This window comes from Dermacentor silvarum, chromosome 2 (genome assembly GCF_013339745.2).
Source record: "Dermacentor silvarum isolate Dsil-2018 chromosome 2, BIME_Dsil_1.4, whole genome shotgun sequence".
Lineage (NCBI taxonomy): Eukaryota > Metazoa > Arthropoda > Arachnida > Ixodida > Ixodidae > Dermacentor > Dermacentor silvarum.
Window position 1 is genome coordinate 199,004,138 of NC_051155.1, and position 144,179 is coordinate 199,148,316.

Genomic DNA, 144,179 nt, shown 5'->3' on the forward strand with positions numbered 1-144,179 from the left:
CTACACTGATACGGTATTTGGTAGGTTCTATTACAGGTTTTCTTTCGTGCAGTAGTACCTGCTATAATTATGTATAACGTGTTCAGACCTTTAGTCAGCAGGCTGTTTGACAACAGGTGTTTACGAATGAATAACTAACAAGATTTTCAAGGTCATTAGTGATGCAATCGTTGCACACTGCTGCATTTGTCTGCAAATTAATTGATGAGCCATCCAGCAAGTGCTGCTCTCCTGCCTTAATGCACAAACCTTCAAATACTGTTAACCTTATATCACAAGTGTACAGCAAATGGAGATGACTGTTCACAGCGACAAGTTCGTAATGTTTACTTACATGCAAAAGGGAGTCAAACGTCAGGTACACATTTGAAGTTTTCCAAAACAAGTTCATCATCATAGTACATAAATGAACAAGTAACTTAGCGCAATAAAAATCCACAGGCACAAGAAAGGGAGACAAAGACAAGCGCTTGGTGACTCAGAAGTGTGTGACATATATGTTCCAACCAATTATTATTTTCTAAATTTTCTTCTACTGATCCAGGATTCCTGTGACTACTTGCCTTAGGTAACATACTCTGTTGCCTTCTTGCCCTAGAAAACATAACTAGTGCCTTCTTGCAGCCCTTTAAACTGGCAATATCTTCACCACCGACAGTAGAGCATGTTCAGATAAATTCAACTAGACATGCCTGGTGACCACTTAATTTTGGTGAACAAATTTTATTTTGTGCCCGAGCCTGACGACAATGAAATCAATGATATCTTCTATTTTGTTGTAGCGCAAGCTGAACGACAAGGACAACAGAAAGGCAAATTTGACGCACAGCCAGCGTTAACGTTCAACAACAGATTCATTTCCAGTTTTCATCACTATATATACCCTGAAAACGTCATACAACACGTGTAAAAGCTCGGTAAACATGAACTAAAAAAAACGGGAACCACACGCATGCAGTTTTTTAGCCACATAGATTGACAGACATGTAGACGTTCAACGCGAACAAAGATCGCATCATCTTCCACCTGCTTCTACTCATGATAACTGTTTTTTTAAATCTAGGTTTGCGCTTGCATCTTTGGCAACGAAGGGCAAGAAAGCCATCAGCAGCCAGGTATTTACTTTGTTATTGTGTTCTCGTAGCCTGTCATTTATACATCTACCAGTTTGACCAATGTAGGACCGTCCACACTCAAAGGAATGTCGTATAAAACACACGTGATGCAATCAATGAATTTGTTTTTATGTTCATTTTCGCATGCAGTATTCGCAATTCTTTCTGGCTTTGTCTTCCTACACAGGCTCCCCAATTAATTAGGAGCTGAAAAAACTATGTTGATATCAGACCTTCCAGCAATCTTTATTCTGTGGGAGAAACTATGTATGTAGGGGATGACAGCAACCTTTCTTTTCTTTATGTCGATGTTTGTACCATTCACTTGCTCGGAACCTTTTTTCACTTGGCTCGGGTAACCAGCGCCGCTTAAACGTGAGACTTGCCATCTGAAGCTATTGTGCATTAGGTGCCGGCATGGCTTCTTGAGCACTTCACTGAAACACACCTTCATGATTCCCCCTCTTCAAGTTTTGTATGCACGGAATGAAATGGTAAAAGTGGCTTACTTGCCCTAGGTTCTTAACCCCAGCAGGTTTTGTTATCGGTGAGCACAAAATTAATGTGAAGGAATCCAAACTTCCCGTCACATGGCTATCCTGCGCCTAATGCACGATTGCTTCGAATGGCAAGTCTCACGTTTAAGCGGCTTTGTTTACCCGAACCACGTGCTCATGTCAGTCGCAGCAGCACTGCTTAAAAAGGCACAGCAAAAAGGTTCTGAGCAGGTATATGGTACAAGTACCGATATAAAGAAAAAGATTGCTGCCATGCCCTGCATACATAGTTTCTCCCACAGATTACAGATTGCTGGAAGGAGTGACATCAATGTTGTTTTTTCGACGCCTACTAAATTAATGAGCCTGTGTGGGAAGTCAAGGCCAGAAAGAATTTTGGATACTGCATGCGAGAAGGAACATAAAAGCAAATTCATTGATTATATCGCGTGTGTTGTATACCGCATTCCTCTTGGGTGTGGAGGGTCCTACATTGGCCAAACTGTTAGATGTATAAATGACAGGCTATGAGAACACAATAACAAATTAAATACCCTGGCTGCTGACGGTTTTCTTGCCCTTCATTGCCAAAGATAAGTGCAAACCTAGATTAAAAAAAGCAGTCATCATGAATAGAAGCAGGTGCAAGATAATGCGCTGAACTATAGACACTAGAAACATATCAACATTTGGTGACGCATGCATCAGTAAGCCTTCAATTTCATTATCCTCGAAAGAGCTTGATTATCTTTGTTCGTGTTAAACGTGTACATGTGTCAATCTGTGTGGCTAAAAAAACTGCATGCATGTGGTTCCTGGCTTTCTTTAGTTCATGTTTACCGTGCCTTCACACGTGTTGTATGACGTTTTGAGGGTATATATAGTGACGAGAACAGGAAATAAATCTGATGTTGGAAGTTAACACTGTGTGCATGTCAAATGTGCCTTTCTGTTGTACCTGTTGTTCAGCCTTGCGCTGCAATAAAATAAAAGATGCCATACAAACAAGCCCCTATAGCTACCCTCATTGTTAGTTTCGCAAGAAAAAGAATTGTCTTTGAAAATAAAATATAGAAGCACCTGTTCAGTTGGAAGCATTTTTTCTGGATTCTGCCAAATCCGTATTTTGATTAATCCCAAAGAAAAAGTGTTGTGGCTATGGCTCTAAGAATATTTTGGCACAGACTGCAGGCAAATAGCCTGAATTCCAACTAATTACCACGGAGTATCCCTGCTACGATATAAAGTAAAGCTTTGAAAACACATCATTGCACATGTTTTAAGTTCAGTGTGTTTTTCTCTGCATCTATTAACAGCACGGAATTTGGCCATCCTGTTGCCATTGAAGTCGCAGACATTTGGGCAAATAGCTCTGCCCTTGTTGACTCTCAAAATCCACGAGAAGCGCTCATACTTGGACATTGCTTTAGTTTGAGCTTTACTTTAAAATTTCTTTAGGAGAGGCGGAATTCCCAAATTAAGCACGTCACCCAAGTAATGCTGTCTGGAACGACATGTTGCATTATTTGTTTGGTTCTGGGGTTGCCAGTCAAGGAATGGACAGAATAAACGGTACTGCCTGTAGCTGCCACATATGGGGTCCATGTGTACTTGTTGCAGGTTCATTTACGTCGCGAAAGTGCTACAGGTTACTTCGAAAAGCACAGACTGATAAAATGGCAAATTTTTGGGGGAACACAGCGACTTATGTGGATTGACCTTGGGTGGTGTGTCTATAATTATAACTTTTTAAGGGGGTGGAGATAGTATGTTGACGCACTGACGACCATAACTTTCAATTATCATTGCTTAAGTAAAAAGTATATTGCACATTGATACTTTAACGACAAAAACCAACCAAATCTGAAAGAGGCTGAAAGGCACACTTGTTGTATTGCAAGGCATGCTTTCTTCATATTGTTGCTAATTTATAAGCTGGTCATCTGGACAGTACCTCTGGCTTGGTTGTTTTGCATCGGAATTGTACAACATGAGTGGTTTGAGCTCGTTTTAAGAGTGCTTCATTGTTTTGGGAAAACAGTGGAATCTGCAAGGTTTTCTATTAGAGCAGTGAAAGTTGAAAGCCATGGTCCGCAGTATGGTGGGGGTCGTGGTAGCTCTACCTACATGCAGAAAATGTAATCTCTGACTGTCAATGTGCACGTGAGAGTTTTGCCTGTTCCAAGTGAGCCATCAAATAACTTGGGTAGATTTCATCTGAAGTTTTTCATGTTAGAAGGCTAGGAACACATACCAACAAGGCAGAGTATGACATTTTTTTAGAGCACTGGTAGTTACATTTGTGACTTGGAAATCATTTATTGTTGATGTATCTGACTAAAAACGGTGATGATGGTGGTACAGTAAACCTTGTTACAAGAGGCACCCAAGGGACTCGGGAAACATGTCTCTTGTAACCAAAATTCTAAAAACACTGAGGAATCGGACTAGACCACTTTATTATACATGAGCACGAAAGTGTGTTTAAACTCATCTTTGATGTGAACTGAGCTGTCTCATGGAAACATGGCTATGGCTCCGGAGTTTGATTACCGGCATACAAAGCGACCAGCACCGTATACGCTGTGACAGAAATCCAACTCAATGGTACTCTGTCACAGAGTCGGTGTGGGAGCGCGACGATTATAGAAGCATAATGGCAGAAAATTCAGTGAAATTGGTAGTCTCAACCATGTGAGGAATGACAGCCGGCTGCGAAAGGAAACAAAATAGAGCCAAGGGAGTGAAAATTGTAGCGCATACCGGTTAGTACGACGTTAGCCGCATTACGTGAGCGTGTCTGGGTTGTGTCTCTTATAAATAGTGAAGAATTTGCTCTAGGGACATAAAAAAAAGTTGTCCTTAGTAACCGAGTGTCTTGTAACCATGTCTCTTGTATGCAATGTTGTTAACATGGCGAACATAGGAAAACCAACCAAACCATTTTGAAATGTCTCTCATAACCGAGTGTCTCTTGTAACGAGATTTTACTACTAATAGAGAGTCTTAATTGATTGTTTTTTTTTTCTTTTCAGGCAAAGGCAGGAGGCATCTGCAAGCAACCAGTCATTCCGATTCTCAACCAATCCTTCTAGTCAGCCCATTTCTAGTGTCTTATCTTGCAAGTTTTTTTCAGTAAAGCACAATAAACACGCAGTTTCGTTCAGATTCAGGTGGCTTGTTGCTTTTTGGGCACGAATTTGTATGTATGCTTTGTACACGTCATGTACAGAACTCAAATGCAACATGGCAACACTGACACGAAGATGAAGCGGTGTAGAAGACAGTTACACAAGGAGGAAACGTGCACACAGCATTTTCAGTGTGGTCTATGTCCACTTACGTGCATTGATTTCTGCCCCATTTCAAGCTATATCTGACGTGAGTTAGCCATGTTGTAATGTACGACTTGGTATAACTTATTTAAATGAAACAAACAATTTTCTCATTTGCTGGAGATATACACCCGCATCATCATTTACAAAACAAATTTTGCACCTGTTGATACGAAGCAAGATAAAGCTGAACAAGTTCGTACGGATTCATGGTACAGGAACGCAAGCATAGAAGACATGGACACAAGAAGAACAAAAAAAAAGGTGTTTCTGTCTTCCTTTCTGTTCTTTTTGTGTGTTTTATGTGCATACCTTTCCTGACTACGGTCTGTCCGTTTTTAATTCGGAAAGTACGGTGCTCAATTTACAGAATTTCCGTTCTACGGAGCTCACCGTTTTGTATTTGGAAAATACAGACAATTCCGTGATCACAACTACGGAAATAACCATTTTCCATTCGACGGAAATCACCGTTTTCCATTCTACGGAACTCTCCGTTTTCCATTCGACGGAAATCACCGTTTTCCATTTGACGGAACTCTCCGTTTTCCATTCAACGGAAAAAATTTTTACAGACTATCCGTTTGACGGAAACGCTGTTTTTCATTTACGGAAAAGTGTCCGGCAACGTTTTACCTTCAACTTTCACCGTAAACTGAAGAAATTTTTTTTACAGTGTACGTATACTCCACTTTGCATTTTTGGCAAAAACGAAGAGCTCGAGCAGGGAAAATCGCCAGAAAGCCACGAGGACGGAGGATATTGCGCTTATTTAAAATCCCACGGCCTGTACAGGTTTTGGAACTGACACCCGACAGTCTGGCAGTTCCGACTGTTGATTCACGCCCGTTTTTTTTTTTCTTTTTTTCTTTTTTTTTTTTCTTGTACGCAAGCAGAATGTAAGAACAAAGGCGGCTGTACATGGGGCGCCCCGCTAAACACCTGTTTACCCTTTGTTCTCGCTCTTCCCAACAGAATGCAGCTTTTAAGGCCTCCCGTACATTGTTTCGACTCCGTACGCTTGTGAGTGTGTCATGAATTGGTCACGCGGTGACTTATTTCGTTCTTCGCGCCTTCCGAGCGCGTCCATCTTCTCGCGAATCCGCGATAATTGCTGATTCTCGCGGAGCTTGGCTGGTGATATCGGTACCCTGCTGACGCGTGCTACCAGAAGTGATTAATCACCTACTTGTTTATAGTTGTGCTTTTCGTAATGCTTGCTCGCCGTACGCTATGTTTGCATTTTCGCTAAAGGCAGCAGTTAATGCCACATGTCCTGTATCGCGTCTTGTTACGTTGTGCGGACCTTTCGTTCTTTGGTGCGTGACGAATGGTAATGCAGATCTTGCAAAAGGTACGCGTGTACTTCTTAGTAACCGTGGCGTTGCGCGGCTGAGCTCGAGGTCACGGGGTCGATCCCGGCCGCGGCATTTCGATGAGGGCAAAATGTAATAACGCTCTTGTACTTAGGTTTAGGTGGACGTTAAAGTACCCCATGGGGTCAAAGGTAAGCCGGAGTCTCCCACTACGGCGTGCCTTATCAAATCGTGGTTTTGGCACGAGAAACCCTACAATTCAACAGGGCTCTGCTGCTTCATTCTTTTGTTGTTAGTAGCTCTGCCAGAGATGCTTGCAAAGAAATCTAGAGCTTTCCTGAAACAGCTAATTTAGTCTCGCCAAACTGGTATATTTCTTTTGTTCGCTGCTAATACAATGTCGTTTTCTCGTGTCCTTACCCCGGATTACACAGTAACCGCTGGGTGCAAAATACTCGTTCAGACTTCTTGTGGCTCAGCAGCTTTCGACTTCAAGCTCGAGGTGTTTATTTTCTATCGAACCGGCAGGGTGCGAGATCTCCCGTGTGCTGGTATGTCGGTGCATGTAATTGAATTCATAATCCGGGACCCTCCACTAATTGCAGCCCGGGGCTGCATTACTAGTGCCGATTCCTTCGCTTCAATTTCATTTTTGTTCTTCCTTGCGCGAAGTGGCCGACCTCAGAGATTAGTGGCACCGCGGTGTGCGAGCCAATGCCGGAGGGCCAAAAGAAATAACGAAAATGATCGTTAACGCAAAGGGGACCCGAGTTCCGAACTTGGGACGTTAACTCAGTTAAGTTATATAACTCCCCCCATGGCACGCGCGTGTGCGCATCACAATCATCCACGAAGGACGCGGTGATTTACGTTTCCTAACACCGATGTCGAGTTGCTCCTCACCCCGAAACGGGACAATTGCTGGCGATAGTCCCGTGCTTCTTCGTTTGGAGCCGTGACAGGTGCCGCAACGCATTGCTTGGGTCGGCCGCCTGTCACCTGGGCAGACAGAGCGCGCGGTTTGTCGTGCGCACGTACTTTATACCCGTGTTGCGTGTGAGCCTCTGCCTCCCTGTCGTGTCTGAGCTGGGCAGGGACAAGGAGCAGCTGATACGGCCGTGTCGCCCTGGCTTCCTGTTCCAAGGTTAAATCGTCCCGGGTCGAAGGAGGCCGCGACTGCGCGCGTGGCGTGCAGTCATTTCGCTTAGCGTGTATCAGTATAAATAGTGCGTCCCTGTCGATCAGCTTCAATGCGGGTGCGGAGATGGCGTGGGTCGCCTTTAGACCGCGACACGAATCTCGTGCGTCGTGCAGACAGGCGGACTCGGTTCTGTTGCTGTTGTATTGTGATGCTCGTTTCGTTTTTCGTCTCTGTTTATGCGACGCAAGTGCGAGTCTTGCAGTTTGCCCACACGTGGAGTGGATCGATGTACTGAGCGCGCGCTTCTGTTCTTCGTGCGTGCGTGTGGCATGGACTTAATGTATACAGAGGTTCGGTTTATTTTGACCCGTCGTATCGACAGTGACTGAATGCGGGTAGCGCTAATTGAGTGGCTCCGTGTTACTCGTCCCCATAGCAACTCTCTCTCCTAAACGAGTCTCATAATTCGAGCGCCCCGAGATTAATGGCCATCATTGCGACAGCGATCGAGCACTTGTCTGCCCAACTGCCTGTGCACGTGCTTCGAGGGTTTGGTAGGCGAGCGGTCGTTTCTTTGAAGGGACAAATGTTTTTGAAGAGCGCAGTGGCGTTACACGTCGGCCTGAGCGGACACCAAAACCATCGCGACACGGTTCCCACCACCTTTACCGCGACGCTGAGGCGGTGGTTCTGAAGGTGTTGGTCGTGAGGACTTAGTTTAAGAGGCCATGCCGTGCTGAGAGCAACCACGCAATCGAGGTGATAAAGATGTCATAGCAAATTTTGAGACCGAATCGAACACGAATCGAGTATATTCACAACGTTAGCAGGTTTCTTTCGTTACATTGCACGTTATGGGGCGTTTATTAGAAACACAATTTGAGCATTAGGAGCAATTATGCAATTCTCGGGACTCGTTGGTTACTGCAAATGATACAGGTATAGCCGGAAACGTCTAGCTCCCTGACTGACGTAGCGTTCTCCAGTACGAAACTTGTTTTATGTCTATGGTATAGTCGCCGGGATGAAATTTATCGCACTTTTCTCAAATTTTATGCTAGATTACACACATTTGACGATTTGAAAAATTTACGAATAGTGACTATTCGATTCGAAGCCGAATCGAGTAGGGCAATATTCGACTCGTTGTTCGAAAGTTTCTCGAGTGTTCGCACACCCCAAGCTGCTATCAAAGGAACCCGCGGATAGACTTCTGCCAGTAAAGCAGGATGGCCCACCGACCATCGCGAACGGGGTGTAATAACTATGAAAATAACACAACCGTGACAGCGTGTTTTGTAAGGAGTGTCATGCATGTGAGAGGCGCGCTCACAGTAAAATGCGTTGCCGTAGTATAGTATCATATTCCAAGCGGTGACGGACGACTGCACCTGCTCTCGCCGCCCAGCTCTGTCGGCTTTTAGACGTATATCGTCAGCTGCTACGAGTGCATTACTGGGCAAAGCGGGTCGGTCCCGGCGATGGGGCAGTCTCACACTGCGCCTCAAAGCGCAAGCTGTCGCAAGGAAAGACAGTGGCACGGGAGTGTACGCGCCGAATGTTTCAGAGCTGGCTTTGGAACAAGATAAACATGCGTGCTATCGTGGCCTATCACTAACGAAGAAAAAATAAAGTCGTGGCCTAATGGTTAGAGCACCCAGCTGCTGGTCTCGACGGCAGAAGTTGGGTTCCCACATCGGTCACACATTATATAATCTTGCTTAAAGCGAGGTGAAACGGGAACCTACTGCAAAGAGCCAGGCATGAGGCAAAGAGTGCTTTGTATTAAAGTTTATGTGTGTTAAGGTGGACTGCTTTTCTGTATGAGGTAGTGCAAAAACTGCGTGTTAAGGGCCTCGGTTCTCATTTCTGATAACATACATAACATCTTTTCGCCAATTGATTTCTATCTTGCCATTCTTGTTGCAATATTCACTGTTCAAGCAGGTTTTTTTTTTTTTTTTTTTTTGTGCATGGGAGTTTACTGGTGGTATCGCTAGGCAAGCACCCCATTCCACCCTCCCGCCTTGGGGAAAAGTTTCGCCGTTCAAAAGCGAAACTCTCTTGCATGCAGCGCCGTTCTACGTACGCTTCAGTCGAAATTCCCTGCTGAAAATACTTTCCGAGGAGCCAACGCGCGATCCGGGAAAATGCAACCTATGCGCGTTCCTGTTTTTTTTTTTTTTTTTTTTTTTTTTTTTTGGGGGGGGGGGGGGGAGGCTGACACGTGATTAGCGCAGTAACGGTCCATTGCACCACTTGATTGCGTATACGCTTTATACTCCCTGGATCGATCCGCCTGCCGCTACATACTTTTCCTCGGGAAACATTGTGCGGGTGTCACTGTCGCTCGCCACTGCAGCTTCTCGCGCGCGTGCACGCACCTGCTTCGTGATTTTGTCTTGGGCATCGAGTGGTGCTTTTTTCGTACCTGTCAAGGTAGTTTTCCCTTTAACGCCCTTTTCCGTCTCGCATGTTCTGCCAGCGGGTATTATTAAAGCGAAGCTTCCTCTGCTTCTTCCCCCATTTTGCGGGTGCTGCTGTCTTGACGAGCAGAGAACTTGGGCCGTTGGGGTTATGTGGCCGAATAGACCAACTTGTTGCTGTTGCCTAGTAAATAGGTCACTGGGTATAGGGGCCTGAATACACAACTTTGGCCACTGGGGGTATGTTCGACTATAAGGTATGTGTACATTCTTGGCCAATTCGCCAGAAGGCCACAGGGACGCAACGCCACAGGCACACAAGGGATAATATGAAAGCCTTAAATGTATTTAGATGCGTGTCGTATACTACTGTGTATGCACCTCTCATGAACATCCTCCTCTCAACAAGCATCATACATCGCCTTCGCGCTCGTGTCATCTCTTACTTCTGCTACCTCGCTAACTCAAGCAAGCTTCGCATTATTTAGTTTGCAACTTTGCGTTGACGCCGTCCGTCCGTCCAGATTTTTTTGCTTCCCCCGCTTGCGTGCTTCCAGACTGCTTTAGCTCTTAGTCGTGCCGAATCGCATCCATTACATGTTCTGCTTTACCAAGGCCCTTGCATCCGTGTGCCTCTGCATTATAGTACGCCTCATAATGACACTTCCTTGAGCACTGAGCGCTGTATATAGCTGTGTTGAGCACGGACGCGCGCGCAGCATGTTTATTACTAGAAAGCTGGCTGACGTTCTGTAAATGGCATTGTTTCTTTTTTTACGAGCTTTCGCAGTTCTGGTTCCGGGGAAAGTGTCATAATATGGCCGTGTTGTTTTATGCCACGTCAGTGTTGTAATGCCATCCTGTTCAGCCCTTTTGTATCGGCTCAAGCGCGAAACAGAGCCATATAAAGAGGTCTCGCGAATTGCGAAGTGTAGGAGGCCTGGCAAAACGGCTTTGTGCAGGTCTGGGAACGCCGTTGTCGTTCAAAATTGCAGGCAATGTTGGAATTTCGTGCGACTTGTACTTCAGTTTGTTGCGTCGCCAGGCTTTTGTTTTTCGAGCTGCCGGAGTGCCGTCACTGCTGATTGTAGTCGTCTGCGCGACGAAAGCTGGTGAATCTCGCCTTTGTCATTTTCTAGTCTAAGATTGATAGCATTTGCGCCCTCTGCTCGCCTATAGGGACTTTTATCAAGCCCGCAATATCTCATGCTTACGTTCTTATCATACCGTGCTTTCTTTGGAATTGTAATATACGCTGCTTCGTTTCTGACAAATTCCGCGCCATAGCTTTTATTGCGCGCAAAGGGGTAAAGTTTGTCGAACATGACCGGGGCTGTTGCGCGCCGTACAGGTCTTTCTTTCGTCGTGTCAGTTGTGCGAGGGAGGCAGGTCATTGTGATCCCTATATGCATTCTCGTTCTAGGAACGGGCGCTTTACGACGCCGCGTAACTCCTACGCGGAGGCTGGCGCAAACAAACGGGCGAAACAAAGCAAAAACTGGTTCGCGGAAACGTCGTCGTTGTCGCATGGTCGAGGCGCTTACTTGCACGCTTGGCTCCTCGTGTAATCGATCGGTCCCCGAACTCTCGCAAGTGCGTCTCGCTCACGCGCGCGCCGCTAATGGACCGCCGCTCCGGGCCGCTTGACTTCGTTTCTCGTTAGAAACGAAACTTCTCCGAGAAGAGACCCGGTTTTTTTTATCTTTTTTTTTTTTTTCCTGCGGGAAGCTGCGCAGTTTGGCAGGCGTGACCCAACAATTCATTGTAGGTTTTTATCTTTCTCTGCCTCCGTTCCGGACCTCATTTTCTGATTGTCTTTCTTGAGCGAAGTTTGCCGAAGGAAATGAAACTTCGAGAAGTAGTGATGTACGACGAGAAACTTTGCCCGGAGCGACTCCGGTCGCTGCTAAACACGCGACGGATCCATCCGTATACGGGAGCGTCGCTAGCGACGCGCTTTTTTGCGCGCAATTTTCATCTGAAAACTAGTCCTGCGGTAGATTCGGTCATTGATTGCGCAGTTTCCCTGTTACGTGTACGGAACGCGCTTGATGGGACTGCTGCGCGTTCCGTGTTCGATGGAATGAGTCATTCTGTCCAACGACGGTCATCCTTGCGCAGTGTGCGTCTTCTCGCAACGGCTGACACGAAACCAGTGTTATATATAACCGGTTGCGTATACCTTTTGTATTTCTTTGCCCATCTCCGCTTGTCAGTTTTCATATTGTATTTGGTTGGTTGATTACATGATTCGTAATTTAGCGCTGTATGCCTTAAGGAATCTCCAACACAGGACGGAGGGGTTCGTTAGCGTTGGATGCCGTCCTGCAGAAAAATAATTGACCCACACTTGGAACATCCCCCCCCCCCCCCCCCCCCCTCAAAAAAAAAAAAAAAAAATGCCGCAGAGATAGCGGAATTTCTGCAAGGCACAAAGAATAGCCATTGTTATATGCTTTTATAGGAGAGAGCTGGCAAGTCCTTTTGCTTGGGTAATTACACTTGGCCCATATTCGAAACAACTAAAGGAGACCAATAAATCAATTTTGACTGGCATTCTTTCAAAGTTTTCTGTCATTCATTCGATTGAACAAGGTTGATTACTATAGTGGAGGAAATCCAGGCCAAACTCCCCTTTCTTGAATTTAACTGCAGTGCCTGTACGCCACTGTGATGTCAAATTTCAAGTTTTCTCCCATACGGGCTGTTTTGTCTCGCGAAAAGTTCTCGAAACTTGCTGGGTTGATTTCTTGGTTTCTTCAGAATGCAATGTTGTCCTCCACCGATCAGCGATTAACTAAATCAGGGTATGCGCCTTCAATATTCTTGACGCAACGCCGAGGTGTTGCGGGAACCTCAGTAATATGTCACCACCCGTTTCTTTTTCCTTTTTTCAATCGTCCCTTCTGACTTACCGAGCCCCCCCTCTCACGGTACAGGGGTCGCTTTGCTTTTGCTCAAGCACATCTTCCTAACGCAGCTTAACTTTTATTCTTCTTTAGCATGCGCCGACTCGATTTTTGAGAATTCTCGTGTTCTCAGATGCTTAGGTTCACGCTGCATACTTGCGCGTGCTCTGAACAAACGTACCCCCCGAGTACGAAAATGGTCTGAAATATGGGGCGAGCAGTTTCTCCCGCAGGAGTGAGTGGCCGGCAGTCCATTGTTTTTAAATACTGCGCAGTGCATTATTTCGGCGCCCGCACAAATCGCCAGAAGAAAATGGTGGCTGACGCCGTTATCGCCACGAGCTCTCCCATGACACCTATTATAGCAGGCGCTATAGTTTTCAGACATCCCGCTTGGAGCGCTCGGACCGCAAAAGTAGTCGTTATATTGCGACCTCCACCCGCACGGCCGCGTGCACTCATTGTTGCAATCATCAAAAGCGCTAAAAAAAAAGAGAGGAGAGAGTGAGAAAGCGAGAGAAAAGTGAGTTCTATTCATTTTCCTGGCCTGGCTGCCCGTTAATGAGATAGGCGCGGCGGACACGCGGGTAGACCGTTTGTGCGAGCATGGGGTCATGCCAGGTCAAGATCGTAATCATCCATACTCGCCGGCTCTTTGCCTGCGCACGTGCTATTCTGTCGCACTGCGCACGTAGCGGCTCCTCCTTCCGTGTTTTGGTGCTGATGCGATGCAACCACCTGCACGCACGCTCTCTGCAGAGAAAGGTGTGATAAGCGTGGGACATGGAACGTCACGGCTTGACCCGCGGCTACCCTGCCCTCTGTGCCTGAAATACGACGTGGTTATTGTCACCGGAGGCGGGTGTTCGACTGTTAGTTGATTTGGCAATGACGGTTATTGCCGCTGGTTTTGGTTGCGCAAGGGCTGCCTGCAGCATAGCACCGCCAATACGTGTCGTTGTCCGTGTTACCGTGGCGGATAGCTTTCACGCGGTCATCGACCAGCATGTGTTCGGCTCGTTCACACCGGTATGGCGGGTAGAACTTCGTCGATCATCTTTCATAGTTTGATTGGGCGCAAAACATTAGGCGATAAGAAACGCGCGCGGTCTTATGCGCACTTAACCGACCAGAAGGATTCGCTTTTCATCCAAGTGGTGCTTGTTTAGCGTGGGCCGTTTGCTTCCTATGCGTTTCGCGTAGGTAGCTTTCGCCGCTGCGGAACCAACTACCTTCGCTTTAGCCATTATAGCGATGAGCGCAACGGCCTTCGCCCACAGCGGCCGCCGTCTCGCCAGCGCTTTCGACAGTGCGAATGCGGTTTTTTTTTTTTTTTTTTTTTTTTTTTGCGGGCAGTCTCCTCGCTCTCACCCGGTTTCTTTCTCGCCGGAATAAAAATTAAATGCTATTGGATGACTTGGCTGCTCGCACTTCTTTGCTAGCACCGCATTCGTGTGCAAGGAACCAGCTGTCAACGGCCCAGCTACATCTGAGATCTTTCTGTTTGCAAGAAGGCCGCCTTCTTTGCGCAGTCCGTCCAGAGTTCCGAACTACTGCCCTTTGGAGTATCGGTGGACATTGCGAGATTTCTGTGCCTTCTCGTGCACCTGTTGTAAAAGCGCAATGCTTTTGGCGTCATTCGCGGACCGGAGAGCGTAGCGCATACGTTTTAGACGCGCTTTGTTTACCTCCGCACCATGCATAGTCTACATCGAGACCGATTTTCCTTCTTACGGTTCTGCGGACATTGACCTGAGGCACGCTCGTTGAAGCACAACGTCCTCGTGCGATTTGCTTACGCGCGTATTTTACTGCGGCCTTTGTGCGTCTCTGTAAGCCTCTGTGTTCTTATATATAAAGACTTTTGGAGAATACAGTCGCCTATATTCCGCAGGCCCGCATGCCCCTTTCCGTCAAACCGCTATCTTTGCCTGCGCGCGCTATGGGGACAGTTGTATTCGGTGCCTTCAACTGCTTCGCGTGTCCTCATCTCTTTCGAGACTTCGTAGTGAAACACGGCCTATGCCGCATTCGGCCAAGAAGGGCGGACGGTCCGCCCTGTAACAATGGCCCGTTTGTCGCTCCCATTCGCACCTGCGTTCCGCGCGCGTCACCCCGTTGTCGTGCACGCCGCCCGCTACTATTGTGCTGCTGCTCTTTACGCGTCGGTACGTAGTCCCCAAGAGAAAGAAAAAAAGGAAACTATAGGAAATTGCCATGTATTTTTCTTCACTATCGTCCTGTGTATTTTGGCGTCGTTTTTTTTTTCTCCCTTACAATCTATGGCTCCGCAGGAACCGTCACGGATGGCTGCTTCCTCCACAAAAAGCAAGATGGGAACTTCCTTTCCTTCTTGGAGATATCGGTACACTGATGTCGGGCGCCTTGGCCCTGAAACCTGGTTTGCGCAAAAGAAAAGAGTACGCCGGGCGAGGAGGTTGCAGCAAGCGGCTCTTTGGCGCACTACATATCCCACCGCGACGACGATTTTCTTTGCTTTTCTCCCGTCTCCTCTCCATCTGGAGGCGCACATACGCAGTTGGACTCTGGGCCGCTATTCGCCGTTTCGGCGGCTGCTACTTTCCTTCATTCATCGCTGGTTTTTGTAGCGCGTAACGATGTGCGTACGCGCGTACTCTTTTGCTGGGAAGCAAATTTGCGGGCTTGTCGAGATGTGTTCCCACAATTAGGTATGAAAGGCTTCGCATCTCGCTCAGAATCTGGCTTTTCATCAAGACCCTCGTTTCCAGCTTCTGGCTCGCGTGTGAGATCTGGTTGTTGATAGGCCACCTATTCACAAACGCTTGCACGTATGTACAAAGAGGCGGAAAAAGAAAAGATGGGAAAACAAATCTCCAAGATGCAAAGATTCGCACGCTACAGGGGATGGACTCTCGTTGCGAACGGCGAGCTTTCGAGGTGTATATAGCGTACGAGTCGTCCCTGGTCGTCTTTAGGGCTGGCCCCATCTGCTGCGCTGTGTACACTGTCCGTGACCTTCCTCCATCCATATAGCTTCATGCTCTGGAGAGCAAGCGCGTATATGCCGGCGAATCGGTGCCGTTATAACGGCGCTACGTGCTGCATTCTAAACAGCAGGCGCCGGCAGACCACGACGTTTCGTGCCTGGCCGCCGGCTAGCTCTGGCTTTGTGCCTTTGTCCGCGAACAATCGCCCCCTGGATGACACGTCTTGCTGATGCGGGCGCAGTGCGCGTCGCCGAGCGGCTTGTGTAGACTGTTGACCTTAGCGCTTTCGCGCGACATGCATGTACTGCTGTGTGTGATGCTGCTGCTGCGCATGCACTTAAGTGCCTGCTGTTTTGTTTGTTATAGTTCGTTTCATAATCGGCAGGCAGCGCTTTTGACGCTGTACAAGCGCACGCAACGGTTAAAAAATATATGCACCCTATAGCTGCGCGCTTTGTTCAACTTGGGTCTGCGATGCGCAGTTCAGTAACTTAATATATCATTACAACTTTCGCAGTTATTGCTACGAAACGAACTGTGGGCTGGTGACTGCCTTGGCGAATATTTTTTCGAGTCCTCGTACTCGATGATTCGTTCCCGTCTATGGTGCAAGCTGTTGTCCGTTGTCCATTGCTGAAGGGAGGTGATATCTCCCTAGGGAACTCTTCAGCGCATCCCTAGGTTGAGTATTATCATAGCGTTTATCGTCGTGTTTCCTAAGAAGTTTCTAGAAAACTCCTTGCCCCCCACACAAGATTTTGTCCCGGGTCCGCCACTTATGAGCGGTCTATCATCGATGTTGTCGTCATGTCGACGTCATTGTTGTCTCTGTTGTCTTCGGACTAGCCAACGCAGACTACGTTTTCCTTGAAAGGGACCTCAATTTTTTTTTTAAACATTCGGTCATCGTAAGTTCCCGCATCCGTGCAATTCACCCTTTCCTCTTACAGCAAGCAGTCAGCGAAATGGCGGGTGACTGCGATGTATAGTCGGTCGTAACGATCGGTTATTGTCGACCTGTGCGCGTGGCTCGACCTCGAGGCCAGTGCCTGTTTTCCTCCTTCAGAACTTCGTTCGTGGTCCGGGCTTCGCATATTGAAAGCTCGACATATAATTTGCCTTCTAGGTGGCCCTGTTTTTTACTTTTCTTTTTTTTGCGATTCGGGTATCATTCTTCCTCCTAGCTAGCCAAATGTCTCTGAAGCGATGGTTCAAAGAGCGACGAACTCAAATCTTGCAGGATGAGCACACACATACACGCAAACGCAGGTTACAGGCACGAATGATTGACACTGTATACAAATCCATTTCTTTGTCTTAGCTGAATATAATCCGTGTCTTGAGTGCCACCTATACGTCCCGCGGCCAGCCAGTGGGTGCGCGTAGCGATCTTGTATACGAGGGTGGAAGTGCATATACCGCTGACCAATGGCTATGATCAGTCTTCAGCGGAGCACGAGCGCCCATATACCGTTATTTCCGCGGCGGTCGCGGACCCTCCTCCTCCTCCTCGTCGAAGACACGCCGGGCGCAATCGCAATAGCGCGGACCGTTCCTGTCGCGCGCGCTGTCTGATTGCGGATCCGTTTGCGTCCCCCGCGAGCACCGCCCATATAGGAAACCGGTCCGCACAACCTCGGTGCGTGTTGGCCCCTTGGCTGACCCCTCCGGTGTGACCTCGACGCTCGGGGGACCGGGTCGGTCGGCCGAAAAAGAAGAGTTCCTCTCCTGGGCCGTTGGCGTGTTTCGTGGTTCCTTTTCGCTGACGCCAGCCTCGTTTCGTTGATAGGGCCACGCGCCTTCCCTGGAAATATCGTCCTACATATCGTCATGTGCGTGCGTGCGTGCATGTGAGTGTACGCAACTCTCGCTCCGTTATTCTGGTCCTGTAGATCCTTGTCTCGCTTTTGTATCATGTAGAAGAGGAAATGTGCGTGGATCGAGATGAGATTGCAGGGCGTGCTTTGTCTGTCTGTGTGGGGGAAGGGGGGGGGGGCAGTCCCAAATTTGATCTCTTGCTGCATAGCGATGCAGCTGCGAGGGCTCGATCCACCTGTATGTCTTGTCAAATAACGTATCGCGTTGCACAAAACCGCAGCCATTTTCGGACGCAGTTAATAGGACCTCGCGGGGAACAATTTACGTTCGTGGGTGTGCGTGCATGCGGTCTAAATTTAATGTAGCATTAAGATGGCAACTGTTCCTTGTTGCGTCTTCTGTGTGTAGTTTGCTGCTTTCTTCCTTTTTGTTTGGTGCTCAAGTCGGGCAATTCTTTCGGGTTTCTTTTTGTCCACTGGCAGACAGTGTGACCACGGTGTGTGCACACGATGCTAATGCAGCCGACGACCTTAATGCGCTTTCGAGGATGACACGACCTCTGGCTGTGCTTGTACACTTGCGTTTATGTCGTGTACTCAACGCTAAGCCCTTTCCTTGTTCGTTGTGGGCAGGGTTGGTCGTAACGCTTCTGTCAAGTTTTTCATACATGGGGCGAGTGAAAGCTCTGTTGGGAACGTGAAGGTGTCCGCGGTATCGTTGGAGCCCGTACGTGTTCGTGGTTCCTTGCATTTTCGTACTATCGGTGTTCCCTGTCGGCTTTTGTTTGGCCAAATACTTCGCTCTAAAAGGAAATGATAGGTTACCGCTAATGCATAAATGAGTTGGCAGCATAAACGTGTACGTTCCGAACGCATTGCTGCTACAGTCGAGACAGGCCTATAAGCTTATGTAGGTAGTTTACCTTTGCCCTCTTCTGTTCACCCTCTACTCCTTTTTTCCCCTTACAGTAAGCGGCTCGCCTATCGGTGGAGACAAGCGCAATAACGCAAGTAGTTCTCAGGCACGAATACTCGACCACTCGTTTGTCGAGAGTTATCTATCGAACCGGGAAATCAGGTTCGCCGAACCATTCGTTTCAGCCTACCGACCTGTGCGCATGTCCAAGCGAGCCGTCGTCACCCCAGGGACGTAGTCGAGTCAAGCTCTTGTACGGCGACCGAAACCCCCTGTGCTATATTTCTTTGTCGTGCCGTGTCGGGCCAATACATTTGTGCGGCTGTCTCCCACGTGACCTTCCGTAATGAACTTAGTTCCTGTGGTTACGCAACTGGCGAAGAGTAGATTAGCTCCGGGTCACTCGTACGCCTTTTAATGACCGCATGCGTGCTCATGAAGGTGGCGGCGGCCAGCCTCGTACATGCGGGCGCATGCAATATGCACTTGCAGCGCAGCCGCCGTAAGCGATGCGCGATCACGACAGTCGGCTGCGGCTTGGCCTCGCTCCTGCATAATGGGCGGACGGGGGCGAGGTCTTTGCGGAAGCAGCGAAAGTGTTGGCATCTCTCATGAGACCCCATGTGACCGCGCGCCGTTGTGCAATCACTGCGCCCTGGTTTCCTGCTGCAGCTGCGACGCAAATGTGAGAAACGTGGCCTTATGGGTGATTTTGCGATCCTGTATTGATGCTACCAGGTTTCTAAGCTGCGACGGCCACGTTTCACTCGCAGGTAATGAAGTGCTCGTCTGCGTTTCTCAGCGTGCGGTAACTGTATAGGAGTCTTTTCTTTCCGCATTCGTCTATGTAGCGCGTGAAGAGAGGAGTCGTCGCGTTTCGTCAATAAATTTTCTATTCATTTGGTCCTGATACAACAGTTAGTGGTGCATTTCGTGGCGCCTGTCGTTGGTATCGCATTTATAATCTCGTTTTCTTGGCTAAAGGCGCCGGAACTCTCATCCGTGCACTGTGGGACAGTCTTCGTCGCCGTCATTAATGTGTTACAGCCAGCTGCTGCGCTTTTGTGTAGCGCATTAGGCTTTTCTGTGTGAATGATTCCTGTGTGTGTCCAAAACTACTTTTAGTGAATATTGCACAACCGTGGTAAATCTCCAGTAGGATTACCCTAAGAGAAGTAAATATTTCTTTCAAGCGTCTTGTCCTGCGCAGAATGCGCCGCCTGGCATCTTATTACATTGTTGCTTGCTTGTCGTCTCATTTTCGTTCTTTTCCTGCATGTCTGGATGCACCGCACAAATTATTGCAGAAGACGCAAACCAGCAGGACGTAAAGTTGGCATTTTGCGGGCAGTTAACCTGAATAGGGACGTCGGCTTCACTGGAAGGCAGTTGGCTTAAGTGCACGCGATGGCCATTCGGGAACAGGTGTTCTGACTCGACCTTGTCAATATAACGGGGCTGCATGTTGTCGTGGATAATTTGATTTGGGTTACACTTTGGAAGCTTCCAACTCAATTAACCTTCTGATATTGCCCGATTAACGATGGATGTATCCTGTTTCGTTAATGTTTTCTATTTTGATTGTTTCTGCGAAGGGTAAGTGTCGGGACGCCTGTCGGTTGGTGTCGCGTTTATAATTGGCAGAAGGCACCAGAACACTCAACCGTCATTAACGTGTTACAGCCCGCTGCAGCTGTTTTGTGTGGTGGGCCTCAGTATCTAAGTGAGCGTTTACACGACTCACTTAGAGGGTTACATTATTATATTAGGCTCCCGTTCCTGCGGCGAGCGTTGGCGTCTCTCGTAGCGAACGCGCACAGCGAAGGATGAAAGAGCGAACCCAGCGCACAGCGAAGGATGACAGCGAACGCGGAGCGCAACGGGAGATGAAAGACGGCGACAGCGAAGAGAGCGCGAGGAGGAAAGTGGAGGGTATGGCGAAATCGTGAGAAGAAAAGCTTAGTGCCGCACAAGACGGGCTCTGCGGCGAAGATGGCTACGAGATGTCGCCAGAGTAGCGTGCGTCGTCTGTATGTAAACAAAGCGCTGCATAAGCGGAGGTCTGTCTGCGGCGGCTGCTGTGAATCGCGCCCACGCGTCACCCACGCGCTGCCTCTCGCGATCTCCCGATTAGCGAGGCAGTTACCCCACACTTGGCTCCGTTTGCAACGTGCCGCGCGAGACAGATTGTCCGCGCCAGTCAATATATCGCGAAATGAAAACGTATAGAGCTGCGCTCAAATGTCGCAGTAGGGAGTATCGTAATCGTCAGTGAATTTTTTTCCAACTGATTTTTCATATACCCGACGGATGAACTTGCAGTTGTGTTAATTGGTGTCATATTTATACTTTCTTTTAACGCAAATTCATTCTCACTGCGCGGTGACACCACAATGGTTATACCGTGCGCTCGTTTAGTATGCCATTCCAGGTCACTGGGACGATTTATTGCGGCGGTGATGATCGCTGTCTGATCTGCATCTGCGTATATACCACTCGCCTTCCCAAGCAGCACGCTTGGGAAAGGTCACGACCACGCGGCGCCAAGTGCAGCTTACAGAGGGCGCAAGTGTGAAAGTCACCGTGTCGGGATGGGGGAGAGAGTGTATACCTTCTGCGTGTGGTTGCGCAAGAAGCGCGCCTAACGAGCTCTGACGCGAACACACCGCGGAGATCGTGTCCGCCGCCGGCCGCTTGCTTGCTTGCTCGCTCGCGCACACGGCGGTTCCTCAGGGTCAGAGAGGTCCTGGATGCGGCATATAAGGGCCACGTGCGAGGGAGCAGCAGCAGCAGCAACAACAAAGTACGCGCACCTGAAGAGGGCGAATGGCGAGAGTGGGTAGAGCAGCGGCTTGTCCGTCCGTCAGAGAACAATGGCTCTCGTTTGATGGGCGTCTCATTTGGTTGGGCTGCGGCGCGTGCCGCGACTGCGACGCTTGCTCTATATACCTACGCCTTGACGACGCACACTTGAGTGTCTTGGTACTAAAGGAAGTTGCGAATTTGTGAGATTCGTTAGTAATTTCTATGCCGCTAGCAAAGCAACTAGGGGGAAGACTGCTGAAAGCGAATCAATAGCTTTATTTGCCTCTTTCGCCCGTTTCCGTGGTTGGTCGGACTCGGCAAGGAAAACGTTAGTTGAATTCTCGTTCGTTCGGGTTATTCGATTACATTGACAGGCATCGTCGATAGTTTCTGCACATTCTTTTTTTTTTTTATGGTAGTGTAGTGGCCACTTTTAACGAGAACCACAACTATACTATATCTAGGGGCTCCGGCTTCGCCATAATAAAACTTTAGTAACCGCCAAAGAGCTTCATCTCAGCCGCAGGTTGTGCGCACGCTTTCTTTGACTTTGATGCGACATTTAGTAGGGAAACTTATATTAGCCTTTCTTTTCTGCACGGTCCTGTCTGTCTCTCCGTGAATAACAATCGTGAACGGATTTGAGTAACCAACGCTTGTCTGGCATACTAATCGTCCCTCCTGGCACCCTCTGCACGTAGTAGACAACTCTATAGAGGCAGTCTGAGACTGGTTTGAAAAGAAATTGTTGCGGTATGGTACGTAGGCACCATAATTCCGGTGAAAACTTCTACATTGTAGGCAAAAAAAAAAAAAAATGCTCTTTTGTGACTCATTATTTTTACATCTTCTTTCACCAGTTACCGAAGGAGTGTAGTTAGGGGCCAGGACAAATGCAGCTCCCTGCGCATTGGGCGTAACCACGTGAACTTGTAATTTTGATGCAGTGTGTACGTTGAGAAGGGTTTATAATTATATTTTTTCTGGTAGTTGGGCGCACGTGTTTACACATCACGTTCCTTGGGTAATCTTGCTGTATTTAGACTGACGGCATCATTGAAGTCTGTTGCCTCCGATAGTATTACCACAAATAGCAGAATATTTTAAGTAGTCATTATAAGGGCTCCAGTTGCTTCTTAGATCGGAGAGCAAATGTGTATACTCTGCCTGTTTCGTAAGCTAGTCTAGACAGGTCTTTACTTTCCACAGAAGAAGCGGGAGTTCACCTTTTGCTACCCTTTGTTTAAACGTTCGACGTCCTTGAGCGCCGCCGCGTACGCGTTCGCGCGCGCTTAGTCGAAGTCCAGAAAAAGCGCTGCCCGCTCACGCTGCGGCAGGGGCGCTCGCTCGCTCGTAACAAGCTCGCCCACGCTGCCCACGGCTAGATGAGGCGCTCTGGCGGGGGAAAATCCCGGGGGCAAACGTGCCCGAAATGTATGTACTACCTCCGGCAACAAAAACCAACATATAGAGAAGAGAATACAGAGTCGAAACAGAGCGCCTACGTGCTCCCAACACCGCGCTCCCCGGCGCGATTGCGCGCCGTCGGTCTGCATCGTCTCGGCAGCCGATGCATGAGCCGGCGTAGCAGCAGGCGGCAACAGCAGTCGGATGCGGCCGACAAGCCATGTCGTTCACCGCCAAGAAGTGCACTACGCGCGATGGAGCGTTACGAGGTAATCGTCGCGAATGGGTCTCTCGGACGATAAGGAGACGCGTGCTTCCATCCGTCCGAAGCGCTCGTTGGAATGGCGTGCACCTGCTGCGTTACGTAGCGATTGGCTTTTCTCAGCGCCACTTCGCGGTTCCTTCTGTGCTTGCACGGGCATTCCGGTGGCTAATCGGGCGTGCCGCATCCCGGAGATGCGGTAGGTCTTGCGACATACACGTTCACCAGTGCTGTCAGGGGCGCACCGTGCCTTTCGTTCGCGGGGGCCCCTGTGTTCGTTATAGGCGACGTATTATACTGATAATGATGCCCGTATTGATAAACTCGCCAACATACTTTGTTTTAGGGGCTTTTTATTCATATTTGTGGTGGTGGTAAGGCATGTAAAGTTCATTTATTGGTCTGCCCTTTCTTTTTTTTCCTTCTTGGACTGTTTGTATGCACAATTCTGTTTGTGGCAGCACCCACAGCATTGTCATTTTAAAGGCAGTGCTGCGTCCAAGCATTTGTGGCTTCGATTGCTGGTCAAGAAATGTGCTTTGTGCGAGTGTTTCCTCAGTGTATACTAAAAAAGAAAAAAATTGGAGAATTGCCTAGTGTCTTTGTTAACAAGTCCCTTCACACATCTGGATTCTATGGGACTACAGAATGAATGCAGCATGCAGGAAAAAATAATTTGGAGCCAAATGTGTGTACCTGTGCATTTAGCTTTATCATCCCTTTTCATGTGTGGACCATGTTTGGGCATTGTCAGACCTGAATGCTTCCCATGGAGCTGCATGCCATGTTGTCTGCAGTCTTTCTGAGACTTGTTGGAACCTCTCTGCTCACTGTCAACTGTCTGTTGCCCTGTTCAGTTGCCAAGGCAGGGGACCACTGGCAACCTAACTAGCCGCTGATTGTTGCTGATCATTATTGCTTATTAAGTGATGCTGAAAGCACTGCATTTATGCATTTAGAGTTCTGAGCACTTGATTAATGAAAAAAGGATGGTCTATTAAAGAAAATGCTCAATTGCGCATTCTTGAACTTAAAGAAGAACTGACGAAATTTTTTTTCTTTTTCTTTTTTGTGTTCTGTTAGGTAGTCGGACACCGTAATCACGGTATGCCACCTTAGTTCCATACATGCAATAAATTGTGAATTGTAACATTTTTTTTAATTCGGAAGGTCTGCCAGATTTCGTGGCCTAGGGCTTTTTTTACAAGGCATCTGTGTAGGCCACGACTGATCTTGTGACCTCTTCTGTATAGGAAAAGGCGACTTTTCCTGCAGGTACTGCTTTCATTTTCTAGCTTCATCCTTTATTTATAATCAGAACTAGCTTTGGCCATATGTCTTTAATTTCTATGTCATCATGGGGAGTTGTTGCTGGAATATTATGGTGGCATTCCCAGCACTCTTTTAGCATTTCATGTTTTCTGGCGTACGAAGTTTACATTCTCGGCAAGTCATATCTATGCTATTGCAGATGTATACTTATGAAGCTTAACTTAAAATCTTTGTTCAATGCAGCAGCCTTTAAGTTCAAAAGAATGAATAGCCAAGTTACAGGGCATCAGTGAAGATGCATGACTTGTCAGGCTATGCCATTGTACCCTGGTGCCTATGATTGGGAAACACTTGCAGTTATCCCCTTTGAACTTTAGTCAGCTTTTTTTATTGAGCCCAGAATGACTTGTTCACCATTGCTGTCACACTGTTAACTAGAATGTTCTGTGTTATCTGCGCAGGAGGAGTGCTCATGAAGTCCTTTCGTCTGAAGCTCGGCTGCGCTCTTCCTATGCTGCACCCAGTGACAATGGACTGAAGGAAGTGACCACACGGGGCCTCTATGCTCGTGAGACCAACCGGACGCAACCTATCACGCAAGAAGAGAAGACAACTTGCAGTGGAGGTATTGCGCAAAGGTGAGATATGACTTGACCTGAACACACAGCTTAAGAAACGTGCCACTGCTCAGGTGCTTTAGTTTGTGTTTAGTTTAGTTCAGTTTGTGTTAAAGGGGAATAATGCTGCTGTTTCAGTATTCTGGTCATAACAGTTCAAATGTGTTCTCTTACTTGCATGTTTATTACTGGGCCATTGTGATACTGAGCTCCCAAATTGCATATGAAGCAACAATGTTGCATTATGTGCTTGGACGCCTAATCGCCAACCTCAGTGAAGCAGTCAAATGACGGCGTTCTTTTGCATGTGCGACCGATGTGCAAGCAGTCGGTGGAAAATGCCCATCTTAAATCTGCCAAAAAGGGCCCAATGAGTGCAGTAAACATGGCATTTGAGCGCTGACATGGTGCTGCCATTTATGAGTAGAATAAAAACTATGTGGACCATTTGTCGAAACTGCTTTAACATGGGAATATTGCCATGGACAAGCTCAAAGCAATGTTTACCAGTGTCATGTTGAGGAGTTAGGCTTGTTCAAAGTGCTTAAGGGGTTAATATCCTCCTGAGACACTAATTTTGTCTATTGAAAATTTAGCTTCAGCACATTGCTTGCATCTTCAGAATTAAAAAAAGCATACAGCTGTAGAGTGGATTAAGAATTCTCAATTATTCAGTGAGCTTTGTGGAGTTTCAGATTTTACTCTATGCAAAAATGCTCTACAGGAATGTCAGCTATAAGAACATATGTCTAGCATACTTCGAAAGAACCTATTCAGCCACTGGAAAGATATGCCTGGCATAAAACATAGGGAAAAAATCATGAAAGAAGTGAACCCGCTTCATACGATATACTAACACTGAGAGGGAACACTCGGCCATCTACATTCATACTCGTTTTACTACACTTTACATGTATTATTTAAACTTGCAGCATCACTCCAATAAGAAGTTTCAAGATTATGTGTCACGTTTTAAGTATCATTAGATTCATCAGTGCTTTTGCTTTTGATGCATTATCTTGGTATGCACAATTGTGCACACAGCCTTCGAAGTGGATATTTATGGAAGTGCTGGATTACACACGCTTTTAAATATAAGCTGCACCTTCATTAACGTCTATAGTGTACTGCACAATGCTGCCTGGAAGCTCTATTCTTAGGTTAAACGCTGCCTGCAAAACAAGTCCAAGCTGGTTCACGTGCCAAGTTCTGTAGTGCAGTCCTGTGCCATCAACTGATACGAGTTGTTGACATGCAACAGGCATGCCCTGGTCGTGTCTTATCAAGGTGCTCACAAAGTGGTGCCGCTTAATGCAGGCCTGGGGGTTTCGTTCATAAGTGGCCCCCAGCTTATCTTATCATTCACTTTGACCAGTTTCCAGCAAACATGCAGGTTGTCCTGCTTGCCATCAAGCAGCGGAAGAGAGGATAACGTGCTCTGGCCAGGAGCAAGCTTTGTGAAGTATAGCACTGGTGCGTCGCGAGACTTGCCATTGAGATTAGTAGTTGTAGTGCATTCAAGAACTTGAAAAGGGGCATCTATTTTCTCACTATATAAGCTTTCAATCCTTTAACTCCCGAATTCTAGAAAAACCTGACAAGTTTCCCAAACCTTTCTATGAAGACATAATTTTTTCTGTACTGCACAATCCTGCCTTGAAGCTCTATTCTTAGGTTAAAAGCTGCCTGCAAAACAAGTCCAAGCTGCCCCAAGGGAAGCTTTCTCTTAATGCCAACTGTAACTTGTCTTTGGCAATGGGAGCAGCACACCATCAAGCTGGAAGAGTGTGACTCGTTATTGGCGATATTAGTACAACAGCCCATGACGAGTACAACTCGATTGAGGGTTAAAGGGTTAACAAATAGCTTGTTGCCTGCTAACATCTTACCTCTATAGGCCTTTAGATATATATCTCCCACCTGACTAAAACTGTTTATTATGTATACTATATCAACCTTTTTGCGTGATATTGTGGTGCCATTAGACATGTTTTCTTCAATGCAACAAGTAAAAAAAAAAAAGCGCAATATAAAAGTTTAGTGCATTCATGAGCCCACACTGTCATTTTACTTACTCCCTGCACTTTGTCTTGCACTGAAAGCTACGCGTTACATTGTGTGGCCTCAGAAAATCAGTGAAGGTATTAAAGCTTGAAAGGTGCAGAGGAAAGGGTATTCCAAGCATAGTGTTTCTTGTATAAAAGATCTGAAATATTGTGCATTCTCTTAGGTTGTCTTAGTTTCTTTCACTGGAGTTGGTTCTTTTCAGTTATTGCTTGCACTTTTAAAGGGAATGATCAACTTACAAGAGTTAAGAAATCGGGTTACGCCTTTTGCCCAGTCAGGAAATTATGGCTGTGCTAGTATGGTACAGATAAAAATGCTTTGAATACCATAACCTGCATTTTTAATAATCCAACTGATTGAGGGACAACAGTGTGCACCAGTGCTTCTGTGTGCTTCAGGCAGCAGATCTTTTTTGCATATACTGAGAATTGACAGCCCCGAAGCCTTTTGTTTTGAATAGTGTCCTTGCTTTTTCTAAGGTGTATTGAGGGTTTCACAAAAGAGCAGTGTTACATTCCCTGCACTCATGTCACAGGTTAGAGGCCCTGAGAAAGAGTGGTGAAGACTGGCAGAAACGGGTTGACAAAAGCAAGCAAGACATAACTACATCTGACATCGGTGCTTCATCACCAGTGTCAGTGCTTCGAAAAGATGCGGTACGCCATGTTCGAACGCTTATTGTGTGTTATGATTACTTATTGTGTGCCGTGATCACTTATTGTGTGCCTTTTGTCAGCATCCACATTTTTGTTCACTTAGAATGACACATCACACAAGAAGCAACAATGAACAAAGAAGGGTGTTCTGCAGCACCATTTGGCCCTTTGTAATGTTCCTTAGTCTAGTTCATATCCAAGAAGCCTCTGTTGCTAAGCATGAGCTTGCAGGTTTGACGCCTGGCTGTACCAGTTGCACTCTGATAAGAGCAAAATTGCAAAAATGCTCTTGTAGTGAAATTTTCGTGAACTTTAATTGTAACCCCAGATGGCCAGGATTAGATTGAATGTTTTTTATACTATCAAGGTTGTGGATTTTCCCAAGGACTGCAAAAAAAAAACAAAACAAAAATGTGTTAGTGGCATCTTTATTTGACAAATTTTCTTCTTGCTATGTGATGTTTTCAAGTACAAGAGAAAGTTTGGCTTGAATAAATCTGAGCATGAGGTAAACGAGAACCTACCTCAAAACCCTATCCATGCAACTTGGCAAGTAAAATGTTTGAGAAAACTCCAGGACCTTTATTTTCCTTATTTTTTTTCCGTCTTCATGGTAGTGTTAGCAATGCTTAGTCCAAATACTTTTGAAATGCCAACAGAGCATCACCTTTCGCTGAGAATGTGGCAGGGGCTATGTTGAAGTTATAACAGTCAGCCATGGTGTCGGGAAATTGTGCTGTTCGATGAATTTTTTCAAGTTTGTCAAACTACCCACCTCTGTACAGCCTTTGCAGAAAGAAACAAGGCCCCTAGTAGCGCGAGTTATGCAGTCCTTGCTCTGTTGAATTTGGAACTTGATGCCAGAAATTTGAGGGCAAGGACAAGGGTTTGCCTCCCTCTTTAGGGATTTCAAGCAGTCAAATGCAACACAAGTCTGACTAGACGTCTTAAGTCAGCTGTGCTCATGCCTCACTGGCTTTCTTTTGGTAGAGACTATGTGTGGTTAACACTGCTGCCATTTCAACGAGTTGGAAGACAAAAAGATTCCATTAGGTTAGAATTCTTCCAATGCTATTAGCATTCTCCGGATACTTCAAGTACTTTCTGGTATCTGTGCCGGTTACTAATCGTCCTTTGATGCCAACTTGGGTTACTGTGTGCCACTGGGTATGTGCCGCTCTTCAATGATAAAAAAACAAATCCTTTAAAATTAATTTGGAGGTGGGTGGAATTGAACCCACGTCATACAAATTCAGACCCTCTTGTCTGAATATGTATTCAGCCATGCGTGTACTTCGCGGTGACGCTGCTACATGGTGCAGTGTGTCCTGAGGGAAGCGCCAGAGGGGTGCTCGGTTGCCGTACACGTCTCATACGTGAGTGCTTCAGCGGTAGCACTGCTTTAATGCTAATCCCATTAACGTCAACAATCATCCTGAGATGGCTTCTACGGAACTTTTTTGCGCCTTTCAGAAAATCATTGAGGTGCAGAAGTCCCCGTCAATTGGGGATCGTAAAAGCTGGCTGGAGTCCTCATCAGAGTCTTGGCGACAACGTGTCCAGGAGTCTGATGCCTCCCAGTTCACAGTGGCTGGGAAGATGGGCATCTCAGAGTCCGCAGCACAGCTTTCTGACCGCAAGAAGAAAACGCCCAAACAGGAGAAGTTTTCAGCAGCTGCATGTGAGTACTACATTTGTGCAATGTGGTGTCATGGTGTAGTGGTATAGACATTGCCATTCTGACCCACAGGACTGTGACTCAGTGTTCATGGCATTTTGCTGCTGAGCTGGAGGTCGTGGATATGATTATCGGTCACACTGCCATTCTGTTGTACATAAAGATTTCACTGGGCATTAAACAATAAACCTAAGCGGACAAAGTCAATTTGGGTCAAGAAACTATAGTCCTTAAGTGTTCTTTGCCGGTTCCTGTTCAAGAAACTTGAAGCCGCTTGCATCAGTAAGTTGCTGCGCCGTAAGTTTTATGACACAGCAATGACACCTACTTGAAGCTTTTTACTTTTGTTGCTTGACAACTTGTCAAGCAGCAACTTATTTGTATAAAAATATTCGCTTATGGTTAAATTACATACTTTGTACAAGTGGGCCTTCATTCGAAATTATCCATTCTAGGTTCACATGCATAATATATCAGTTTGGCTGTTGCCAGATTTATTGCAAATGAGTATCTACCATTTATCGGATTTAGGCCACTTTGTTTTTCAAGCGAAGCTTGTATATGCTAGCCTGCGTCGGTGATGTAACGCTAAAAAAAACCAGCTGCTCTCAGAGCTGCATAGGTAGTGGCACGCGCTCGTGCCACTGTTCCCGCGTTTGTCGTCGTCGTCTGCTTCCACAGCCGGCTGTGTTGCTTCATATCATTCCAGCATAGAATTTCACTTCTCTTCTGTCATCGTAATGGGGAGCCCCGTTTACGGGGGCATGAGCCATTGCTTAAGGAGGTATGAGCCATTCGTTGTCTTACGCAACGGACAGATTTAATTTTGAAGAAATTTCATGGAAATCCATCCAGAATGAATGCGCTCATGAAAGGGCTTGCCGTCGACGTGCCGATTTTAGCGTGAGGGCTTCCGAATCACAGGTGAAACGTCAGCGAAGAGCCGCATACTCCGAGTTGCGGGGGCGCAATGTTGAGGCCAAACGTCAGCATCGTCTAGCCTTCCAGGAACCCGACAACGGTGGTGCACGCGTCGGCAATACTAGTGCCAACTTCCCCTGTGCGACGGCCAAGTTTCAACATGAGTTTCTCAACCAGAACTTCGGAGCCAGCTGCAGTGCGTGACCCGTTGTGGTTCGAGCACAACGTGGTACTCGTCGGTGCAATTTGCTCCGAGGAACGCTGAAGAAACACAAGCTTCGCTTACCCCCATTTTTAAGGGGAAGGGCTACTAATTTTTTTTTGGCAAATTGAAGAAATGGTCGAAATGTAACCAGCAATGTTAGTCCGCATCATCGGCATTTGGTGTGACTCTTTACCAAGATGGCCACTTTTTGATAGCTTCCTGAATACATACGCTAACTGGTCAGCCATCGTAGGTAAGGGAAACATAGAAGGATGGGTTGTTTTCTGTTGACTTTTTCTTTTGGCCGCATCTGATAATTTTGTCTCTTGCAGCATCCAAAGCAGAAGTTCTCCGTCGGATTCACCAGCAAGGGACGCCAGTATTGCCAGCAATATTTAAGAGCAAGTCTATGCCAAATGCAGCAGAAGGTGAGCCAGAATTTGCACTTTTGGACTGTTTCCTCGCTTATGTGCAAGAAAGTTACCATTTCAATAGTATAAAAGCTTTCTTGTACAACAATATCTGTAGTCTAATAATTTTCTACTTTAGACAGTGCGTCCTTACCAGTGCAGTACTGACCCCTAGGTGTCTTCAAGTGAGTTCAATGGAGGTCTGCAGGTACTGCTCTAGGTACACCACTGATGAGCATTATTTTTGAGAAGATTGAGTGTGATCTTGGGCAAAAATGTACGAGACATAGATTGCGTTAGAGTAAATCTGTTATCAGAATTTGTTTCAGCTTATAATTGGACCTCTTGGACATCTTACTGTAAATGACATATGCAGCAATTAAGAGGAAACTTTAGCTTGGGTGCAACTCTGATGCCACCTATTCAAATACATGTTAAATTGCAGAAATGCTTTTCAGAGATAATCCCTGGGCTAATTTTAAAGAAATTTGTTGCATTTGAGAAATTTGAAATAGGATGATGTTTACAATTCTGTAACTCTGCACCAAGAACAGAAATTGCAGTTCTATAAACAGCATCTGTCGGAACGTGCAAGGTGGACAAATTTGTTAGTATTAGTTTGTATCTTATGTGAATTTGTTAATGTTTACAAGGGTTTTGCAAAAATCCTACTCGCATGCTTAGATGTGTACTTAAGGGCCATGTACATCAACTTTGTCCACTTTAGATATACTATTAGGTGAAATTTATGCAATTGTGATATCCCTTTTTATTCCAGAGTTAGAGTTGCGAACTAGACAGTTTTGTTTTATGAAAATTAGCCATTTTCAATGATTTTCATAAAATGATTGATGACCTAAATCAAGTCTGCATCCAACAGTCGCTAGGTTTGAACTTTTTCTTATAAATGCAGCTAGCCTGATCAAATTCGATGCAGTGGTTGCCGAAAAAAAAAAAAAAAAACAATTTCACTTTTCCTAAGCATATAGATGGGAGTCCTTGAGCTAATACTTCCTCTTAAAGCAGTATCCCAGCAACTTCTAATACATATATATTTATTAGTGGTGAAAAGCATATGCCAAGTTCCTTTTTGTATAATTTAGTTATTTTTTATTTTATTTAAACTTTTTTATTGTGTTAAAAAATTCCCATGAAGGTCTCTGAATGGCCTATAAGCAGAGCAGTCTTAACGACTCTTTACTGTATGCTTGCTTGAAATTTCTCTGCTTTATAGAATGTTATTTTTAAAAAATTGTTAACTCTCATTTCATTGCTTGACGTTTATGTAAGTTTTATGCTTATCTGGTTCACTCGCAGAGCTATCCCGCCTGAAAGCTGAAGAGGAAGAAAGACCACGCATTCTAATCCCAAAGGCTGACAATGAGACATTTACTTCATTCTTCGAAAGCGTCCTCCCATCATCCAAAGATGATAAGCTCGACATCAGCGAAGCAGCTTTTGATGCCATCGTATCTGACAATGTCAAGTAAGACAATATATGTATTTTTTGAACTTGATCATAAACTTTTAGTTTGATATTCTGTGATAGGTAAAGTTGGTGTGTTGTCAATTTGGCGTGACCTGTGGAAGCAATCTTTCAATGAATTTACAAGGGCAGTGAAGCATGGCCTGTCTTGCAACAAAACTTTGATTTCAGCAAGTTGGTTCGTAGCTAACTGGTAAGAACAAAGTGCAGTAATGATGGGGTCAAAGAACACACAGAATTACAATTTTATTGAAACTGAAGTTTTCATGACCATCTAAGAAATAGTTGCTGCACTGAAATTTCATTTATAAGTCGTTGCTTGTCTTGTGTACTGTGTTCTTTGTCCCCGTCATCCATGTTGATGTACAGAGTGGTCCACCATTAAAGGGAACACCGGAGCGCATGGCGTCTGCTTGGCTGCAGCTCTCGATAGAGGCGAAATGCAAAAACGCCTATGTGCATGCATTGTAGTGCACGTTAAAGAACCCCAGGTGGTCAAAATTAATCCGGAGCCCTCCACTACGGCGTACCTCATAATCAGAACTAGTTTTGGCATGTAAAATCCCAGAAAGAAGCAAGCAGCTCGCGTAATTCGTATTTGAAAGGAGTCATTTTCCTTCCAGCTGGAAGGAAAGGGAATGAATTGGTTTGTAATCGGATAAATGAGCTAAACATCAGCAGCAATGACACTACTGTCTTTTGTTCGCCTGTTTGCCTTCTCGTTCAGTTACAAAAGTACAAAAATATTTCATTCATTACAAGTAATTAGTTCCATTTAATTTGTTACGTGCACGTCTGATGACACAGGAGACATTATAGCATTTTTTATTATGTGCATGCTGCATAAAGCATGCAGGGGTCTGAGATTCATTTTTTGTGTATATTATCTGTAGGCTTGGCCAGAGGAAACAGATCAGTGTTCGCAGAAAAAGGCAGACCAAAGGAAACCCACTGAAGAAACTGGCCTCTCGTACGGATATCCAGACAGAGTATGTTGAAGTACGCACAGATGTTGCTGAGAAGGAACTGAAACGAATGAACATAGAAAAGTGTAAGTACTCCTTTGAAAAATAGCCAAAATAAAGATAATGGAGAAAATAATGCTGAAAACTTTCATCAAAGCCAGTGACGGGTTTGTTTGTTATTATGGATGAAACATTCTGTGGTTTTGAATTTACACGCATCTTGCACAGGTCCTCCAACTAAAATTGTTGTGCTTGTTAACATTGTATTGATTTGGGCTGTTCATTAGCCTATAGTTTAATCTTTAGTGCATACTACAAAGGCATGCGCTCATGTGCTTGTATTGGTTCATGTCTTGCATTTGTTCTCCCATGTTGAAGGCCTTAAGTTGTGCTTCGTTGCATCAATAGTCGGAAAACTAGTCACCTTTAATTCTTGGCTGTGCTCTTCAGTGTTTTTTGAGCAGTGAAAGCTGTTCATACCCAATATTTCTGTGCATAAGCAAATTCTACTTTGAAGCTTTCTTGAAAGTCTGTTCTCCAGATGATAAAGGGTTTCGAACAGATTTGGACTTATATGTGTGTAGAGCACCTGGCCATAGTCATTTAGGTGTTATGGAAAGCACATGGTTTGAGTTAAATTGCTGCTAATAATGTCACTGTGCCCATTCGTAATTCGCACGTAATAATTTTCGTGCCCATTCTAAAAACGGAACTCTTTTTCTTTTGCGCAGTGGCCAAGTCGTCCGATTTAGCTCTCTCAGCTTTGGCAGGGTTGGCCAGCACAGAAGACTTTCGTCGAGTGCAGCTCAAGAAGTCTGATGACACAAATTCATTGCTTCCCAACCGCGACCTCATTTTGATTCAGGTCAAAGGTCGGCGGCATGTGCAGACACGCTTGGTTGAGCCTTCTGTCTCCTCCCTTAACCATGGCGATGTCTTTGTGCTTGTGACGCCCTCTACTGTGTATTGCTGGATCGGTCGCCACAGTAACGTCATTGAAAGGGCAAAGGTTAGTGATTAAAACTCTGCTGGGCTAGTTGCTACATAGTTGAAGGTTAAGAATGGCATGACACAAAATATACATGGACATGAAGCAACGGGCGAGTGCCAACTTCCAACTGATTTGGTCAGAAAAACTTATGCCAATGTACCGTATTTTCTCGCATATAACCTGCGCCAAATATGGGAAAAAATTGCTTAAAAAGTGGGGGTGCGGGTTATCTGCAAAGAATCGCGAAGGGAGGGGGTCGGCTTCACGGCAACGCGGGGCCTGCCGTGCAGAGTTCGCGTTGTCTACATGCCTATCGACATCAGCGTGTGTTAAGCCAATAAGAGGCCAACACAGGTTATAGCCAGATCCACATCCGTAGTCTGGTTAGATGCTTTTTGCACGCGTGAGTCAGGTGCCGTTTCTTGTAAGCCCAGTTTGCACAGTTGGCCAGCCTTGTTTAGGCATCACGAGTGTGCCTCGGCGGCAGTCTTTTGCAGTGAAAGACAAACTGAAGATCGCAGCCGCTGCTGTAGAAATCGCCAACAGAGCTGCTGCGAGATGGTTCCGAAGACGATTACGTCTTTGAGAGCGGCGATGAAGCCTCGTATGGCAGCAGTCAATCGGACGACAGCACTGACAACGTTGCGGCAGTCGTTTTGAAATAAATTTGTTTTGAAAACGAAATGTTGACTGTACGTAGTTGTAACTTCCTAGTCCTCATTTTTTTCGGATATGGGTGCGGGTAATACGCGAGGTTATTTTTTTTCTTTTTCGTGGAGTTCAAAGTTAGGGGTGCGGGTTATATGCAAGGGCGGGTCATACACGCGAAAATACGGTAAACACAAGGCAAATGCGTCTACAGACAGCATTCAGCACAAACTGCAACCAAAAATGACCAAGATGCTTAGTGATATCTCTCCATCCAGTAAATGTGGTGTGTGTGCCTGACCTGTGTGTGCGACTTTTATGTAGACCATGGCAATTGAAGCTACTTTTTGTTTTGCAAACATTTTCAGTTTTCTCTCTAAACTTCAGTGGCACTTATAATGAAGTGTCCCAGCACTCAATACAATGTTTGCTATGCTGAGAGCCACTTATTAAGAGTCCTGAATATTGTCAAGTCGCTGAAGTGTTCTGCAGCTCCTTAATGGCATTGAAAGTAATTTCAGGGCTTCAAGATACTTCCAGGTCTTAAAAAAAAAAAACTGTTTAAAACTGTTTAAATTCAAAAAGATTGCACATAACTGCATGAGTGCATACTATTGGGTTTAAAATGGCTATTCACTCTGCATGGCTGTGCAAGTGCTAAACATGTGCAAACTTGGGCACTTGAAAGCACCAAGCTTTTTTCTTAGGTCATTACTCAATTTCATGTCATTGGTGTTGTCGGTGGGGGCGTCTACAAAGGTGACCTTGCGCATGCATGCTTGAAAGTGCTCCTTGGGCACATGCCAGAAGGTGCTTCCATTGGTGGAAGCGCAAGTAACGCTGCATGCACGTCCACTGAGAGGGCAGTTCAATAAGTTTCCTTCAACATCGCCAGATGGGTGTTGCCCTCCATGCATTATGGGGGGGTGCAATACATCGACAATGCCCGCAGTATTGTAAAAATTGTAGTGTGTTCCCTAATGGCGGCACATGCGGGACATGCGTGCTGAGATTAGAGGTTTTTGAGACTTGGAGTCGGTGCATTTAGTTTTTTAAAAATGACGACATAATGTGGATGCACCTCGCGGCAGAACACGCTAATTGCGCCCAGTCTCAAGAGAGGAGCGCATTTGGTGCTCTAGATTGGGAGTGAAAAATGCCTAACTTACACCACAGCTAGCTAATACTTATACATTTGCGTTGTAACCATATTGTGAATTTTTTAGCGCTTGTTTAAGAAATGGTGTGTATGCAGTGGTAACACAGAACAATAAGATTGCAAATCATGCAAATGCAATTTTTTTAATTGTTCGGCACTTTTATCCTAAAATAAAGCATGAATTACATGGTGCCTGAGAACCTGTGATAGTTTTCTTTAGCTGTACCTACTAAATGTCAACAGGCAACTGATGTGGCCCAAAGTATACAATCCAAGAAGGACCTGCTCTTCAAAGGGACCTCGGAGGTCAAGATCATAGACGATGAAAAGGAGGACAATTCTAAAGAGGCCCAAGCTTTCTTCAAGCTGCTTGGAGGTACTGCTGATGACTGCAACCCTGCTGGGGATCCTGGTGAAGACTTGGTGAGGCATAGTTTTGACCGATGCTCAGCAAATGAATTTTGACCTTTTGAAGCTTGACAGTGCTCAGATACGAAGCCTTTGACCTTTCCTTCTCACTTCCGCTGGTCTGCCTTTAAGTATTAGTGACCAATCTCATTTACAAGGGCTATGGTCATAGAGGAGGCACGGTTTGTATTCTTTTTCTAGGGTTACTGAAGTACAAGGAATTGAAACTTGTCAGCAGTGTAACAGTATCGTATAAGTATAAGCAGTGTAACAAGTATCGGTGAAGTAATTTAAACTTCTAAAGAGATGCAGGAATTTTTCACTTTTATTTAGGCTCAGCTAGGTTGGAGATTAGACAAATTAAAAGCTTTTACCTGTCGTGTACTTTTGAGTGGCACCATTGCACTCAGAATTAATCAATTATGATTCTCCTATCACCTTGACTTTTTCAGTGGTTTGAAGCGGCTGTTGTAGACACCAACATGGTGTACACTGTGGAAGGAGATGCTCTAGTTCCGTACGACAAATACTGGGGCATGCAGCCGCGAGTTGAAATGCTCCAGCCTGACAAGGCAAGTACCATCTAATGCCACATGGGGATCATTGAAAACATACCTTTTCATGTTTCTTGAGCATCTTTCTTTGAGCAAGGCCACTGCAGTGAACACAGCTCTAAGAAATGAAGTGACGAATGAGTTGTGTCGATATCGTTTAGGGAACATTGCAAATTAGTGTTCATCTTTATCGTAGTGTAGACATGTAGTTGGTGGGGGTGTGCGAATATAAAAATTTTCAGGTACGATTCGTGTATGAATACTCGGCTTCGAATATTGAATCAAACATCGAATAATTAAATGCACATGCATTTATTAACAAGTTTGTTAATCTGAACATGTTGGAACATCACAATGACATTGTCAATGGGGAAAAATTAGTGTAGTAAGCTGTTGTACTAAAAGTGTGTATTTGGCTCATGGCAACTTTGAAAATTGAGTAATTTTCACTAGCGGTCAGTTCGTGCCAACCTGTGCCTTAATTTACAACATCAAAGGCCCGTAAAGTCAGAGGCATTTGACCCTGTGCCAACCTGTCGCTCATTGCATTTGCTGTCAACAGTAAGCTCGGATTGGCATTGCAATAGATAGCTCCCTTGCTCTCCGCAAATCAGTTCCCCTTGCTACTGAGGCTGGCTTTCCCACAAAGCTTAGACATCCAGTGGCTAAGCATGTTTTACGGGCAAAATTTCGCTGGCAGCACGAAATTATCACAAAATTCAGCACAATATTGCACACATTCTTAGATTAGATAGAAGCAAACGCTAAAAACCGTGTTTGCTCCCTATAGCCAGCAATATATTCTATTTGTTTTGAATATTTGTATCCAACCGAATATTCAAAAATTTTCAAATACCTAGCTTTCGAATTGAATATGAATATTAAAAATACAATATTAGATAAAATGATTACACTTACGACTGCTGGTGCATGCATAGTGAGAATATCCACCGTTTCAATTTTTTTGTTGACTTTTGTCATTTTTATCATGCAGGCTTACGTATTCAACTTTGGCAGTGAAGTCTACGTGTGGCTTGGAAAACTTGTCCCCAGTGAAATGCGAGACCTCTCTGTCAGACTGGCTGAAGAGCAATGCAAGGCAGGCTTTAATTACTCAGACTGCGACATCAACCCCCTCTTTCCAAGAGCTGGTAAGGCTTATTTGGGACATTGTTATGCCTACTGTTTGTAGTATAAGATGAAGATAAGATTAAGATGGGGAAGGTTTCATGCCCTCGCAATGACTTCATTTGCTGGCTGTGCGTTAATCGTTTATGCGTCTTTTAGTATTAGCACAGAATTGCCTCAAATGGCCACTGAGATGCACATGTTGGCTGCCCCATGAATTTTTTTTTTCATTGAGTTACAGCACATTTGAGGTTATAATTGATACATCGATCATGCATAATTATGGGTATAAGTAGTGGATTGTCACATGACTGCATATTTCTGAAAACAGTTTGCTGTTCCTTGAGAAAAGATGCTGCATGTTGAGAGGGCTTGATGGGGCTGTCGACATCATTGTGTACTCGGTTTGAGAGGTGCAACAGGGGAGCCCTAGTATAGCACGTAAACTTATAATGCAATCAATCCCCGATATGTTGAACTCGATGAATATAGTGCTATAGTTTGATATATCAATAATTTTGATCTATAAAATATACCTATCTGAAGCTTATCTGTGATCTCTGTACGTCTGACAGTTTCCTGAGATCATAAAAAGCAGGAACTTACGTATTTGCTTCTCCAAGGCTGTGCCGAACGCACAAAAGCTAAATTATTTGTTCCTTCGCTAACATTGCAAGTCACTTGCACTGTGGAATGGTGTTCGATATACTGATCGCAACGGCTAACCCTATAAACCTGCATCGCCAGGACGCAAGACCGTGGTGCACCTCCTGTGTGTTGAGGTTCATGTTGCTTGTTTTTATTCAAGATAAGGTAGAAATGAAAGCACCCCGGAAGAAAGCTAGCCTGGTGTGGATATGCACCATGCTGCCATCGGCACACTTGTACTGCGAAACATGCGTGAATGCGCCTGGCGGCACATCTGTTACAATAGTACCAACACTACACTGTTTAAATGGCTGATTGTCATACATAGGGCAGTGAGCCAGGTGAACTGTTGTCGGGTTTCGGAACAGTCTTGTTGGAACTAGTCGTCCTTTCTTCTTGACAACCCTAAAAAGTCCGCGCTTCTCTTCTTGTATGCCGCTCAGTGGTTCATTGCCTCGCGGCTGTTGCATCCCTTTTTCTCGGCCCTTCACCTCCAGCCCCTGCACGGTGACTGCCGAGATTACACACGTGCTGTTAGTTTTGAAAGTGGCTTTCAGATTTCAGAACATCCAAGTCCATTCCCACTCGCATGTAACCGACCTAGCATGAATGAAACATGTTCAGTGTGACCCCTGAATCGCATAGTGGTGAATCTTGTGTGCTGCTGTCGCAATGGGGCCCTTTTCTCGAAGTACAGATGCGGCTTGCGGTGGTTTCGTCAAATTCAAGCTAATGTGAAGATCCGTCCAAGTGTAGGTTGGGGTTGGATTCGTTTTAGCCACTCATGGAATCCTAAAATGCTGTTCATGGGAAGCCCTTGTCTATGAACAAACCCGGCGGTGCAGCATTTTCAGTTCGGCATCCCATTATTTGTGCCTTTCCGAGATAAATTCTAGTGCCATTCACCCTTTCTTGTGGAACGCATATCGAACCGGGAGGCCTTTCGTGTTCTTGAAGCAGTGGCGATCTGCTCTTGCCAATAATGAACAGCCGCAGTTTGCACGAGCCATCCATATGTGCAGCGAGCAAAACTGAGCACCATGCTCACTTTTCTTTCATGGCATGTGCTGCCCTTCAGATTCAGTATTTCGTTTGAGAGCATCTGCCTAAACAGTGCCGTTTCAAATTTGTCTACATCAAATATTTCCGACGACTTGAAGTGATCGCATCTATGTTAAAAGTGCACTTATAGGGGCGTGGCGCAGCGTTTGATATATCGAATGTCTTTGAACAGGAGTTCGATGTACACGTTGTACATTGCCATACTTTTGCATGGGATTTTCAAGGTGATTTTATCACTATTGGATTGAGGCAATAATTCGATTTATCAGTTTGATATATTTGCGATCGACTGTACTCTTGACACACGGGTACTCCCAAGCTATTTGCCTTCTTGGTAATGCCTTTATTTCATTCACAGGAGGCTCAAATGAAAATGGAGTATCTTCTTTCTGGTAAAGGTTCCTTGCGGAAAAGGAGGTATTCGAACTACATTATAGGTGTAAAGGCGTAGCCTCGTGTGCAGCCCATCAACAGAGAAGTTGGGGAAACACTTCTTGTTTTGGTGATAATTTTATTGCTTCCAAAAATGTTTGTTGCAGTCAGCAGACAGCCAATTTATTTTGCAGTGAACTTCTATTGCTGCCATGCTTTAATATGCACGCAACTGGCCTTGTCACAGATTTCACCACTGTCATATGGCCGTGCTTACCTCGGGCAGCCTCGTCTGCATAACCGAGACCGTGCCATACCGTGTGTCACGTGCAGAACTTTTTTGTAAGGGGCCCATCAGTGCAGTATAAAGGGGTTTACTTCAAAGGACTTCAGTTCGTCCGTCTATCAGGGGTTTAAGTCTCAATGTCTAGTCACTTTAGCCAATTGCTAGGCCTAATCTATCACATTGTACACTACCATCACTATTTTCTGTTTACGAAATAAACTTCCATTCAACTTTGGTGCATTGAAATTGCGCAGAGCCAAAATCTCGTTTGTGCATGAAGTTTTTTTTCTTTCATAAAGACCCGCTCCTTGTTCATTCTTCACAGGGCCTGAGGAACAGAAGTCCATGGCAAGCGATGTGCGGCCCAACTGGACATTGTTTGCCAAGGTGAACCAGCACATGGAGCCTGTTCTATTCAAGGAAAAGTTCCTTGATTGGCCAGATGATGCCAAACTGATCCGTGTCAAAAACAAAGCACAGGAAGACAGCAAGGTGTGTTGCTTTCAGCCATGTTTCATTGCATGCATCTTTGCCCTGCTCTTTTTTTTTAATGGAATGGTTAGATTCTTGAAGGGGCTTTACCATTTGTCAAATATTTATCATTTTTAGATGAAAGGTGCAGTTACATCGAGGCTGTGTCATTTTCAGATATACAGTGGAATCTCGTTGATACGATTCTGCATAATACATTTTTCGGGATAATGTTTTTTCTTATATACTTTTTCTTATATACGATAATGTTTGGATAATACGATTTTCGGATGATACATTTTATTTTCCGGTTCTCATGAAGATCATATTAACAAGATTCCACTGTAACTTGTTCGTAAATGCAATGTAAAATGTCCCTGAAAATATAAAATGACATCGATTTTGATGGGAACTGCTTTAATGAAATCATAGCCATGTTGTCCAAATAGAGCATGTGTGTGGTGTGCTGTTCCGTGCAGCAATGTGCAGGTGCGAACTGTGGGGATGGATATTCAGAGCATGTTTATGAATATAATGTGAAGTGCTTTTTCATCCTGGCAATTGCACAAAACATGTTGTATCATATTTGGAGTAATATTATGATGTTCATAGTATTAATGTCTTCATAAGGTTTTTATAAATTGCTTGCTTGATTATGTCTCTTGTAAAGCTGGAAGTTAAGGAGCTATTATTCAGTGCCTTCTTCAGATATGACCAAAATTGAGTCGCTGCTGCATTCATTTGTATTGTTAATGATGCTGGTTAGTGACCTATGTCAAAAAGCAGACGTGTTTTGTATGTGCAGATCTCCTCTTCGCAATAAAAGTTGATGCACACAATGTTTATGCAGCCATAAGTGCTTGCTTTCATTAAGCCCTTCTGAATGTTCTTTTTGCGATTACGGAAAGCACTTTTGTCACATTGCCTCGTTGGATTAATTCTGTTATCATAAATCATGCATCAGCTGTTTTTTGAGACAAGCTTCAAAGAATAAAGGGGTTCTACTAGGGACAGGAAAACAGGAAATTTTTGAGACCAAATACAAATCTAATAGTGCTAGAACTAAATCTAATACTTTTTGAGTTAAGAAACTATTATAACATTTGTAAAAACTGAAATCACCCAATCAAATCTTTGTGTACTTCCAAATAATTTGATTCGCAAATTGAATATCTTCTATTCAATTTTTCCAATATTTGATATATTCGATATGGATATCTTGTGCAGTGCCACATGTCACGTGCGCTGTGAAGCTCCTCTTGCTCAATCCCGTCCAAGCGAGTGTTTAGCTTTGTTTTCGGCACAAGTGGAGTGCCGAGCGCGCCGCAGACAGGCCACCCTAGCTGACACGGCAGTGGACTTTGTCACTGCGAGCGCTCCCCGACTTTGGTCCTCTAGATTTCGGAATCTTTGACAGGTTTCAAATCACGCTCCGAACCTGACAATCAAACTGCGCAGACGGTGCCTGCTCTGTGCGCAGAGCTGCGATCGAGTCATGTGATGCACGGTCGATCTGCACATACAAAACATGTCTGCTTTTTGACATAGGTCATTAACCAGCATCATTAACAATACAAATGACGTCTGTCATGCAGATTGGCCTTGCGATAACCCACCTGCCGTAAATTTGGACAGCCCTTCTGTATTTTGGAGAAAAACTGGACAGCGAAATTTTTTTATCCAATAAAGAAAAGGTTGCCGTAAAATACAGGTTCATTGAGAAATGCATTGGTATTCAGTACAAATTCTATTGATGACAAATTTTTCCAGACTTTCATATACTAGAACTGAGCTGTAATCAGCACTGGCATGCTAATTTAGTGTTCCCTTTAATAAGAGCAGACTGTACTGTATATCTTGATTTCTATGTACCTATGTTACCGATAGCTTGCTACATTCTTGTTATGCAATGCTTGGAGACTCCCGAGCGTGCCCGTAATTTGCAAGCATTCAGTTTTGTGAAAAATGTTTTGATATTCGATGCGATGTATGGCTTTTCTTTTTTTCTTGATTTGATTCGATATTTGATGCAAAATCTACTATTTGGTATTCACACACCCCTAATTATAAGTTTGTTGTTTATTAGGAGTCCAAATCAAGTATTCGGAGAAATAAGCAATTGGTTTGCATACCCAGGACTCTTCGGAGAGTGCAGGGTGATAGCGTTTTCGAAGGAAACGTCTCGCTCCCTGGGCAATGTATAGTGTGCTCCAGTATGCGACCTGTCATGTTTTATGTCTACTGTGACGGCTGGAGTGAAATATATCCCACTTTTTGTCCAGTGTTTATCGCACACACTTCAACCATTCAAATGCTATTAGGAAAATATTAATATTTACAAATGCTGACTATTCCACTTGAAGACCAAATCGAAAAGGGGATTATTCGATTCATTATTAACCATTTTTTTATATTTGCGTACCCCTAGCTTCTACTTGGCTGCACAGTATTTGCCAGTGTTCATCCAGACTTATGAGTGCATGTGTCATTCATTGTGCTGTGGTTACTAAGCATTTGCTTGCTTTTCAAGCGAGATAAGAATTGTCAGTTTTTCTAATGTAAATCTCTGCACTATATATGCATTGCAGGCTGAATCTCTTGATTCGGAGCTGAAGCCTTGCGATGCTAAGGAACTGCTGGAAAGACGTCCCAACGAACCAGACCTTGAACTCTCGGGCTCCCATCTGGGACGAGGACTTGAGTACTATGACTCACTTGAACGCAGACAGTACTACATAAACACACTGGCAATAAAGGTAACCTCTTGAACTTTCGTGTAGTAGAGTATTGATGAAAGCTGACTACTGCTCAATTTAAAACTTCTTGTTCATAAGATTGACTGCTGAAATGAGAATGTCAATGGAAATACACCCATGTAACAGCACAGTGGAACCCATTAATTCGAACTACAAAGGGACCAGAAAATGATTTGAATGAAATGAAGTTCTAACTAAAGAGAGCCCCTTTGAAAAATTGCCTACGTGGTGCAATCGGACATGAAACCAAAACTGCTTTCGCAAAACTTGTATGCTTTGCTGCATAACACGGATGTATTGCGGCGAAGCTGACTTACACAACCGCGTGGCGAAGCTGATTTTAGAAAACCAGCCACTATTGTGTGGCAATTTTCTTGATAAAAAAAATCAGGTGCGCATTAGATTTCTAGTTTTTTTAGGAGCTTTCATGTAATTTCTGTTACTTTACCAACTTGGACACATTGAAAGTGGGCGTGCATTTGATTCAGAGGCTTGTTAGTCTTTGGCAAATACTGCTAAGTGGATTCATTTAGCAATATTTAGCAGTATGTCCTGGCGCTTTTTCTGCATCTTAAATTTGACCCGCCAGATAATTCAATCAATTTTATGTCCCGTCAGGGTCGAATTAACGGAATTTGACTGTACATGTGACTGCTGAAACCAACCAATCAGTTTGAATTATTTGTCTGTTCAAATGACCGGTATTTCACTGTGCTGTGAAGTACAAAACGCTTTTGGTTGGTCTTTGTGATTTTTTGTTGACCAAGTGATGATGACAAAGTGCAATATATAAATGATTTGTCATGCTAGTAACATGGTGCTTGCCATATATTGATAAAAATTTATCAATTGCATATTTTTTTAGGTATGGCACATCACGGAATATGAGCACAGGACACTTCCAGAATCGAGCTATGGCCAGTTTTACAGTGGCGACACCTATGTTGTCCGGTGGCAGTATGCTGTATCACAAACAGGTGAACTATGAAAGCTTTGCTTTTTGTAATATTTATTTACGCAAGGGGGTGTAAGGGGTGAGACTTCAGTTTGCACTCAAAATTCACGTACTCGCATTGCTCAATCGACACATGAAATAATGAATCTGTGATGTGCATTCTTTTGCAAATCACAGATGAAGGTAAATAAATTAAAGTAGCCTGCATTGTATTTTACTTCGATGCTGTCTTTTGTACTGGCTGCGTCATGATTGGAACTTGGAATGCATGGAAACTCGGTAGAAATGTGTGCACAAGAAAATGCAGTCACTGTAAGCTACGTTCTTCATTGGTTCGTGCATGAAAAACTTTTAAGAATAGCAATATATGACCTTATTTGCTTTTTCTTGATGTGTTCCGTTACTTTGGCTCGAAGCTGACTTCTCGCCTCCCAATGTAGACTGCCTGCAATGCTGGCCAGAATTGAAATCCCAATAATGAAGTTGCATTTCATCAGTAAAGATTGCTCTCAGGTTCTACGTATGCTTACATTCTAATGTTTGTTTGCTCATACTATTATTGCTTCAAGACAGTGCCACAACCTGCATCTCTATCCCAAGTGCCCATTTCGATTTGAATTCATCCTTGCTGCTTGCTTTTCATCGTGTTTGTAAGAAATGAATGGTAAAATTGGCTTTGAATATGCATGCAATGATGGGCTACAGCCGTTTTGTGTCTCACGCATTGCTGATACGCTATACTAAAACTGTCAATCGTGTTTTTTGAAAACAACTTAGAAGTGGAATTGGTGTGCCAGCTGGCGTTCCAACTGTTGCTATTTTCTCTTAACAGGACGACATCTGTCGGGGCAGAGGTCACGGCATGTGGCAGCAGGCCGGGAGCGATGTGCTTACTTCTTCTGGCATGGCCGGGATTCCACAGTTACCGAGAAAGGGGCTTGTGCTTTGCTCACCGTTGAACTAGATGAAGAACGAGGACCTCATGTGAGTTACTAACATTCTGATGAAGTTGGATACATTTAAGTCCCTCCCCTTTTAGGCTGTACTTTTTTTTATTGCGATAGCAATTACATGGACACTTCAAGCAGATTTCTGCTGTCATCGCCGTCACCGTGAGGTTCCGTGTAAAGTCTAAGGGCGAGAAAATTGTCGCCGCGTGCCGTATGTGCAAGCGAAAGTGCGTGGGGGACGCGCGCTATCATGGAGAGCGAACACACGGCGGAGAGCAAACGCGACTTCTGTCGCGCAAAAGGCCGAGGGAGGGAGGGAGGGAGGGAGGGAGGGAGGGCGACACTGTGCTGCGGCACCAAATGCGTATCTTGCAACCGGGCGCAAGGTGAACTGGCCACTCAATCTCCCACGCGGAAGGAGGAATGCGGGAAGGCAGTGTGGGAGGGAGGGAGGGGGGGGCAGCTGCTACTCTGCCAACAACTGCGCTTGTACTTTGCACTGGTATGGGCTGTCAGTGTTGTTGCGTGCACCGTATCTTGAAAGCGATCTCCACACAGCTCTGACCTTTGTATGCACTGTGCATTCGCCGCTCAGTTTCTGTTGAAGCGATAGACCGCATGAACCTGCGGCGGCTGCGCTTGCTGCCAGCGTTTTGACAGTGGTTGTCTGCAGTCACCGAGTGTGATCTATTCATGTTTGCTTGCGCCCGCTGATACCACACTTGCTAATTCAGTGAGTAAGCGAATGTGTCCAAGTTTATGCAGCCAATAAAACTACTATCCCTACTCCGAATAGCTATCTAACAATTTGCTATCGCAATTGATATTTCGCCTTTCGGGCGAAACTGCGATTTTTTTTTACAATAGTCATTATTCTTGTCGATGTTGCCTAAAGTGCTGTGTGCCCAGAGTTTTTCTCAGTAATACCTTGATGTGCCTTGGTGGATAACTTGGAACTCGGTGGATAGGGATGCAACCTACCTGCTGATCAGCACGAGGTTGAGGGTTCGATTCTCAGCCATGGAGGATGTATTTTGATAGGATGAAATGCAGAAGTGCTGGTGTACTTAGATTTAGGTGCACATTAATTAACCAACCCCAGGAGGTCAGAAATAAGCCGAAGCGCTTCACTTCAGTAGCCCTCATAACCTATGTGCAGTTTTTCGATAGTAAGCCTGACAATGTAATTTTAATCTTTAGGAATGCCACATTCACTGTGTGTGCATGATGGGATGTACATTATGGTGTAAATGAATGATTGAGGAATATGCAATGGGTACAGAGCTTTGCTTGTTAATGCTTGCATGGGCAATTTAATAAGCAGCCTCATGTCTTTTATCCTTCAACTAACGAGATGTTGTAGCTGTACTGTTGCTGTAAATAAGGTATAGGTATACAGATAAGTATCCTATCAGCCACGACAATTAGCTTGACATTAACACATCAAGATAATTTACGGCTGCTACACACAGTTGGTTGAATATGGATAAGCACACACATTGCACATCCCGCGACCATTCACTCAATAACTAAACTAGTAAAAGGAATATAAACCAAGATATCCAGTAGAACCTCATTGATACAATTCTGTTTCATACAATTTCCTGGCTCCAATGTTCGCTATGGAGGACGCAAAAAATGACCCACAACAGTTATACTTATTTTTTACTGGTTGATGCATTCCCGGAAAACACGATATTTCGGCACAAAAGTTGGTTCAGTACATTGCCAAACCACGATCATGTGATACGTTTTCCGGCCAATAGATCCCATGCAAACTATAAAAGGGGCAAGGGACACACGATCGAGTGCAGTAAGGGCCCACCACACCAGCTTTCCCACAGTATGCACCCAAACGTGATCCGTGAAAAAGCAAGTATGTTCTCTCTTCCGGTACCAGCAAATTTTCTCGCGGGTTATCGCACTTGCAGCTATCGCCGCCAACGCTATTGTGATATGCATCTTTATTAGGGGTGTGCGAACACTCAAATATTACTTAATTGAATCGCATAATGAATGTTCAAATCTCGGCGAATGTTCAGTGAATCGAGTATCTACTACCGTATTTACTCGATTGTAATGCGAGGGGTGACTTTTCATTGCATCCATCAAGAAAAAATTTAATTGCGAAAGTGCGTCGAGCAAAAAAAAAAAAAGAAAACCGCTGAAGTAACAAGAGACCACTGGATGCATGAAAAAGTCAGTTTCACCCGAAAGGCGAAGAATCAATTGCGATTGCAAATTATTAGAGCTGTACGGAGTAAGGATAGGTAGTACTTTTATCGGCTGTGTAAACTTGGACACATTTGCTCACTAACTGAATTAACAAGCATGGTGTCAGCGCGCACAAGCAAACATGAATGGATCACCCTCGATGACCGCAGACAACCACTGTCATAATGCTGGCGTGAGCAAGCAGCAGCAGCAAGGTTCGTGCGGTCTATCGCTTCAACGGAAACTGAGCAGCGAATGCACAGCGCATACAAAGGTCCGAGCCGTGTGGAGATCGCTTTCAAGATAAGGCGCGCGACAGCCCGCAGCCGCGCATAGTACAAGTACATAGAGTAGAAGCCGCACCCCCTCTCTCCTGCGCTGCCTTCCTGCTTTCCTCGCTTGGGAGATTGAGTTGCCAGTTCCCCTTGCGCCTGGTTGAGAGATACGCATTTGGTGCCGCAGCTAAACGTTGCCTCCATTCCCTCCCTTCCTCCCATTCCCCCATGGCGTTTCGTGCGATGGAGACGTTGCGTTTGCTCTCCGCTGTGCGTTCGCTTTCCGTGTAAGCTTACACTCGCACTTTTCACTTGATTAGAATTGGGTGCATCATTGCACTTTTTAGACATCTTGAATTTTGGTATTCGATTGTAACACGAGGATCGACGAAGAATTCATTACCCACTGCAAGTGCTTTTCATTATAGCGTTGTCCCATTGCAGGCGACACTAACAGCCGTGGGGCCAGAGTAGATGCAAAAGCATGGCTGGCTTCACTTCGTACCGCTGATTTGAAGATATCGTCGACACGACATGACACCGTATCTTTTGTAGCTGACTCTCAAATTCAACAATATTATTCCTTTTTCTAATTAAAACTAGCGTTTTCCAATTGTCCGATAATTCAGAAAAATTTGCAGCCCCCTCCACATCTATCGGAAACGGTACTTATTTGCGTAAAATATAGAATTTCAATGTAAGAAAATTTATGTAACGAAGCAAATTGCCGATTTTACCGGCACTGTTATATAGAGGTTTAACTGTAAACGAATTGCAAGTGGTGGCTGGCACTTGAAATCTAAATGCTGTTAAACAAGTTGTGGCAGTGTAACTTGTGAACATATATTTTGTTTCCTAATGTGTCATTTCTTATTTTGTCAGGTGCGTGTCTTGCAAGGTAGGGAACCACCCTGCTTTTTGAACCTCTTCAAGGGCAAGATGGTTGTCTACAATGGAAAACGGCAAGAGGAAGCTGTTGACTCAGGTTAGTTGGGGCAGCACACAGTGCAAAAGGGCTACTTCTAATTTACAATCAATGCATTGCCCAGATTAGCTCGACCTCCATTACCACATGTGGCAATAAAGGCAGCCATTTTACTTTGACAGTTTGGCTGGCCTTTGTGTAATGCTGTGGAATGTGATGCTGTGTGCAATTTTTTATTATGAATGACTGACAAGTGGCTACTTCAGTCGATTCTGGATATGTCACTCGGATATATAAAATTACTGTCTATATTGAACAGTTGTAAAATCCCCTTGAAAATTCCATGCAAAAGTATAGCGGTGTACTGTCGGTACATCGAACTCCCGTCCAGCACCACATTCGATATATGGAATGCTGCGCCCTGCTGTGCCCCTGCAAGTGCACTTCACCAGCGGAGGTGTGATCACTTCTCGCGTCATCGGAAATATTTAATGCTGACAAATTTGAAATGGCACTGTTTTGGCAAAAGCTGTCAAACAAGAGATTCACTCTGAAAGGCAGTACATGCCACGGAGGAAAAATTGGCAGGGTTCTCTGTTTTTGCTCACTCTGGATACAGATGGCTCTCGCAAACTGCGCCTGTTCATTATCGGCAGGAGCAGATCGCCCGTCTGCTTCAAGAACGCGAAAGGCCTCCTGGTCCGATACATTCCACAAGAAAATGTATTTTTTCACTTAGTGGCGCTGGGCATGGGATGTCGATCTGGAGGGGCTGTGCCATCAGGTGTGTCTTAAATGGCATTTTAGGATTCCGCAGGGGAAGGGCTGGGAATGAAGGGATGTACTGACCGCGAGGCATTCAGACGCTGAGCGGCATGCAAGAGGGAACATGTGGACTTTTAGGCAGTCGAGAAATGAGGACGACTGGTTCGAACAGGAAGTCTGTTCCGAAACATATCGCAATAGTCCGCCTTGCTTGTTGCCTGCGTATGATAATCGGCTGTTTCAATGGCGTGTTGTTGGTATTGTAACGGACATGCGGCCGGGCACATTCGCATGCAATTCCCAGTATAAGTGTGCTGATGGCAGCATGGTGCATATCCATGCAGTCTAGCTTGCTTACGCGATGCGCCCATTGCTACTTTATCTTGAATAAAAAACTCGCAAACAGTCACTTCGACGTGCGCAAGGTGCATTGCGGTCTCGCGCCTGGCGACCTTTTTGGTTACATTGCAATCAGTATATTGGACCATTCTGCAGCGTGAGCAACTAGCAACTCTTGTGAGCAAAAAATAAGGCAGCTTTTGTGCATTTCACATGGCTTTGGAGAAGCAAAAGGGTAAGTTCCCGCTTTTTACGATCTCGGGAAACTGTCAGAGACGTGCGGACATCTCGGATAACCTTCAGATAGCCATTTTATTTTTGAAATTATCAATATTTAGAGCTATATCGCAATCTCCGTTGAGTTCGATATATCCGAGATCGGCTATATTTATTTCGGGAGTTGTGTTTCATCATCAGGAGTTGTTTTCACAGGGGTGGCTCTAAGGCCAATATTCACAAACGGGAACTTCCCCTTAACTTTAGACTTAAGTAGCCGGTCGATGCTTAGCGTGTTTCATAGACAAATCTTGTACTTAAGGTAAATTTTAATCGGCACTTGAGTGCCGGAAAGTAAAGTACAGCCATTGGCAACCTTAAGCGCGACTTTCGCTACCCTCGCCTAGCAAGCAAGATGGTCGACTGTTACGGCAGCCTCACCGACTTTGCCGATTTTGCCGGAACTGTGCACAATATTACGGAGGATGAGGCATACCAATATGCTTTCTTTTCTTCTTTTCTTTTTTCCATTGTCCGTGCGGTTTGAAAACGCACAACACACACACAGAGATGCACAAACAGCTCACGTTTTCAGCTATAAAAAAAAAAGTCAGGACGGCGACACACACAATGGCAGTGGCTGCGAGAAACAATGTGAACTTGTGGCCAGACGAGTTTGAGTAAAGCGCTAAAACCAAATAGTTCTTTGTATTTTACTCAGCAGAATGTGCGTGCAAGTACTGCAACATTTATATCCGCATTACTCTGCTGCAAAAAATTATTTTTTTTACGATTGAACCGATCGTACATGTAAATTATTTACATATCCTCGACACCAGACGGCATACTTGCCCCGAAAAGTGTTAATTTCGAAAGTGATACTTAAGTGTCGTTTTTGAAGTACTCCTAAAACTTTCCTAACACTTGTACTTTTCCCGTACTTATTGACGCCCTACTTAAGTTCCATTTGTGAATACGGGCCTAATTCTTTCATTTCCTTAACCCGCCGCGGTGGCCGCATTTGGCTGAACCAAGGTCGCAGAATTAAACCCCGCTGTGGCGGCCGCATTTCGATGGGGCGAAATGCAAGAATGCCTGTGTCCCGTGCATTGGGGGCACGTTAAAGATCCCCTGGTGGACAAAATTAATCCGGAGTCCCCCCACTAAGGTGTGCCTCATTATCAAATCGTGGTTTTAGCGCAAAAGACCCCAGAATTCAATTCAGTTTTTCTTTTGCTTACTTTTTCTTGCTTACAAAAGCTCTGTTCTTGGCGAAAGTGACGCTTTGGATGTTTTAGAGCAAGATTAATCTACCACTCCCGCCTCTTGATTTCTTGCCCTGAACACCCGTTTGAACAGCTTTGGGTGGGCAAATTTAATGCACACCCCTCCGCTGTGACATTCCTCGTAGCCCAGATGTAGCTCGGAGGCTTAAAATGTAATTACTTATTCACTTCTAATCATGCACCCAATCAGCCAACAAATCAAGCAAACGGTAATAAATTGTCATCTACACAATGCTTAAGTGTTGTCTGGGTAGTGTGACCTTCATCAAGTGGTGTTGCCCCGTTGCAGGAGACTGGCACATGTTTGTAGTTCGTGGTGAGTGCCCCTTGGAGGCAGCTCTGGTGGAGACACCGGTTGGTGTCCAGAACCTGCGCAGCCGTGGCTCCTTCCTGGTGCTGAGTCGCTCTACCGGACGCATGTACCTGTGGCATGGGACCAAGTGCAGCCCACACTCCCTGGAAGTGGCACAGGCTGCAGCAAAGGCCATTGTGGAAGAGTGAGTCTCTACTCTGCGTTAACCCATGCTATATTTTTGGTGAACTTGGCTTGCTCACCAATTGTACAGATCATTCTTTCTGGTGACACACATTTCTATTAAGTGTGAATGGTGCATCTGTTGCTCTTCAGCTCTAGCGGTCTGTTTCTTCACGTCACAATCATTTGGTTAGGTGCTTCTAAGACCTGTAAATGCTACTTGAAGAACCACAGGGCTCCCTGTGAAATTGTTTTGCAACACTTACAATGCAATACATGCATGTGCATTGAAAATGACCACTGTCTTAAAAAAAAAAAATGAACACTAGAGATTTTGTTGGTTCTATCTTGTATTGCCACACCGGAGTTAGCGCTGACAGCATATGAATATGGTGCAGTAAGGAGGCTACCTATCAGACGAGTCATTTGGTTACACAGCGCTGCTAAGGCAGAGAAAACATTGGCAGTGGCTTACAATTGGTTACTCTGAAATGTTGCCGAGTGTCTTGAGGTACTCTCACCATTGGCCCACACATTGGCACACAAGTCTGTCATCAGCTGCGTTTCCAAGCACACCAATGTGCGAGGGAAGACACTGTAATTCCATGTGGAATCCTTAACTTTATGTTGTGCAATGACTGCTTTAGTCCCCTGCAATATCCACTAGAATGCCTGGAGTGCTGGCTTGCAGTAAGATGTCACTGCCAGATGCACTTGGCAGTCAGTGAATCTTTTCTTTTAGACTGCCCAGAGTTTTTCAAGGAGCAAAAGACTCATTGAACAGTTTTAACGTAGACTGGCTTCGTTTACAACCTAGGATTATTCTTCCCACATGGACACTGAATTTTCAGACGGGAGATGTTTCGCCTCTTGTTGAAGCTTCTTAGATGAAATTGTCCAGTGAGTGGTGACGTTTCGCACTAGTACTTGCTAGTAGCCACAAATTGCTTGATGTTGTAAGATTGGACTTGATGGAGTGTAGACATCCTACCTTTTCTCTGCCCGATTTCCTTGTTCATCCCTCTTAACAGCATTGGTGATAATTCACATGCCTACGCCACCTGTAACTCCGTGGTATAGTAGACTTCCGTTCCTTTGACTTCCATTAATTTGACTGCGGGTAATTTGATCATGACGGAATTGTTCCGGCCGGTGCCCAAACATTCCTGTGGGACCACACTTTCTTTACTTCGATGCTGAAATTAGCCTTCACCGAATAATTCGAACCTGGCTGACCATATGCATGCGACTGATCCTAGTGGCAACTCTCACTAGCGGCAGCGTCCGTTCTGGTGGCGCTTAGCACACAGTGAGTGCGTTGAACACACGTCAACTCCCGTTGAAAATGCCAATGTTGGCCTGCCCCAGGAAGATCTTAAAACAAGAACGGTAGTTCATAATGAATTATTATAGAATTTATTTGGTTCTAATGCGGGCCTTTTCCAAGAAAATTCATCTGAAAATTGCTTGGGCAGTGCAATCTGATGCGAAACCAAAACCGCATTTGCAAAAGGCTACCATCAGAGCCTTCCTAGCCAGCATCATCGCCTTTGCCATCACAAGATGGCTACCATTGATGTCGACAGAACGAGTAAAACGAGTTCTCGCATAGCACAGTGATGATGACACAGCACTTTCAGTCTGATTAGGAAGCCGCATTTCAATAATTTATTTTACGCACTACTCTTTCATTACCGCACCTATAAAAATCAATTTGATTGACAGTTTTTCTACTTGTTAAACATTTTAGTTGGAATTCTTCTACTAGCAACATCTTGCACCATCTGAAATGGTGACTGAACTTTAAACGTTTGTCAGGTCTGGCAATTTTTGGCGGATTGTGGAGTCTGCAAACATAACACTTTGACTGGAGTTAGTGTCTAAACTAGCCTCCAGTCCCCCAACACTTTTTCAATGAATGATGCAGAATATGCGCTTAGGTCGACTCGGCAACATGATTTTGAAGTGCCAGTAGCAGTGAAGACACAAAATCTTATCTCGGGTTGTAAATTTTCCGGTTTGACGTATAGGCTGTTTGAACAATGTTGCAAACAACGGTAATGCTCATGAGTGCGTGTTATTTTGATAATTGTGTTCGACTAATATTAAGTGCAACTTTATTTTCCCCACCGTGGGTTGCTTTTATCCATCAGCACTTCGACAGCATACGCACAAATTTTTCTGAGCTATCCTTCCACTCGCGCTAGAGCGGGCAGTCAATTTGACCGACCTTTGACTGAAGCTTGACTAGCTCTCTAACCTCCTACATTTTGAACACTGCCTGTGCAAGTGCTCTTATTCATTACTGTACAATATTGTGCAACACTCCACATTACTGTACATCACTGTACAGGAGCTGAACAAAGCATGTCGAGGCTCCAGTACCAGTCGAATGCGCATTAGACCACCTTGCTTATGCTACTCGGAAAAACTTTCACCATTTACAGAATTAGTTCCTCTTTTCAAATCTGCTTTTAGTTTTCTGATAGCTCATTTGATTAATTTTTTGCACACCGTGCATTTGTAAAAACAATGCAGTTTTGTGCAAGCTGAGGCAATGACATTGAACACTAGAAAACACTAAGAAATAGCTCATATTGCTCCCAATGAATAATTCAATAAAGCAAAAAAAATATAGCAACATTTGTTTTAGTCTACAAAAAAAATTCCGCTGCTCAGTTTCAGTTTTACCATTCTCAACGAAGAAACTTTTGAAATGATCTCACTGAATATGTTTGTGGAAAGCTCTCAAAGTTTATTTAAATTCGGGACATGTCAAAGCTTAAGCATGCAAAATTTCATTATGATCAGACTACAAAAAGTGCACAAATCTTAGTGCACACTCTCTTATAATGCTAGAAAATGAACTGAGAAAAACACGTTTGAAAGTTAAAAAAAAAAACAGTCGCAACGCTAGACTTGGGCGGGGAAACGAGTTTTTTTTTCGTATTTTGAGCAAGAATGTGACACTACAGAAGTAGGCTCTGGGAAAAGAGGGTTAGGCCTACATTCCCGCAAAAATTCAGAGCAGGCAACGCTGCAGAGCGAAATGCGATGTGCACGAAATTTGGCTAAATTTCCACTTTCACGAGCTGCTGTGGGTGCTTTTTGAATTTTTTACTTCTAGTTGATTCTCGGCTTCCATCTTGAAAGTCGAGCTTTATATGTCTAGGCGAAATTGTATGTAGCTAGGCGAAATCGCCTCTGTACAGAAAACTATCATCAGCATTGGCTTGGGTGTCGTCTTCTTCCGCAGCTGGCTCGTTGGCACTCCTTGGGTTGTGCTCGTTATGCGCTCGTGCCACTGCTCCCGCATTCGTTGTCGTTGTCTTTTTCCACAGCTGGCTGCGTTGCTGCTCATCATTCCAGTGTAGAATTTCACTTCTCTTCTGTCGTCGTAATGGGGAGGCCGCGTTTACGGGGGTATGAGCCATTGCTTAAGAGGGCATGAGCCATTCATTGTTTTGCGTAACGGACAGATTTAATTTTGAAGCAATATAATTTCGAAGAATTGCAAGCGGCAATCGGCGGGTGAATGCTGCTAACCACGCTGCTGAGCAAACTGGAGACATCGAACGCAAGCGACAACGGCGGTCTGCAGGCGTACCGTCAGTGACGTCGTTCTCTCCATCACAGCCGAACGTGTGTGTAACCTCATCATTGAGAAATACTTTAATGAACCCTTGGGATTAACCCAATGATAAACACCGGGGCCGCACGTTTCAGCTTTGCTGGTTAACCATCTTCACGGTGTGGAAGGGCTGACAAATTTTTTAATACACAAAAGAGGAGGCTTGGAGGTATACAAAACACAACGAAGAACAAAATCAAGTTTTTTCTTTTGAAAAAAATCGCGGTTTTTCAACCCTTATCTTCCCTTACACAGCAAAGCTGATCAAATGCAATAATCAAGTTTGAGGAGGCTTTTGCATGCTCTCTGACCTGACAACCATTTCTCCACGAGCCTAACGAATGCAGTAAAAAACAAACCAAGAGCCTGCTGCAATGAGTAAAAACAAATGCTCTCTTCAGAATAGGAACTTGCCTGTTTTCACATTTGTGGAACTACTGCTTTCCCACATAACATGGCCATCACTGTGGCTAGTTATCGACACCAACAAATCTTCATAAAATTTTTTTTGCCTGATCTGACTTATAAAAGTTGGAAACTAGGAACCAGGTACATATTTTATGTTTCCGGCTTTTTTTGCTCTCAGTACTTATGCTAAAAATAGCAGATTATGACTTTCATTAGTGTTCTTTGAGGTGCTTCTTTGAACTTTCACATAAGAATTCATTCAAAACACTAGTGATCAGGCTATAATTTTATCCATCGCAGTATATGTTGTGACTACTATGTCTTGAAACAAAATGTTAAAACATAAAAGCACCGAAAATTAGGACATTTCTAGCGTTAACAAAATAGTTAAACCAATGGCAACAAGTCACGTCACATGTTTTTGCTATGTAGTCTAGGCATAGGCCACTATCCAATTTGTGATTGTTGCGAAGCTGTTTTATAAATGCAGAATATCGCACATTATGGACCATATGAAGGACGACATGTTGTGTTCCTTTCTAGACAGTGATAAATTGCCTGAGAATGATGTTGAACATTAAGTAAATTTCTATTCTGTGTAGGTAAAGTTTGGTGGTTTTGTCTTTTTCTTAATGCCAGAATCAAGGGCATGCTACGTTTTTCTTCCTGGGTGAAAAATTCCGTGCATGTTCAATTTTTATTTTGTTGCTCCAGTGGACATTTTTAGTTGGTTTTCTTTGAACCCAATAGAGTTGGTGCACATTCTATTCAGGGGCACGTTAGAATCTGGGAGCATGCTGCCAAATGAATCGGCAATGTATTTTTTTTCTGCCTCTTGTTTAATTTGACCCACCAGATAACTTGACAAATTTCATTGGGCCCGGTCAGGGTTGAATTAACGGAAATTGACTATTTTTTTTCCCCCCACATAAGTGAGGGGAGCAGCAATTGCCAGCAGAGCGATTGCCGGCATGCTTTATATAAGTGGATTCACTGTCACCAACAGCCTTTTCACCATCTGCAAGTGCAAGAAGTGCATAGGACACATGCCTTGCTTATCATGCTTATCATTTTGTATTGTTGTGACATTGTTGCAGAACTCCAACAGAGATGGCCATAGCAAAGGACGTGGAGCTGAAACTAACAGAAGTGAGAGAAGGTGCTGAGGAGCGAGGCTTTTGGGATGCATTCGGGGGTGACAAGAAGAAGAAACAGCACCTCTTCGTTTCCCTCTTAGACAGTGAGTGTGCCTCGTTGTAAGCAATCATTGTTCTGATGTGTCCTTAATATGACAGACATCTGGCAAGTGTGCTGGTATACATTCTTTTGTGTCACTTCACCAATCCATCCACCAGCCACAATGGCTTAGTGGCTATGGATTTGTATTGCTAAGCGTAAGGTCATGGGTTTGATTCCTGGCCCTAATGGCTGCATTTTGATTGGGGCGAAATGCAAAAACGCTCGTGTAATGTGCTTTGTGCATGTTAGAGGACCCTAGGTGGTCAGAATTAATCCCGAGTCCCCCACTACGGCGTGCCTCATAATCATATCGTGACATTGGCACATAAGATCCCTGAATTTTTTTTTTCACTAACTCATTCACCCTACTTCTTCCAAATGTTCTTTCAAGGCACTGACTAGTATGGAGTGGCTCTTTCAATGCTTAGACACATCTTGCTAACTCAGTGACTGGGGTAGTCTACTGCTGAACACAAGGTTGCAGACTTGATTCCAGGCTACTGCCACGTTGCTTCAATATATTACTCGGTCAATAATCAATTAATATTTTTACGCTTGCTAGCTACTAATATTGTGGGTTTGCAATCATAACAATTGCAACTCCTCATTTGCAGTGGCTGGTAACCTCAAAGAAATCATTACATTGGTAGGTTTCTTATCTACATTGTGATATGAAATTGCAATTCTTATAAATCTGTTGTAACTGTTTTTTCTCCCGCCTAATGAACCCTCCCCCGAAATTGATGTTAACATTTCTGAAAAAAAAAAGTGGGTTCATTACGCAAGTAAATATGGTAATCAATAAATTGTTTTATCTGGTTTTATCAGCACGCCATCGTGCTGATGTTTACATGGATCTCGTCAAAAATTTGTCTAGCATAAAACTCATGCCAAAAATGTTGACTAGTTGCCATGTGTCATGTATGAGCAGTCTTACAATTGGCAAAAAGTCAACTGAAGGTGCTGCCACAAAAGTCTCAAAAAGGACCTTCAGCCAGAAAACTGTGTTACATTGTAGTTATCTTTTATCAGCTCTGCAAAGCACGACTGAGCTATTTGAAAAACACTATTCACTCAAGCATCTCGAAAGGATCATAAGTTAGCTACATGTTGCAGGCTGGTGAAATTCTTTTAACTTGTTTGGTAGTGAGGTCGAAGGTGATATTGCTGTATATTGCTGTATTGATGTTGCTGATATTGCTGTATATTGTATGTATGCTGAATGTGATATTGCTGTATGCTGTTTTACTGCAGTGGTCATTGTTTCGGAAATGTTGTTGCAATTCATTGATGTACTTCTGCCGTCAATAACAAAACTGTTTCATATTCTGCAGGCACACTTGATTTCGATTTCACGCCGAGACTCTTCCACATGACACTGGTGTCTGGCACATTTGAAGCCAACGAGGTGTTCTGCCCCTTTCAGAAGACTGATGTGCCTTGTGCCTATCCGTTCTTGCAGTCAGACTTGTACAATGCTCCACAGCCAGGTGAGCTTGCAAAGTACATGTGGCTTGCAGGAGTTCTTGTACTGAGGCTGATTTTCTCTCAATGAATCCTCCTGAGCTGACTTTTTTGATAAGCCACAGTCTGTTACAAATGCCAGGAAAAATGGATCTGGTTAACACAGTGAACTGCAGTCAATTTATTCTGTTAATTTGACCTTGATAGGACAAATGAAATTGATCGAATTATTGTGCTTGTCAAATTAACCAAGAAGCAGAACAAGACACTGAAACACACTGATGATTAATTTCGCAGTATTTGCCAAAGCCTAACTTGCCTATGAATCTAATGTGCACCCACTTTTTATGGGTTCAGAGTAGAAAACTAATGTAGAAATGACAGTAGAGCTTCTAAGTAAGTAAGTCTAATGTGCACCTGATTTTTTTACCAAGAAAAAGTAACATACCCCTGATTCTGGCGCTAAGAGATAAAACCAGCGAACTTTATCTTTACAGAATGGAAATTTTACTACACTTAATGCCCTTCGTTATCATTCTCAGGCAGCACTTTATTGCTGTCTATGAACTGCAACATGTCGTCCCCCATGCAGTTCATTGCGCGTTTGATATTCTGCATTTACCAAACGACTATGACTAACCACTTCCCTAGTTCGTCCTGCGATGCATGCAGTTCTGCAAAACACCAAACGCGTGGCGCGACTTGTGGCCACTAGCCTAGCATGTAAAATAACATACCTATTGAATTAACTTTCATCATTGTACTGAAAGCACTGCATTGTTGTCGTCTTGCTACGTGAGCAATTGTTCTGATGCCATCTTTTGAATGCAGTGGCGCTGGCTAGGCTTACTGTTGTGATAAGGGGCTGCAAATGTTGTGAATCTGGTTTTGGTTTCATATCCGATTGCACTATGCGCGCAACTTATGGAGGACTTTTCCTGAGAGAAAAAAAAAGTGTTAGAATCGGGTAAATATGTGATCATTCATTATTAGCTACCATTTTCACTTGAAAATATTCCTAGGGCAGGCTGAAAATTTGCATTTTCGGAGGGAGATGTGTGTTGGACGCATTCACTATTCCCACAGTGTTTCCAAGATAGACGCTGCCACTATTGGGGTCACCTTGGTATTGGGCACCATGCTAACCAGTAAAGTTGGCAATGGCCAATTTCAGGATCAAAATGAGTTTGGGCCCATAGAATTGTATGGGGGCTAGCCGTCTGGTACTGAATGAAACCAAAGATTCAATTACCTGGAGATAAATTAAGGAAGTCTAACGGTATTTTCACTCTAGTGTTGATTAGCACTAGAGTGAAAGAGTTGGTGCTTGCCCAACTAACACTTTCCTGGATGTGAACTTTTACTTGAATAGGTCTGAAAGTTCCTGCTTTGTTTGGAATGTATGGTAGATTCATATTGTCAGTCATATGCCTCCATGTGAGCCTGTTTTAGTTCAGATTAAAATTGGGCACCACAGAACCCTGTTATAAGTTGGACACAGCTAAATATTTTGTATTTGACTTCAACATAAGCATGCAGAGTTTCACACATGTTCCCCTGTAACCACTTTCTACCACGTATTCTTGCTGCACTGGGTTTGGCTTAATGTGTGACCTTCACTACACTTTCTTGAAACAATTTAAGTCTTTCCCTTCCATGGAGAAAATAGGTGTTTTGTAGGTTACGGCAGATCTTTTTTTCTGAAGGAACTACTGCATTCAATATTTAATGTAATACATAAACAAATAGCCGAATGAATGCACTTTTCACGCATAAGTTTTATTAACGAGATATATGTCATAAAAAAGATGTAAATTGTCAATCAAAATTGTGAGATAACATTGAACAAATTTTGCAAAGAAGACGCTTGGCATCTATTAAGAAAAAAATGTGACGAAAATTGAGATACACTTGAACCTCGTTATAACGAAGTGTGATATAATGAAATAATGTATAATGTAATAATGGATGTGATGAACTAGATTTGTCTCCGAAATCCAAAAATACCTGTCCGTTGCACGCCGAGTGCATCACTTTCCGCGGCTTTCGGGACTCCTTCGCCGTGGCAGATCAAAACTCCCGTGTCCCTGAGTCAGATACGTTGTTGCGGCCTTTCTCACTGCCACGCGTAGCAGCGCACCTACACACAAGCAGCAGTTCCCTATTGCACTTCTCACCTCACCTGTCTTCGCGAGCTGCGCCAAGATGCGCGGCTAGGCACGGTGGTGCGAAAGATTAGTGCAGATTAGTGCATTCACTTCTCAGAGGTCTCCTCGGCGGAATCTCAGTTGTCATGCCCATACTGTGCATCACACTGGCATCGGTGCAATCTCGGAGGCCACGTGCCTGTTGAACCAAGCCGGCACGGCGAAGTTTGCTTGCCTTCTTGATCACACAGCGGAGCGCTGTTGTCTGCCCCGGGCTGCTCGGCCATGGCGAGCCATGTGGAAAGTGAACTCGATGGACCATCACTATGGAACAGAAGGCAGCTAGCTAAAGGCTCTCTTGTCGGGTCCTAAGTCATGTGTTGCACATGCTGAAAATTCTTTTGTTGTTTTATTCAAATTTCATGGAATACCCGTTCAATGAAAAATTTCGATTCTTTTCGGAGATAGTGCCGATTAGACAGCATACACACACATACACAGCAGACAGTGCATACGGCAGGCATTGCCAAATCCTGACTGGGAGCTTACCACTGTCGTTGAAAAGAAAAGTGTACAATCATTGCATTCTACCGGTGCTAACATACTGGGCAGAAACTTGGAGGTTAACAAAGAAGCTCGAGAACAAGTTAAGGACCGCACAAAGAGCGATGGAACGAAAAATCTTAGGAGTAACGTTAAGAGACAGGAAGAGAGCGGTGTGGATCAGAGAACAAACGGGGGTAGATGATATTCTAGTTGACATTAAGCGGAAGAAATGGTGCTGGGCAGGCCATGTAATGCGTAGGATGGATAACCGGTGGACCATTAGGGTTACAGAATGGATACCAAGAGAAGGGAAGCGCAGTCGAGGACGGCAGAAAGTCAGGTGGGATGATGAGGTTAGGAAATTCGCAGGCGCAAGTTGGAATACGCTAGCGCAAGACCGGGGTAATTGGAGATCGCAGGGAGAGGCCTTCGTCCTGCAGTGGACATAAATATAGGCTGATGATGATGATGATGATGATGAGACAGCAATATATTTTATGTATCTCGTAATCTGTGGCATATTTTTTTTCTTGGTAGATACCAAGCGTGTTTTACATTGTTCAATTTTATTCCACAATCTTGATTCTGGCAATTTATTATCTTTTTATGACATACATTGGGTAATAAAACTTTTATGCGTGAAAAGTGCATTCATTCTGCTTTTTGTTTATGTATTACATCAAATATTGTGTCCAGTGGTTCCTTCAGAAAAAAATATGGTGTAACCTACAAAAAACACCTATTTTCCCCATGGTAGGGAAGAACTTATATAGATACATTTGGCCTAATAAATTGTTTTGTCATAAGAACAATCTTGAAATGGCGCGCAACGGGTTGGTACAACAGAGAAGACGACGAACACAGGCCAACATACAACTAGCTCAACATTTAACTCTTTTAAATTGTTTTGTCTTCTTTGCAGCTGTATTCTTCCTTGACAATCGTCATGAGATGTACATTTGGCAAGGCTGGTGGCCAGCGAACGACTCTGAAACGGGCCTGCCTCGCATTCCAAACAGTTCAGAAAAGGTGCGGTGGAATACAACACGTCGCCTGGCCATGGAAACAGCCCTACACTACTCCCAAGGTACATTTTTTTCTTTTCATTTTTCTGTGAACACAGTAGAACAAATAATAAAGAAGACTCAGCCTATCCACTTTCCAAGCAGTTAGCAAAGACTGCAGTGTACCCACTGATGCCTACCAACATCATAGTGCAACTCTGTACATCAAATAGACACCATCGCAAAAACTTAGCACATGCTGAACCCTCATCAAGAAAAGTTGGTGAAATAAGAGCTAGGTATGCACTATTACGTACATTTGAAATTTGGTGTTGTAGTTTGATGCTGCACTGTATTGAAGCAGGGTGGTTAGAGAATTCCGGATAGGTTTACCTGGTGGGTTTACTGTTTAGGTTTACCGTTTTCAGGCCGGCAGAGTGGCTGCATCGATGCCTCCCCACTCATGCAAAAAAAAAAAAAAAAAATGTGCCTTATGCAGTAGCATGCAACTTTGCACCTTATAACTTTATCAAGGAGCCAGCAGTCGCATGGCCCAGTCTTGCCGTGTCAGCAAAATCGAGGCATTCACTTCTATGGGTAGCCTTATCTCTTTATTCTATGCCTTCAGATGTCTTTGGCACCCAGTGACGATTCAAAACTTCTCTACCTGTCAGATCGCACAATACGGAGTAGCTTGCTGCTTATCTTGTACAGTGGAATCTCATTAATATGACCTTCACGGGAACTGGAAAATAAAATGTACCATCTGAAAATGGTATTATCCGAAATACATTGCTCCTATAAGACATTGGCCGGTAAAATAACAAAAAACTTACTATCTCGAAAAACATATTACCGTAAAAGCTGGTCTATAGGTCGAACCGGAATATAGGTCGACCCCCAACTAATTCTAAAAATGACAAAAAAAAAATCTTTCAACGGCAAAAGTACCGAAAGACACCCTTACCTTTAAACAAATGCGACTCGGCCGGTTGCACAATGGTGACAGTATTTAGACGAGGGTCGACTTTTCGCAATGGTTTTTTGAAAAAAAGTTCGACCTATATTCCAGTTTTTACTATGCAAAATCGTATCAACGAGATTTTGCTCTAGTAGTGGGAGCAGTAGTGGCAGGAGCAGCTGGCTTATCCTGCTCCAATCATGTCCTTAACACCATCAGGCAGTAGCTAGGATGTACAGTTAAACCTGCTTATAACGAACTTCCATATAACAAATTCCTGGATATAACGAAGTTTTTCTATTCCCCGCCGTTACTACATAGAAGCACATGTATTTGAGACCTCTACGTAACGAAGTGGCAGCGGGAGACCCCCTCAAAATAACGAATTTTCCCCGCTGACAACCTAGAGATTTCGCCCCAAATTTTGTCGTTTTTGCGCGAGCAGCAAACGGAAGCATCTTCTCCGCCGCGACGGAATGCGAAGTGGCGGCGTCGCGCTTGACGCGCTTGAATTCACAGCGACTGCTAGGCAAGAGCAAGCGCACTTGTGCGAGCGTGCGCGAGGCGGGCTTGCATCCCGCGATCCGGCGATTTTGCCGCCGCGGGCGTGACCTTTCCCCCTCCCTTCATTCAAACCTGATCCCGCCGCTTGCTGCAGCGGGCCTAGCCCGCCAAGCCGGCACTCTCCTTTCCTGTTGATAAAAAAAAAAATTTTTTTTTCAACGCGCTGGCAGCGCCACTCTTTGGTTAGTGCGCAAGTCTCTGCGCTTCACTTCACTAACCTGACACTAGGTGACACTATACAACGCTATCGTCTCGCACGCTCTTCGTTTCCAACGCCTCGCGCTCGTGCGAAACGACACGCGTCCACGCATCCAGTACCTGGTGTGACATTCCAAGGATGAGTGCTTCGACGAAGAAACGCAAGATATTGACCTTGTCTGCAGTTCGCTTTGAAGATAAGCCCGCGTGGGCGTATACTTTTTCCACATCGCAGATCGCTTTCAAGACACGGCGGCCGCCGCCGAAGTAAAACGCCTCCCCATGGTCTCCCTTTCTCGCCTCCTCCGCCGTGCCTAGTGCGGAAGCATGCTTCCGCCCCTCCCTCCCTCTCTCTCGCGCGCGCACGCGCGAGATTGAGTAGGCTGACCCCCGCAAGCTTTCACTCGCACACACAGCGTACGGCGCGCGGCGGCGATCTTGCCGTGTTTGGACTCTACACGGAACCTCAAAGCGACGTTCACGGTGAAGGCACAAATGCGCTTTGCAATAAAATGTGCTTCTGCGCAGTTACTACTCCGACGGTAACAGCGAATTCGCACTCCCTACCGGCAGCTTCTCCGCGTTACCGGGAACTTATCTCGAAGGCCATGCTTTTGTGTGCGGCACTCGCATCTGCCACAGGCAGTGTTTAAAAATTGCTTGATGTCTTCGCAGAAACACCTGGTATATATATTTGCAACCAACAATGTAGCTTTAAAGTGAGTGGTGTGGCCTGTACTTTGAGTGTTTAAAAAGGTGCCCTGATCCCCTTTTTATCAAAGTGGAGAAAGGCATTTGAAGATAAAATAGGCTACTTCAGAAATACTTTGCTGCAAAAAGTACTTCAATGCGTTTAGCAAAAGCGGAGTTATTGGCACTCACACTGCCTCCACTGTGCTCCCGTTCCTTCTTAAATGCAATGCACTGCGAAGGCTACGGGAGAGCGGGGTGTGCCCACAACGCTGTGCCTGCTGAACGTCACCGTGGCGTGCAGTTCAAGTTTGATTTTGGATGTTAACGTAGATGCCGCTACTTCTGATTTTGGCGCCTACGACGCACCAAATGTCGGGCAACCGCTGTTGTCTTCAGCGAGCCGCAGTGCGCTTAGACAGTGGACTCGTTGTGGTGGCCGCGGTATCTACGGTACATAGCACACCGCAGCTTCATGCAACTGTAGTGTGTTATGCACAGTGTTTGCGTTGTGCATGACAGGGCTTGAGTGCGTTCTTGCGGTTTATACTTCAGTCTGACCATGTTAATGTGGTTCAGACTGGCTTTGTCCTTCACCAGCTTGAACAATGGATATTACCTTATTTATTAAAATATAAGGCGAGGTTTTCCCCAGAATCCATAGCCTCATTCACTCCTTGCCTTACATGCAAATTTTGCCTTTAGGTGTGGCTTCATGGCATTTCGAATTTCTCCTTACAGTGTGGCTTTATGGCACCACGTGCGGCTATGCTGTGAAGCCATACTTAAAGGCAAAATTTGCACGAAACTTGCACTCTGCGTGGTGAAGCTCCCTTCCCCACCTATTTCATGGTCACCATTTTGCGTTCAGGCTGTGTTAGTAATTCAGTATTTCAGGCATTACCTGCCGAGTCTGAATAATCCGTCGGCTACTCTTTGTCGCCTTATATTAGTAGGCATACTTAAGCTGTTTTTCTTTGGTCCCCAAACTGCACCCTCGCATTATAATCGTGACCACCTTGTAATTGAATAAATACGGTAGCGACATCAAACTTAGCATTTTGAAGTGCTGTGAACAAGTCTGCCAAGGCGTCTAACCAGTGGTGGCCTGGAGTGAGCGCGCGGTGTCAAACATTCGTGTAGTCTGATTATAAGTTTCGCGTGGTTCAAGGCTAGTTGAGCCTTCAAAGCTAGTCGAAATAAGTGGGACCCGACCACTTTGACACTGATAAGCAGGATGGCCAGTTTAATTCTTAACCGGGCGGCTGTGGCTGAGCGGGAGCAGACTATAGTCAGCTTCTTCCAGAAGTACGTAATTATCAAAATTCGAATGCAGATTTTCACTTACTTCAGCCTGATTATTAAACTTCGTCAATAAATATACACAGTAACAGTAGGAAGAAGCACACTGTTCCAAACAGATCCAAACACCCTTCTTGATTGATGTCAGCTAATGGCCAGTAGCAGCCGCAATTTTTGGACACTTTATGACAAAGTAAAGCATCCAGAAAAGAGTGAGGAATATGGCTTCTATTCAAAAGAGCATTTGAGAGAGAGGTGACTTCGCGCTCCACTTACGTGTTCCATGCACCGCACACAACTGCAAAACTCTGCTGAGATGCTCACAGCAGCGTATGCTATCTGCAGACTGTTATTTCATCAAGCCCGAGGAGTGGTTCTGGACCCATTTAAAAGGATGCACCTACCGATTCTGTGCTGCACAACTACAGCCTTATACGGTGGAATCCCGTTGAGATGATCCCGGGAAATAAGCGTATCATCCAAAAATGGTATCGTCTAACGTATTATCCAACCAAATCGTATTATCTGGGGAAAGAAAAGTAACATATTAACCCAAAAACATATTATGCAGAATCGTATCAATGAGGTTCCACTGTACAATTTTTATTATGTCAACAGTGGTTCGTAAACTTTTGTTCCCAATAGTATATTTGAGCTTGCTTAACTTGACACTACTGTTTTGTAATCTGAAGTATATTGAGTAATGTGGATAGCAAATAAAATTTGCAATTGCAGTTTTTATAATGGTACAGCTGCACATGATACCGGCATTTGCAGTTTAAGTATAACCAAATAACCTCCCTTTTCATTTTCTTCTTTTGCAGAAACAAATCCCAGTGACCCTCCGAAGGTGTACCTGGTGTTTGCAGGCTTGGAGCCTGTGGAATTCACCTGCCTTTTTCCAGAGTGGCAGGACAGGGATGACATTGCCACGATCAACATAAGAGTAAGTATATGAGCTGTGAGCAGCAGATTATTGGGAGTTTAAAGTTCTGCTCATGCACAATGCAAGTGTGCTCGATTTTATGAGATGTTTGTTAGACCACTTGTGTTGCCAAGCTGTTTTATTCCACTAGTCGATTCAGTGACCAGAGCATGCACTAAGTAGAAATGTGGCCAACTCTATCCAGAAGTGAAAAGGTAAAATTGTCCTTAACCCAGGGATAACAAGAAGTTATGACGGAAACCCACATGAGTCTCTCGGAAAGCTTTGCAGTTCAAAAGAAATTTATTTTAGTCCGGGAATCAAACCTAGAGCCAACACTGCTTACTGCAGCAGTCATCCTACCATCTTAGCTAACCAGATTACCAGAGGAGCAGGAGCTCAGTGGGTGGCAGTATGAGGCCGAATAAATCAGCAACTCGACTCCTAGGGCCACAAGACGTGGCAAATAAGATGTGTGGCTATCTGGAAGTAGTATTTGCAAAATCGGAGATGGCGGTTTGTGAACAGCAGTGAAGCATGGAGATAACCTGATCTGCACTCCAGCACTGCTGCAGGTGTTCTTAAACATTTCATCGGTGGTAATTTTTTTTCATAGCTATAATTTCTTGAAAATTTTGCAATCAGCTGCATTTCTTACTTGGTTTGTTGAACTTGCTTCAATTTTTTCATTCTTCTGCTGCTTACCATTGCTAACTATTGGTCAAATACTTTTCTTTCTGCAGGAAGATAGAACACATGGTGACAGGCTTTCAGTCCAGGAAACGCTTGCCCAGCTCACGAAGACCCACTACACACTTGAGGAGCTGAAGTCTGTCCCCCTGCCTGAAGGTGTTGACCCACAGAGGCTCGAGTCTTACCTAACCGACGAGGACTTTGAGGTTTGCACACTGATAATGTTTTCATGATGCCTCAGTGGGATTGCTGAAAATGAGTGATGTGCATTTTTTTATAAGTGTTGTTGCAGCTGAATTGGTGGTAAATACTCTCGGTGATATGATCGGGGAATCATCAAGCCGGCCATTTTATTGCCCCGTACCCCCTTAATTTCCCGATTGTTTCACGTTTTTTGGTGATGTGAATAATGGGTGGTCCGAATTTTTGCGCCATGCCGAAAGATTCGTATCATTGAGATTCTACTGTAATTGGGCAGGGTTCTACAAGCACATGCGACATATTAAAAAAAAATAATTCAATTGTGAGGTGCTTCTCTTGGTAGGGGTGCCATGTCATGATTCTTGTTTGGCACAAGAATTGTTTCACTATGCAAGATTGCAGGGCACATTGTTCTGCGAGCTATTTTGTGACTACAGTGTCAGCAAATTACAAATGTTCCAGCTTATTGTAGGTGCCGTGGAATGGTGCTGTGTCAGTCTTGTATTCTGGCACATTTGTTTTTTTTTTTCACTTTAGCGTATGCAAAGGTTATGTTGCTTGTACCAGTGCCACATAGTGCATGCTGCACAGGGTGTCTACCATCAGGGAAAACCTGGAATTTTGAGGGAAATTGTCAGTTCTGGAAAATTCAGGGAAAAAGCTAGGAATTCTCACTTTAGTTGCTTTGAATAGAAGTTGGTACCTCCAGTGACCAGGAAGAAGCAATGTTTTCAACTGAACTTTTGCAATCCACAAATAATGCTACTTTATTGGTTTTGTCACTTTGAGCCTGTCAGGGTGATTAAACTATCATGATTCAGTCAGATCTGTTACAGCAGACTTCCAATAATTTGGCTCTGGTTAATTCGATCCCGACTGAAGGTCCTGGCCAGCGTGCATACATCTCTATGAGCCGTAACTTTTATTCTTCGATCCTAATATTGGCCTTCGCTGGATAATTCAAACTTGACCAGTTGGAACACATGCGATGACCACTATGGTGATCCCAATAGCTACCCCTTTAGTGGCAGCGTCCATCGGCAGAGCTTTGTGGACAGTGAATGTGTTGAACACGCATCATCTCCCATCGAAAGCTGCTTTCAGCCTGCCCTAGGAAGATTTTCAAGCAAGAACCATAGCTCACAATGTCTGATTGTGGTATTTACTAAATTCTAATGCGCACCTTATTTTTCCTTGAAAATTGGGCCGGAAACTGCCTGTGTGGTGCAATCGGATACAAAGCCAAAAGTGCCTTCATGGTGGTCGTATGCTTTATTGCATAACACTGATGTACTGCATAACACTGATGAAGCTGCCTTCAGGAAACCAGCCGCCATTGTGCAACCCTTATTAGACCCTTGCCCATTTATTGGGTGCGCATTAGATATCTACTTTTTTTAGGAGCTTTAATGTCACTTCTGCGCTAGTTTTCTGCTTTGTACATGCAGAAAGTGGAAACCTGTTTGATTCGGGGGCATGTTAGACTTGGGCACAAAACTGCCAGATAAATCAGCAGTGTGTACTTCTTTTGAGTTTTGTTTAACTTGACCCGTCGGATAACTTGGATCAATTTTGCAGGTCCCGTCACGGTCTATTTAAGGGTAGTTCACTGTAGTGCATCCCACCTTACTTAGTTTACTGGTAGCAGTTTAAAATTAGCGGCTGGCATAGTAACGTGGCAAGTTATAAACCACCATTTTCTTTCTTGCACCTACACTTAGTCCCATATACTGCTGAGGCAACTTTCATAAAATGTCGGGGAAAATCTGGAAGAAAAAAAAATCGGGGAACTTGGAAGTGCCAGCGTATAAGAGACAGATGCATACGTGCAGGAAGGTGACTGCGCTGAACAAGTTTTGCTCCAGCCAAATCATTAGCTGACTGTGTTCCACTTGTTTGCTTTACACACCTTTCAGGCAGTGTTTGAGTGCACAAAGGCCAAGTTCTACGGGCTTCCAAACTGGATGCAGAACAAGCACAAGAAACAGGCCGGCCTTTTCTGAGGGCCTTGAGAAAATTTCATGCAAGCCTAGAATCGAAGAGATGTCGCTTCGGACGTGCGTTCACTTTGAAAGTGTGGTCTCCCCAGTGCCAACGGTGCCTAGCAAGATGTCTGGATTAAGTGATGAACCGCTCTATCGAAAAATGTACATGCATTCTGATAATTTTGCATCTTCTCCGTAATTGTTCATGGGAAAATGTGGAATATACGTGTGAAGTTTGTGTTTTCTGTATGAATTACATGAGAAATGGGGAATTATGAGAATGCATTTTAAAACTTTTCGTTATGGATGGACAAAGGAGACATTAAAGAGGTGCATCTGCTGCCAACTCTGCTGTTTCCCGCCCTGTTGCTAGAAATGTTTTTTTTTTTTTCGTTTCCTGCCCCTTGCTGTGATGTGATGAGATTTGCTCATGTGTGTCTCGCCTGGACCCCGTAACACACCTTTAAATATTGCAGCCTCTTATGAGCACGTGACGACGACCACCAAATGTGATTTTTTTTTTTTGCAAGTTGTCACATGTCTGATACGTCATCCTTCTTTTTCTACATCCTCCTTTTCATTTCTTTCTTCGCTGTTTCTTTTTTAATCTATACATATCTGTGGTCGTGCCTTTCTTATTTAACGAGGTTGTATTTACGTCAGAATATATAAGTTCCATTTAGGGACAAGCTGTTCATAATTTTTTATTTACCTGTGATCTTTCAGACGTATTGCACAACATGGAGATGCAGTTGACTTGTCATTTTAGTGTTTGTTGCAAAAGGAAAAGACAGTGTATTCTATATAAGGATGATTGATTATTCTGAGGAATACCTGAGAAGTCATGAATGCAGCCTTGAACAATTTATTATAGGCCCCTGGAAAGCCCATGTATCACCTGCTGAGGAGCTATCTGAAATGCAGTACTCTCTTCAATTTCTAAGTGTGGCCAGAGTATTTTTGTACGTTACTTAATGGGGAGCGACAAAGCATATAGTGGTGTATATTTTAACAAGAAATGTGAGGAAATTGACAGCAATATACAATGTGAGACATCTGCAATCCCCATTTTGCAGTTTTAGCTTTCTAACCTACAGTGTATATACAAGAGAAATATTATGCCTTACCAGTTTGATTTCTTTGTTTTGTTTTGTAAAGGCCTTTTGTTCATAATATACTAGAAGCTGCTGAATATACACTGTTAACTTATTTCACATTGAAGGAAGATTTTATTACAAATACTATAAGACAAAATTGCTTCTAGACTGCTGGTGAGATCACATGAGAGCTATGGCACTTTATTGTATATACACTTATAGAGCTGTATATTTTTCGCAAAGATTATCATTCAATGTTGTGCACAGTTTTTGTATCTCGCAATCTGGTTGTGTTTATATAATTTTTTTTTTGTACATTGTGAAGTGATGTTGAAAGCCTCAATGTGCATGGATGCAGAGTACGAGTCAGAAGATATCTTAACCAGTGCAGTTTCTAGCAAAGCATGACATGCATGGTCTTCTATTTATCACAGGGTTCATTCGCGCTTGCCAGGGAGCATCGGGAATGCTGCGCTTAAGTTTTTCTTTGCTCTTTGTTGAGTGTGCTCCTTCTTTGTTGTGTGCATACACATCTGTTGTGATCATGCTGACAAATGCTACAATATCTTGAAATGAAATGCAAGTTTAAGTGATAAAAAGAAGTGCTTGCATACAATTTCATTTTTTTTTTCGGTGCATTTTTACTGATTAGTCTAGACAAGCTTTTCTCAGTTGCTTGGCAGCAATGTTGCTGGCAGCAGTATTCCTAATGTGATTTGAGAGTGCTTCCTTAGATTGGCACAGTATATACAATCAGTTTGGCAAGTGGCTAGGCCAATATTTATGTTGAAGCACCCTGCTGCTTCATTGTCCCACATGCACTTCAGGTTGAACAGGGTGTTCTGTACACATACGCTGAATGGATCCAGTATCACCAACAGCTTAATGCAGTGGCATCCATCTTGTGTTAGTGCATTTGGGAAAACCTGTAACAGCTACTGTGGCTTTCTTGTACCATATTTGAGGTTCCACAGTTATAAAAATCATGTCCATGCTTTGCAGTGCTTATTTGACTGTGCAAATGGGGCATTTTTAGTTCATATGATATTGCGCAAAATTCAGAATGCCAAGGCACAAGTTACAGCAATCTTGAGTGGCTTGTTCTTTTTTGACTGAAGCAAAATGTGCTTGCCTGGTTTGCAGAAAGCTTACTATACATGTCTTGAGTGTGCAGGTCTAATTTTGAACCTGGCGGAGCATGGCATTGGTGTTTTTACCCTGTATTCTTTTTATCTCTTCAATATTAAAAGGATATGTTCCTTATGAAACAGCATTGATACTGCTTACAAGTTCAGGCTTAGTCAAATGGCCACGCTGTGTGTTGTGTGTGTGCTTCTTCCACAATCTGTCAAACTTTATAAAAAGTACATTTTTTAAGACAAGATTTACATGTTACTAGCATTTCTCTGTAAATAAAAACTGGTCGCTGTGTGCTCCCATTTTTCATTTTCTTAGTGTATCGCTTCCTCGCTCTAATACTGGAGCTGCACATGCACTGTTTAGCAGATACATGTCCTCTTTAACAGTGTTCTGCTATGACGGCGTTAACTAGGGGTGTGCAAATAGTAATTTTTGAGACTGAATGGAATATGAACCTATGGTGCCAGAAACGAAATCAAATGTAGAATACCTTTCTAATTGATTTTTCATGATTAACAGCCACTTTCGCATTCAATATAAAATGGTGACCGCATCCTAGTATTCACACCGTTAGCAAGCTTCCGTCATCGCAATGCGTGTTATGGAGCGGCATAAAAGCGCAAGTGGAACATTTGGAACAAGCAGCTTGTCTGCATGCAAAAGTCTCTTCGAAGAGTGCCAATGATTGCAGTGTAGCCGGTAAAAGTTAATCTGCGAGGCATAGCAAGCTCCATTACGTATGTTTGCATGTGTTATACCTATACATGTACTGTGCACCGACAGAGCGCCACTGGTAGTGGAAAATCCAGCAAGCATCCGGCGTTATCAGCCGATCACAAGAAAACCCACTCAACCAAGTGATGACATCACATTCCCAGCGCTGGAATGTGATGTCATTGTGGACTGATCCCGGAGACTGGTAAAAGTGGGAAGCGCGCAGTGTGCTGCTTCTCCCAGAGGCATCACATGACACCAGGTGACATCATCACTTGAAGATACCATCATCGCGTGACGTCACGTTTGACGTGATGACGTCATCATGCGATGTTTGAGGTGATGTAATTGCGTTGCATCACATAAAACGTAACGTCGCCACTTGGACACATGGGTTTTGGTACGATTGGATGTGAATGCCGGATTTTTCTCTTCATGGGCCATACAATGATTTCGTATTTATAAGGAATACCCCCCCCCCCCCCCATATCGGCACTTGTAGTGGCGGTTTTCCACAGCTTCTATCCACCTTTGCAGGGCCGGGATGACGAGTAATGTTTTATTGCACATGAAAGAAGCGCAAAGCGACATTCAACGGTGGACTGACACGCAACCACACAGTCTCCGCTACGGCACTCCTTTGTTCTTTTTTTTGTGTGTGTTCAGCTTGCGTTCTGTTCACTATTTTGGCATTGCTGTTGCGCAGCTCAACTAATGCACCATTTTCTGGTAATCTTTGCACTGGCTATAAAGACACTATCCGTGTACAATAAAGTTAAAGTAGCAAGTTAATGTGTACTTCACCGCTGGCATATGCATACAAATAACAAAGGAAGGCATGTTGTGGAATAAGAAAAGCTGCTGAAGGCATTGTATGCCGTAGACACGTATAAACGGGCCCATTGCAAGTAAAACATCAATTGTTGTAGTGTCAACGCTAAAACTGCTACTTGACTAGACTGCCAAAAATGCTTCAATGAGACTACAAGCAAAAAATTGCAGGTTGTCATGTAGGTTTCCGCCGCGATGCCGAAAACCCCATTACCCATTTTGTTTCTGCATTGCTTCGAAAATTTAGTCATTTCACTTCTGATAATTTGCGATAATTTGTTTAGCAGACGGAGAACAGTAACCAGAGTAAGTCGGCTGTTACAAAATATTTCGTTAGGTTCGATAATTTTTATTTTCCCTAGTTCCTTTTCGAATACGTAATATTCGTATTCGAAACTTCGAATATTCGCCCGCCCTTAAAAAACTTGGAGGACGGTTAAGCTTAGCCTTTAAGAGTGGAACGCGATAGGATTCAAAGATCCCTGACTGCTTCTCGCGCTTCCCGTCAACGGTAGTATATGTAACCGTAATGTTTGCCGGGAAACTCTTTGCACGAAGGCGAGCTTTCTGGCAGAAACGCGGCCTCGCGTGGGCCGATACCGGAGGTAGTGCACAGCAGCACCCCCCCCCCCCCTCCCCCTAAAATGAAAAATAATGCATCATTTTGAGGCTTCTGGGATTCGCACTTCTAATATTTCAGTCTGCGAATATTTAACATAACAGTCGTGTACTGTCGGAGTTTTGTTTCACGACATTTGTTTGTGGGCTGTCATTCTCAAAATTCCGAGGCATAACTTTGTCAAAAATGTAAGACAAGGTATGAGCAACTTTAGTGATAGAGTGGTGTGGCATAATTCCAGCATATACCGCATGTCATATACCAAGGCGTGGCATATATACTTATACCCTAAATACATAGAAATTTTGCTCACGGACAACTTCACCGATACCGGATTTTCGGCGACACGGGGCCCTCACCGCTATCGCATTAATACAGTTGCAACGTAATTCAGATGAACAAGCTACATCACTGAGTGACGGCTCGTTAGTAGGGTCGCCATGTTGCTTCACACGCGGTTATTTTTAATCGCAGGAACAGTAATAAAACGGGCAAGTTCGCAGTCGGTCGTGCAAAGCTTAGGCACAGTTAAACTGTCGATCCTCAAGTCTTACTGGCTGCTACTGCTAGGTATTTAGTTGGTTGCCTGCTAGGTCTTTACTTGGTCTAACTTAACTACGGATGTTGGGAAGGTATTCTCGAGTGATCATTTTCGGAGGTACCTTCCTTTCGTGACATTTCGCGTGACTAGCGCTGGACGCGTCGGAGCCTACGAGCGACAGCGTTCCTGGCATGCCACAAACGCAGGCAGGCTAACCAAGGTTCGCACAGTGGCAAAAACGCTGTTGCTTGCCGCCACCGAACGCGTTGGAGGCTAGCCGCTCGATATCTAGAGAAAGTTGACACGACTAGGCGCAGACCCTTTTATGGCAAACTCCGAGGCCAAGAGCATGCACACTGGGAGAAAGCTATGCACAGTGTACGGGCGGTGCGTAGCAGACGACACGCCGGGAAGACGTCACGGCGCATGCGTAGTAGCGCGCAGCTGGCGGGTGCTCGGCGGGGTCGTGTCTGTGTCGGGCTAGAGTGTACCCCAATCTAGTACACTCTAGTCGGGCGAAGCGAACACGCACCTGTGCCGGCGGTTATTATAGGCAACGCGAGGTGACGTCATCGCTACTGCTTCGGCGCATGCGCGGATAGGCAACGCGGGCGGCGTCAGCAGCAGCTCTGCGCGTTGCCTCGTTGGTGCTGCTACAATTTATCTCGCTCTCAGTGACGTCATAGCTTGGTGAGGTGTTGCGACAGCAGGCGCCACTTTTTACGGTTAGCTGGAACAGCTTCGCTGTTAAAAACGTAGCATTTAAACACAGCTGCTTCTGTATGCATGTCCATGCTGCCTCGTCTAAAGATTGCCCTCGCATCAAGAAAGAGCTCGCAGTTCTCAAGTAAATGGTTCGGGACAATTCGTCACACATGGACGCTGCTGAAACAATCCGGCATCAGCGTCGGCGTAACCGAACGACCTCAGAAAAGGCAGCGGCCCTTCCATTGCAGCATCCACATTCTCTAGTCAGGCTACAAAATGGCAGAACCGCACAAGAAAGTCAGTTGAAAGGAATCTTTCTCCAGAAGAATAGCCTGCGCTTCCCAGCCAGCAACTTCCCAAATAACCAGATTGCCAAGCCTGCTCGGGAGCCTACTAGCTCCCGAGTAGACCGTCAAGTAATTTCAATGCTTCGTCCCGTCATAGGTGCAATTCGAGTGCTTTTGTCGAACCTTGGAACCACGCCTGTTCGAAGTGCACTGAAAGTGCTGGACGCCTTAAGCCCAGTGCTTGAATCTCTCGAATAGAGACATGGCCAACCATCACCCATCCTTTCGAGAAGTCGGGGCAGCGTCAATCATCCAGTGGAACGCAAGAGCACTAAAGTCACGCCTTTCAGACTTTCGTCAGTATATATATATATATATATATATATATATATATAATATGATCCCAATCATTTTCATATGGGAGCCTAACGTGCCAAAACCAGTCAGATTATCGGTATACGAAGCTGTCATGTCCACAACAACTGGTGTATGCAGCAAAGTCATCGTTTTTATTCGTCGAGAACTCACCTATGTTCGCCAGCCGATTCCGCTTCACGATGGCAATCAATATGTTTGCCTGACAATTAAAAAGGGCAAACTCATGTTTACACTTGTAGGCGTTTATATATCGCCTTCAAGTAATCTTGATTCCAAAAGATTATCTTTTGGAATCAAAATACATTATCAAACATCTTGTCGGTGTGTCCTACTCCATGGGTCGTCATCGGAGATTTTAATGCATACCATATTGCACGGGGATCGAAGCACAAGGACAAATGCAAGAGGACAGATAGCAAACTTCGCCTGCAACCACGGCCTTTCACTCTTGAATGCTTATGGCAGCTGTCCTGACCTAGGTTTCGTCTTCAGCTCTTTCACAAGATATGTTAAATGGTTTTTGGATATCGAGACCCACGAGAGTGATCAAATTCCCACGTATCTTATCATCAAAGGGATGTTCAGGCCCTTCCCACAGAACGCAATTAGATTAATTGACTGGACTACATGGAAGGGGCTTGTCGAGAGGGCTTGTTCTCTGGATTAGAGGAAACAATCAAGTGTGCAATGTGAGACGCCACGCATATGGTCACGGTTTCGTCCAATCACGCGGAGTTGGATATAGAGTTGGAGCGGCTTCGTGCACTCCATCGCCGTGCGGAGCGGCGATACCGGCGTACAAAATCCATCAATGACCTTAGGACAGCTAGACGACTACAAAAGAAAATTCAACGTCGTATGGATAGATTGACATCGCGACGTTGGACAATGTTTTGCCACTCACTAGACCCACAGAAGCCACTTTCCCACATCTGGAGAACCGTACGTGGTCTGCGTTCCCTCCCTGAACAACTGTTCCCATTCAAAGCGCTGGCGCTCTTCCAGAGGCGGCTGGATGTTGATGTTGCAGAAGACTTTTGTGCAAGGATCGCTGGCCAAGCAACCGGTCCAGCCCCCCCCCCCAATGACATCCCTGTTTCGCCTGACTGCTGCATGGATTTTCCTTTCACAATGGAGGAATTTGAGGAGGCTCTTGCTCTATGCAGGCGTTCTTCATCCCCGGTACCAGATGGATAATGTACCAGATGGATAACTTATCTGTTATAAAGCTATCAATCATCTACATTTATATTAATTATTATAATGATGAAACATTTCAAGTTCGCAAATTATGCATTTTTGTGCAGATACAAGGCATTACGCTTTTCACTTTTCGCGTCACGAACCTGTGGTACTCGCCAAAGAATGTTTACGCATTAAAAGTAGCGCTTAGCTGTCGACTTGTAGCCGCTTGTGCAACCCGGTGCAAAACACGTCAGCTTATCGCATGCTCGACACAAGCCAGGCTTTACACTTCTGCAGACCAGCGCGAGCTCCTAACACTCAAACTTCCGAACGAACTTCTGCAGGACGCAACAAATGCTCAGCAACAAAACAACCGCACGGGACGCCCCCACAACGAAGAAAGCACGCAACCGAAAGCGCTGCCGATACCGCGACTAAAGGGGTTTTAAGCGAGACTCGATCGCAGCGCCGCTAGTTCTCGCAACCGCCACGGGGCCCAAGTTTTCAGCGGAACTGTGAAACTGAGTTGGTTCTAGTAACGTTGGCTGCCGCCGTTGGCTGCCGCCGTGGGCTCCCCTCCACTCACCAGCGAAATGTGAATGGCCAGAAACAAGTTCCAGCTTGTTTCGGATGAGGGCGGATGCGCCACATGTAAATTCTGTCTCATAGCAGGGACGCTATAACGTAAAGCTATTGCAAACTGTTTCAATTCCATTTCTGCATTCAGTCCTCCACAATTGGTGAAACGTTTTTGGGCCACTACCCACTTCGCCTGTCTGTCACGCGACGTCACGAAAACCGCGTAAACTCCCCATCTGATATTACGTGTACACACTAGACTACACTAGCATGATTAGACCAATAATATTTATTTCCGATTCTACACCTGTTTTGCCATTATATAACCCTCCGCAACTGGTCAAACGCTATTGGACTGCGCCCACTTCGTCTGTGTGTCACGTGACGTCACAAAACTACGAAAACTCACCATGTCAGTGTGACGCTTGCATAATAAAGATTCATTATTATACCGAACAAAACTGAATTCTTTTCGGAATAGCCGCGGAGACTGCCCCGTTCCGAAAGGAATAGAAGATGTTTGCCTACCGATCACTCGGACACTGGCTACTCGGAACTGCCTGAGAGTAACACTTTATTGCCGTGTAATGAACGTTTCTGCGTGGCAGTATAACGTTGTTGAGCCCTTTCGCCACATTTACGACATCGCTCTGCGACACTTCTTCGTTGAGGATCCGTTTTAGCGGTATTTTCAATCTTCCGTTGCACGCCGCCGCGATTTTCGACCACTGCAAACTAAGCAAGGGGAAGCGGGCCAATCGCAGACGCCGGCGCCAACCTCCTCATCCGGTTATCTACTTTCACTGCGCTAGCTGGGTCCCACCGAAATCTTCTCCACTGCTGCGTGCTCCTTGCCTCTTGTCAGCCAGTTCGATAAGAAAAACTTGTCAAGATAGGCAATGCTACTGGTTGTGAAAGCAAACAAAAGTGACCTCCTATACACAGGGAGAGCGTTTGATTGGTCGGTTTAAATAACGCTGTGAACCACCGCCCGATGTTTGCGTCGGCAGTTACGTAAATTTGACGTCAGGAGATTGGAATAAAAACAGATCGGAATGGCGTTATGTTATTGGGCCATAGTTACCATGATGCGCTAAAGAATGCGACAGTATACTGTTACATTTATGTAAACGCGGCTGTAAACTGAGCACTTCGTCCATTTCCACTTTGAGCTGACCCCGTGTATGTACAGGGTCGACCACAAGTAAGGTGAACATCTCATTAGTATTTAAGCCGGTAAAACTACAGCGTTTATTCTACTTTACGAGTGAAATGTTCGTTATACGATGTGTAATCATGGTGTCGATAAACAGAATAATGATTTTTCGAATCATGTACTGAACATCAGCTTCTATGATGTCTTGAATACTAATGAGGTGTTCACCTTAAATGTGGTCGACCCTGGCCATTATTCCCTTTCCAAATTTCTGTGGAATATATCAATTTTTTTCTCCTCCTCCTTTCATCGAGGTGATGCCATTATACGACAGTGTGTAATAGCATTCCTGCGGCAGGATCCTGTTCATTCTTCAAATAAGCCACCTTCCGTCGATGTCTTACAAAGAGGTCATGCGCCGGCCTTGAGCGAGACAGCAGATTGGGTGTTTTGTTCCCTCCACGCCAGTCTTTTTGCAGTGACTTTAATCACTTATGGAAAAAGACGGAGACAAATCTCACTAAGCCGCGCTTGTCTGCCATCTCCCTTTCCCCGACGGCGTAAAAGAGATTTTCTTGTGCATATCAGTTTTCTTAAACAAGGTCAGAGGTCGTTCTCAGCGCAGCCAGTTCGCGCCCGGCACCCGGCCGTTCAACGCTTCGGACATCGGCGTTACGGACCAGGGTCCTGTCACCGAATCTGCGATGTGCCTCCCATCTCGCCATGAGCCGCATCTTCTAGGGTAAGCGTTTGTTTGTTGAGTGAAATGACAAAACAATCAGCTACGTTTAACGAACCCAACAAGTCGGGTCAAATCGGTTTGTCGGGTCAAAAATCGGTCGTCCGGCTCATGTAAATGGTAGTGGATCGGACCGAGCGAGCGTCGAAATAAGTTCAGTCAACTGAATGCACTTGACGGCACTACAGACGAGGACGAAACAGATACAACAATTTAGTTCATTCTGCAGCGCCGTCAAGTGCATTCGCTATGCCTCACGAACTCAATACAAGACACTTTTCTGTCCATCCACCGACAAGGAGAGGGTTTACTCATCTCACCCGCTTGCATGAACGTGGTCGGGTCGGGCTGGATAAGTGCCCCTTGTTCATAGGTGGCTTTGGCTTGATCAGCTCGTCTTACTCGATCCGCTAGTGTAGACTTCATGTAACACAGAGCGGTGTAGAAAACGCATGCTGCTTGCTATATACAAGGGCGAATAAAAAAAATATTTGCCCCTATTTTTTATTAGCCAAAATAAGGTACATACAGGTAATTACAAATATACGTACTATTCTACGTACCTTACACTATTTTTGCACATTGTTCCCAAACCGGTTCAGACATTTGTCCCATCGCAGCACTAAATTTGAGTTGCCCCTATAGGGTAGAATTCGTCCGACTGACTGTGGAACCACCGTCGAACTGCTGTCTTAGCTTCATCGTTGCACGTGAATCGCAACACCACCACCTAAAACTTCTCAAAGCGAGACACCATTCACCATACGTGGGCTGCATTTCCCTGTGGATTGCGATGGGCGTTCGTCCCTTGCTCCGTAGAAAACGAATCACACTTCGTTGCTCGTACGCAGTGGACGTGTGAAGCATAGTCACCATCTTCAACAACTGACAACAGTGCCGTGCATCGGAGCTACCGGCAGATAAGGCCGGGCCGGTTCAAGAAAGGTCCACCGCTGGGAATGGATATGTTGACTTCGCATTTAAAGCCGTAATATGGCTAAAAAACATAGATGCGAATACTTTTTGATTCGCCCTCGTATTATCACAACTGAGTTGTCCGAACGATAAGCATATATTTTAGAGCGAAACTTTATATGTCTAGGCGAAATCGTATATGGCTAGGCGAAATCGCCTGTGTACAAAAAACTATTATCATCTGCTTTGTCTCGATCGTCATCGTCTCCTTCCGCAGCTGGCTCGTGGGCGCCCCTCGCGTTGCGCTCGTGCTCCTGATCGGCACGCGCGCGTGCCACTGCTCCCGCGTTCGTCGTCGTCGTTTTCTTCCACAGCTGGTTGCGTCTCCGCTCATCATTCCAGCGTAGAGTATCACTTCTCTTTTGTAGTTGTAATGGGGAGGCCGCGTTTACGGGGTATGATCCATTGCTTAAGGAAGTATGAGCCATTCATTGTCTTACGTAACGGACAGATTTAATTTTGAAGCAATTGAATTTCGAAGAACCGCAAGCGGCAATGGCGGGCGTATGCTGCTAACCACGCCACCGAGCAAACTCGAGACATCGAACGCAAGCGACAACGGCGGACTGCGGGCATACCGTCAGTGACGTCTCTCTCTCCGTCGCAGCCGAACGAGTGTGTAACCTCATAATTGAGAAATACTTTAATAAACTCTTGGGATTAACCCAGTGATAAACATCGGGACGTACGTTTCAACTTCGCTGGTTAACCATCTTCACGGAGTGGAAGGGCCGACGAATGTTTTTGTGGCGATCGTGATAATCACTTTTGCTTCAGGTGCATTTACGGCAGGGCCTAATAATTAAAATCTTTATATATATATATATATATATGACCAGCGTGCTTACGTTAGCTATGTACGTATGAACAGGAGTGTTTGTTCGTGAACACAACAGAAAAATGGAGCGTGATGCCCGTCTAAATGAGTCCCCAGTTCCCTTCAGGTGTGCTGCGGCGTAAGTAGACCGACATGTAGAGAGACTCGACGACCACGAGAAGGCGCGTGTGAAACGGTGGTGTTGATGAGAAGCGCTTCCCGTGGGCAGCGCGTGCGAAGGGACACACCTGTAGCGCTGCACTGCCGATCCGGGCAGCATTACATGTGTAGCGTGCGTTGGAAAATGTTGCCCGACCATTACTAACTGAATGAACAAGCGTGGTGTGAGCGCGCACAAACAAACATGAATAGATCACACTGAATGACTGCAGACAACGACTGTCAAAACTCCGGCAGCAAGCGCATACGCCGCGGCGGCGAAGGTACGTGCGGTCTATCGCTTCAACAGAAAGTGCATAAAGGTCAGAGCCGTGTGGAGATAAGAGACGGTGCGGTCGAACGACGAGCGCGGTTGTTGGCAGCGTAGGAGTGCGCCCCCCCCCCCCCCCCCCCCCCCCCCCCCCCCGCTCCCTCCGGCGCTGGCTTCCCGCTTCCTTGCTTGCGCGTGGGAGAGATAAGAGACTGTGCGGACGAGCGACGAGCGCGGTTGTTGGCAGAGAAGTGCCCCCCCCCCCCCCCCCCTGCTCTCTCCGGCGCTGGCTTTCCGCTTCCTTGCTTGCGCGTGGGACACTCACGCAGTTACTACCTTCTCACCCATTCCACCATTGTCTCAAGACGCCTACGTTTTATCAAATTCTTGCGGTACAATCAACGGTGCGGATCGCATCGGCCAAATAGGGAAGAGAACCATGGAGAAGGGCTCGTTCACTGTAGCGCTGTCAAACCGTCCGTACCTGACATCAGCTGGACCGTAGAATCACGGGATAAATTACCGCACACAGTGGGACAGCGCACAAGGCTTTTGTAGCGTTAGCTACACTGGCCTAGCCAAGCCCGTTTCGCGTGGCACATCAAGAGCCGTGCTGCGCATGCGCAAGGATAAGTGATGTCACACGGCTTGCGCACCACCGGAGCCACCGGAGCCGGCACCTCTCGCGCACTCCGCCGCCGCCGCTCGCGACTCACCGTCGCCGGTCTGCGCATTCCAGAGGAGTGACGTCGTAGCCGTGGTAGACGCACTGGCGCCGGCGCGCGCTCGCTCGCTGTGCAGTCCCCGTCTGACACTGCGCTGGAGCCGCTGCGCTTCTGACTGGCGTTTGCCAGTGTGGTATAGCCATGGAGAAGGAGAGCGCAAATGCTGCTCAACAGCGCAGAAGAACGGAGAAGCTTGACTCATCGGATCCCGAAGTAGTTGTCTGGCAATTAGCGGTTGAGCGTAGGAGGAATGAATACATGTGCCACATAATATGTATACCGCGTGTGTGTCATTGGAGCAGCAGTAAGCATGACAATCAAGCTAATCCTTGACAATCTAGGCAACCAGGAAAGCTAAGAATAATCAGCTGAACCTTTGCTAACGCTACGTATATCCTGGCATAGCCGAGCTAAGCCACTGCAACTTTTTTCCTAGTTGCTTTGGTTAAATCATCATCTGAGAGCAGTGCACGGTTTTGGTGCGACGGAGTATACATTCACAGTTGGTTTGCCACCGCTGCACTTCTACTCGAGCCAAACAGGCAGATTTAGCGGAGTTAAGTCACCCACTTTTTCGCGCGATGTTTCACAAGGCCAGATCTTAAAACGATCAAAATTACCGTTATATGAACGCGATGACATCGGAATCTAGCTAAATAAGCCGACCTGACTTTCGCGGGCTGTGCACACTCCGCCTCCTTGCTCAGTGAGCTGGCTGAACTATGTGCAAAGCGAACCGTTCACATGATAGCTAAGCGAACTGAGTGGCTGATGGCTAAGAAGCTATGTAAACGCGGCTCTTGTATTCCTCATTAAAAAAGAGGCACTTCAATTTCATGCAGGGTGCAGGACCACGTGGTTCAAGCTGTGCAAGCTTTCCATGACGTCATCCTGCCACCGGGGCCTTCACCGCCACCAGACGCCCGCCGAGGAGGCCTGGCACCAGAAGTGGTTTTTCGGATCGAGGCGCGCACGGTCGTCTCAGGGTGTTTCGCCGCCGTCGAGCTGTGCCGCCTTTGTCTAGACTTCTCGGTCTTTTCCTTAGTGATGCGAGCCATCTTCTTCATCTTCTTCGCTCTCACCTGCCACCGTGCAACGGAAATATTGCCCGACCTGGATCAGCCTGACGAGGTTGTCTCTCTAGGATGTGGCATTCCGCTCGTAGTCGCTTTCTGCCTCATGATTTTCACCATAGGGGCAAGCAGTATGTTCGACATGAGCGCTCTGCAGAAGCTCGCAAACCCTGTCTTCTCCACCGTGGCAGCCGCCATCTTGGCGCTGGTCGTCTAGCGACGCGTGCCTGCGGGTCAACGGGTCTGTGATAAATGTGACGAGCCTCATTTCATTAATCGCCGTGATGTCTCTGTGTGCTGTGTTTAATTTATCCCGAGTCGCAAGTGACATGTATGTTGTTTCACCGAGTCTTCAAGATCTGCCTGTTCGTACATCCTACCGGAGCAAAACAATAAAAGAGACTGTTCCCCAGCACTCCTTTGCAAAGGACACTTTAGCAATTGCCATCCTGAACGCTTGTCCCCACCAGCACTTGCAAAGCCTGCGCACTTGTATATGATGTCATCTCCATAGGCTGACGCTCTTATTTACAGGTTATATGCTATGCAAGAGACACTTGGTGCTACGTATAGGTTGTTCTGTCCACACGCAGCAGATACGTCTTTCAATGAGCGCATCCAGGGGATGTATTCTGCGAAGATCCAATTCGGCGATACTATCGCCTTGGCCACGCCTTGGCCATCAGGCGCGCGCTTATTGGCTGGTTCAGCCAAATCGGATGACGTAGTGCTCGACCAGCCAATCAGCTCATCCAATTTTGCTCAACCAGCCAATAAGCACGCGTCTGATGGCCAAGGCGTGGCCAACGCGATAATATCGCCAACGCCGAATTGGATCGTCGAAGAATACGTCCCAAGTAAAATACAACGGAGATAGAGCTGCTTTTTCGGATTCACGGCCGGGGGTTGTTTGAATTGTGTCATCATCTTTAAAAAGTTTCCCACTAACTAAAATATTAATCTTAATATCGTAACCAGTGCTATACATGTATTGAAGGCGGGGAGGGGAATTAAAGAAAGACATTATGCGAATGCACTCTGTAAGCTGCAACATGGTAAATAAACAGTCCCAATCGCTATACACTGGTGTCGTGATTACCTACTACACAAATTATTTATTTGCAGGGGCGGTAGGGAGCTTACATCATCGGCCGTAAAACTGCTTACCTTTTCTTGAAGATATTATAAATATGATGGGGCCACAGTGGCGAACAACTGTTACGAGGCTTCCAATGGACGTGGAATGACACAAAACGAAATGGAAGCCGCGTGTTGAAATTTTGGTGGACTTTACAAGTGCGCCATGGTGGTCAAAATTTATCTATCCGAGCCTCTCAGTACGGCGTCCTTCGCAGTGTAGGTTCATCTTCGAGCTTTAAAACGCGGTCGGGAAGTTAGCATCTTCAGTCAGTCAAATAGCTTTATTTAAAGGCCCTGCGTTTGTGGGACGGGCAAATGGTCCCGCCTAGGTGACGGCCAGGAGCTCTTGAGCCCTGGCCGTCAAATAACGGCCAGGCGTACAAATAACGCAAAGAAGTGTACGAAAAAAAAAAAGAGGAAACCGCAAAAAGGCACACACAGGAGTTTGGGTTGTCGGTACCCAAAGCAGGGGCTGTTATTTCTAAATCTCCCTATTAGGGAGTTTTAGAAATACGCAGCACCCCTGTCTCCGAAATAAATTCCTGGCTATGCCACTGTAGCCGACGAGAATTGTTTCTCGTGTTCACGTCTGGACTGTTTCATTTTAATTTCACAAGACAATCTTATCTATGTTGTTCCGTCTTCACAGTATTGTTTGATTTGCTTCTAATCTGTTCTTCTGGACGCGACGCACAGAAAAGGGGGAAGGTAGAGGTGAGCGCTCTGTTGTATATCTACCATAGTCACAACGTCCAACTAAGTTCTGATGATGCAAGCAGGAAAAAAAAAAAAAAAAGAAAAAAAAAAAACGTCATCAGACTTCACGTAGCCAGACACAATTGTGCAAGCTGCAGTTTTTTTTTTTTGTCACTGATTTTTGTGTTTTTCAATGATGACACAAAAACAAAACAAAAAGGTAGTTTGCAAGAAGACGCTCTTAAGGTGTCCACCAAAGTTTGCCTCATCGGGGATTCTTCTATATGCGCATGCGCTTGTCCTTCCTCTCATGATTGATGGCTTTGTGGAGGCTAAGCAATGTGCGAAGCCTGTGTAGTCTGATGAGGCGTTGTCGCTAAAGTGGCGAGAAGTTTCATTAAAGGAATGCAAGAAGAAGGTGTGGCCAAGCTAGATTGTGGTTTATACTGACACTTTTTGCTTTTGGTCCTCGACCACGGGATAACTCAGAAAAGCTTTTTGCTCGACCAACGTGCTTGCATCGGGAAAGCGCGAGGAGGTTATAAAACGAAATCTAGGGTTACGATGCTGTTCCGAAAGTGAAGCCGAAACGCCGCCATCTTAAGATGGGCACGAATAAACATTAGCTCATCGTGAAGCCAAGGAAGCGCTTCCTTCGCTCTCCCTACGAGTTTATTATAGCTATATTTTCCTTACAGATCCTTCTCGACGCATATATTTGTTTCACCGGTTTGAGGAAGTCTTAATACCTTGTCAAATTTTTTGAGAGATCATAGTATCAGTACTTAGCCAATGAGCCCGTCACCTACATCAAGTGAGCAAAAAGCGCTTCGGTTGGGAGCGGACTTTGTCAGAGGTAAGATATGTGCAAGGGCCGGCTTCATCTGTGCTGATAAGCAGCACGGCCGGACTGGACGACGCACGCGTCCCCTCTTAAGGCCTTGGCAAAGGGAGTGTTTGCGCCCAGCGATCGCCGCTCTTCGGCTGCGGTGTGGGCCAACCCTTCTCGCTCTCCGAGCGTGGTCGCAGGCCCCGCTATGCGGAAAGACCATTTGAGCCGCGAACAAAAATACCAAGAACCCCGTTTCACTACACGAAATAGTGGTGACGTACATCCGTATTTCTTCGCTGCACATAAAGGTTTGTAGCAGAAACAGAAGTAGTACATATATGCCTGGTCATTTCGGGAAGACAGAAAAACACAATTTATTTACAACTGCTTAATAAAACAAACACATTTCTTTCACAGGTTAATATGCACGTTCGAATAGATATGGACTTGATTACAAACCTACAGCTGTAGAGATAAACTGCAGGGCTCAAGAGCTCGCTACAGCATCATAGTCTCGCGCCGAAAGAGGCCCAAGTCTATTCCCACCAATGTAGAAGTGGAGCATGCTAATGCAATGTCGCTGCTACCCCGCTATAGGTAAATGGGCGGCCACTGTTCGGCGGGGAACATCACGTGCGAGTGAGCTCACGAACACAGACACACACACACCGGACTGCAGTTGGCACGCTCCGGCCGCTTACTGTGGTTCTGTTGTTTTTGACGGAGCTAACACGACTTTGCTCTTGCTAGAGTACGTGCGCCGGAGTGAGTAGACGGAAGGGAAATAGCGCATTAGCACTGGGTACGTAAGCAGCTGGCCTCTTGTCTTGCCACGTTACGGTTTAGTAACGTTCTTGCACTTAAGTCGCGCGGGAGCTTGTGGGACTTTTGCTCCGACCGATTCGATGCGGGAAAGCTGCAGCGTGAGCACCGTAGAGATCGAGGCATAAGCATACCGGAGCCGGACTGGCCCCGGAAAAATTGTGAAGTCGACAACTCGTAATATACAATTCAACCCTAGTGAAAGTATTGATAGACTAATTTTGTACGCAGTACCTAAATCCTACAAGAGCGGGTGCTTGATGGTACGTGGTGGTGTCTTTTCTGCAATGATGAATATCTATTTCGCATGTAGCTCATCTAGCCACCAGTGAGCTAAACAAAATAGCAGCGCACGATGTCTCGTTTTGTCAACGTACGGTAATGAAATTTCTGGTTAAGAGCAAATTTCAGCCGCAGACATTCATGACAGGCGTCAACTTGCGTAAGGCGGCACGTGAATGATCTCAAGAAGTGCGTGAAGACGGATCAGACATTTTAAAGACAGCCAGATCAGCCTGGGAGTGGTCGCTTTAGGACAGCCGCGTCTGTAGCCAACGAAGAGGCGGTTGATGCACTCACCAAAGAAGACAGGCGAGAACCAACAGACGAAATAGTAAAAGTTATTGAAATAGGGCACATCGCAGTTCAGGAGAGCATCGAAAACTCAGGTTGCCGCAAAACAAATACCGCGCGAGAAGCCATAACATCGCAGGAGCTCTGTCACTAATTGCGCTATAAGCGACCTGCAAAAAAAGAAAACAAAATGACTTTCCAGTATGATAATGCGCGCTCTCACACTTCCCCTGGGGACAAAATTCCCACAATGGCAAGGTAAGTGCTTCTACACCAGCTTCAAGTACGATCTAAAGCGAGGCTAACTAAACGAGATACCGGAGGCGATCCGTGTAGCAGTGCATCATTCTCTCTACGTGGCTGGAAGGGAGCTCTATCGGAGGCATCTTTTTCAAGCTTCCTGACCTGCGGGAAAAGTGTATGCAGAAAATAGTGGCCTGTGTGGAAATATGAACAAAACTCTAAAAGATAAGTGACAGTGTTTCGCTTTCAGTAATATTAGCGCTATCGTTTACGAAAAGTTGTTGCTCAATGCTTCCATTATGCACCTTCAGAGTAAAGTGGTGCCCTGACTCTGTTTGTTCTCATCAGTAGAAAACGTGGGAAAAAAAAAAGCTTCTTGTCAAACGGTCTTGTCATTTCAACGGCGGCCAGCCTAAGAGATCGCTGCTTTTACGGAAAAATGGCCCTCCTGTCGAAACGCCGGCCTACCTCTCTATGGCGCTTAAATATATATTAATGTTTTTCCTCCACAACATCCGGGAAGCCGAAATTACGCAAACTAAAATATGCTTTATTTTATTTCTTTATTTCTTGTATAATTAGCGATAACGGACGAAGTACACCAAAACACAATTCGCCGCAACGTGCGCAGTGGTCTGAATGATGGTGGCTACTCGCTCCTGAAGCGTATGGGAAACGACAGCTGCTCCACATTGCTTCTTCAAAACAGACTCAAAATTATGTGGCGGCAGCACGGCACAACGCAGTGGGTGTATTGGAGCTTCAATTATGAGCAAGGGAGCAGGAAAGCGACGGAATATGTTCCCGATTGTGTAACGCTGCGCTATTACGAACTAAACAAATATATCGCAAAGCTAATTAACTGCGCATTAGCACATGCTTCAGAAGTATAACGTTTCAGTAAGCATCGCAAAAAGAATATCGAGCTAATTAAAGCATGTATTAAGAGGGTTCTAAGTGATGTATATTCACCACATTTCTCTGACTGTAAGATGAATACCAATCAAACCACAGTTAGACCATGCCGCGCTGTTTGATGCTCGCTTAATACAGTCGTCGTCGTGCATTCGTTGTCATACCATCGTCGCATCGTTAAGTGAAGTGTGTGTATGCTTTTTGTACTTCGTCTTCATATTCTTATTGTGGTTAACAGTTATGTGAATGAAAGCAGCTGCGTCGATTGTAAGTTGACCAGTGCATGGTGGCGTACGCAAACGCACGCACGTTTGTATTGTATTGCATTGTGCCGCATGAAGGTATGCTCCTTATTCTATGGGGTATTCGATTGTTACTCGTGCACTGTGTGTGCAGGGTGTCCGAAAGCGTAGCACTTTCGTGTCATCTGCCTTACACAGTTTACGACTTGGAATAAAATTCAGTTGATGGTCGGCGCATCTGTGTGTGCACCGACTATCAACTGAACTCGTTCGCTTGCCCCATCGCCTGTGCTGTCCATGTTTTGTGCGAATGTCAACAGAAGCATTTCAATATGGAAAGCCTCCAGAAGTTGTCGGGATTTGCCACCCAGTGATGCCGCCGTAAAAACGTTTTACACTGGTCACGCAGGGGAAGAAATAGAAGACGTGGGAGCAGGATCCGCGGTTATTTACCACGGCGGCAATCGTTGAGAAAGCAGTGGACTTCTTCCTGCACTTCTTTCTTCTGCCATTGTCTTAGCGTTGAGTTTTGTTTGCAACCATGGGCGCCTTACCGTTGCCAAGAGTGCGGCAGACAGCGACGAACTTTAGGGAGTCCAAGTGCCTTCCCAAGACGCACCGCGACCAACCTGTGCTGTCGCAAAAAATATTAATACGGATTTCTCGGGAATGCGGTCTCCTGAGGAAAGCAGGCCGGACGAGGACGAATGCCTGTGCCATAGTCCGAGAGAAAATAATCTATAAACGAATGTGTGGTTAAACAACGTCGGGTAATTACCCCTCTTTCTGGAGAGAGAGCGAAGATATCTCGGCATCGAATTTTTGCCTGTTCCGCTGCCTTCTTGAGTGCCTCGTCTTTCTTTCTCTCCTTTTTTGTTCTTTTTTTTTACAGCGAAAATTGAAGATGACCTCCAGCAGTCTGAGATATAAAACGTTAAAGAAAGTGGTGGAATGTTGGAGAAAGCCTGGTAATGTCCAAGGATGTCAATGGGGCTTCTCCTTCTGCCCGAGGAGGCCATAAACGAATTGTGCCTGCGGCTCGTTCGTTATCGCTAAACAACAAAGACACAAGCGAAACAAACGCGTTTCGACATCGGTGAAGATCGCTTAAATGTGACGAAAACGCGCGAGCTGCTCGCTTCACGCAGGACGTCCGCTGATAGTCCCTGAGGCCCATGAACCGTCCGGGCGTCCTTCTTGAAAGGGGCCTCAAGGGTAACGAGAGTGCGACTCCACCTGAGGCTGGTGTCGAGGGACAAGACAATAGCGTTGATTGTTTCTCGAGAGCATCGCCATGCTTATCGTCGTATCGTCTTTTATTCCTGCTGAAACATTTTTTTCTTTATTTTCTGAAAAAAAAAAGAAATAAATATTCGGTTTTCCAAAAGAAAGAAATATATCCCGGAGAATTCAAAGTAGAGGTAGGGTCAGAAGCTCACGGGATGCGCGATCTCAGAAAAAACAAACAAACAAAAAAACAGAATACTTCCTGAGCCCAAGCACGCAGTGCCCTGGATTTCAAATGTGCTACTTGTACGCGTACTATAGTGTACTCCACCAACATAGTGTTGCACTGATTTTTATCCTACAGGTTCACACTATAGGTCGATATTTGACGATTTTGCGGAATCCGTATATGGTAAGCTTATGACCTTGTCTGTAGGCAACTAAGTACAGGGTTTAAGAGATTAGTAGTTTCCAATCAGTGAAATGGTTGTATAAGTCAAACAACACAGTATCATAATCCGCAGCAGTATGACAATCTATACGATACTCAAGAACGCTGGTGCACCTGGTAGGTTTTTGGAGCTAACATTCCGGGTAAGCAAATTCAGATGCTTTCCATGCCTCCAATTTGGTGTACCAGCTACATGTACAGTGTTACCAACCCCCGAAACCTGCTTTCCCCTAAACCGCATAAAAAATTCCATAGATTTCAATAGATTTTTGCAAAATGTGGTTGTTTAGTTTGCCGATATAATTTCTGTAATAAAAATTTTTGGCTTGTGGTATGGAAATAGACTGCGATTTCTCTAGTTTAAATTAAATTTACATTTTATGGTTATCTTTTAAGCCCGCTTTAATATACAGTCGAACACGAATATATCGAACCCACATATAACAAATTATTGTGCATATCGAACAGCTGCAAAATCCCCCTTGAACGTCGCATGCAAATGTATAGGGCTGCTGCACGCGTATATAGAACGCCCGTTCACCAGCACATTCAATATATCGCCAATATAGCGCCACGCCGAAGACCTCAAATTGCACTTCTTTGTGCACTTTGAGGCCTTCTGGCACCTGGAGATGGAGAAGAGAATGCGCAATCAATTGAGCCATGTGAGTCGTGTGTGCAGTCAGTTGATCCCCGTCGAGCTGTTCGGCTAGCCCGCGGGCTACCTCGAACGTCAACATTCCTTCTTTCCGATTTTCGTGGCGTCGTCCTGTGGGTTGAGTGCCTATTCGGGAGTTCATTTGCCGCAAGCTACGGCTGCTGCAAGTGTAAAAAAGGAACCAACTTGGACATTGCAATGAAGTTGAAAGTGGTCCATCAATTTTTTTTGCAGGTAAATAAAGTGTGCTTGCTTTGCTTCTCTCTTTTTTTTTTTTTTGGAAGTTGCGTGCAGTAACTTAGCGGCCCCCGGATGCGCCAATCGCAAAGCCGCCGTTTGCCTCAGGGCCTATTATTCTACATATCGAATTACCTATATATGGAACTTTTTTGTGATCCCCTTCAGATTCGGTATATGCGGGTTCGACTGTATTCAAATAACGAAGTCACGGGACTCAAGCTGAAATGATGTCGCAGGGAAGTTGTGCCAACAATACAGCCTCTTGCTTGAAGCCATATTTACAGTAGAAGACGTCAGCACCCATGTTCTTTCTTATTTTCCAAAGTTGTTTTGTAGCTAGACCAAAGTGCCAAGATTACACGAGACCTTATTCGAATAGTGAAGAAAAGGGACACTGGACTCTCCATACAGAATATAACAGTGCCACAACAGTGCGCCACTTCACGACACAAATATCATCATCATCATCATCATCATCAGCCTATATTTATGTCCACTGCAGGACGAAGGCCTCTCCCTGTGCTCTCCATTTACCCCTGTCTTGCGCTAGCTGATTCCAACTTGCGCCTGCAAATTTCCTAACTTCATCACAACACCTAGTTTTCTGCCATCCTCGACTGCGCCTCCCTTCTCTTGGTATCCATTCTGTAACTCTAATGGTCCACCGGTTATCAATCCTACGCATTATATGGCCTGCCCAGCTCCATTTTTTTTTTCGTTAAAGTCAACTAGAATATCGGCTACCCCCGTTTGTTCTCTGATCCACACCACTCTCTTCCTGTCTTTTAACGTTAGGCCTAACATTTTTCGTTCCATCGTTCTTTGTGCGGTCCTTAACTTGTTCTCGAGCTTCTTTGTTAACCTCTCGAGCTTCTTTGTTAACCGGTAGAATGCAATGATTGTACACTTTTCTTTTCAACGACAGTGGTAAGCTCCCAGTCAGGATTTGGCAATGCCTGCCGTATGCACTCCAACCCAATTTTATTCTTCTGTAAATTTCTTTCTCGTGATCAGGGTCCCCTGTGAGTAATTGACCTAGATAAACGTACTCCTTTACAGACTCTAGAGGCTGACTGGCGATCCTGAATTCTTGTTCCCTTTCCAGACTACTGAGCATTATCTTTGTTTTCTGAATATTCATCTTCAACCCAATTCTTACACTTTCTCGATTAAGGTCCTCAATCATTTGCTGTAATTCGTCTGCATTGTTTCTGAATAGGACAATGTCATCTGCAAATCGGAGGTTGTTGAGATATTCGCTGTTGATCCTCACTCCTAAGCCCCCCTAGTCTAAGAGCTTGAATACTTCTTCTAAGCATGCAGTGAATAGCATTGGAGAGATTGTGACTCCTTGCCTGACCCCTTTCTTGATAGGCATCTTTATACTGATAGGCATCTTTATACTTTTCTTGTGGAGAACCAAGGTTGCTGTGCAATCCTTGCAGATAGTTGCCAGAAAGCTGGAAGAACGCTAACATTATACTCATCCATAAGAAGGGAGACGTTAAAGAATTGAATAATTACAGACCCATTAGCTTGCTTTCAGTATTGTTTAAATATTCACCAAGATAATTTTAAACACAAACCTGAAAGGTGCTAATAATTTTAATCGCGCAAGCCTTATATGCCCTAGGAAGCGGAAAATCCGGCGAGCGTCCGATGTTAACATCCGATGGCAAGAATACCCACGTGACCAAGTGATGACGTCACGTTCCGGTGGTGGACCTACTGCGGCTCGCACTGCGAAATACCACGGTGAACAGCCGCGGCATCGGACGGACGCTGTGGCCCACACCCAAAAAATTGACTTTGCCCAATTTGAAAATTGTGTTGACCCACGATAAAAGCCGACCTTGTCCACTGCCAAAATTGATTTGGCCCAATTCAAAAATTGAGTTGACCAACGTTCAAAACCGACCTGTGCCACTCCCAAAATTGGCTTGGCCCGCCCCCAAAATTTGGCGGCCCACCCTCAAAATCGACATTGTTCAATTCGAGCACATGATCAAGTGAAAAGCATCGCGCGAAAGAATCAGAATGGTTTCGAATTCAAGGCACGTAGGGAGAGTTAAGCGCTTCTGTAACTTTTTTGAATGGCGTGTACTGACGTAGCATCATCACCCGTACGCGCTTACGCGTCATTTCTTGCGAACCACGATGTTACGCGGCAAATTTGTCTTTCCTCCAAAGCAAAACTCACCGGCACATATGACCACTGGGACTCTGCAAGATTTGTCTGCCTACGGGCAGTTACCGGTTAATTGTACTATACGCGTGCGTAGTCTGCTGTTTAGCGGGGTGTCGTGCTCGGCACTAGGTGTATGTGTCCACTTACGCTCTGATTTGTAAGATTTCAACTTGGGCTTGTTGGCTTTCCATTATGAACGTGCAACATTGCGCGTAAAAAACATGGACAAAAGAAGGTACATGCACGGTTACACACGCACACGTTTGCCCTTGCTGCTTTGTTTGGTATGTGTACCAGCATGCGCTCAATTGTTTCGTCGGTTACAGATGAATGCTTTATTCGGAGTGCTCAGACATCGATAGCCCAGTTATAGCGGTAAGAATTGCAAAATCGCAGTAGCAGCACTTCTAAGTACTGCTACGAACGTTACAGGGCGTAGGGCAAACACACACTTTCGTTTTCTGGGCTTGACGCATTCACAGCGCTGCTGTTCGATCAAAAGTAATAGTTCGCATGCGAATGCGAAGGTAATTTACAAATGACTCAAGTCAAAACACACCATCACATCAGCAGTTTTACCGCTTCAATGTCCTGGCGCGAAAGTTCCCTAGATTTGGACACCACTTCCCTATTTCCCTAAAGAATACACACAATTCTAGATTTAGAAAAATTTTCCTAGAGTTGGCAGCCCTGTATATGTAATTATATTATTTTTTATGTAACAACGTGTAGGCGCGTATCGCTCAGTTTACTGGTAACGGAATGGAGCCGGTAAAGTGAAGTTAGAAACAGACCAATTAATATTACTCTTTATTACTTTATTACTCTTTACTTTATTACTCTTTAGCCGAGAATTAAATAGAAAAAAAGAACCGCGTGACACTGCGCCGCACGATCCACCGGCCGCTCCTATGGTGCCCCTGCGTCGAATGTGCATATATCTTTGATTAGACTCTTTATTCTTTTTTGTTTGAAAACGAAGAGTTAAGCAGGCTTTCTTTGCAAGTCATACTTCATGCAAGAAATCATTGAAAGATATATGTATCTGCTCATATTAGAATAATCAATGTACAAAATGCAAATATTCTAGGGTCCAGTTATTTCAAAGCCACTTGCCAGAACCACATTAGACACATTAGCAAAAAAAAAAAAAAAGGGGTGTTACCACGGGTATCGGGTTGAAAGCGGCATGTGAGGTGAATTAGGGCTGAAAGTTCAGAGAGTAGAGGTCATTATATGCAATTCCTTTGCCGATTACGTTTTTTCGGTACACACTACAGTCCATCCAAATCGTTCAGAAAAAGTTGGTTGGGCATTTCTCTACGCTTACCTCACTAAAAAAACAAAAACAAAAAACCTGGCAGCTTCTACCTTCACCCGCGCTGTCTGCGTTTTCAGAAAGCAGAGCCTAATCAAAGATAGGCCATTCAAAAAAATTACTCCATCTCCCGCTAAAGGGAACCATGTGTGGATGCGAAGCAGTGGGGAGATGGTTAGCTTGAGCGGGAGATGGTTTCGCGGCAGCGGCCCGAGCGCTCATCGCGGCGCTGCACAGGAGAGAGAATGAGGCGCGCGCACTCCGTCATTTTCATACCGCGGGACTACCGTGGCGCCCCAGCGGAGTATGCAGCTGTCGCACCACCTGTCGTGCGCGCCGCGCCGGATTCCTAGAGGCTAGAGGAGAGAAAGGGGGGAGCGTAGAAGAGGAGAGAGAGGGGGAGGGGACGCGCATCCGCTGTGGGGGTGTGGCACGCGGGCGCCGCTCCGTACAGTAGAGGATTCCTAGAGGAGAGAAAGGGGGGAGCGTAGGAGAGGAGAGTTTAGAAGCGAAAAATGGCCGAGTTGGTATGGAAGCACAGCTAATTCGGAGCGCGAGCTACTGTAGGACAAAACCTAAAGCACGAGAAGAAACAAGATACAGCGCTGACTGGCACCTGAACTTCTCATGAAACTTCTCGTGCCTTAATTAGCTTTTGTCCGAGCAGCGCGCTGCGAATTAGTCATGCTCCAAGTGGTACGTGGTTTGCATTTTGTTGCAACATGGTGAGGTTGAAGCTGAGCTTGACAAGGTTCATGTTCTCATGACGGCAGTGTGACAAGGATGACGTAACGTCAAGCACAGACAGATGGACAACAGCAACCTCAGTTTCATTCCTTGACTGCCGCATGCAATGAAAAAAAAAAAAACTAATAAAAAACATGCCGTTATGACCGTTATAGAGACATGACCTGTGAAAATGCGCCATTCACACACCTTTGATGCTGCCCGGGTGTTTTTTTTATGCTTACACGCTCTAGTTACATTCATTATATGACCAGCGTGGAAGTTTTTTAGAGAAAGACAAAGTGATCATTAAAAGCAGAAAGAAATGAAACGACCGTGCGAACTACCTTATAGTATAAGCCACAAATTGAGTCAAGTTCGGTAGAAGAAAAAATAGCATCGTCATTCAGGCGCATACCATTTTCACATTTTATGACGCACTAAGAGATCCCCATGGCCGAAAGAATGCCTCTCGCGAAAAGTTGTTGGAGAATGGCGAACGACTTTCGCTTGTCTCATCGAAAATGCGTCGCTGCGAACAACATTTGCGTTGATGTTCACCGGGCGTGCACCATTGCGTCGTCGTGTATAGTACATTATTTTCCCTTTCGGCTTTGCGTATAAGGCTGCAGCCTTCGCGAAATCTGGGCCCGGCAGGCCTTATACATCTCCCCGCCTAGAGAGATAGAGAAAGAAAAAAGAAGTAATGAAACGTAAAAATCTGGGACGCAATCCTGCCAACACGGCAACCACGTATTTGCAGAAGCTTTTTTATTCTTTTTTTTTTTTTTTGGGGGGGGGGGGGGGGGGGGGGGGGGGGCTTCTAGACCTCTGGCGTGAGCTCGCTAAGCACATTTTTCACATTCCACCGATGCCTCCTGGCATCGTTTCGCGGGATCCGGAATCTCAACGGCGCCATAACAAAACCTTAGGAAGAAAAACGAAACGGGTGAAATGTGCGAAAGAACGGAGCTATTCAAGTACTTGAAGCCTTGCCACCAACTGAGCTTTGAAGACATCTGTGTTAGCAAAGCCTATTGCAAAGATTTGCCTTTTCCTTTAGTTTGGTGAGGCCAAAGGAAAGCAAAACCAAATATTGGCTGGTATCGGCAGCGTTTCCTAGCTCCGGCTGCCAACTTTTACCGGTGCATGACTCTATACGGCGGCCTCTTGCAATTTTGACTTACCTTTTGAAAATTACTTTTTGCGGAAGGACGTCTGAAAAAAAAATGTACTTAGAGTATGTTAAAAATGTGCCTTTCAGGGAAATCTGTAGAAGATGCAGTTTTCACTTTTTACGGGAATTTCACCCCAAGTTACAAAGCGAGAAAGAAAAATCAGGGAAGTTAACCAGATTCAAGTTTACAGTTTGCTACCCTGCATGTGGGGGGGGGGGGGACATGTTTGAAAGCAGAGAGGAGGAGAGATATAGACAAAATCTGCGGATCCGACACACTGTCGGAATCGATGTAAGCGAAGCTTTCTATGCTGTTTGCTTTGATTGATGATAATCGATTATTGTTCTGCTTGTCATTTGGGTCGTGGTGCTCACCACGCTCCTCGTCTTCCATTGACGCCACGCGTTGTTGTTCCGCTTCTTGCTTCTGATCGCAGTGCTCACGACGTTCGTCGTCTTTCATGGCCGCCACGCGTCGTTGCCTTGCCTCACGTCTTCGAGTCAGCATACATTCGCTGTCTGCCACACGTTTCGCTGCGTAGCGAAGACGCTCCTGCTCCGCGCGACGCTTCTTTCGGGCCTGTGTGTCTTCGACGCTGAGCGCGTGCGTTGGAGCCATTTTGCTGGCGCGTGCTTACGTACTACTTATGCATACGTGGCCAGCACGCGGTGCTCTCTCCTGCTCCAAGTGCTCTCTTCAGGTTATGGACGATTGTCATGTTTACTCTATCCAAGGAGGTTGAATCAACCTCCTTGACTCTATCACAGCCCAGCGCCGGACCTCCACAGCCCAGCACCTGCATTTTTGTCGCATAGGAAAGCAACCAGAGCACGTGCCATACGCACAAACTGTGAAACACTGCAGCGGCAGCGTCGGCCAGGATGCGTAAGGGGCTTTAGGGCGTCTTCAAACGTGGAGCGGTGGGCCGCGCCGTCGCATATGAGAGCAGGGATGCGTCAAGTCCCTATATAAGAAAAGTACCGCCATCTACTCTTTCCTCCGCCGCCTCCTCTCCTAAAGCGCTTGCTTTTTTCTTTACTTTTTGCTTGCGAAAGCCAAGTCGACGGTGGCGCACCTAGAAAGTTCACGTTGAAGCTTTCAGGCCGGGCGCGCGGCGCCGCCACCGCCTGCGACTGCGGCTGCGCAGAGGACTTTCAACATGGCTCTGAGGCGGAAAAAAAGAAAATATAAAGAAGTGAAAAGCGCGCTATCATCGTCCAATCGGAGATACAGGAGAGAGAGAAGCGGCGTTTATCAAAGGATGGCGGTACTTTTCTTATTAGGGACTTTAGGGATGCGCGGAGATGACCGCCATCTGGTGGTGTTGCAAGAAGCCCGGCGCGCTCGAGCAAGACCATCAAAACAGCAGCGCCTGGAGAGTCGGGAGAAGAGGCAAGAAAGCGTCGCTTTAAAAAAAAATTTAGGAATTACTATAGGCGTTGGCAGAGTCTGGTGTATCGTAAAAAGCACAGTAATGCTTTCACAGCCTTCTTATGGGATGCTGGGTCCCATCTATGTTGAAAGACCACCTCTTCTGATGGAGGCCAGTCGTCCAACTTGTTGACCACAGTGGTGAGTGATCGTCTCTGCCCTCTTTCTCATCATGGGCACTAGCGCAGAATGTGTTTCCAATTTAGCCCTGCGCCTGTGGCGAAGACGAATGAGAAGTCCACGTCGTTGACGACATTTGCTTCGAAAGTTTACATAGTGAAGTTACTTATACATATAACAACTAAGAGATGAAAATTATTACTCATAGTCCTATGCATGCGCTCTTTTCTATGTCATATGCGTGCTCATTCTCAAAGATGCCAATGTGTCTGGGCGCCCCACTAACTAGAGTAAAAACTTCGCATACACAGATTGCGTGCGAAGCCTCTTAAATTGGGAGCCGCTTTCTACTGATCACATTGCTCTTCAACGTATTTGCGCCAAAGTGCGCGGAATAGACGTAAGTAAATGCTCGTCGTAACTCTGCTGGTAAGTTCACATGGCACCTCCTTAGAGTCGCACCCTGTACTTGGACCATGAAGTAGCTCTGGAACTGCTCTGCGCGCAACCAAGGCGTTTGTAGCATTCCTCAAAGGCACTATGCAGGGTGTGCGAGCTATCATGTACCGATATTTAAACAAATATGCAAATGCAACGTAGCTGGCCAGAACCAAGGTAAAACTGTTTGCTGTCGCTTGTAGATACGCAGATAATTTTTTGTATTCCGCCTAATTAGGTAATTAGTCTCAAATAATTAATAAACTTATCAAGTATTATAATTAGATGAAAAGTGTCAATGAGAAAATTGTAGAGCGACATGAAAAAAATGACCAGCCCGGCACCTGTCGAGAAAATGTGGGTAAGCGAAAGCTTCTCGTGTGTTTACCTGACGTACTACTTTTCCTTCCCTTTCCTACTACTTTTCCTTCCATTTCATACTACTTGTCCTTCCCTTTCCTTCTGATTTTCCTTCCCTTTCGTGCAACTTTTCCTTTCGTTGCATTGTACGATTCTCTGCTCGTCGCTGTTTTCGCTTGCGTTCGATGTCTCGAGTTTGCTCGGTGGTGTGGCTAGCAACATTCTCCCGCCCATTGCCGCTTGCGATTCTTCGAAATTAAATTTCTTCAAAATTAAATCTGTCCATCACGTAAGACAATGCTTATACCCCCTTACGCAATGGCTCATACACCCATAAACGCGGTTTTTCTATTACGACGGCAGAAGAGAAGTGAAATTCTACTCTGGAACGACGAGCAGCAACGCAGCCAGCTGCGGAAGAAGGACGACGTCGACGAACGCGGGAGCAGTGGCACGAGCGATTGCCGAGCACGAGCACGAGCGCAACCCGAGGGGCGCCAACGAGCCTAGCTGCGGAAGAAGACGACGACGCTCGAGCCAATGCTGATGATGATACTGCGTACGCGTACACCGACCCCGACACAAGTACGGCTTTCTGTTGCTGAATACGTGCTACATATCAGTGTTTTTCCGAGCGTGAAAGAAGCTCACGAATACACGCAAAATTGCCGCGTGACTGGCCGCTCGAGGAACTTTACGTGTATGCGGGGTATTCTTTCACGCTCGAAAAAAGAAAAAAAAAGACTTTTATGTAGCACGTATTGGGCAACAGAAAGCTGCATCGGGAGTTTTCAAGCGAAGCTTGTTATAAGGTACAGATTACTGTGGCATCCGTGTACGAAAAAAAGTATCATCATCAGCATTGGCTCGAGCGTCGTCGTCTTCTTCCGCAGCTGGCTCGTTGGCGCCCCTCGGTTTGCGCTTGTGCTCGTGCTCGGCATTTTCTTGCGCCTCTGCTCCCGCGTTCGTCGTCGTCGTCAGCTTCCACAGCTAGCTGCGTTGCCGCTAATCATTCCAGCGTAGAATTTCACTTCTCTTCTGTCGTCGTAATGTGGAGGCCACGTTTACGAGGGTATGAGTCATTGATTAAGGGGTATGAGCCATTCATTGTCTTACGTAACGGACAGATTTAATTTTGAAGCAATTTAATGTCGATGAATCGCAATAGGTTAATATAGGTGCACCTAGGACAAGCTTCACTTACCCCCATTTTCCGGTAGGGGAAGGGTTGCTTAGTTTTGAATGCGAAGCATTTCTTGGCGAACATTTGCCACTTTGACAGCATCTATCTATCTATCTATCTATCTATCTATCTATCTATCTATCTATCTATCTATCTATCTATCTATCTATCTATCTATCTATCTATCTATCTATCTATCTATCTATCTATCTATCTATCTATCTATCTATCTATCTATCTATCTATCTATCTATCTATCTATCTATCTATCTATCTATCTATCTATCTATCTATCTATCTATCCACCTACGTCTTGGTGCTCTTATGGTCGTTTCGTTAACTTAATTGGTATGTACCAAAATTGGCATACTATGATAAGAGTGTATGACGAACATAAATGATAGGTCATGACATGAATGTAATGAAATGCGTGTCATGTAGGTCATGAAACAGCCGCCTAAAATCACAATGACCCAGCGAAAAAACAGTAACACTAAAAAACCACTGAAATGGATTCGGACGTGGGTACTAAGTGAATGAAACACTAAAGGATGATGGTAGAAGTCATAGTCATGAGCATGACTCAGGAAAAATGACAATGACTCAACCAAAAAAGATGAACACTCAAAAACCACTGAAATGGGTTCTGACGTGAGTACTAAGTCAAGGAAACACTAAAAGATGATCGTAGAAGTCATGGTCATGGCCATGACTCGGCGAAAACGAGAATGACTAAGCAAAAAAAAAAAGATTTACACTTAAAAACCACTGAAATCGGTTCCGACGTTGGTACTAAGTGAAGGAAACATAAAGAATTGTGGTAGAAAGTCATAGTCATGACCATGACTCCGCAAAGATGACAATGACTCAGCGAACAAAGATTAACACTCAAAAACCAATGGAATGGGTTCGGATGTGGTAGTAAGTGAAGAGAAAGGCTAAACGTTAATGGTTGCAGTCATAGTCATGAGCATGACTAAGGCTTTAAGGTCTCTTAGGCTTAGCTAAAGGGACTCCTGAGGACTCGTGACATGAATGCCATGACATGCGTGTCATGTAGGTCATGAAACAGCCGCCTACGTCTTGGTGATCTCTTGGTCATTTCGTTAACTTGGTAGGCTCGCACACTGCTTCGCATAACATCGATTCCTACATGGCGTGGGATTTGCCGGCTTTTTTTTTTCATCTTGCTCTACAATTTTCTCATTGACACTTTTCATGTAACCTCCTAAAACCCCTTGTACAATACATTGGACATTGCCTTCAACTTTTTTTTTAGAAATTCACTCGAAAGTGATTGCGCAAAATATTCATTCTAGGAATGAAGTACGGTGCATATGTAATTGTAAAGAAGTGGTATACTCATATTCTTGTCGTACACGTTCGAGAAATGTGACACCAAATTGATCTATAGGCACCAGGCGGCCGTCGTAAGGCGCCAGCGGCGCGCCGGCGACATGCTGGTGAACAGCGCCGTGAACGGCAGCTGTCGGAGCACTGGCATGTGAAGCAGACGACGGGACGACGGCGCTCGGTGCTTCCATGCCGGCAGTGATTTGGCACTGCGAGTTTTAAGGGCCGACGCACCGGAAAACGCATTTTCGTGTGTCTGCTTTTGAGAAAGGTTGTCACTTGTACGAGGCAGATCACATTCGTGGCATCAGGTAGTATATAAAGCAGAAAACGAGCGCAAATTGCAATGCAAATGCACCACGCGAACGGAGCTCACCGCGGCAAGCTAAGACGTGGAACTCCAGCAGTTATATTCCACATGCTATTTTGCTTTGCGCTTTAACATTACCGCGTATTTAATCATGGAAATATGCGAATGACACAAAAATTATGGACAGAAAAAAAAAGGAGACATACGTCTTCCTTATTTTGTTTTTTGAGCTGCTTCGCCGATCGCACATGTGTCAGTAAGTTCCCGCTCTCTGTCCATTGTAGTTTTTATCTTTACAATGCTTCCCCATTCTTAATTGCTTATAAACTAGCCCAATCTTCAGTCACGGCCCATTTTATATAGCTTAGCGCGACGGGAGCCATCGGTGGCGGCGAGTATGAACACGCCACTGCGTTGGTGTTCGCCGTCGATGCACAGCACAGTCGTGTGCCGGACGCAACCAGAGTTGGGAATTGCTAGGAAGGAAAATGTACATTAAAAGGAAGACTGATACACTGATAAGATGGCAAAATGACGACAAATCTGAGTGTTCGCCTTCGGTTCCCAAGCTCCGGAGGCGAAGACAGGCAAATGGGATACGAAGCTCTTGCGTATGAACGGCTCTTTTATTAACGTTAGAACAACTACACTATACCAAATCAGCGTCGGAAATGTACAGTGCACAGCGATTGAAGCACTGGCAGCGCGCGGCTGCCACCGTTTTTTTTTTTTTTCGAGCCACAGGTGCGCGCCTTGGGACCAAATCCAGTCATGATGCGTTAGGAAGGTTCTCGCTTTCACTCTACACCACAATGCATCAGTTTGGGGTCCCCAGTGCTTACAGTCAGTGCAAAAAGCGCTGGCGACCATGCGATTCGAGTATCGCGTTTCAACTGCTGAGCACTGAACGCGCTGCTGCCTATATACAGAGCGCACATATACAGACTTTCCGCCTGAAAAACGCGATGCCGCGATGAACAACGATTGAATTGAATGGCCTAACCAGCTTCAGTCATGTTTCAGTAACTGTTGGTGCACCCGAAAACGCAACATGTTTGATCAGACGTGGTTTCACGGCAGCGCCAGCTGCGCGCGGCCCGGCCGCCACATGCCATTACTTTCGTGGCGCCGCCGCATGAAGGCGCCACCGGTCCAAATTCATCCCGCGCCCGGTCCCTATACATCTGTGTCGTCCCAGACGGCCGAAAGCAAGCTTGAGGTGTGTTTCGAAATGACTGAGATTGCGCGTAAATAGCGGACGCGGCCGCAACATGCCAATGTACAACACGTAGTTCCATCTTCAGCTCGGCGTTTAAGCAATGAAATGCAGTTTTTACCATAGCAAAGACGAGGAGATGATGGAGATAGTGGATACGTGTGGCGTGTAGACGCAGTTTTTGGCATGCCGTGGTAATGAAATTTAAAAAAGTTTTTTTTTTTCGAGTTCATAACATAGCAGTAAGCAATAAAAACCACCTTGAAGAGCGATTACGTTCCATAGTTGTGTTCAGGTCTCAGGAGGCTAATTATAATATTTGAGAAGTTGATTAATTAATTAAGACTATTTAATGAGACGGAATGCAAAAAAAATAATCTGAGTATCTCCACGCGATGGCAAACAACATTCCCTTTGTTCTGTCCAGCTGCATGGACATTTCCATATTTTTCAAAGTTTGGTGCAAGTTACGTGGGACGCCCTGTATATGGAAACTACTCCACGTTTCATGTCTCAGGAAGGATCTTGGAAGGCTTAGTATTGATTCGTTAGTACTTACTGGCTGAGGCAGCCCTTTTACGGTGCTGACGGCTTAAATTAAAATCCCGACGCAATCTGAGAGATCCCCTTTGGGTGATTCATATATAGGTACTGAATTTAAAGTGGCTTGTTATAGCTCAGAGTTCTTTGTTTGTGCAAACCGTCGCTCGTTCTGTGTGCACACTAGCACACAGAGACGCATGCATGACCTGGAGCGCGGCTGCGTGCGAAAGGGTGCCACTAAGCTTTTGGTTTTACGATTAAGGCTTACGACACAGACCCCGGCCTTAGAACTTAAACTGCCTAGTTCGCCTAACACTATGCCCTCGGAGTTAGCGGGAACTTAAATTGACTGCAGTGAGCGGAACTCTTCATGTCATCTCAACGCGCGCCCTCGAACGTGAGTTTACCCGCCACGAAGACGACACCAGGTTGGAATATTAGGTGATTTATTTTAAAATATGCGTAGTTTGTGTTTACTGATTATGGTTACTACCATACAAAAGCAAGCAAGATCCCTTCAAACTAAACGCTACGCAGTGCGAAAAGATGGAACTTACACTGCAATGAAAGAATACATTCTGGTTAGCGCGAATGCCTGCTTGTTGTTCGAGGCATATGGCTTCACCCGAAGGCGGCTTTGTTCGCAACCCTTTGCAAATGAGTGAAGCCAGGCTTGTAGTTGGTATGAGCATGGCTGAATACACTAGACAAAAGACGCGCGCTTCCCTCTTGGGACAATGAAATTGGAGTGTGAATGTTTGCTTACAAAGTTTATGGGTGTATATATGTATTTGTGATGGAGAAAGAATGAAGTCGCTGCTCGTAGAATGCGTGTTTACAGTCATGTCCAATTTCTTTGAATTCTTTTTCTTATAATATTGCAGTTTCTTTCTGCAGTACATATAGCTACAACTCTTTGTGCCACTTTTTTTTTTTTCGACAACTTTGATGCTACAGAATGGAATTAAGACCGGAGCATTCAACCTAAATAACGAGAAGTGCAGCTGTTATTTTGCGAGCCGCACTATAAATGAAGGCGCCGGGAGTCACTCGCCGACATAAAGCAATTACTGCTGCTGTGAACGCGACCGTCATTGAGGGTTGCTTCCACGGCGACGTTCGCGTCCCTTTGAAAGCTAGAAAGATGGTCTGAACCGTTTTCCGAAATCAATAGCGTCTTGCGTAAGTCTCTTTTTGTTTCTGACGTTTAGACTCACCAAGGAGAACAATAACAATTACGAAAAAAAAGAAAAAAAAAAGTAAAACCACCGACGAACAAGTGTCGACGGTCTATCCTCTGGGAACCATCATTTCGTCCGAGCGGCTTTTGAGATACGACTTTCATTTCGACCGTAATACTCTTGATCTCTTTTATGGATGGCCCTCGTCTCATGTGAGTGCCACCATTTTGTTTCCGTAGCTCTGTGTTGCGCTGCCCGCTTTGTTGTCGACACTGGCTTGGCAGAAAACGCGTTGACTTATGGCGGTCTACCTGCACTTTGCTCTGCGCTGACCACGAATCTTATTTTACTGCTTCATTGCATTCCCCCCTCTTCTTTCCTCTCGATCCTATCGCGGTCGTTGGCCTCTCAAGCCATTTTGCTGAGTTGCGCTACTTTCTTTCATTTTGCTGGTCTGCATGTTGCAAAAGCTGATATATTGTGTCAACGTGCGAGGCTAGCTTTTAGGCTTTCCTTCGCTACACCGTTGTTCACAATAGCTCATCCCGTTGCTCCAGGTTGGAGCACTTGCCACAAAAATAAGTACATGCACAGCCTCAAGGCTGTCCCGTGCGCCTATAGTTACTTGCGGGCATATTTATTGCACAGGATGCCGTGAAAGTACGAGTTTGTTTTAAATCTCTAATAATATACAAAAGTAAAAGTTGATTTTTGGGAAACACCCGCCGTGGTTGCTTAGTGGGGGCTATGGTAATGCTCTGCTGAGCACGAGGTCGTGGGATAAAATCCGGGCCAGGGCGGCCGCATTTAGATGAGGGCGAAATGCAAAAACACCCACGTACTTACAGTTAGGTGCACGTTTAAGAAACTCGGGTGGTCAAAATTTATACGCACTCCCCCACTACGGCGTGCCTCATAATCAGATCATAATTTCGGCACATAAAACCTCATACTACTAATAAAAACATTTTGTGAAATCACATTTCCTTGAGTAAAAGGGAAAAAAAAAATGTCCCGAGAATTTTAACGACGTGTTATTATTCTACGTAGGCCTCAGCATTATGGATAACTCCGCGGAAATGTTAGATGTGGACTCGATGGGTTGCCCAAAAATTGATGTAGGACTCTGAAGAGGGCAGCTTGAATTTGTGTCTGCAGTTAAACAGTGATGTGTTGCTTGGTTCGAACACATGCGTCGCGCCGCACTGCTTTGTTCGTAAGTGCGTGCATTTATGGAAAAACGTGGAGGGCGTTTATTTTTAACAGTTGCCTTCTTTATTAATATCAAAAAGCTGCTTGGAGGTCAACGCTAAATTGCCTTTGGTTTTCGTCATTTTAGTTTTGAAAATAGTGTTTGGGCCGTGGATTTAACCATAAGCGCGAAAGATTACGTGCGCTGACAGCTTTAATATGTTCCTTAACGGATAATGACATTGCATCGATGAAATATAACACTGTAATGTACCAGATCGTGTAAACCCGCTGCAATTTGTTAGCTTCAGTTTATCTACGCTGAAGGAAATTGACAGACTAAATAAATGGAGGTCATGGCTTTCTGACGAAAGTGACTTTTCTGGGAAGAGACGATAATTGCCGGGGAGTGCGCGAAGTAATTCGTCACGACAAGGTCAGACACCGATTTGGAGTCGCGAACAGTGCAGGTTTTCTTATTTATACGTGCACAATGGATAAACAAGTGGTCTGCTTGCATAAAATTGCTCTCCTTTTGTTTCCTAAAACACCGCATGACCTCTTCATACCGATCGTCATTATCACACCACCACAGTCGCTATACCGCCACGTATACTTTACTCATGAGCTTTATATAAAGGACGCTGCATGAGGGTGTGCGTGCGTGTGTGTGTTTGACGGGGGGAGGTCGATGGGTTACCTTTGGTCATTTTGCGTTCTTAATGGGCACCTAAATGTCCGTACCAAAGTGTACTTTTTCCTCCTACCGCCATCGAAATGATTCCGCCCTAGCCGGGAACCGAACCCACGATTTCGTGTTTAGCAACGAAACGCCGCAGCCATCGCGGCAGATGATAGCGGCATTGGATCTTATTATTGACAGTTATATTGTTCTTTTCCCAAGCCATTTCTGTCGGATCATATGACAATCAAACGCGGAAAATCTGGCGATAAAAGCGTCTATCATTTAGAAATGCTTAATTAATTCCGTGCCTAGCCCTACAAGACAATGATGCTCCTGGTCAAACCAGTACTATCTCGCACATTACAATTTGTGCCGAGTGACCAGCTGAATAACGTCGTAATAGGAGCCTTCCATCTGCCTTCAGTGACATTCGCCGCGTGCTGTCGCCTACTATCATCTGCTGCTGTGCGCATGGAAGTAAAAATTCTCGTTTTTTTGCCAATGATGACGTTTGTTTTAGTCCATTATGAACTGATATTTCGAATACTCATGACATGTAATATGAGCAGTGGTAATCCAGCAGGACATTATTTTACCTCCTTTGATTCTCCGACGATGCGGCATGCTTCTATAGGGCGTCCTTTTTTGGAGTCGTCTTGTGGAACTTGTGCTTGTGAGGTGGGGTCTGTGAATGTGTCCCGCAGTGAGTAATCCTGGACCATGGGTCGCAGGTGGTCTGGGACGTCGCAGTGGGGGGCATGTGTACGAGTACTACCTAGGATAGAGCCTGTGAATGAACATTCCGTGTACGTATAGGTGTTTGTCTGTAGGCGGTGGAGGATGACTCTTTCTTCTTTGTACAGGTTCTTGTGGGGTGAAGGGTACATTCTTCTGCTGAGTCGGTGCTGTTGCAGAAGCTCCAAGTTGTTTAAGGTGATGACATCAATGTTGTTGGCCGGCCTGGTGTGGGTTGGCAGGAAAGCCCGGCTCGTATGCTCGTGGGCAGCGGCGTGTGCGGCCTCATTTCCTGTCATGCCCTGATGGCCGGGAACCCAGTTGATGTGGTTGTCGGGGAGCGGGGCGCGTGCGATGTGATGTTGAAGTATACCTTGAGTGCGGTTTCTGATACGTGTCCTTTTTGATAGTTGCGAGCTGTTGCGAGGAAGTCAGTGCGGATTACTGCTACTGCAGGGCAAGTTGTTATCACCAGAGCGATTGCCGTTTCCTCTGCGGTCTCGGCGGCTCTTGCCCGAATGGTGTCAGCTGCGAGTTCTTTGCCTTGGTGATTGTTGGCACTTATGGTGAAGGCGTTTCGTTTAGCATACCGGGCAGCATCGGTGCATCTCGTATCAATATCTCTCGCGTATTTCTTGCTGAGTACGCGGATTCTGCTTTGCCGACACTTCTTATGCATATTGCGTGGGATACGTGCAACGCTTATACACTCCCGATCGAAGTGTGGGTGGGATTCTTGCTTTCTGGCCTGTTTCGGCAATGTAGTATTCACTATAGTTGAGGTAGCGCAAAACTGTACGTCTGGTGGGTGTGAGTCTGAGGCGCTCTAGTTGGCTGGTTTTGTAAGCCTCGGCGAGTTATTACCATGCATTGTGGACCCCGAGCTTGAGGAGTTTCTCCGTCGGTGCCATGAGTGAGAGGGTCAAGGCTACTGTGATTTCCTTTCGAATGACAATAGAGTTTCTAGATTTCAGCCAGCTTGATTGTCAGCTAGGGGGTTCCGTAGGAGATACGGCTAGTTAGGGGGGCTTGGATTATCCTTAGCGTGTATTGCTCCTTGAGTCCGCTTCTTTGGTTTGTGCTCCTTATTGCAAGGCGCGTTACAGAAAACAGTTATACAAAATTTTGTAGAAAACTAAAATTAACCAAAAATGTATATTTACGGCTTGGGTTGTTTCGTCGCATTCATAATAAATCATTGTCTTGTCGACGTATGGTAGAGTAATATAAAAGGTTCCACGAGAGATGGTGTTTCGGGGCACGCCTTAGCTTCTTTTCTTCTTGCCTTTCTTCTCGCCTTTCTTCGCACTTCGCTTTGTTTTACTGTACGACACCTCATCCTCTGCAGATGAAGAGAATTGCTTGCATTGTGTTAACGGCAGCTGGAAGCTTCATGCCACAAGATGGAAGGTATCGACCACAAATTTAAAGTAAATTAAAGACCACCGTTCATAATATGCACGGTAATGGAATTGCTTGGCGCTTTGCGTTGTAGCTTGATCTTGCGAACCTTAGCAAACACAGCGACCTGCCAGACACTATCTTTCCTGAGAAATTCAGACATGCCGATGCATTTCCTATCTGCTCAACAACGGCATAATTTACCACAGCAGCGAATTCAATCCAAAGTACTTATGCAGAATACTTTGTCTGGTGATAGGTACCTTGCTTTGTAGAATGACGTTACATTTACTTTCAGAATTTTGTTCGCTCAGTGCGCGCAGGAGACTTGGGACCTGTTTAAAGGCTTTTTTTAAAATATGGAATGCTTCAGTTCTCGCTTTCTTTATTGTTTCTCTGCTCCCAAATGCCGAAGTTTCTTCTAACGCACATGTTTTTCGTCGAACGCTTAGCGGAAAGAAGTTCAGCTAACTCGGGAACCGGGTTGAACGGCAGCGATTTGTAAGGATTGCAAGTGTGTTCGGAGCCCATGGCGGAAATGATTAAATTCTCTACATCTCCTTTTTTTTGACGAAAACTGCGAAAATGGCCTGCCATTGCAGTCTGGCGTCCTTAAGACGGGGCTTAAAAACAAAGGCGGTGGCGAATGACTGGTCGAGAGTTGAGATAAATGAAAGAGTAATTCTGAAGGACAGAAGTCGAGAAAAAGTTCTGCGAAACGAATGAAAACGGCAACAACGAAATAGTGATAATTCTCTAGACTCTTCTTTGTCTGCTTTTGCCTCAGGCTATAACTCTCCGCCGTGTTCATCTCGCGTTGTCGAAGTTATGACAGCGTACGCGAGCGCAGAGCTCCAGGCGGGTTAATGGACCCGCCTCTATTCTGTGGTGATTTCCGCTGCCTTCACAGAGACGCAAGGGAGCGTAACGAGCGATTTATGACATGCATTCCGACAAAATTGGTGTCTCGACCTCTGAGAACTGCGGCGAAGTAATTTCGCAGCTCTTCGAGACATTTCCAAGCAACTATCAAGCGCTGTGAGTGACTAAAACTAATTTACAAATACAATGATGTTAGTACCGTCCATAAAATGATGACACACGTTTTATTTTATTTTTTTCTGAATGTGCATTGCGGAAAACTCCTGGGGCGAATAAACAAGTGAAACGAAAGACTATTTGCACGCAACTGGGACTGAGTGGACTTGCGACAGCAAGTTCTTTCGTGCAGTAGGGGTTGCTACCTACGCACTCTCTTTTGCACTCATCGCTTCAGGTGCGCGTAATCAAGCTGCAGATACTGCGCGCCTTGGTGAAGTCTTTGTGTGTGTTGCGGCGCTGTGTCTCGTATGCGCTCGACTAATGACGGTTGTTGCCTCCTGGATTGCGTTATTAAACATGCTACACAATGTGCCTCAAGAAAAAAAAAAGTGATACGAACTAGTGCGAACACTATGTACAACCTGCTGCTGCAAGTAAAATGCCAGCTGAACGGACATCTCCAAGGCACTTATTAGTATATGACTGTGATGAGGTTCTTTCAATGAATTACTCGCTACTGAGGCACAGTCTCAGTGCATGAAATGACGAAGCCGTTCGTTACCACAACAAACCATTCAATAAACAAAATACAGCGAAAAGAGAAAACGAAACTCAGCAAACTAATCACAAAAACAAAAGAGGATTAAGTCAAGAAAGAAAGCATGGAAGTCAGAAGGGGCCTACAGTTTCATGGTTCGCACTGGAGCAGTGGGATGGACTAGAAGCGGCGACGTACAGAGGCGGAGCTCGAAGTGCAGTAGCGGTGGCGAAACTAGAAGCCATCGAAGAAAATCCTGGTCGCCCCCAGGCGAACACCAAGGATCCAATAATGCAGAAAGAAGTTCCGCAAGTTCCACTGTGACGTTGGGAACATGGATAGGTAGCCTTAGTACGGTAGAGGTCTCGTTACCGGACATCAAGTCCAAGGGATTCACCTCTGCTACCGGTACAAGGGCGTCATTTCTCCCCCGTCGGTCGGCACCTTATCATGAGGCAGCCATGATCGACGCTGCTATGAAGACAGGCATAGTGGAGACTGGCAACAGCAGGACGCCCGTGCGGCGTTCGCCAGCCGGAACTCGGGCACAGCGCTGGAGATGCAGGGGCCGCCTGGATCGGACGCCCTTCCGACGTTCGCCGACCGCAGGCTGCAGGAAGAAATTGAATGTCGTGTCGATCCCTGGTGGGAGCCTGGAACTCGACAGGCTGCTGTTGTTGCTGTTGTTGTTGACCTGAGTGGTTGTGGCGCATACCCACAGTGGGGGATTGGCCATGAATCGGGTGGTTATATTCGGTGTATAAAAACAAGGGAATTAACGATTAGAACACTGGAGTTTAGAAAGGAACATTTTGTGGGAGGAGAAAAAAACTAATCAATAATAGGTAAAAAAAAGAAATAAATAACTCGCCGCTACTCCCGCACCCTGGTCATCTTGTTCCCCGTCTTCTTCCACGTCTGCCACGATGGCTGTCGCTTGCTTGCTTCCGTGCTTGTTGCTCACTTCTGGAACTTACCCACTACGATCACGGCACTCGCGCACTTCACCTATCACAACGACATACAAAAAGCTTCAAACAACAGCTTCACGAATAGCGCAAGCATTAAGTATAACTTGCTATTGCAAGAAAAAAAAGTAATCCTATTCTGCAAGAGGCAGACAACCTATAATAAAGTACGTGATACTCTGGCAGATCAGGAATGAGCAAAAGTTCATGTTTATTTACTCTAGGTAGTCTTGTTTATTTAGTTTTTTGAGTTGCAGTTCTGAATTAACGAGCTTGATTTACTCTGACAAAAAAAAAAAATGTTCTAGCTTTCGAATCTCGCTGATGCACCCAAGCCGCACCCGCGGGCTGCCAAACAGTTCTGATCGTTATGTACAGCAGACAGCGATAGCGCTTTGCAGTAACATATCTGCCCCTTGGGTAACGCACTTACCACCCGCACCCGGGAGACACGGATGGTTAATGCGATGTCTCCGCCGCTCCGATGAGTCAATGAAGAGAACCTGCTCGGATAGGAAGCGTGCCGCACTAGTAAGCCTGAGGAGAAAATACGACAGTGAAAGCAGTTAGCGCCCCTCGATTCTGATGGCGTACTGTTGTTTCGCAGCGGGATACAAGACTTCGCTCTCGCGAGAGTATGTACGCTCGAGTGAGCACGCGGACAGCGAGGAAGCGTACACTGGACGTGCAAACAACGAGCCAGCTACTTCACCAAGTTTTGATTTTGTGCTTAAGTCTGCGATTACTGCAGAGATGCTTGAAAGGCAAGGCTGCATTTCTGTTTCGTTTTCCGCGTTCACAAAATAGTCCATCGAGGAACTCCGCTGTTTGCTTACCCTGTGTTCTCTCCTCTCACGCAATAGCAGACTGCTTTAAATGACGTTAAACTCCAGCTAAACGCATTAAAGTTGTGTGGCTGGTTATGTATTGTATTTTTGTAACGGCAAACTAGTACTAACGGTGAGAGCAGGTCTACATGAAACATCAATTCCAGTGTAGAATTCGTTCTCCACGAGGGGTGTGTGTTTCTTTTTCTCTCTCTCACCTATCGCATCCCTTTACCCCTCCCCCGGTACAGGGTAGCCAACCGGAGACAATCTCTGGTGAACCTCCCTGTCTTTCTTTACCTTTATCTCTCTCTCTGAAGGCATCTACTGGTACTCACTGAGTTTTTTTTTATTTCATTACTATACCTTTCGCCGCAGATGAAAGTTTTCCTCGCGGATGGACAGGAAACACCAACAAACGTAAATATTAATACTCAAGTTTTGAGAGACAGTACATGCCATGTCAGAGAACCCACCAGGAACAAAAATGCCACAGAAATTCTGAGAATTGTCTACTATTCTTTAGCTCGGCTACTACTTCGCTTGTGCTTACTTATTTAGTCAGCTTATGCATGTCTACCCATTGCTTCTCTGGAGTGAAAGAATGCTTACGCATTAGCAGACAATTGTCACACATTTTAAGCATTTTTTGTTGCTTATCATGTCTATCCTGCTTAGACCATATCATAACGTTCCAAGCACAATTTAGTTCCATACAATCACGGGATTAGAATTTTTTTTGCTGCGTTCTGTACAATGTTTTAATCGGAATTAAACAACCTGCATTTCTTCTCTGGAGGCTGGGAATCTGCTTCTCCTTCGCTTTGAATGACTCTTTGTTCCTGTGTCGTCGTAGCTGCTTGTTCTTCATCTCCATCATCTTCTTCTTTCTCTTCTGTGTTGGTGTTTTACTTTGCCTTTTTTGTTACGAGATTAACGCGGATACGGCAATGACACCAGCATTTTCCCCTTTCTTTAATGCTATAAGTCATCTGCTATAGACTACTGTAACGATTACGTGTGTTAGCTTGACCAGTTATGCTTATATTTTGCAGATATGAGGCGTCACGGGATGGACAGATTTTGCGGGGATACTCGCCAAGGAATGCTTACGCATTAAAAGCGCAAGCGTGTACTTGATAGCGTAAAGAAAAGCATAAGAAACTTGACACATTACGGTCATAAATAAATTTGCTTTAAATGCATATACAAGGAAGCGTACAATCTGAGAAAAGTTTACACCCTTTGGGGCTTTTCTTGTCCCGCAACAAAATTCAGCACCTATCTCGCGTGCGTTCTTTATTATTATTATTATTTTTTTACGCTGCGTTCCCGATACTTTCAGGTCACGAACAATGAGCACGGCACAGGGTTGCTGACAGGAAAATAGAGAACGTAGAGTGCTAATGAAAGGAAATGCACCCAAGATAGATGATGGCTTTTGTTTGCAGACAAGGTAAGACCTAAAGGGTGTAAATGTGTTTTTAAGCATGAGCATTTTTAGGGTTCTTCATGCACTTTCCGGAGGCTATCTAAGCACCAACATGAGTAACTAGGTATGCGTAGCCGGAAACGTGCCGCTCTACAATGACGAAAAGGATGCTTTAAATTTCTCCGATGCCGGGTGGAATCAAACCCACGTCACAAGGGTTCGTTCCTCAGGGACAGCAACCCGACGCATAGCAGGCTGTGCCACATTAGAAAGTGGTATGTGCCACTTTCTCATGAACGTATTTCACGCCAACGCTTTAGTGATTAGTGCTATGAGTGCAATGGGTATGTGCCGCTCTTCGACGAACTTCTCGCCAACTTGGGTCACTGAGTGTGCGGCAAGCGAAGGAACGCAATTGTAAGCGTTCGCAGGCACGCCACGCTTCTCGTCTCGGACGCCGCGCGCGCACTTCTCGGTAGTACCACTAGATGGCGCTGCGTGTCCAAAAACAAGCGCAAGAGAGTAGTCCGGTTGCCGCATGACGCGTTTCTCAGCGTTCGCACGCACAGGCGCGCCGTGCACTTCGGAGGTCACGCGCAAGCTTCGCGGCAGCGCTACTAAATGGTGCCGAGTGTCCTTGAGGAAGCGCGAAGCCCGCTGCATTAGACGACTCATACATAGCTCGTTTCGACGGCGGCAACACGTTGTGTCGCTTGTGTCGCTATATTACGGCGAAATGATTAGGTGTCTATGTTGGCGGTGCCCTTGGCGGTGACCTTAGCGAAACTGCGCCATGACGAAAAATTGCCGACACCTAAAAAAAAAAACAAAAAAAAAGCGATCGGAATGACGTCACATTTATCAGGGAAGTTGTAAACAAAGTAAATAAGTGGCTTTGAAAGGAAAATTTGCTACATTTCGGTCCGGGTGGGAGTTGAAGCCAGGCCTGCGGGGTGCGAGACGAGCACTCTTCCCTGAAGCCACGGCTGCTCCGCGGTTGTGGCTTAATAAAGGTGTACCTACTGCGTGCGTGATTGCACACGTCAAGTCGCAGCCATCTCGCTGGCTAAAGGTGTAGCCTAGTGTCTTCACTAACATGCAGCACTTTAGGTAGTACGTTAAGTGCACACATGTGGCGTTCAGGAGGACGCCTAGCTTAGTGCCGCACGTGTATACTTCCGATTGCCGCTCGTTATCTCTTGCAAGAAGTCTAGCCCCGTTTTTTTTAGCTTAATGCATTACCAATATGTCTTACAAATAAGTCTAACCTCGATTGTATAACTTCATGTATTACCAAATGGGCAGCAGGCTTTCGCCTTCTTGTGTTACAAGAGTGTAACACCTGCCGAACTTTTTATTACGATTGCAATTATATGGACTTTCGAGGCGCGTTTCTGCCGCTGTCGTCGTCGCTGTGAAGTTCCGTATAAAGTCCAATGGCGATAAAGTCATCGCCGCGCGCCGTATGCTGCATGTGCGAGTGAAAGCGCGCGAGGGGAGCCGACGATTGGGGCTCATACTGGCGCGCGCGAGGTAGGAATGCGGAGAGCAAACGCGGTCTTCCGTCACGCGAAAGGCCGTGGGGGGATGTGAGAAAGGAGGCGGGGGGGGGGTGGCGGCGTTGTGATCCGGCACCAACTGCGTATTTCGTGACCAGGTGCAAGGGCAACTGGCGATCGCGGCTCAATTTCGCGCGCGAGAGGAGGAAAGCGGCGAGGCAGCGCGGGAGGGAGGGGGCACGGTTTCGACTCCGCTCAAAATAAGGCGAGCGCGACTGCGCGCGCCTTATTTTGCGCGCCTTATTTGCGCGCGACTGCGCGCGCCTTGTTATGAAAGCATTCTGCAGACGGCTCATACCTTTGTGAGCGTTGCGTTTTCGCCACTAAGTCTGCGTTGAAGCGATAAACAGCATAAAGGTCACTGCGCTCGCTTCTGCAGCTGCGCTTGCTCACGCCAGCGTTTTGACAGCGAGTGTCCGCGGTCATCGAGTGTGTTGTGTTCATGTTTGCTTGTGCGCGCTGACACCATGCTTGTTAATTAAGTTAGTAAGGGAATGTTTACAAGTTTATACGGCGGATAAAACTACTATCCTTACTTCGTATGGCTTTCTACTAATTTGCTATCACAATAGATGCTTCGCGTTTCGGGCGAAACTGCGACTTTTTTTATTCAATGCTAAACGCTTTACCATCGACAGTCATCGCGAGATGAGCTCTGCCAAATTGCAAGCAGAAATTAAGTACCAAGGCTACGAAAATCAACTCTAACGGTTAGACATGTGAAGATAAGCTCAAAGTGACGGCATGTCCTGCGTCGTTTTTTGAAACGATAGCTAAGTTATCGAAGAAACAGCAACTCTGTCGTATTGCTTTGTATTGCTAGAATTGAATAATGGCAAAGTATGAATGAAAAGAAGGCGCCAAGTTTACACTCACTGATAACGAAGCAAACAGAAACTTGAGATAGCTGTCTACAGGCAAGCGGCAAATCTAAGCGCGTGAGTTTGGTAGCGCATATACCTAAGCTTGTTATGCGTTTTGCGAATGCTTTAGCTAAGAAAAAAAAAAACCCCGCGAACTCAGACACAGCTATAAAAGCAGCAGGCCACAATACTGGTGGTGTACTCGTATGTACTGCAGAGTTAAGCTATCGTAAAAACTTTTTTTATGGTCGTCGCGTCGTGAAGGAATCACGCGGCTGTGCAGGAGCATCTGTTGTTCTTGACCACGGTGCCATCCACAGGGGAAATCCGTAGTGGACAAACGCTTGACTGTCGCTGACAAGAGTGATCCACGCTAGCTCTAGAGAATACCTAGCTCTTTAGGGTCGTCTAGCGCAAGCAGTCTCCTGGGGCAGTATACGAAATAGACGGGGGAAAATGTGACTATGAGGTTGCGAAGAAAATAAAAAGGCAGACAAAATAAAATGATTTAAGGTCAGTAAACGTCGAGTGATAAGTTCTCTTAGAGGAACGCGAAAATTTCTCAGCTGCAATTTCGTCTCAGTTTGACTCTATTTCAGACTGCGTACTTTTTTTGTTTCTTGATAGGCTAGATAGAAATCATGGAGAGATCTGAGGGGCTCACGTACTCAGACCTCGGTAATTCTACGAGAAAGCGCTGGCTGGTCCCTGGAGGCTCCAAGGTGATGGCCATACTTTCATCTCGCTAAGGTGTCCAGACGTTCCTTGCGCCTGACCATTAGCATGGGATGGAGAACGCATCATAAAGAAAAGTAAATATGTTTTCTCATGTGGCGACCACTTAAGTGGGACGGATACGAACGAGGTGCTGTCCGGGCGACGGACATCCGCTGACAGCCCCTGGGGACCGTCCGTCGGGAACGCATCCCGGGGGTAGAGAGAGACTGCTCAACGGCAGTACCGGTGCTCGAGACGGTGCCATTAAATGCTTCTGGACTTAGTTGCTGCGTTCGACGGTCATCGACACTTCGTTCATTTATTGATTTATCTGCTTACTCCTCAGACTTCCAATAATAATATATAAAGGTAATGAAAAGTGGCAGATTCACCCGAAGGGGCGAAGTATTGGCAGTGATAGCTAAGTTTCAGGGGTGGAGTTCGGCTTTTCGTTCGCAAGTGTTTCTTGTCATTGGCTGACCGCCTTCGGTAATAATTAATGTCCAGCATCACAATTCTAGCCTAAGAGCTTATTGTGAAAACAAGCCAATAATCTTACACGAAGTAACGCCCGTAGTTTTATATAAAGTGTAAATTGTAGTGAACCCTCGCTCACTAACAAAACTCGCGTGGTTTCATGCGTCCAATGACACACATGGACAGAGTTCAAGTAGAAGAAAGCCTATGCACTCGCCAATTCAGAATAATGCATATACTGACGTTTCGCGGCAATCGAACAAAGCGAGTGATCAGAGTTCAATCGATGACCACGACTGCTTGCGGTCTCAACGCTGGCGTGTTGAGGAGCACCGGCAGTGGCGAATCAGGGTGCGTGTATCCGAAGCAAACATATACCATGCTGCCGCATTGCCTTTCAAATTTCTGTGTTGCGCTTCCGAACATTTGTCCGATGCTCACCAGATCACGTGACTTGCAACATTGGGTGCTCGTAGAATACAGCGTGCATCAAGACACCCGCCTTCTCAGCTCGCCCTCGCATAGGCTCGCCCTGGCAGCCGTGGAAGATCACGTGACATCCGACAGTCGGCGCTATATTAAAGGCTCTGTTGTCTCTCTCTCTCTCTCCTCGCCTTAATATGTCAAGCCCCTCGGTTTCCTTGATACATGGCGTTTTATGAGTACTTTTGGGACACTTAAAAATAAAGTTCTCCAAACTACGCGTAGCAACTCTCTTTCTCTCTTTTTCAGGCAACCCTTCGTTCGCAAATCATTATTGTTTGCGCGAAACCTGACAATCTTCATAGAGTTAGATGGTATCAAGGTTCCCGCGTTTTTAGAACAAAATTAGACCCATCGAACGTTGTACCGCTGGATGCGTGATGCGCGGCTGGGCATGTAGAATAAGTTCTAGTTCGCCACCAGTATAACTTTTCGTGAAAAACAGTTTTTCCCATAGAAATGCTAGCATCTCTCGCTTTCTGTCCTATCGGTTAATTTCATCACTCCACCTACTTTGTAATATCGACATCCGTTTCTTTCCTGGACGAGCTATTGTTTTTGAGCGAAGCTTTATAGGCTCACAAGTGTCGGTGGTGGTGATGTCACGCTGAAAAGTGGGCCGATCCTTGCAATAGTGTAGAAAGGGTTCAAGCTCAATGACACATACCAGGGACAAGAAAGAAACAAGAAAGGAAGGAAGGAAGGAAGGAAGGAAGGAAGGAAGAAAAAGAAATCACGTGCGGCGCACACCCACATTGGATATTAGAGATGGGCAAAACGGCTCACTTCAGTGAGTGGCTCGGAACGGCTCAGCTCACTGAAATGAACCGGTTCATTTGAACGGCTCACCGGTTGACTTAAACGTGTAACCTGTGTTATGCATATTCTATAGTTATCTGGCTTTGAAAAAAATATGATATATGCATAATTTATTAACCGTGTTATTAGTATTTTCGCTATGTTTAGAGAAGATTTTTACATATATTAAAAGCATGTATTTTTAGTTGTAATGAAACTTTCTTTTCTGATATTGGGAATAAAATGCTTATGATACTGTGACAGGCAGAATGCGACGTACTTTTTTCAGAAAAGAAATGTAACTTCATCGTCATTACAGAAGCTTGTCCGTTTTTGTAGTACTTTAAAATCAACTTTCGCCAAAATAAGAACACAAAATGATTGTAGATTATGTTTCAGCTTTATTCATTTATTCACATACGTGCGTTCACTATAATACGAGTAAGCTGTAATGCCATGCAAAATGAATGTAGAAATCATTTCTTGAAGTACAATAGAAATATCATACGAAAGAAAGATCCACAAAACTGCCGCACGTACCTTTCGTTTTTTTTTCTCTTGAGTGCACGCGCGATACTCGTGATCATGCCATCATGCGCGAGGACAAAAAAAAAAAAAGCAAATGAAGTTCTATTACAACACAACAGATCATTGGCCTCGTTTTAATGACATGCTAATGATACACGCTCAGAAAATGCACTGAAGTGAATGTCAGGGGCGAAATTTTTATGACTACACTAATTAGCACAAATGAATATTAGGACGTAAACTGTACGTTCATCTGTTGTCTTCAAAGACACGGAAGACCATCTTCGAAGTGTTATTGGACCAGCGCACGATGTGCGATCGGTGAGAGTCGTGAGACATTGTTCGAACAGCAGCAGGCAACGAACGGTACCATCCTTTGCCAATTAAGGCTTCTATGCTGCTCCCCTCGGTGGCATCGGGTGCCACACCATAGGACGCACAAAAAACCTAAGGGACTGCTGCGCACACCACACACTGCGAGCGAGTACCAGTAGCGCGAGTCTGTCCACACCAGCCACCTTTCGTCGGTCAGAAATCGAAACCTCGAAACCCAGCAGAAGACCCAGCTCTGACGGAACGGTTCGGCACGGCTCATTCAAGGAGAGAGAACCGGCTTCCTCACTCCGAAAGAATCGCCGCTCACTTACTGAACCACGACTCAATCGCTCTTCAAAAGAGCGGCTCAAAAGATTCGGCTCGTTCCTGAGCACTCTCTAGGAACGGTTCCTCACGCTCACTGAACGAGAGAGAGCCCAGCTGGCTTCCTCTCTCCGAAAGAACCGCCGCTCACTTACTGAACCATGGCTCCCTCGCTCTTCGAAAGAGCGGCTCGCTCCTGAGCGCTCAGGAGCGAGCCGGATCTTTTGAAGAGCGAGGGAGCCGTGGCCAAAAGAGCGGCGCGCTCAGGAGCGAGCCGGATCTTTTGAACCGTGATATGCTACACGCGTGATCACTGATCACGTGACACGCGTATCACGTGACACGCGCGCGACCGATCAGGTTCGTTTGGTGTGTCGCGAGGAGGGACATGGAAGGAAAGCGTGTTGGCGCGCGCTCCTCCTTGCTTCCTTCGCCTCAGATTAGTTTCGGCGAACAGATGGGAAGGCCATGCGTGACGCATTCTGCAAAGGAGCAAGCTGCGTTTGATGAACGTCGGCGTGAACTCGGTCGGGAAAGGGCTCGTCGTCGACCTGCCGATTCTAGCGTGAGGGCTTCCGAAGCCGAGGCCCGCCGTCAGCAACGATGAGAGAATCCCGAGGCGACGGCTTCCGAACGTTACCCTGACGAAAGTCAGATACACACACGACAAGCTTCGTTTACCCCCATTTTCTCATTTTCTCGACAGAGGAAGGGCTGGTGATTTTTTTTTTAGAACTGAATGCCCAGTATAGTGGCGAGGCTTAGACCAGTTGTTTCCCATGACGATGGAAGCTGTTCCGGCTTACTTGGTAGTAAGGACAATGGCAGTCCTTAATCTCAATTGATTTGCAATCTGCTAGTTTGCAAAAGTGCTGCTTCACGCTGGCATGGGTAATCGCGTGAAATGATAATCATTTCGTCGAATACAAGTCGTTAAGAAAGTAACGTGGACGTCATCCAAATGGCGAGAGCACGGCCTATTTTGAAGAACAATCCTAGAAAACAGCGGCAGCGACGCACGATTTCATTCAAATAGGTTATAAGGTATGCCGAGCCAGACAAAACTGCAATAATTTACTGTTGAGTCACGAAATTTTATTGCGATAGCAATTATATGGACACTTCAACCGGATTTCTGCCGTCGGCATCGTCGTCGCCGTCGCCGTCGCCGTCAGGTTCCCTATAGATAAAATCTTCGCCGCGCGCCGTATGCCCGAGCGGAAGCGTGCGGGGACGCGCGCTATCACGGAGAGCGAACGCACTCAATCTCCCACGCGCAAGCAAGGAAGCGGGAAGCCAGCGCCGGAGGGAGCTGGGGGGGGGGGGGGGGGGGCGCAGTTCTACTCTGCCAGCAACCGCGCTCGTCGCTCGCTCGCACCGTCGCTTATCTCCACACGGCTCTGACCTTTATGCGCCGTGCATTCGCCGCTCAGTTTTCGTTGAAGCAATAGACCGCACGTACCTTCGCCCGCTGCTTGCTGCCAGCGTTTTGACAGTCGTTGTCTGCAGTCATTCAGTGTGATCTATTCATGTTTGTTTGTGCGCGCTCACACCACGCTTGTTCATTCAGTTAGTAATAGTCGGGCCACATTTTCCAACGCACGCTACACATGCAATGCTACCCGGATCGGCAGTGCTGCGCTACAGGTGTGTTCCTTCGCACGCGCTGCCCACGGGAAGCGCTTCTCATCAACACCACCGTTTCACAGGCGCCTTCTCGTGGTCATCGAGTCTCTCTTCATGTCGGTCTACTTACGGTGCAGCACACCTGCTTACTTAATCAGCTCATGTTTCCTACAATTCATATTGCTACCAAAGCCGCTCACCTTACTTCGTATGGCATTGCTGTGTTGCTATCGCATTCATTGCTTCGCCCTTAGGGCGAAACTGTGACATTTTTTGAGCACCCACCGCCTTTTTTAGAACAAATGTACATCGCACCAAAACAGGAAAGAGTAAAACGAAAAGTGCCACATTGAAGGTCCTACCATTTTCACAGACACATTTACCGGACGCGCATCGCCAAGTCCGTGGCAGCCGTCGTATAGTATATATTTTTTTTCTCGGACTTCACGCATTTGGCCCTCCTCTGTGATATGTGCGCAGCGTAGGCTTTATAAACCACCTCGTCTGAGACAAAGAGAGAGAGAGAGAGTACGGAAGTAAGTAAGATCCATAAAGCTTGGACAATCTTGTGGGCGGAATCCTGCAGGATTCCGCCCACGAGATTGTCCAAGCTTTATGGATCTTACATCTGCAAAAACGGCAACCATTTATTTGTACAGGCTTACTTCTTTTCTTCCTTACGCCGACGCTGTTTGCACCAAGTTTTTTATTTGTGGAAACCTGTCAAAGCGCATTTTTCACATTTCACGGATCCCACTGATGAGGTTTCGAGAGTCTCGCAGTTCGAACGCTGTCATAGGAAAGAAAAACAAACGCCAGGCACACGAATAGCACAAGGTTGTACATCTAACAACGTGGAACTTGCTGCAAACTTGGCCTTCTGAAGTGTGCGTTAGCAAAGACTACTACAAACTTGATTTTATTTACTGTTTTCCGAGCTACTATCCTCATTCGCCGACTTTTACCAGTGCGTGAATCTACGGTGACGTCTAAGTTTTGTTGCATCATCTGAAAAATAATATTTCTTTTGTATTTTATGTCCGTCCAAGCGCGATCCTTTTGTGCCGGAGGCGGAGATTTTGCTTGACGAGTGTCCGAATGACGAAAGACCGGAGCGCAAGTTTTGAGAGTGCTTAGGAAACACTACCTGTAGATACTTAATGTGTACAGTGCTCGTCGATTGAAACGCGATACTCGGAGGAGCACATAGCTACCGGCGCCTCTTGCGCAAACCGTGGCTTTGTTATACACAGTGAACGCATTTGGTGCCACAGCAATCACCCAGGTGGTGCACAGCCACGTGCTCCAAGTATCGCGTTTTTTTCGTTGAGCACTGCCAAAAGTCGTAAAAATACAACATACAGCGAACTGAAGCAAAAACTTTCAGAACAAGTTGCGGCATTCCGCTTTTCTTTGTGTGAAGGCTTTGGGAAGTTTTCACGCAATTGCCCTTTAAAGTTTTGAAGGGAAGTGACAAGACTCACATTTGAAGCCTCCCTAGTAAACGATACCCTTTTGTACACTGCAATATTTCTCTTCAATATATCTCACGAAAATGGCACGTTGAGCCATAAAAAGAGGAATGTCACGTAATAAGAATCATGGCGAATGACAAGTGGCACTGCAAGTTGCTCAGTGCCTCCCTTAATTTTAAGCGCCGTGTATAAAAAGAAAAATCTTAATTAATATCGCATCTTTTAGTACTCCATCACTTTTAGAATGCTGGGTTTGTTAGATGGAAGCGTGCTTCCGTAATTTGTGAGATAAATGAACGGTCGCTTAGTCCAAAATGAAATGTTCGACGCGCGAGTATATCTATAGAATTTCACAGAAAAGCTCCTTCTGCGCTGAATACTGTTAAGCAAAAGAAGGGGCGTCTTGATGAGCTCGCAGGTTTCATAGTTGAGGTGCCTTCAATTATTCACGGTGCAGCAATTTGTGCGAGCAACGTGGCTTTTGTCTTTTGTTCCCGCCATTCTATCTATCTTTTTAATGAGATTCCTAAAAATAATTTATCAGTAGGAAAAAGGTATGCTTGGTAAGCACTACTTACTTTCACTCAGACAGAGAAAAGAAAGTGGTTAAACAAAGCTATAATTTTTTCTTATTGTGCTCGCACTTCAAAGGAATGCCCGGAAGAATATTTATCTTCGTTTGAGAAGAGGGCAGGCATTTAATTAGGGCACCGCCCACCGCTCAGCCCTGAACTTTCATCTTGTGTCTGGCCGAAGTGTTTCCCTTTTATGTTATACGAAGTTCTAAGCATGCTTACTGTTGCGCGCAGAAACCCTCCGCTGGCCAAGTTCCATCGACGTGTGCTCGCTGGAACCTTAAGCCATCTCGATTATAAGGAATAATGCGCTCGCAAAAGAAGAAAAATGATGGGCGCATCATTGAGTCTGGCGCACCAGAAAACGCGTTTTTTTTTTGTTAGCAGAAGCCAACGTTGTTGTAAGATACGGTTTTATAAAATTGTTGTACGAAATATACTACTGGTAGTAACCTTGTCTTGCTTCTTTCTTGTTCACCCGTCGAGCGTTACGGCAGTGAATTCAAGATATTCGAGTTGCTTTAGTGTACGGTAACGGCCAATGGGCAGATTTGATATCTCCCTGCACAAGCGTATGCGTTTCACTTTATTCTTCTTGTGCATGCATCATTACCGTTGCTTCACACATCGGCATGTTATTGGTCGGACTATTAGGTTATAATGCGTGCTTACATGTTGTTCGGTATCGGGTGCACACACTTCTGTCTCAGTTGCCAACAATAAAAAGTCAGCGTGTTTACCATTGTTTGTACGATTCACGTGTGCAAATAGTCGTGTAAAGTGAATTTATTTCGTAAACAAACAGAATATAGACTCAGGCGCTTGCTTCTGTGCATTTGTCTTCTATACGTCAGCATCGCTGTTGAATTTCGCGCTGATCGACATTCGCAAGGCTTTGACAGTCACTGCTTATGCTTGGACTGTGCAAAAATAGTTAACACATTTACTATATGGACCCTGTACGAGGCTTCGGAGACACCATTTATTAACAAAGCGCGCATGAAGGTAAGGGTTTTCCTCAGTAAAAGTAGAAAAATGTAATATTTAAATGGGGAAAAGACGTCAAAGTGTTCGTTCTGCTAGTGACAAGGGACCTGCGTTTTTGGTGGCGAAATTTCAAGCTGTTGTGAGCAAATGAACGAAGTGCGTTCTTTCTTAATAGTGTTCACATTTGTCGGGTGAGAGCTAAACACTTCAACGAGAACTGGAGAGGTTATAACTTGGCTATGCTTTCGGTTAAAGCTGACTAAGAAGAGCAATAAATATTAATAAAGAACGTGAACGATGAGAAAGAAAGTTAACGAGGAAGAAAAAAAGTCCGTACAAACACGCACACTAATTAAAATTGCGTTCAGAAATAACACAGCTACATGATAAATGAATTCTGCAAGACCTTGTTAAGGCCTTGACAAGACGTGTTAATATCTGGTTCAGGTTTGACGCAAGAAACAGAAGTGCCTTTGTAACTGGCAAGTCTAATACTTTTGTGACTTACTACAATGCCACGGCTGTTCTCGTTGCGTCATACTTACGTTAATTCATATTTCAATATTTATGTCATCAACTATATCATTCTTTTTAATTTTGGTAATATCAATGCACATTTTTCGAGTAATTCTTACACGCGTAACGTCTTAGCTCATATAGTAGTGAAATAGATCAGCAGGAAGCATCTGCTTTCAACCTATTCATTTATTCCCCCAGCTGTAATCTATCTCGAATTCTTGTAGGAACGCGGTTCGGTGTGTAGTGATGTCCGGGTCGCCAATGTAGTGAAAACGACACGATGCTCAAGGCAGAGAAACAGGAGGCTTCATTTATTCCTCCTGACCGCACACTCCCTAAACTTTGTCCTCGCCAGCCCTCAAGCAATACTTGCCGTCGCCAGCACTTTGTCATCGAAGTGAAGTCAATCGTCAATCGGTGGACCCCAACAAGTGAACCATCATTTTGAGAACTTGCCAATGTGTGAGGGTTTAATGTGGGCACATATATTAAACGTTACATCATCGACATCAAGTGCAGAGGCTTTGCTCTCGAGGGGATATTTTGAGAAGTCGACACGAGCCCTGTATAGTGCGGAAATACCACGAATATACCCATTTGACTTCTTTATTACAAAGGTCGTATTATGGTCTGTAATGTATTCCGAAGCGATGACCAGGCATAAAAACACCAAACAGGGGATTCTTCAATCTCTTAGTCGGGAAGACTCATGGATCTGCGCAGCGTCTAAAGCGAATAGCTGTCGTTGACTCTTTCTCCCGTTTTCGTGGTGGTCAGTAGTTGGTGATCTGACTTTCACCGTCGATACAAATGTGCCGATGCAAAGAGTATACGTGTTCTCGCGCAACGGAGTTCATGTTTGTTGCCGAACGACAAGCTCTTTGAGACGCACGTGCTGTCGCGTGAGAGATTTGGGTCTCCTGAAGGTTTACATGATATGGTGAATTGTGTTCCGGAAGGACAGCCCTTCTCTTCTCATGCCACCCTCTCCTTCTGTGGGGGCAGCTGAGGCGGAGGATGGCAGTGGCCTTCAAGACCCAACGCCCGTGCCACTGGACACAAGACACATATGACGTAACGGCTTATATGTATGGCCACCTATACTACCGCAATACAGATGTGCTGCTTAACGGATCCATTCTATACGGAATTACGCAATAAAACAGCAAACGCTTCCTTAATAATCTCATCGCAACAAATACCCGCCTTCGAGCACATAGCTTTTTTGAATGAAGCGAATAGCTTTCTAGAAGCGTTCGGCTATTCACTTAGAATGACAATGATTGCCGATGATTTCTGTACAATCCCCCCCCCCCCCCCCCCCCCCCAAACTCTCGCATAACCTTGTCTGTTGCAGCTAACTGGTCTGGGAGCGTGACAAGCTCCTCTTTGATTATTCCGGGTGGTTTATTTAGGAGTGTGTAGGCCTCTCGAACTAAGACTCCCGCGGTTCATTTGGTATGCGCTAATTGGACCCATCTCTCCTTTTCCGTTATCGAAGCGCTCAGACGTCTCTACAACTAAGGTTGCGTGCCTATAATAAGCTCATTCGTGATTTATGTCTGCAAGCTGGAAGCGGCAGCATCGCGCATTGCGCGGCAACCTGTAATTAGGGAAGTGCCTCGGCAATCATACCAAGAGAAATTAGCTCATAAGTGCGTTGCTATTTACTACGCGCGGCGAACACGATACAGGAGTTTGGGCAGCTACCATTTTATTACTTACACTTAATCAATCAGCTAATTAGGGTCTCGCGCTTGCTGCTTGCATGCTTACTTCTTTTCGGTAGCAATGGAGTAACGCGTCGTGAAGATCGGTTTAGCGTATACGGAGTTCGCCATCTCGTACATAGATGGCTTTCGTGTTTGCATCTTCCACCAGTTTATAATCAGGTGTCTTGAGCTGCGTGTCACATCTCTGTTGTCTATGTTTTTTTCGCCGACAATTAGGAGAATCACGCGTGTCTGTCTGCTCTTCGTGACTACGAAAAAAATAACATTTTCGATTCGTCAGTTAATTGTTTAGTACTTTTGTCACTAACGTCGCGGTGAAGAAAATACCGAGGTGAGTCACCAACACAACGGTCTCCTATACTGCAAATATACATCTGCTAGACAGTCATCTGCTAGACAGACATTAAGTCACCTAGCTGAACGGAGGAAACGCCAAGTGAAACCAAACCGAATGCGCAGCAATCGTCAGTTTGTAGAATTGTTGGTTTGCATTACTTTTCATTGTTTAAGTTGAATTGAGTTATTGTGGTGTCACCTACATTTTGGTTGCCTCGCAGGCGCATATGCAATGGGTGTACATTCAAACTTATTTACCGAACGGATGTTCACGCGATAGCACTTGTGCTGTGTTACTTGTTTTTCTATACTTACCTTCGCCGCGCTTATACATCATGAACCCCTACAAACCTCTCAAGTTTACGCACGTGGCCTGTCGTGGACATAAGTTACAACTACGTGAAGCCAACAGACAATGAAGACCGGGAAGGCATAGGGTATATATTAACTGTTCTTTTTAATGAAAATACAGAAACCAAACAAGGGCAGTGAAATCGCAAATGGACTTAAATACAACTTGCCGCCCGGTGGGAGGTGAACCCACACCTTCCGCATTGAATATGACTGCTCGGCTCTCTCTATTTTTCATGCTGTTTTACAGCGTAAGCTGTTATGGGCTCATTCCAATAGTAGTTTCCGTTCGCGTCGTTGTCCGTCGTGGCCGCCACCGTCGCGGAACCGCTATCGCCCAAAATGAGAAAAAAGTATCCACTCGCCGCCGGGATCAAGCCCAGGCCCGCTGCGTGGGAGGCGGATACTCTACCACTGAGCCACGCAAGCGCTTGCTATCGGGTAGCGGAAAAATGCCCTAAAATGCTCCTAAGCGCGCAGGGGCAGACGACCCGAGCCTCCGCCAGTATGGTGGCGCCATATAGATAATGTGCCTGCAAACGCAGCGCACCCGACATGTAAGTTGCAGTTGTAAGGCTTGATCGGGCTCAGCAGACTGCTGTGCAAAAAGCATTACAAGCCGCACCTCGCCGTCGACGCCGGGCGGGCAGTTCAGATCGTTCTCGTCAAAACGAGGGGAACAGACTGCCGCGAAGAACCTGTTATGCGTGATGACCTCTTGAGCCGCTCCACCAGCTTACGCTGTGACTGTGCTGCGTGTGCCGCGCAGGCCTGTGACTTTTTGCAGGGGGGTCGTCGAATCTGGCAGCCTTGATGCCACGAGGTAGTATATGAGCTATTGGCCAATTGCTTACTACTAAACTTTTCACTCTACGTGACGCCTGCGGTTGAGATGAGGTTCGACATCCTCCGCCATAACTGACAGTCTCGCTGGCTGATACTCACAAGACTGGATCTGGTACACCTACACCGGAGGGAGGAGGAAAGTACAAGAAAGTGGCCGGGGAGACAGCCGTCGCCGTAGCTCAATTGGATAACTGGTAAAGTGGAAGAAATAAAGTCGTTGAAAAGAAAAGTGTACAATCATTGCATTCTACCGATTCTAACACAAGGAGCAGAAACTTGGAGGTTAACAAAGAAGCTCGAGAACAAGTTAAGGACTGCACAAAGAGCAATGGTACGAAAAATGTTAGGCCTAACGTTAAGAGACAGGAAGAGAGCGGAGTGGATCAGAGAGCAAACGGGGATAGCCAATATTCTAAGTGACATTAAGAGAAAAAAATGGTGTTGAGCTGGCCATGTAAAGCGTAGGATGGATAAACGGTGGACCATTAGAGTTACAGAATGGGTGCCAAGAGAACTGAAGCGCAGTCGAGGACGGCAGAAAACTAGGTGGGGTGATTAAGTTGGGAATTTTCAGGCCCAAGTTGGAATCGGCTAGCGCAAGACAGGGGTAATTGGTGATCGCAGGGAGAGGCCCTCGTACTGCAGTGGACATAAATATACGCTGATGACGTGGATGATAAAAGCGGAAGATATGGTTTAAGCGCCCACTGGCAGCAAGCTGTCTTTTCGTCCTCTTTCATTTCCGTTATCCTTATTATTTATTTATTTTAACTAAACGAAAAGTTCATTTCCTTTATGCCTTCCTTGGCTTCATTGTCTGTAGGCGTACCTAACAGAAAATTGATCTCCTCACTTCCTTTTGCTCTTCTTTTGCTCATGGGCATAATGTTATTTCTCAGCACGGGCTTCGCCAAACAGAGGCACCTAAGTGAGCTTGGTGAAAAACGAAGCAGAAAAACCACCGTTTCTATTACAGCGGAATGAGCCAAGAGAGAGAGAGATAGAAGAAAGGGGAAAGGCAGGGAGGTTAACCAGATGGGAAGATCCGGTTTGCTACCCTACGCTGGGGAGAGAGGGGAGAGGGAGGTAAAGTGGCAGGAAAGTAGAGATAGAGAAAGAAAGGAATGAGCCAAGCTCGGCACAAACGTTACGGGAAGTGTCTGCTGAATAGGAGCAAGGAAAGAAGAAGAAAAAAAAAGAACACTCGTTGAACTGCTAATAACAAAATTACAAGCTGAAAACGCGGGTATTTTCGACATAAGACAAAATTCGAAGAGACTGCGTTAGGCGTCTTTATACGTTATTATATTTTGAGATATACGTCTAAGGCATATCCAGTAACAATCTTTTTTGTCACGACCTACTACTGTCTTGTTAAAAACGGCTTCTGCCCAGAAAATGGTGAAGCCACAGAACGACGCGGGCAGATATATACATCAGAAGTGGGGCTGTTAGCTTAGACGTTTTCCTATAAAATTCTTCAGCAGATGAAAGGATCGCTGACATGAAGTAATACAGGGGCGGTGAACGAGATCGCCCCCGAAAGTAGCTTACACAATAGCACTCGCATTGGTCTGAGAGCTAAACTAATAAGTCTGGGCAAGCTTGGCTGTCGAAGAACTAACGTGTGTCGCAAGACAGCTTTTCTTTACCGGCCTTTGGACTCCACAAGGAAAAACAAACAAACAAAACAGGCAAACAATGAACCAACTTAAAACCTTGGAAGACACCAACAGCAACCTATACATGCTTCTTCGGACGGCCTTTCCTAGAACGTGCAGGTTCAAATATGGGACTTCTATTTTGAGCGTAATGCTTTCGATCTACTTTATAAATAGCTCTATAGTGTCTGGAGCTGCGGATATTTCATTACCCAAGGCCGTATTTTATGCTGGACATCTACGTTGTCGACATCGGCTTCGCGGATGATTCGTTCAGTCGTGAGGGTCTACACGTTCTGTGCCTTATATAGTCGTACTTAAATTTATCGTTTCTGTGTGTTTCTTGTAACAACCCAAAAGCGTTGCCGCAGCCTCTGATGCGACGTTCTAGAGATGAGCTATTGCTTCTGTGACCTTTATGTGCAAACTGGATATATATTGCGTGAGCGCCTTAGCTCGACACTCGGGCTGCCTTTGCTTCTATATGCTCTTACAAATATCTCACGTCGTAAACCCAGGTGGGAGCATTTGTCGCAAAATGACGCGCGCACAGACTTCTGGATACTCCGTGTGCCTGTATACGCGAGAGGACGTTTTTCGCGCCCTGACACTCGCTTTTACGTCTGCTCCAAGACACGCGTTTTTGATCGTTTCTTTCTTTTTTCACTCTTTGTTTGCCTTGCAACCGGACGGGAAGTCGCCTAGCAACGCGCATTTCACTTCACTTTTGATTAAAGACCATAGTCTCTCCGGACATCGCTGAGAAAGGACCGTTGGTAATAAGTTTCTTTCGCCCTTCTGACACCAGAAATACTCGGAGATCTTCTTGCTTTTCGCCGACTTATAAGCCGCTTGTGATGAAACGAGCGAAAAGATTTATGAGCGTGGCTGTTCCTTTTTATAGCGTTCATTACGTAGCCATGTAAAAAAATGCAAACTGTTGTTTCAGTCAGCTGTAAAAGGGCAAAGGCTGTATATTTGACAGCTGACATTTGAACTCTGGCATTTCCAACTTTCTTGTTTGTTCTTGCTCAACATAAATTCGGGCACAAGTGATATTCAGTGAGGTTCTAAGCATGCTGCTCCCGCTGTACGCTTAATGGCGTCAGTGTTTCTCGCTACCTAAAAGGAATGAGTGGCGAAAAGACAGCTCGGTGTAATAGAGGACTGGCTTCGATCAAGACAATCCAAACCAGGGATTTTCATGTAATCTCAGACAAGCGTTAAAAATGTTAGCGCGCTTTATGGTTATGAAAGTAATGGATGTGCTACAAGACACTATATTTTTTCGTTATACTTACCAAGTGGATCTCCTAACATTAATTAAGTCTTGCCACAGCGGTTGCTTAAAAACTTCATATTCGGGTTAATCTTGCGAAACTCTCACGAAGTTATAGTGACGCACAAAAGATAAAGAAAGCTTGATCTTTACATTGCAGTATCTTGGTGGACGTGGTTCTCGACTAAAACACTTTGCTAGTCGGTGCCTAGGAAATGAAGGAAGCCTTTGTTCCATTTCAGGCGCTGCGCTTAATTAAAACAAGGCCCAGTTTTGTGGTAAAGGTGCTCGGTCAGTCCAGACCGAACCTTTTCTGCGCGTGGACTACACATGTCACTTCAGCGTCGTCACTGTCCTTCCCATAAAATACTGCGCTATCTTTCTTCTTTACTCAATGCTGTCATTACTTGACACTTGATGTTTTTATTGAACACTATAGTTCCTAGTCCACCTTTTACTGCAGTTGGGAGTGATGCCTTTGGAAGTGCTTCTTAGTTTTTTTTTTTTTTTTTAGATTCTGCAACCCGCCGAAGGTGGCTTAGCGGCTGCGGTGTTATATACGTTGCTAAGCATGTGCACGAGGTTGCGGCGGCCACATTTCGGTGGGGGCAAACTGCAAAAACGCCCGGGTCCCCTGCCTTGGGGGCACGTTAATGATCCCATGGTGGTCAAAATTAATCCAAGCCCCTCACTACAGCGTGCCTCATAATGAAATCGTGGTTAATTTCGGCACGTAAAACCCCAGAATTCAATGAAAAACATTGCAGCGAAGACGTCATAGCTGGCGAAACACGCGCTTTGACCGCCGCCGCAAGCCAGGACATAGCATAAACTTGTCCCCTGATATTGCTCTGCCCTCTATCCACTGACTATTCTCACTGCGTAGTTTTAAAAAGTTCTTTCATCTACAGATGCCAGCCGTTTATGCTGATAACCTGAGAACCAAATGCAGACTTATTTGGCGTATATTGATACTAGGACTGTCTTGCACACTTTCTTCGATGAGTCGCACAACTCATCCATGATACCGTTTGTTGAATGACATGGGGGACAGGACACTGCATTGTGGCACGTCTCTTAATTTCCCCCTAGTTGCTCAGCGCTGCCCTTAACTTCACTTGCATCAACCAGACACCGAGAAAGGTGCGGAAATTCGACAAGTTAGATACACGCGGTTCATTGCGGTCGTGCTAGACTCCAGGCTGATACTGGCGACGTGTCGTAGACAATACGATTATCTTGAATACGTTGGCAACCGTTTCGAAATGTGTTCACTGAAGGATTTATGAGAAGAGGTTAGACGAAATGTCATTTTCCCGATAGTACACAGGTTTGCAAAGCCCCGGCAGACAAAAATAAAGAGTGCCCTAAATTAAGGTACACGAAACCAATGCTTTGTGTTATCCAAGTGGAATAAATGTTTTTTAAATGCGTAAGAATTTCTATGCTTACCCAACGAGAAATCTGTCCGAAAATTGTCCCTCCTTTAAGACGATCGCTTTGAAAATGGAGCTCGCAACAGCAAGTGGATTTACCTTCGTGCTGCCTGGCGCTTCAATACAAACGAAGCGGCGAAAACACATGTAGCGCGCGGAGTTATCAGCAGTCGGCACTCTCTGTTCTCTTCCCAGACCACTTTCAAGATACGGTCCGCGCGGCTGTGCCAGAGTACGTTTGATTGGTCCGTGCCACCGCCGGAGTCCTTTGACCACAGTTCATAATGGTTCGGTACTGATGGACAAGAAGCTAAAGAGTGATAACGGCTTATGACGAACAGCGCACCTGACGCCGCCACCTGCAGTACTTTGCTTGCGTTATCAATGCATCTTGTGCCGTCTCACGCACCACTTTGTGTTGCCGCAGCGCTGTCGTTTGTACTGGCCGGATCAAGTGTCATAACACTTATAACGACACCGGGCTGCGTGGAGATGAGCAAGTGGCACAATGCTTAAGCGGGAGGAGTCTCTGCGTGAATTTTTCTTTACCTGCGCCTTAATACTTGGGTGCACGTCGAAATGTCTGTTGCGTTTCTTAGACGACTGCTGCTATCAACACATTTTCTTGGTCCCTTCGAGTTCGATGTAGTCGACTAGCTTAGTGGAAGTCGACTACATACGTTTCAGGTTAGGCGCAATCACTGCCGATACAGATGTGGATGGACGTTTTCAGCGGTGGTTTCTAGGCGCTTGCAAAAGGTATAGTGTTAATAAATTTGTTATTATTGCGATAGCAATTATATGGACACTACAGGCGCATTTCTGTTCCTGCCATCGTCGTCGGCCTCGCCATGATGTTCCGTATAACGTCCAAGGGCGATAACATCGTCGCCGCGCGCCGTGTGCTGTACGTGCGAGTGAAAGCGGGCGCGGGTGAGCCGGCAATCGTGGCTCAATCTGGCGCGCGCAAGGGAGGAAAGCTGGAAGGAAGCGCGCCATCTTCCGTTGCGCGCAACGCACAGCGGGGGAGGGGGGGTTACGCCTGCGGCGGTTGCGAATGGCGCGGCCGCGCATGGCCGCCCGGGCCCTGTCTTGAAAGCGATCTGCGATGAGTACATGTGCAGAGTCTAGGTTCACGGAGGGCTTATAGCGTTATGTACGCTCTGTTCTCGCTGCTTAGTTAGCGTTGAAGCGATATGCACCGCGAAGGTCAATTTGCTAGCTGCTGGGGCCACGCTCTCTCACTCCAGAGTTTTTACAGCGATTGTGCGTAGTCATCGATCGAGATGTGTTCATGTTTGCTCGCGCGCGCGCGACACCATGCTTGGTAATTTAGTTCGTAAGCGAATATTTACAAGTTTATAAGGCTGATAAAAGTACTACCCTTACTCCGTACAGCTGTCAAACAATTTGCTATCGCATTCGATGCGTCGCCTTTCGGGCGATATTGCGACTTTTTCGTATGCAAACACCTTCTGTTCGCCTCACTATTGTATCGCGTATATTGTAACAATATTGTAAAGCTTTTCTTTATTTTTCTTCGTAATTTTTTCCGCCGGATTATAACTGCTACGAAATTATGGCTAGGCGCCAGGCGCGCCTACTGCACCCATAATTTCTTGAATGTATAGCCACCGATTCGTATAGTGAAAGCGTCTTGTCTAATGAGACTGCGCGCGCGTCGCGAATAGTGTCCTACAGTTTAGAATGTACGCTAGTATCAGCGATTGTTCTAGAACGCATGGCGATGCCCGTATCATTGATACCAGACGCAGTTGACCCACGAGTTCAGATTTTGACGAGCGAGGACTTCCCTCGCCACTGCGGTTGCTTGTATTTCTCGGCACAAGTTCAGTCAATGAAGAATTACTTAATTCACGCGTTTAGAAATGTATTATTCTTCACCGTCGCTACAGCCCGACGATATGGTCTAGCGGGAAGCGCTCGTGCGAGAATGAATTTGTCTCAAGACACAGCAACGACAGCCGCAGCTGCAACAACGATTGTGGTTTACGCTGTGTCCATGGACACATCGTAAACCAAGGCAGCGTAAACCAGCGTAAACCGCAATCGTCTTGAGTCCGCATTCGCATGCTACGTTTCGCGATGCCACTCAGCGAAATGGTGAGCCCCGGTAGGCAAAGACAAATCGGCCGTGTGGTTGCAGAAGCCGCAAGCGTATGCTTCTGGTAAACCCATTCGAAGAACCCCTGACGGTCGTATGCGAATGGCCCAGATTTTCGTATCTTCTTGAAAGAACGCAAAAATAAAAAAAATAAGGTAAAGAACGAAAGAAAGAAGAAGCAAAATAAAGAGGTAGACGCGGAGAAAAGAAGGAAACGGTTGTAAACAAAGTGACGTTAAGGAACAAAACAGAAAAGCAGAAATAAAAAAAAACGCAAACATTCGGCGCGAATATTTTTCAATCGAAGATGATTACAATTTCAGACTTTCTTCCATTCTTGTTGCGGTCCTTACCTTGGTGTGGCATGAATTTTCCACAGGAGACAACAAAGCTTTGGCAAAGGAGAACGCCCTATGACAACAGCACATAGGCTTCGATCTCCGATGCAAACCGTATCAGAAGTTTCCATATTGAGACGTTGAACATTACAAGCGAAATTAGAGTACGAAAATTGACAACGCAAAAGTGTTTAAAAAAAGAAAGAAATTGAGGTTTGTTGTTGGTATTTCCGAGCGCAAGCCCTTAAATGTGCCGTCAGTGTCCCGTTTTCGCGCTTTATAATTGTAGCACGAAAAAAAAAATATTTGGAAGATGAGAATGTGCGTGTTAAAGCGACTAGTTATTACGCAAGGCTTAAAGATGATTTATCTTATGAGCTCTTATGGGTGCGCACTGGTGGTAATCACTCGCCGCAACTCGGTGCATCAATCTTGAGCCCATTAAGGAAAACGAAGCTAATTTTGAATTCAAAATATCGCCATCAATCCGGCGCGAGCCATTTTCCATCATTTCTCGCCACTTCACCGCAGGGTTCCTCCCATAATTTTTCGCTGTTTCTTCTTTTTCTTATCAAAGTGTTACTTCCTCTCGCTTTCCACGATACAAGTCTTGGTGGCTGCGGAAAAGCATTTAATTATTTTGTTACCTTTGCGTGCGCACTTCAGTAATTTATCAACCACTACCAGACAGGCTTCTACATTGTATGTACCACTTTTTTTCCCTCACCGTGTTGCTGTACAAACGTTGCTTATATGAGAAGGCTATTTTAAACCCTGTAGGTTGTAGGTTAGACGTATTCAAGAGTTGAGGAGTAGCCGGCGCCTTACTTGTGCGTCAACATCTCCTCATATCATATCAATAAAACCAGACAGGCTGCGGATTTGTTTTATAGCTATATTTGCTGCTCATAGTATTCGTTATATGCATATTTCACTGTCCTTTGTCTGTTTTTAATTGTCAAAGCCCGGGAGGATATAGTGGTGTTTGTACGCCACACTAAAAAATAAATAGTAGACTTTTTCAGCCACAAACATTCACAGAAAGAAATCGTAAACAGCGAAATGCATTCTAAAGCATCACCAAACACTGCATGTACATCAACGACATCATGTAAAATTACTAACCATTGTAAATTAAGCAATTATAATCGCTGCGGTTCAGTCCGGTATTGCGTTGACTCTAGAATGGGGCCATGAACCTTGAGACCATGCCCTTGACAGGTGCAGCTGCTGGTAGCGGTTTTATGTCGTTGGACATCTAGAGGACGTGTGAGAGGCAACGGAAGAGAGTAAAATTAGAGAAATTGTTCCCTGACTTTAACGCCTATCATCGTAGTTTGTGTCATTGCGTGTCGTTCTTGACATAAGGGGGGGGGGGGGGGGGGGGGGTGGACTGTATAGTGCTGCATCTACATCCGTATCGTTGTATAGAGTTACATAGCCTCCAGTGATACAAGTAATAGAGGGGCGCCATAACGTAAAGCCTTTTCCAAACTGTTTCTATCCTATTTCTGCAATTAGACCTCCACGATTCGTCAAACATATTTCGGGCCACACCCACTTGCCTGTCTGTCACGCGATCTCACGAAAACCGCTGAAAATTCCCATCTGCTATGACGTGCACACACTGATTATTCACGATTAGGCAGAAAAAAAGTTTCCAATTCGACGCCTTTTTTTTTTTTTTTCGCCGTTAGCTCTCCGCTATTGGTCAAATGCTTCCAGGCTACGCCCACTTCGCCTGTCTGTTGTGAGATGTCACAAATCCACGAAAACTGACCACGTCAAAGCGACGTCTACGCATTTAAGATGAATTAATATACCGAGCAAGTGGACTTTCTTCGGAATAGCTGAAGACTGCCCCGTTCCGAAAAGAATAGAAGATCGCTGCCCGCCGATCACTCCGGCACTGGCTACTCGGAGATGCCGGAGAGAATGAATTTATTTGGAATTCTCAAGGGTGGCTGAATGGGCACGTTTTTAATGTTGCAGATCGTCGCGGTGCTCTATAATAATAATAAAAAAAAAAATGTGTGGCGGTATAACGTTCTCGATCGATTCTGACACACATACGATATCGCTCTGCGAACTCTCCTTCGCTGAGGATCCGTTTTAGCGGTATTTTCACCCTTCCATTGCACGCCGCCGCGATTTTCGAGATGCCACCGCAAGCTAAGCAAGGGGAAGCGGGCCAATCGCAGACGCCGGCGCCACCTTCATCATCCGGTTATGTTTCACTGCGCTAGCTCGGCCAACGCCTAGATAGCACAAGGCCTGTGCACTTCGATCCATTACGTCATGATACTTTGCCCGACTGCGATAGAGTCTAATGGGGATCCTCCCGATTGTAGCCATGGTGATTTTGACGTCCCCGCTTTCGTCACGCTGGGCTTGACAGTGGAAACGTCGTTCCAAGTAGCATGACGTCATAAAGCAGGGTGCACAGGCCTGCTATCGAGGAGGTGTTGGCTTGGCCCCACGGAAACCCTCTCCACTTCTTCGTGTTCTTCGCCTCTTGTCAGCCGATTAGATAAAAAGAACTTGACAAGGGAGGCAATGCTATTCGGTTTGATAGCAGACAAATGTGGCCTCCTATAAACGAGTAGAGCGTTTGATTGTGTTGTTCAAACAACGCTGCGGGACACCGCTCGATGCGGTTACGTAAATTGGGAGTGACGTAAATTTGACGTCAGGAGATTGGAATAAAAACATATTTGAATAGTTTTACGTTATAGGGCCCCAGAGGTAGCGTGAAGACAGGCATACTTGTTGAAAATAAGACGAGCGTTTCTCGGCTTTCATGTCGTACTTGAAGAGAGGGGAAAACTTTTAGAGCAGTGATATACTTCGAAATATTGTGTCGTTAAACATTTGATTAACGCTCTGTGACAGATGCCTCCTTTCTCTTCTTCTTTTTTTTTCTGGAGGGGGGGAGAGGTGGCGGAGGGGGGAGTCGCAGTCGCCCTAAGCTTAGGCGAGAGGGCTTCCAACAACTCTTCGGCAATTTCGACGTTGTTGAAAGCGCCATATTGAGTAGAGCTTTATTTTTCACTGTGTAACACACTGCGCCTATATGTGCCCATGAACGTTATGCTGGATCGTCTGAAATCGATACGAGTATACAGAAATGCCAGCGGTCTTGTATGACAAAACGAAAATTTCAAACAACTCATGAGGAGTCAGCTTAGAACAGAGGTAAATTTTTTGCTATATGGCAGAGGTCTTCGATTAGAACATGGTATTTACGTTTTACGCATCAACTGTTAACAAATTTAACAAATTTGTTAACTGCATGTGAAGTTTATTTTCCCAGCAATTCACACCGATTGTAGGCATTTATTAGCGCTCTCTCAACAAGTGCCTCAGCGGATGGTTTGGTCTTAAGGTGTATAAGGGTATGTAGGGTCTGGAATCTAATATATATATATATATATATATATATATATATATATATATATATAACATGCGTTTTCGAGAAGACCCGATAGATGCGAACGGGTCTTAGGCTTGCGAAGCACACGTCTCAACGAATTTGCCGTAGGAAGGAAGGAAAAAGTGGAGAAGGAAAGGCAGGGAGGTTAACCAGTTCAGCACAACCGGTTTGCTACCCTACACATGGGAGCGGGATGAGGGGGAATGAATGATGGGGAGGAGAGAGAGAGAGAGCACACAGCACAGCACACACATCGTCAGTCACAGTCCGTCACTCTTGCGTGGTACCTGACATCACTGTCACAGCCGCTTGTCCAAGCCCGTTGCTTTTAAAAACCGAAGTAGTCCCTTCGTCGCCTTCAGCTGCGATGTCTTCTGTCGACATGTGAAAATCACTTCAGCTGACATTGGTCTGTTGTCAAGGTGCGCTAGAACGGACGCCAGGGACTGTCTCTGAACATTATTGTCACGAGCGAAAGCAGACGACGCTTGGTGCGCACGTGTCTTGCGCCTTGGCGCCGAGCTCGCGCTCGCGAGAGGGGCTCGAGCAATAAAGAAGAAGGGTCAAGCAGTCCCTTCCTGGTCTCCACTGTGTCTGGATGCGTCTTATGCCGCCCCGGAACCCATAGAAACCGACGACCACAACGGCACGTCACATTTGGCGCCCAACGGCTCGGGGTGAGCTATGAAGACGTTTATTCCCTTTTGATGTGGGGTCGTCGCTCGCTGCGCGTTCCTTTGGTCGAACCACTGCCTTCAGGACAGCGTCGGCTCCGTAAACCCAACATGGCGACCGCCCAGTGTTCCATCGATGTGTTCGAACAGTTGGATGACGCCGCCCGGGTGGAAGCCTACAGGACAGCCGTGTCCGAAGCAGGTGCCCTAAAAACCGAAGTGGATCAGCTCCGGCGCGAATTGGAAGGACTGAAAATAATGTTTTCGAATGGACACGACTCCGTCAAAGAAGTCGACGCACCAAAGCCACCTCTTGACCCGCAGTTGCAGGCAAGTCACGACTTCTTTTGCAACTTACTCGCTCCAATTGTGGAACGCATCGAGCGCTTGGAGTCGAAAACGCGTGAGGACTCGGACGCCGAATCCTGCCAAAGTACGGAGACGAGCGCTGCGTCGATAAATCTTCAACGCGGCTCGGGAAACCAACGCGGCAAAGCTAAAGACGAAGCTACTTTATGCATCTCTAACAGCTCGGGTGAAGACGCTCGCGACCGACTTTCAAGTTTCGCAGCTAGCTCCTTACCGCATCTTGGGAAAGATGTCACCGCTTGGTTTCATCAAGTTGATTTTTGGTTCAGAACCTTCAGCGTTCATGAAGAGGTCGCGATACCCTTCATTATCTCTAGGCTCCCAGCTAAGGATTTCACATGGATGCGCCACCACGCAAAGATGGTCAATATCGCTACTTGGGCTGATGTGAAGGCAGCGTTCCGTCGCCGTTACAACATTGACTGTGATGTAACCTCTAAGCAGTGAATGTTCGGAGCTACACAACGAGCTGGAGAGTCGTGTACAGACTTTGCTTACCGCAAGTTGGACCTCATGGAACAATGCAATTATCCGGTATTGCAAAAGGAGAAGTGTCAGGTCATCATGGCTACGCTTTCAGACAAGGCCAAGAAACACTTCTTTGACAAGAATTTTGAGAAACTAAATGACATGATAGACTCTTTTCTGCGCTTTGACCAGATCAGCAATACCGAGGAAAACGTTAAAGTTCTGGTTGCGGTTGAACCTCCCACATCGCAGACCACGGAACGCCCCGTTTCGGTAAAGCGTTCGTCTCGGAAGTCTATGCGGAATCGTCAGCGCAAGGAGAGCATGGAGTCTAGCGGTTCCTCAGAAAATCAGCTACCCCAGAAAAACCTACCTCAAAGGGAACATGAAGTGAAGCCGCCTCCGAGGAATCCGACTTATTATTCACCACGTGTTTTTAACAGATCTCAAGGGAACACCTCCAGGATTCGTAAACTATGCTTGAACTGCTCTAGAAGCGGACATTTTGTCACACAGTGTCGTCTGCCACTAACTGCAGAATTTTTGAAGTGGCAGGAGAAATTTGAGTCCACCAGCCCAAAAGAGCAGGGAAACGATCAACTGGTGACGCCAATGCCCGCGAGCAGTCATCAGTGATTGAGCAGGTGTCTTGTTCTACAGAAGCGGGTATTTTTTCCGTTCCTGTCATCATCAACGGACAAACGTTTAAAGGCATCTTGGACTCAGGTGCTGTGAAAAGTCTGATTACAGCACCACTGGTTGAGAGACTCAAGCTAATTATTGAGCCTTCGTCCCTGCGTTTGGTAGGAGCAAGCGGCCATCACTTAGAAAACTTGGGTCAAGTCAAAGCTGTTGTAACAGTCGACGGCCAAACATTGCAGCATGAATTTGTCGTGGTTAAGCGGCTACCTCATGACGGAGTGCTTCTAGGCGACGACTTCCTACGGGCCTCAAGAGCAATCATCGACTGGGGTTCACAAAGCTTTGCTTTGTCTGTTCCTCAGATGTTACAAAAGATCCACCTCATTAGGGAGCAAACACTACCTGCTTTATCGCGGAAGTTAGTTCCAGTGGACTGGCATCGCATGTCTAGAGATAAAGATTGTGTGATGGTCATCACAGGGACAAAGCTCTTGTACGACCGCTATTCGGTCATTGTGGAGCCCATGGTTGCAGATGCATCCGAAAAGATAGTCAAGGTTTTGCTTACGAACTGTTCACCCCAAGCCATCGTGCTTCCATCTCAGATGACAGTTGGAGTCGTAGAAGAAGCAGGGGGAATAAAGGACATTGAACTCTCTGTGGAAGACTGTCAACAGATTCTCCAAGTTTCATGCCTGCCTTCTCCTGAGGATCTTGATGAACCACCAGCCTATGCAGTTGTTGACCCGCAGCATTGCTCAATCCAAATTGGTGACGTAAACTTTAACGTTGGCACAACGTTATCCTCAAGTGAGCTGCAGGTCGTGAAGGAGTTGTTGGCGCAGCATGCTGCTTGCTTCGCACAATCAAGTACGGATGTAGGCTCATGCAAAGTTGAGCAACATTGTATTCCAACTGGGGATGCAAAGCCTATCTCCCAACGACCTCGCAGATTGTCTCCTGCGCAACGTGACCTCGTCAAGAGTCTGATCAAGGACCTCATCGATGCCAACATAGTCCGGCCTTCTCGAAGTCCTTGGGCTTCACCGCTGGTCCTAGTAGCGAAGAAAGACGGGACAACACGCATGTGCGTCGATTATCGACGGCTCAACGCAGTGACTGAAGATACTGTTTACCCTTTTCCAAGGATTGAAGATGCCCTGCAGGCGCTCACCGGAAGCAAGTACTTTTCTGTCATGGACTTGGTGTCTGGTTTTTATCAGATAGCCATGCATCCAGATGACATACAGAAGACGGCTTTCGTTACACCTTGGGGTCTCTACGAATTCCTACGGATGCCGTTTGGTCTTAAAGGTGCTCCTTTCACGTGTCAACGAGCCGTCGATACAATCATTGACGGAATTAGGTATGACAACGCTCTCGTCTACATGGATGATTGCGTAGTCTTCAGTCAGACATTTGAAGACCATGTTTCGCACCTCAGGGACATCTTTTCAAGGTTCCAGAAAGCAGCTTTGAAGTTCAAACCACAGAAGTGTTACTTCTTCTGCACTGCTATTAATTACCTTGGGCATGTTGTCACAAAAGATGGTGTAAGTCCTGACCCATCGAAACTGACAGCTGTTCAGATGTTCCGGCCTCCTCGAACCGTACAGGAACTCCAGTCATTCATGGGGCTTACGTCATACTTCCGGAAGTTTATCCCTAATTACAGCGTTACCGCTGCACCTCTACGATCCCTCCTAAAGAAGAATTCTGCTTTTTCCTGGGAAGAGGATCAGCAAGTGGTCTTTGAGACATTAAAGTGCGCTTTGTGTCAGCCGCCTGTCCTCAAACTATTCTCGGAGAGAACGGAATTTAGGGTGCAAGTACACACAGACGCATCTCGTCTCGGCTTAGGAGGTCTGTTGCTGCAAGAAGATGAATAGCGACGATATCGCCCAGTGTTATACCTGAGGCAGGGCACTTAAAGGCGCAGAGGTCAATTATTCTTCGACGGAACTGGAAGCCCTTGCTGTGAAATGGGCATTAGAACAGTTGCGACCATACTTGATAGGCCGCAAATTTCAAGTTGTCAGTGACCACCACGCCCTTTGCTGGATTTTGCGCTACAAGGAAGGTAACCAACGTCTCCTCCGTGGTCGCTGATTTTGCAGGAGTTCGACTTTGACGTCACCTACAAATCAGGAATCTTGCACAGCGCACCAGATTGTCTCTCAAGGACACCTCCCATTGTTCCAGAGAAAGGCCAAATCCTTGCTGTATCCTATCCACCACTGCGATACTGTGGCAACATGGGTGAAGAGCAGCGTCAGGACGCATTCTGCGCTAAAGTCCTGGATCTGCTTAATGGTGCATTGGCACAAAGAAGCAACAGAAACGGGCCCAAAAGAAATTTTTGATGCACAATGAGGTACTGTACAGGAGAGATCAAGGTCCGGTCAGCAGTCGATTTCTCCTCTGCCTTCCTTCTCAGCGACAGGCTGAGGCACTTCGAGAAATGCATGAAGGAAGGTACGGTGGCCACATGGGCATCAGAAGAACATTCGAAGCGCTGAGGTCCAAGTACTACTGGCCAAAGCTCTATACGGATGTCAAACGGTATGTGAGTCACTGCGACCTTTGTCAGAGGATGAAGATGTCGACATCGCTGCCTTATGGATTACTACAACCGATAGAAGTGCACAGCCCTTTTCATACAGTTGGGATGGACATCGTAGGACCATTCAAGAACTCTCGAGGATATAAATATATCATCGTAGCCATTGACTACCTCACCAAGTTTGTTGAGGCAAAACCCTTGAGGAATATAGAAGCCACGACAGTTCAAAAGTTCATTGAGCGCAGAATTG

At 45.6% G+C, this 144,179-nt stretch overlaps 1 protein-coding gene and 1 long non-coding RNA gene across 4 annotated transcripts in view; both read left to right on the top strand.

Annotated features, from left to right (window-relative positions):
- The window catches only part of LOC125943270 (uncharacterized), a 10,889-nt gene extending 6,111 nt beyond the window's left edge, over nt 1-4,778 (top strand). For both annotated transcript variants that reach the window (XR_007465710.1, XR_007465709.1), the window contains exons 3-4: nt 1-20; nt 4,648-4,778. The exon at nt 1-20 is cut by the window's left edge. This is a non-coding gene — a long non-coding RNA (uncharacterized LOC125943270). The remainder of the gene's footprint in view (nt 21-4,647) is intronic.
- Nucleotides 4,779-22,842: 18,064 nt separating this feature from the next.
- On the top strand, nt 22,843-72,569 carry LOC119442432 (supervillin-like). 2 transcript variants are annotated; one of them, XM_037707311.2, is made up of 23 exons: nt 22,843-22,922; nt 24,649-24,825; nt 27,407-27,527; nt 29,001-29,208; nt 30,664-30,759; nt 32,059-32,227; nt 33,121-33,278; nt 33,924-34,201; nt 36,234-36,413; nt 36,851-36,970; nt 37,947-38,103; nt 40,774-40,940; nt 43,508-43,675; nt 44,541-44,652; nt 45,463-45,614; nt 48,952-49,054; nt 51,890-52,097; nt 57,212-57,354; nt 58,688-58,843; nt 62,433-62,597; nt 67,054-67,175; nt 67,898-68,053; nt 69,965-72,569. In XM_037707311.2, the coding sequence occupies exons 1-23, from the start codon at nt 22,858-22,860 to the stop codon at nt 70,049-70,051; spliced, it is 3,468 nt and encodes a 1,155-aa protein (XP_037563239.1). In that variant the 5' UTR covers nt 22,843-22,857; the 3' UTR covers nt 70,052-72,569. The 2 variants fall into 2 exon arrangements, with proteins under 2 accessions (XP_037563239.1, XP_049518090.1); XM_049662133.1 differs by lacking the exon at nt 22,843-22,922 and adding an exon at nt 23,095-23,114.
- The last annotated feature ends 71,610 nt before the right edge of the window (nt 72,570-144,179 follow it).

Bases quoted from the DNA above. Each gene is read 5' to 3' on its own strand.
- LOC119442432 (XM_037707311.2), top strand. From the start codon at position 22,858: ATGCGGCCGACAAGCCATGTCGTTCACCGCCAAGAAGTGCACTACGCG. The intron at 36,414-36,850 runs GTGAGGCATAGT...TGACTTTTTCAG, and splicing joins GGGATCCTGGTGAAGACTTG to TGGTTTGAAGCGGCTGTTGT. The intron at 36,971-37,946 runs GCAAGTACCATC...TTTATCATGCAG, and splicing joins AAATGCTCCAGCCTGACAAG to GCTTACGTATTCAACTTTGG.